The sequence below is a fragment of the Megascapheus bottae genome, chromosome 14 (assembly GCF_031878675.1).
Source record: "Megascapheus bottae isolate mThoBot1 chromosome 14, mThoBot2.hap1, whole genome shotgun sequence".
Classification (NCBI taxonomy): domain Eukaryota; kingdom Metazoa; phylum Chordata; class Mammalia; order Rodentia; family Geomyidae; genus Megascapheus; species Megascapheus bottae.
Window position 1 is genome coordinate 53,687,216 of NC_143522.1, and position 139,063 is coordinate 53,826,278.

Consider the following 139,063-nt stretch of genomic DNA (forward strand, 5'->3'; position numbering starts at 1 on the left):
AGGTGATGACTGGTTTCAAGTAGGTGATGAGGAAGTGGGGGAGGGGCTGTTCTATAGGGCAGACTAAACACTCTTCCTCCTCCTCCTCTTCTTCTATGCTGGTCCTGGACTTTGAACTTATGATCTCTCTCTCTCTTGCTTGTTTTTCCACTCTAGGCTGGCACTTTGCCACTTGAAGCACACCTCCATCTCAGGGGCTTTTTGCTGGTTCATTGGAGATAATAATCTCATAGACCCTTCTCCCAGGCTAGCTTCTAACTGTAATCCTCATATTTTAGCATCCTGAATAGCTAGGACCCTAGATATGAGTCAGGGACACACATCCTCACGCCTCACAACTGGTGCTTTCTCACTTGAGCCAGGCCTCTGGTCTGGTTTTGTTTTAATAAAGAAAACTGTGGAAAGGTTTAGAGCTATGCAGTGTGATGACCAGTCCTGTAATTGAGAAACCAAGCCAGTAGCTGCTTGCAGGGTATATTAGATGAGGAGATGGAAGACAGGGAAAGTCAGAGCAATGAGAGCAAGTCAAGTGAGAATAGTGAGAATTTGAGCTGATGGGATGCCTAGGAAGATGGAGGGGAGGAACTTAGTTTAGAGATGTTTTGAGGAATTTATAAGATGATCTGGGGGATGAGAAGGAGATAAGGGGACAGGAGAAGAAGAAGTAAGAAAGAATAGTTGAAGTTTGGAGAGAGAGAGAGAGAGAATAATATTGTGAGGAGGATGTAAGGACATGGACACACTAGAGTTACAGCTATGTGCTTGATGGCCTCCAGAGGTCCCCAGTCGGCAGAAGGAAACATTAGAGCAAGAAAAGTAATGAAAACTAACCGAGAAAGAATGCCATCAGGCCAGGATAGTGGTTCACATCTGTAATCGCAGCTACTCAGCGTTAGGTCCGACTGGAAGAAATGACTTCTTCCCTTGGCTCTCTCCCACTGCACCCTGGAAATCCCCGCCCAGACTGTAACCCTGGCAACTGTCCTGTCCCCCAGTGGGAGGTCCCCGAGTCTGAAGTATTTCTTCATCCTCTGAGGTCACATCCGCTTCCGCTGCGGCCACACTCCTCCCCCCTATATAATGTCTCACTTCCGGTCATAAGCTGTCTTTCTTCCGCTTGACTCCATCTTGTGCGGCTGTAGGTCTGTTTTCTCTCTTTCTCTCTCTCAGTAAACCTTCGCCTCTTACACTGTGTGGAGTTTCCTTTCAGCAAGCCTTACATTTGGTGCTGACACCTGTAACCCTGGCAACTGGCACGCCTGGGGGCAGTGGGAGGTCCCCACTGAGGTATTTCCCCATCCTCTGAGGTCACATCCACTTCCGCTGTGTCTATACCCCTCCCCTAGATAATCTCTCACTTTCCCGCCCTAAGTCCTCTTGCTCACCCGACTCCATCTTGGGCGGCAGGAGGCTGCTCTTTCCTCACGCAATAAACCCTCTTCTCCTGAACTGCGTGGAGTTTCCTTTCGGCAGACCTTACACTCAGGTGGCTAAGCAAAAGGATCATGAATCTGAGGCCAACCTAAGTTAACTAAATAGTAACCTAGCAACATCAACCTTGCCTCAAAATTTAAGGAAAATGGGAGGGGATTTTCTGAGGCTGTAGCTCACTGGTAGAGCACGTGGCCTAAGCAAGCAGGAGACTGAACTCTTAGCCCTAGTACTAAAAACAAAAACAAAACTCCAGCGAGACAAATTGAGGGCACTGAAGTTAAAAAAAAAATGTAGCCAAGGGAAAATCAGTTATCTAACACGAAGAAATCATCTAAATTTGAGTCTCTCATTCCTTGGTACAATTTAATGCATCCTGGTGGCTCATGCTTGTAATCCTAGCTACTCAGGAGGCTGAGATCTGGGGACTGCAGCTCAAAGCCAGCCCAAGCAGGAAAGTTCCTGAGACTCTTACCTCCAACTCCAGGGATTCCACAGGTCAGGTCCAGCCACTCACCCCAACACACCAACCAAATAAACAGCCAAGTAGTGGTAAAGGCAGTGACAGGAGATTTACTATAGGACAGAGGTAAACTGTGGAAAGAGCCAAGGTAAGCAACTCCACCCAGCTTCAGGGTACAGACATAGGGTGTAAGTTTACACCTAGGAAGAATTGTGGTCAGAAGAGTGATATAATTAATCATCACTCAGGATTGGTCAGTGGGGGGGGAGAGGGAACTACTAACAATAAGAAAGTAATTATTGCTGCCTGGCAGTTTCAACGCTTTCCTTTCACCTCTCTCTTTCTTCTCTTTCTTTTGTCTCTCTCTTTATTCTTTCTTTCTTTCTTTCTCACTTTCTTTTTTGGCAGTCCTGGTGCTTGAACTCAGGGTCTGAGCATTGTCCTGGGGCTTTCTCAAGGCCAGCATTCTACCACTTGGGCTGCAGCACCACTTCCAGCTTTTTCGGTGTATGTATGGCTGGGGAATTGAGCCCAGGGCTTCGTGCATGCTAGGCAAGCCCGCTTTCACTAGGCTATATGCCCAGCCCAGCTTCATCTCTTGTCAGAAGATGTTATTGATCTGTCTTGTCCGTCTTGGACTCCAGGATGGGTGCAAAGTGACCGAACAGAATATGGTTCACAACAGAGGCAGACACAAAATAAAAGCAGGTGATACCAAGCCTTTATCTTGCTTTTAGTTACCCTTTGGACACTTGCAGGCACAAAGGAGGAGTCAAGGCTTTATAGCAAGAGCAGGTTCTGAGTACCTGTTATATCCCAAAAAAGAGCTTGAGGGCCAGGAGTTTAGCCTAGTGGTAGAGTGCTTGCCTAGCATACAGGAAGATCGGGGTTCAAGTCCTCGGTACCACATACATAGAAAAAAGCTGGAAGTGGTGCTGAGGCTCAAGTGGTAGAGCTTTAGCCTTGAGAAAGTCCAAGGACAGTGCTCAGGCCCTGAGCTCAAGCCCAGATTGGCAAAAAAAAAAAAAAAAAGAGCTTGAGCAAGGATTTAAATCTAAATAGCATTTTGGAAGGGGATCTCAGGGAGTGAAACTGAGAATAGCTCAAGGTATGAGCTAACAGTTAGAGCACCTGTCTAGCAAGCAAGAGAACTAGAGTTCAGATCTCAGTACTTCCAAAAAATTAAAAAAGGAATATTTACAAATATTTACTGAGTACCTGTGGCTCATGCCTGTAATCCTAGCATTTCAGGAGGCTGAGACCTAGAGGATTGTGGTTTGACAAAGCCAGTCAGGACAGAAAAGTTGATGAGACTCCATTTCCAAAATAACCAGCAAAAAGCTGAGCTGGAGGCATGACTCAAATGGTAGAGTACCAGCTCAACAAACAAGCAATCAGAGCGAGCAAGCTTGTAGCCCTGAGTTCACATCTTTGTAATTGGCAAAATGAAGGAACAAGAGAAAAGGAGCTGACTGATAGGAAAATGTTTCACAGAGGTTGTTATTGTGGGCAAGGAAGCCTCCCTCTCAGAAATGTCCCCACAAGAGGTGGGCTTCTCATATAGTCACTTAATGGTTGAGGGAGTTAACTTCATTTGCACTTCCTAGGTGCGTCTGTATCAGAGTAAGTGAGGAGGTTAGCAAGCTCCCCTAGTGTAGAAGAAAGATATTGGTGGTGGCTAATTTCATGTGTGAACTCAAAGGTATACGATTAAGAGTTAGATAGGTGGGCTTTAAATAATGCAGCTCCATCCTCCACAATATAGGTGGAGTTTACCCAATCAAAATTGAAGGTGTGAATGGAAGAGAAAAAAATTAGCTTAAACTCAGGGCTTGGACACTGTCCCTGAGTTTTTTCTGCTCAAGGTTAGCACTGTATCACTTTGAGCCACTGCTCCACTTCGATTTCTGGTAGTAAATTGGACATTAGAGTCTCATGGATTTTCCTGCCCGGGCTGGCTGGGAATGGCAATCCTCAGGTCACAGCCTTTTGAGTAGCTAGGTCTACAGGCATTAGATGCCAGTGGTTGGCTGGTATGTGCTTTTTATTGGTTCTGTTCTTCTGGTACATTTGAGAGATATAGACTGGGGCAGAGTATGAAGGTCAAGGGCAGACATGAAGTAGTAGCCAGCAGTACCAGGGAGTCTAAGCTCACACAAAATTGTCTACCCCAGCTATAGCTGAATTCAGAAATGGATGTGTGGAAGGGACATCTGTTAAAGATGAGAACTAGATACGGACTTCCCCTGTATGTTTTATTGTGCATGGGTGAGTGGGCAGAACTGAGAAAGCAGATGCAGAGCAGAGGCCGCGCTCAAGGATATTATGAAGGGAGGGAAAGAGGAGGGGATGATGAATTAAGGGCAAGAAAAATCAGAGGACTAATTTTTTTTGTGTGTGTATGCTAGTCTTGGTGCTTGAACTCAGGGCCTCATGCTCTCATTTGGATTTTTTTTTCCTCAGAGCTTGAGCTATACTTCCACTTCTGGCGTGTGTGTGTGTGTGTGTGTGTGTGTGTGTGTGTGTGTGTGTGTGTGTGTGGTTTATTGAAGATAAGCGTCTCATGGGCTTTTTTGCCCAAACTGGCTTTGAACTACAATCTTCAGATCTCAACCTTCTGAGTAGCTAGGATTACAGGTTTGATTCATTGGCACCCAGCTCACTGTCTCTGTCTCTGTCTCTTTCTTAGGAAAAAAGTCTCATAGAGTTTCAAGAGAAAGCAAGGCTCTGGAAAACAGTATTGAGGTTCGTCATGAGCATTTAATAGGGTGAAATATTAGCATGATGGATATAATAAATATCATATGAAAATGGTATATGATGAATATACTGTGGAATGCTAAATGAATATGATATAAAATAGTGATATAATAATATGAGAAGAGTAGAGAAATTAAATGAAATACAGTAATGAAATGAAACTAAAAAATACATTGTCAATACAAACTTGTACCTAAAGGCTTATGGACATGGAACGTAAACTATGATGTAAGGACACATAGAACTGTAACCATAGGAACGGTCAGGAGCCTGGCTTACAAGATGAAGTATCATAGGAGCCCAGACACCTGGGCAGAATAGAGAGAGCAGGCAACCAGCACATCTCTGGGCACCACTGACAAAAGGGTGTAACCAATCCAGACCAAGCAAGGACCAAAGCATAACCAATCCAAATCAAGTATGAAGGAGTTTGGGCCAGAAAGGAGCAGGCCAAGGACCAATATGAATCAAGGACCCAGAATGAAGGACAGCACTTCTGCTGGCTTTAACCTAGACTGTGGTTCGAGGATCTTTGGAAGAAGATACTCGAAGCTGTTTCTTGCCCGAGAAGACAGAGGAGGACAGAGCCTTGTCGAGCGGCCCTGGAGCTCACACCGTGGCAGGATTGGGAGCTGAGTTTAACATCTGATGGGCAGGCCCTGTTCCATTTTGGGACTAAGATGTCGAAGAGGTGAGTCCAGTGGGTGTGCTGGATAGGCAGTTTAGGATTAGGCAAGTTAGGACTAGAAGAGAGCAACTAGAATATAGTGTCAACTCTGCGAAGCTATGTTAAATCAATAAACTATGTTGCATCATATTATCTGCCTATTAGTGAGTTACTTTGCCTGCTCATGACAAGGTCCCTCAAAAGACTAAACTTAGACATGGTCACACTAAAGCCACCAGCACAACCATGTTCATTGCAGCATTTTTTTTTTTTACCATAGCCAAAATTTAGAATCAACCCAGATGTCCTTCAGTGGATGAATGAATCAAGAAAATATGATACATATGCAAAATGGAATTCTATTCATCCATCAGAAAGAATGACATTGTACCATTCATAAGGAAATGGAAAAAATATTAAGCAAAGTAAGCCAGACCCAAAGAAACAGGTTGCATAGTTTCCCTTATTTGTGGTTGAAAACACGCATCCCAGAAGACCATACAGACCCAGTCTTTTTCTTTCTTTCTTTTTTTTTTCCAGTTCTGGGCCTTGAACTCAGGGCCTGAGCACTGTCCTTGGGCTTTCTCAAGGCTAGAGCTCTACCACTTGAGCCACAGCGCCATTTCTGGCTTTTTCTATGTACCGAGGAATCGAACCCGGGTCTTTGTACATGCTAGGCAAGCACTCTACCACTAGGCCAAACTGCCAGCCCCCAGACCCAGTCTTGTACAACAAAAGGGGATTATTGTCAACAGGGCTGACAAGGCCACCTTCCTCACAGGAGAGGGAGAAATGGTGCCTGTCTTTGTTCAGGGGCAATTTTATATAGTCATGGGACTAGAGGTGGGAGATACTCAGCATGTGCAGCTAGATGCTGAGGATGGGCTAGGCAGGATGGAGTTTAGGTCTGGACCAATCTCAGAGAAACTGGTGGGGACCCGTACTCCATTCTCTTTCTTTGTGAAGGGCAGGTTGGAGTTCAGATCTGAGTGCAGGGTGTTCAGCTGATGAAGCTGGGAGCTAGAGATACATGCTGAGGGCCTAAGATGGAGACTGTTAAGCCCCCAATGGAAGAGGACATACTAAGAGTGGTAGTTAGAATGTGCCTCTAAATCTACAAGCAAACATACTGTATCGTATAAAAATACACGGGGACATGATAAATTACACACATCTCTAGAAATTCATACACCGTGAGACCAGAGGAGGACATTCTTAGGAGAGGAACACAACAAAGGCATAATACCTATGAACATCAGATTATACAAAATAATATTTATTGAAATGAACTTCAGGATATGGAAATGAGGTTTTTTTTCTTTGCTATTGTTTTTGTTTTCTTTTCCTTTTGTCTTGTTTGTTCATTTATCTGTCATTGGGAGGGAAGCACAGAAACTGTGGGACAAAGGGTAAACAAATGCATGAGAGATACTCACTAGACACTATTGAAAATGCACTATATAACTTGTAGGTGGGGATGGGAGAGAAAAACTGATAGAAAGTGAGGGAAGGGGCAACATTGCTCAAAAAGAAATGTAAAATGGGGCTTAATGATAAAAACATGTCTACATGTTTAACTTTCCTAGCAATCAAATAAGTGTACATTTCAAACAAACAAAAAAGAAATGTAATCTTTGTCTGACTTGTATCTCCTTTGTACATCACCCTTATTATAACAAGAAAAAATGCTTTTATTTTTTTAAAAGAGGAAGTGCTGACTCAGTGAGTCAAAATGGCATAGGTAGGATTTACAGGAAAAGGTACGTTTCACCTTGTATAAAGCTAATGTAAATGATATATTGATATGAATTAAAATTATTAACTAAGTTTCCTTTTATCAGTTTGGTCATAGTGTCTCATGCCTATCATCTTAACTATTTAGGAAGCTGAAATCTGGGGATAGAGGTTTAAATCCAGCCCAGGTAGGCAAATCTAAGAGACTCCTATCTCAAATTTATCAGCAGAAAGCCAGAGTAGAACTATGGTTCAAGTGGCAGATTGCAGGCTATTAATGAAAACTCAGAGCATAAGGCCCTGAGTTTAAGCCTTGGTTATGGTACACACACATACATGCACACACAAACATATAAATGTTCTTTTATTAACTAGAAGTGAAATAAAACAATGTATCTATATTATCTACTAAAGATATATATGTGAAAAATCAGTATCGACAGGCAAATTTCAAAAAAGGTTAAGACATGAAACAAATTGTAATATTATTCATCTTTGTGGTAGGCTAATATCAGAGATCTTTCTTTCTTTCTTTTTTAAAATCAGTCTTGGGGCTTGAACTCTGCACCTGGGCACTATCCTGAGCTTTTCAGCTCAAGGCTAGCACTCTATCACTTGAGTCACAGAACCGCTTCCAGTTAATGGTTCATTGAAGTTAAGAGTCTCATGGACTTTAGTGCCCAGGCTGCCTTTGAACTCATATCTCAGCCTTCTGAATAGCTAGGATTACAGGTGTGAGCCACCAGCTTCCGGCTCCAACTTTTTTTTTTTTCATCAACAGAAAAGGTGGGCACTTTGATTAACAATTCCAGATGCACAGGTACCTGTACAAAGTCTCAAGCTATTTATTTATTTATTGTAGAAAGTGCTGAAATTTGGGTTGGGAATGTGGCTTAGTGGTAGTGTACTTGCCTAGCACGCCTGAAGCCCTGGGTTGGATTCCTCAGTACCACATAAACAGAAAAAGCCGGAAGTGGCACTGTGGCTCAAATAGTTGCTAGCTTTGAGTACAGAGAAGCGCAAGGGCAGAATCCAGGCCCTGAGTTCAAGCTCTAGGACCAGCAAAGAAAAAAAAAAGAAAGAAAGAAAGTAGGGAATTTGAGTTCAGGGCCTGACAGTTGTCATGCACTCTACTACAGAGCCATTTCTCCATTCTTTATTTTCCACTGGTTATTCCTGTAACAGACCCTTGCTTCCTGTCCCAACATTCCTGAGCTCTGATTCGTCCATTTTTTTCCTTTTCCTCTGTAGCTGGGATGAAGTGAATACAAGGTGAACAACTTCTTTCATTGAGATGGAGTCTCCAGAACTTTTTTGCCCAGGCTACCTTGGATCTAGGCTGGCTTGGAATCTCCATGTAGCTGGCATGACATGTGTGAACCACTTGCCTGGGCTTCCTGAGTGCTGGGATTACAGGAGTGGGCCATCAAGCCACATAGTCATTTATTGACTGGAGGAGGAGGAACTGTCAGGAAAGCAAGTCATAACATGATTTCAGTTGCAGTAAGGAATGTGTGCCAGTGGCTCACGCTTGTGATCTAGCTACTCAGTAGGCTGAGATCTGAGACTGAGGTTCAAAGCCAGTGGGAAACCAAAAAGCCCAAAATGCATATGTGGCTTAAGTGGAAAAAAACATCAGTCTTGAGCAAATAAGCTAAAGGACAGTGCCTAGGCCCTGTGTTCAAGCCCCAGTACCAGTCCACACACACACACACAGAGCCTGTGTGTACATACATGTTAATAAATAAATACATAAAAAACGTTCTCCACCAATTTTTGTATGACTTATGTATGAAGAGAATGCATTTTGTGTAATTAGTAGGATGGATTCATTCCCAAGACTGTTGGAATATGCTGGTAAAAATACAGACCGGTGGCTCACACCTGTAATCCTAGTTACTCAGGAGGCTGAGATCTGAGGATCAAGGTTCAAAGCCAGCCAGGCACAAAAGCACCTGAGACTTAACTCCAATTAACCTCTAGAAAAGGAGAAGTGGGGCTTGGCTCAAGGGTAGGGAAGTAGCCTTGAGCTGAAGAACTCAGGAACAGCGCCCAGGCGAGTGCAAGCCCCATGACCCACAAAATAATAATAATAATAATAATAATAATAATAATAATAATAATAATAATAATAATAATGATGATGATGATGATGATGATGTAGACCTGAAAGCAAAGCATGCCACCAGCCATGCGCTAGGGGGCAGCGGAGCTAAGAGGGAAGGGGCAGGGAGGAGGGAGGGGAGGGGAGGGTCGAGAACGGGAAGGAAGGGTGGCCGGGCCCGCGTGGTCGCTAGGGGGCAGGCGTGCAGGGCCTCGGGACCCCACCGCCGCCCGCCCTCCCCGGCGCCGGCGCGGGGCCAGGCCAGTCACCAGTCGTCGGTTCCACCCTCCGCTGAAGCCCAGCCAGGTTGGAGGGATTTCGGAGCCGAGGGGCCCGGGAGGAGTGTGGCGCCCCGAGCTGTCTCTGGACTGCGTCGTACCACCACCCCCCCCCTGCACCGCAGAGGGGGAAATTGAGTCACCGGGTGGAGAAGCCAGCGTCGGCTGGGGAAGGAGGGCGGACGCCAGCCCTCGGGGCCTTCCAGATGCTAGCGGGGAGGAGGGGGGAAGGACTCTCCAGGAAAGCAAAGGGGGCGGGGTGGGGGGCAGGCTGGGCAGGAGCTGAGCCCCACACTGGAGAAACGCTGCCCAGGATCAAAGGAAATATGACATTTGAAAAGAATGTGCGCGTCTGCCCGAGCCGAGCGGGGGGCGGGGGGAGCGGGGCTGAGCCCGAGTTTCCGGGCGGCTCGCCCCGGCCCTCGGCGCGGTGCGGGCTGGCGGCCGGTCCCGAGGTCTCTCCCGCGTCTCCGAGCTGACGCTGAACGGGAAGTGTAACCTGAGAGCAACCGCGGGAGGGGGGCCGAGCCAGACGAGCGGGGAGCATTCCTCTCCCCCTCCCGCCGGCGCGGCCGCTCCGCGCGTCACCCGGGTCCCCGGGGGCCGGGGGGGCGGGGGTCCCGGGGCGGGCCCGGGCGGCGCGCGCGCGCGGGAAGGCGGGGGGCCGCCCCCGTCGCGGAGGAGCTCGGGCACGGGCCGGCCTGGTTCTCATTAGAGTGACGGGCGCGGCCCCCGCCCGGCTCCCGAGTGTTTGTAAACGTCTGACCCGAGGGCGGCCGTTTAACCCTTCGTGTGCGGGGCGGCCCGGGGCGGGGATTTGGAAGCTGGAACTCGCTGCGGCCCAGGGAGAAGTCTGACGCTTGGTGGCTGCGTGGAGGGAGAATGGTAACCCGCCCCCCCATCTACCGTCTGGAGACACGGACCTCCCCCCACGCCCTCTCACTCTACCTGGACCCCCCCACACACACACACGTCTGCCCTTCCTGGAAACTCCAGTCCGGGTCTTCCACTCCCTGCCCAGGTGACAGGTGTCTGGTTCTGGGGCCCACCAGGTTTGGGGGCTCAGGGCCCCCGACTAGCCCTGGCCTGGAGTTTTAGGGGAAACAGACATAGCAGGAGGCCCGGGACGGGAGATTAGTTCCAGACTGCAGTTCTGGAGAGGAGGGGGGGGGCCCACTTCTCCGGGAGGCTAATTAATGGCCTCTCCGGGGTGGGTGGGACCAGGGTATCGGCAAATCCCGGCCTGGATCCGCACGTATCTTGGGGCCTTTGCGTGGCTCCCGGGGTCTCCTGGACTCTCAAAACGTCACCCCACCGCTCCGAGAGGCTCTGAAGCCTGCCACGAGTTCTTCCCCTTCGGGGGACGCGGAGGGAGGGCGCGCGGAGCCGCCGGCCGCCGAGGGCACAGGCTTCCAGGAGGGTCTCTGGCGGGGTGCCCTCGGCGGCCGGGCGCCTCGCGGTACCCCAGAGCCCTGCGGGCTGCGGGCTCGGAGGAACGGGGGTGGAGAGGGGGTCCTTGCTGGCCAGATGCTGGCGACGCGGACCCTCCACGTCCAGGGCCCACGACAGGGGGCCCCGAAGCCCCGGGCCGGGCCGGAGCGAGGTGGGGGCTGGGCTCCCGGTGCGAAACGCTCGTCACCCCGGCGGGCCGCTGGGCCGCTGCGGGGTCGTGGCGCGCTGGAAGGGGCCGTTTTTCAATCCATTTCATTTATTTATTTATTTGTTTTGGAGGAGGAGGACCTGGGGAGAGGGCGGAGGGCGGGAGAGTGGGGGAGGACCGGGGGCGCGTGGTTTTCCCATCTCGTCCCTGGAGGAGGGGCCGGAGCATCCTGGACAGCCAATCAGGGGGTAGCTGTGGGGGGGGACCCGCTTTGAAGAAGTTTAGGGGGAAAAAAGTTTGGAAAAGTTTCTATAATAACGAGGGGGCATCCGGAAGGAGGCGGCAGCGACGGAGGAGGGGGCTCTGAGGAAGAGGGAGGGAGGGAGCCCTCGACGTGAAGACCCCGCGGCCTCCGGGTCCCCCCTCCCACCCGGGACGCGACCTGGGGCCCCGGCCGGACCCATGGGGGCGGCCAGCTGCGAGGATGAGGAGCTGGAGTTTAAGCTGGTGTTCGGGGAGGAGAAGGAGGCCCCCCCGCTGGGCGCCGGGGGGGCTGGGGAAGGTTAGTGCGGGGCCGGGAAGGGGCCCGGCGTCTGGGGGTTCGGGCCCGCGGGCCTGGGGCCGGGGAGGCGGGGGTCGGAGTCGAGCGGGGCCCGGCGCGTGTGCAGAGTGAGGCGGGGGGCCGCGGCACCGCTTTTTCCTTTTTAGGCGGTGTCGGGGTGGGGGTGGGGACCGCCTGTCATCGCGGTGCGGGGGGCGGGCGGGCGCCGGGGCCCCGGAGCCAGTGTGCAGCGGCCGTGGAACTGGTTCCCGGCGGGTGGAGTCCCGGTCCCGAAGACTGGGGGCTCCCGGGGCCGCGGTGCTCGCGGGCCGCGCCGGGCGCCCCTCCCCCGTCCGGCCGCAATGAGAGGCAGATGGCGGGGCTCGAGCCGGGGGCGGCGGCCGCCTCTCGCACGGAATCCGTGCCGCCCGCGGCCCCCTCCCACGCCGGGCCCGGCACGCATCACCCCCCTCGGCGGCACCCCCGCCCCCAGGCTGGGAGGTGGGAGCGAGGGAGGAGCCGGCTCCCCTCGTCACCGCGGCCGCCCCCCCCGCACCCCACCCCGCCACTGTTGCGATGGTGACCGGGGCTCCTGCCAGCTCCGTTTGGGGGTTTGAGAACCGCCACTAATTGGGTTCATGTGTGTGAGTCGCCCCCAGCCCAGCCCAGAGCCTCGCCGAACACGCCTGCGGGCCGGGCTCCAGCCTCTCCACCACCTCCCTCCTCTGCACCCCGGGTCCCCGGGGCAGGGGCTCCGAGGGCGGGGGGGGGGGGGGGGTGTGCGAGCCGAGGAGGGCTTGGCACAGCAGCCCCTGGCTGTGCCATCCTCTGCCGTCCAGCTCGCCCCTGGACGCGCGCGCCTGTGTGTGGTGTATGTGTGTGTGTGTTGTGTGTGTGATGTGTATGTGTGTTGTGTGTGTGTTCTGTGTGGTGTGTGTGTGGTGTGTATGTGTTGTGTGTCGTGTGATGTGTGTGTTCTGTGTGTTGTGTGTGTTCTGTGTGGTATGTGTGGTGTATATGTGTTGTGTGTGATGTGTGTGATGTGTATGTATCGTGTGATGTGTGTTCTGTGTGATGTGTGTGTTCTCTGTGTGCTGTGTGTTCTCTGTCATGTGTGTGTTCTGTGTGTGATGTGTGTTCTGTGTGTGCTGTCTTCTGTGTGTGCTGTGTGTGTGTGTTCTGTGTGATGTGTGTGTGTTCTGTGTGTGTGATATGTGTGTTCTGTGTTCTCTGTGTGTGATGTGTGTGTTCTGTGTGATGTATGTGTTCTGTGTGTGTGATGTGTGTTCTGTGTGATGTGTGTTCTATGTGATGTGTGTTCTGTGTGTGCTGTCTTCTGTGTGTGCTGTGTGTGTGTGTTCTGTGTGATGTGTGTTCTGTGTGTGTGATATGTGTGTTCTGTGTTCTCTGTGTGTGATGTGTGTGTTCTGTGTGATGTGTGTGTTCTGTATGAAGTGTGTGTTTTGTGTGATGTGTGTGTTGTGTGTGATGTATGTGTCTGTGTGATGTGTGTGTGTTGTGTGTGTGTGATGTATGTCTGTGTGATGTGTGTGTTCTGTGTGTGTGCTGTGTTCTGTGTGTGATGTGTGTGTTCTGTGTGTGTGATGTGTGTTCTGTGTGATGTGTGTGTGTTGTGTGTGTGTGATGTATGTGTGTGTGATGTGTGTGTTCTGTGTGTGTGCTGTGTTCTGTGTGTGATGTGTGTGTTCTGTGTGTGTGATGTGTGTTCTGTGTGATGTGTGTGTGTTGTGTGTGTGTGATGTATGTGTCTGTGTGATGTGTGTGTTCTGTGTGTGTAGGGCTCCGCAGGGACCCCTCCTAGCGGCGTCCAGCGGAGCCCGGGGCCCGGCCCCTGCCCACCTCTCAGGGCCCGTCTTCCCCGTCTCGCACCTCGGCAGAGCTGGACCCGGAGGATGCCCCGCCGCCGTGCTGCCGCCTGGCCCTGGGCGAGCCCCCGCCGTACGGCGCGGCCCCGATCGGCATCCCCCGGCCGCCGCCCCCGCGGCCGGGCATGCACTCGCCGCCGCCGCGGCCCGCGCCCTCGCCGGGCACCTGGGAGAGCCAGCCCGCGCGCTCGGTGAGGCTGGGGGCGCCGGGGGAGGCGGGCGGGGGCGCCGGCGGCGGCCGCGTCCTCGAGTGCCCCAGCATCCGCATCACCTCCATCTCGCCGACGCCCGAGCCCCCGGCCCCGCTGGAGGACACCCCCGACGCCTGGGGCGACGGCTCTCCCGGAGACTACCCCCCGGCCGAGGGCTTCGGCGGCTACCGCGAGGCCGCCGGCCCCGGCGGCGGCGCCTTCTTCAGCCCGAGCCCCGGCAGCAGCAGCCTGTCGTCGTGGAGCCTCTTCTCCGACGCCTCGGACGAGGCGGCCCTGTACGCCGCCTGCGACGAGGTGGAGTCGGAGCTGAACGAGGCGGCCTCCCGCTTCGGCCTGGGCTCCCCGCTGCCCTCGCCCCGCGCGTCCCCCCGGCCCTGGACCCCGGAGGACCCCTGGGGCCTGTACGGCCCGAGCCCCGGAGGCCGGGGCCCCGAGGACGGCTGGCTGCTGCTCAGCGCGCCGGGGCCCGCGCCAGCCTCCCCGCGGCCCGCCTCCCCCTGCGGGAAGCGGCGCTACTCCAGCTCGGGGACCCCCTCCTCCGCCTCCCCGGCCCTGTCCCGGCGCGGCAGCCTGGGGGAAGACGGGGCGGAGCCGCCGCCGCCGCCGCCTCCGCCGCCGCCCCTGGCTCGGGACGCCGTCTCCCCGGGCCCCTTCGATTACGCGGGAGCGCCGCCGGCCGAGAGCATCCCCCAGAAAACCCGGCGGACTTCCAGCGAGCAAGCCGTGGCCCTGCCGCGGGCCGAGGAGCCGGCCGCGTGCAATGGGAAGCTGCCCCCGGGCGCCGAGGAGGCCGGGGCGCCTCCAGGGGGTCCCCGGAAGGAGGTGGCCGGCATGGACTACCTGGCGGTGCCTTCTCCCCTGGCCTGGTCCAAGGCTCGCATCGGGGGACACAGCCCCATCTTTAGGTGAGGGTTGCCTTCCGCTCCGTCCCACCCAAGGAGTGGGAGGGCCAAAGGGTGAGTTTTAAAAGAAATCCTAGTTTCAGGTACCTGCCATGCTTCGGAAAAGCATGTGCGGACACAGTGCCCCTGCCATCCACCCGATTTCTTCTTTTTTTCTTTATTGTTTTTCTTTGGCCAGTCCTAGGGCTTGAACTCAGGGCCTGGGTTGTCCTTGGGCTTTCTCAAGGCTAGAGCTCTACCACTAGAGCCACAGCACCACTTCTGGCTTTTTCTATGTATGTGGTTCTGTGGAATGGAGCCCAGGGCTTTGTACATGCTAAGCAAGCACTCTACCACTCGGCCACACTCCTCACTCCGACTGGATTTTCAAGGGGGTGCCTCTCCATACTGGCAATTTGAAGAGCAACAGCTACAGTTTAGGTAAAGGCAGAATTCTTCTGTTTCCTCACACTGACCCATGTGTCCTGGCACTTTGCTAGGTGCAGAATTTGTGCTGAGTTTCAGCCCTTGGATCTGATCTTTTAGACAGATGCTAGCCCTACATTTAGTTACAGGATATTTTCCTCTTTTATTTTCTAGGACTTAGTGGCTTGAGAGCGTTATTGCTAATTTGAATAAAGTCATTTATTTGCAAGTCAAAGAAATCATTAACTGGGCACTGGCAGTTAACATCTGGAATCCTAGCTACTCTGGAGGCTAGAATCTGAGGATTGTTGTTCAAAGCCAGTCTGGGCAGAAGAATCCATGAGACTCAACTCCAATTAACAGCTTAAAAGGTGGAAGTGGAGCTGTGGCTCAAGTTGTGGTGTCAGCCTTGAGTGACAAAGCTAAGGGACAAGGCCCAGATCCTCAGTTCAGGCCCCAGTACCAGCACACGTGTGTGTGAACACACACATGAATTTATATTTAAACCTGCATTTCTACCTATTTTAATATTCTTAAACCTTGAGATGTCAGACTGGGTTGGTTGGGTACATCCAGAAAAGTTTATAGAAGGAAGAAACCTTACTATTGGATGTTCTAGGGTTCCTGTAGACTAAAGCTTCTCAACTTGAGTAGTATTGATCTGCAGAGCTATATAACTCATTATGGGACTGAGATGGACATTGTAGGATGGTCCAGCAGTCCCCTGGCTTCCACTTATGAAGGGATCCTACCTACCATGTAGGATCCTCTGTACTAGTTGTGACAACTAAAAGAGTTCATAGACAATGGCAAATACGTGAGGGCTAATTAAGATCCCAGGCAGGGGCTGGCAGTTAGGCCTAGGGGTAGAGTGCTTGCCTAGCATGCACAAAGACCTGGGTTTGATCCCTTGGTACCACATACATAGAAAAAGTCGGAAGGGGTGCTGTAGCTCAAGTGGTAGAGCTTTAACTTTGAAAATACCCAAGGACAGTTCTCAGGCCCTGAGTTCAAGCCCCAGGACAGGCAAAACAAACAAAACAAGATCCCAGACAGAGGGCAACTAGGAGCATAATTTGGAATGATCACCCCATTTGAAACCCCTTAACTGCCTAGAACTCTACTTCTCTCTTCCTAGCTAATGAAAAGAGAGCTGGCTGGGGACCAGAAAGTGGCTGCTTGCCTCATTTCTTTATTTGTAAAACAACCAAAAAAATCCTATCTGATGCCCTGACATATCTGACGTGGTATTTCTTTACCATGTCCATCAAGACCTAAGGGGCTTTGAGTGCTTCTGTATTCAAGCAAAGCATCCCTATGCAACCCCCAAACTTTGTGCTCAGGGAAGCAGGGAGTCTCAGGGCTGTGATCACCCTTCACACCCCACCTCAGGGGCGTCCCGCCCTCTATATACCCCACATCTGGGCTATGGGGCTTTTGCTGTGGTCTTTTCGTTCTCCCACCCTGACCCCCCCCCCATTCTTTCCCTCCCGTGCTCAGTGTGGTTCTGATTGGCCTCTGAGCCCCATGGCTGAAGGTTTTGGTCCTCTCCTTCCCAGGACCTCTGCCCTCCCCCCTCTGGACTGGCCTCTGCCTAGTCAGTATGAGCAGCTGGAGCTGAGGATTGAAGTGCAGCCTAGAGCCCACCATAGGGCCCACTACGAGACAGAAGGCAGCCGAGGGGCGGTCAAAGCTGCTCCGGGCGGTCATCCGGTCGTCAAGGTAAGGGATGGAAGGCAGACAGATACTCTCTCTCCTCTTCTATCCCAGGTCCCTGCAGATGGACTCTTAGCTGTACAGACCCATGGCACTGCCCTTTCCCACACTCCCTCTCAGCTCTGACCCTGCAGGCAGCCTGGGGGAGGGGCTGGAGCTGGGGAGGAGGGGTGCACTTCCAAGACTCGGATATACTTTTTGCTCTTCTGTGCTTCCACCTCCCTCTCAGCTCATCCCATGGGACACCAGCCTCCAGTCTCCTTTGGAAATGGTGGCCTGCCAGATGTGGGGGAAGGGTTCCTCTGAGGTCAAAGGTCATTGGGAGTTAGGTTTTTCTCTATGTCCAGTTGGGCTAGCTTAGTCCCTTGGAAGCTCTTCCTCTTTCACCCAGCCTATTTGGGCTTTTTTCCAAGAACAACACTTTGAAACTCCAGGCCACATTTTCTCCACAACTGGTACCCAGTTTGGTCTCTTATCCCCTCCCCATCCTGCCTAGGATATCTTTTATCTTCTACCATAAATAAAAACATCCAGGTGTGGCTAGAGGAGGAGACAGCGAAGCTGTCAGTGAGTGAGGCGGCCACACACGTGTCTCCCTCTGCCAGCTCCTAGGGTACAGCGAGAAGCCACTGACCTTGCAGATGTTCATTGGCACTGCAGACGAGAGGAACCTGCGGCCTCATGCCTTCTACCAAGTGCATCGGATCACAGGCAAGATGGTGGCCACAGCCAGCTACGAAGCCGTCGTCAGTGGTACCAAAGTGCTAGAGATGACCCTGCTCCCCGAGAACAACATGGCAGCCAAGTAAGTCCCCGTTCAACATTCCCTCCGTGTGGAAGATTTAGATCAGCGAGGCCGGCTTCTTTCTCTCGCCAGAAGCACTAGACATGGTCAGTAAGAACCAGCTCCCAGCCTTCTTGTCATCTTGGGGTTGAGGAGCATTCTGGAGAGGCCATCTCTGGATCAGGAGATACTCAAGGTCTCAGGGCTTGGAGAGAGGGCATGACCGTGCCTCTTTGGGGAGGCATCACTTGGCTAGAGGAATTTGCCCACCCTTCTGTTTGCCCTCAGCATTGACTGTGCCGGAATCCTGAAGCTTCGGAACTCAGACATTGAGCTGCGGAAGGGTGAGACGGACATCGGGCGGAAGAACACACGCGTGCGGCTGGTGTTCCGAGTACACGTGCCTCAGGGCGGCGGCAAGGTCGTTTCTGTGCAGGCAGCCTCCGTGCCCATCGAGTGCTGTGAGCAGCCCTGACCGCCTTCTGTCTCCTGCAACTCTCTTGTCTACGTGTTTCCCTCTCACCCATTCCCTTTACACAGTGTCCTTTTCCTGTCCTGTCTGGCCTGAGTACTCCTGTAGAAGACTTAGCTCTGATTTCTACCGTGCATGTGAGAGTGGTAAGGGTAATGTCCCTGGACTAGTCCAGAGTGACCCCGGGTCACAGCTGCCCAGGCGTGGCCTGTGTACCTGTTTGGGTAACTTTTGGGACTGCCCTGTTTATTCATGCTTCAAGAGTAGTCCTGGGCCCAGTGCCAGTGGCTCCTAGCTACTCAGGAGGCTGAGATCTGAGGATTGTTGTTGAAAGCCAGCCCGGGCAGGAATATCCAAGAGACTGTCATCTCCAAAGAACTACCAAAACGCCAGAAGTACAGCTGTGGCTCCAGTGGCAGAGCATCAGTCTTGAGCAAAAAGCTTAAAAGACAGTGCCCAGGCCTTTGAGTTCTAGCCCTAGCATGAGCACATTCTCAGAGCGTGGTCTGAGTGCTCTCATGATACTGTTGGTCTACTGTGTGTCTGCTCTTCCAGAGGTTGCCCTGGGGGCTTGGCAGTTCCCTTGAAGAGGGCAGAGGACAGAGGACATGGTCCCCTTCACACCCAGCTTAGCCAGGTCTCTTTTTGCCCTGTCTTGCAGCCCAGCGCTCAGCCCAGGAGCTGCCCCAGGTGGAGACTTACAGCCCTAGTGCCTGCTCTGTGAGAGGAGGGGAAGAACTGGTGCTAACTGGCTCCAACTTCCTGCCGGACTCCAAGGTGGTGTTCATTGAGAGAGGCCCTGGTGAGTAGGCCCTGGGGAAGAGGTAGGCAGGCAGGAACAGCTTGCCCTTGGAACTGGCAGGCTACTAAACTGGCCAGTTGAGTGAGCCTCAGTTTCCTTATCTGGAGATGGGATGATAGCGATATTGAATAATACAGCTTGTTGATTAAAGAGGAATTGGCTTTGAGATAATGCACCCTTATGTACATCATAGTTTTATAATCTTCATATAATATATATGTGTGTATATATATATATATATATATATATTTTTTTTTTTTTTGCTGGTCCTGGGCTTGAGCTCAGGGCTTGAGCACTATCCTTGGACTTTTCTCAAGGCTTGAGCTCCAACACCCGAGCCACAGCACCACTTTCAGCTTTTTTCTATGTAAATGGTACCAAGGACTCAAACCCGGGTCTTCATGCATGCTAGGCAAGCACTCTACCACTAGGCCAAACTCCAGGCCCCTTCATATACTTTATAAGCAAAGAAAGGGATGACTCCTATCCTGACAGTTACCTGGACCTCTCTTGAGCTGTGGAACATAACACAGGTGTGATTGTGGCAAGGCTCCTAAGATGGAGCTATAGAGGTTAAGGAAAGGATTTAAAGATCCCAGGTATAGCCCAAATAGTGGCCTTTCTCCTCCACTAATCCTCTCACCAAGAGCCCCAGTCCTTCAACCCACCTTTATCAATACCCTGGTACCCTTTCTGAGCATATCCAGAGGTTCCAAGCCATTAGGCCTCTTCACTGGGCCAGAGTGGCTCACGCTTGTAATCCCAACTACTCTGGAGTAAGAATGAGATCTCAGAATCACTGTTCAAAACAAGCATAGCAGAAATGTCACTGGAACTCGTGTCTCCAGTGAACCACCACAAAGCCAGAGTGGAGTTGTGGCTCAACTTGTAGAATGCCAGCCCTTTGAGTGAAATCGCTAAGGAGAAGCTCCCAGACCCTGAGTTTGAGCCCTAGCACTAGCCCAACAAGCAAACAAACCTATCTCTTCCATAGGATTGCATAAACACACAGTAGACTCTGTGCCAGACCTGCCAAGGGCCTTTTAAATCTGCCACTGACTCTAGAAAGAGGGAAAAGTAGCAAGGAACCAGGGCCAGAGGCAGGGCCCTAGAATTGGGCTGGAGCTCTCACTTCCCTCCACACAGATGGAAAGCTGCAATGGGAAGAGGAGGCCACAGTGAACCGACTGCAGAGCAACGAGGTACCAATGTGACTGAGGAGCCCAGCCAGAGGAGAGGGGCAAAGGGTGGGATAAGCCTGGGGAGTGGATTAGAAGGGTCTGGCTGCTCTGGAAGCAAGGTTCATCTTTAGGGAATAAACTTTGCTCTTTAGCTAATGGTAAGTTTGGGGTCTATGGAAGGGTGGGACTTCCAGCTTCCCATCCCTGAGGACTTCTTGTCTTATCCTCTTGTCCTCCCCCAGGTGACCCTGACTCTGACTGTCCCTGAGTACAGCAACAAACGGGTATCCCGGCCAGTCCAGGTCTACTTTTATGTCTCCAATGGGCGAAGGAAGCGCAGCCCTACCCAGAGTTTCAAGTTTCTGCCTGGTGTGCTTTACGACAGCCCCTTTATGGGGGTGGGGGGAACAGAGAGATACAGAAGCCCGTTGTGAGGCACGGAGGGGCCTTGAAACCTGCAGAGAGAGTTGGAGATGTATGTATACAAGGTTATGGGATATGGCTAGAGTCTAACCACCCACTGTGTTCTTCACTCCCTTTCCAGTGATCTTCAAGGAGGAGCCCCTACCAGTCTCAGCTCTCCCGGGTTTCCCTTCAGCACCTGGTCCCCCCTTTGGCTCTGACATGGACTTCTCACCACCTAGGCCTTCCTACCCCCCCTATCCCCATGAAGACCCTGCTTATGAGACTCCCTACCTGTCAGATGGCTTTGGCTATGGCACACCCCCTCTGTACCCCCAGACAGGACCCCCGCCATCTTACAGACCAGGCCTGCGGGTGTTCCCCGAGACTGGAGGTACCACAGGTCATGGCCGCCCACCTCCGGTCTCCTTCCTCCCCCGCCCCTTCCCAAATGACCTATATGGAGGACCGGGCTCCTCTTTTCCCATGGGGCTTCCATTCCCTCCTCCAGCCCCCTTTCGGCCTCCACTGCCTTCTTCCCCACCCGTTGAAGTCCCCTTCCCTCCCCAAAGTAGTGTTCATCCCCTACCTGCTGAGGGGTACAATGAAGTAGGGCCAGGGTATGGCCCTAGAGAGGAGGCTCCAGAGCAGGAGAAATCCAGAGGTGGCTACAGCAGCAGCTTCCGAGACAGTGTCCCTATCCAGGGTATCACGCTGGAGGAAGGTGGGTGCAGGACTGGGGCCTGTGTGAGTGGGTGTGAGGTTGTGCAGCGTGTTTGCCGACGGTGGAGCTTAACTTCTCAGACTGGGTATCCTTGGTCTCCCAAGCCAGTTATAGGGTCCCAGGAACAAGTTCTTGCTGTGTGTGGCCACCTGAATCCAGTAAGTGAATTTGGAAGAGTTCCTGGAGTACCTTTGCCACAAGTCCCTAAATCTCAGAGCTAGAAGCTCAGTCGATGTCAGTGCATCTCATACCCTGACTTTGCAGTCAAGCACTCACTGCACCTCATAAGGGGGTGCTGTTTGCTTAGGTCCCAGCGGGGTTTGTCTCATCTTTCCCCTCCATGCGGTCAGCATTGGCAGTGAGGACCTTCCTGTTTTCCACCTCTGACTCTGCTGTCACACACAAAACAGGCTGGGGTGGGAGTCTGGAGCCCACACAGATGGCATTGAACATGCTTTAGTTAGGGAAAATTGAGGCCTCGTGGAAGAGGAGCTCAGAGGTCTCCTAGACTGAGGACTTCCTGGAATGTACTAGAGGTTTCTAGAAAATGAAAGGACCTACCCTTAGCCCAGTCTCTCCACTGCCCTTTATTTGCAGTGAGCGAGATCATTGGCCGAGACCTGAGTGGTTTTCCTGCCCCTTCTGGAGAAGAGCCTCCTGCCTGAACCACATCTGGCCACCGTGGCCCTGGCCTCGGCCTTGCCTCGTGCCCTCCTTCCTGGCACACTGGTTCCAGAAGCTTGGGACAAGTCTGTTTTCTCTTTCCCCAGCTTCTGCCTCCCTCTGTCAGCTTAGGTATGGGAACTAGGCCTGCCTGGTGCTGCTTTGAAGGGCTAGGGAAGGGAGCAAGTGAGGATGGAGAAGGGGTGGAGACTGAAGGCAGACTTGACTGGGGGTGAGGATGATGTCCAGATTGTGTGCGGCTACAATGCCACGACGCTAGGGCCAATAAACTGCTCACTGACTAGTGCTTCAGGCTCCAGAACTCTTTGGAGAGAAGTGGTGGTCCAGCTTACTCCAGCCCTGACCCAAGAGAGCTGAGAAGTTGGAAAGTGATGGGGGATGGGTCATTGCATTGCATCATAAGGAGTTCCTTGTTGGGGGAAGTCAGGGAGGTATACATGGGCTTTGGGGCTGAGGTTAGGAGCCAGGGCTTGAGAAAGCAGGCCTCTCCACTCTCCTTCCTGAGAGGGCCAGCTGATAGTTTTACTTTAGCTTTAATTTTTCAAGTTTTATTGTCTTGCCACTATCTAGATGATCCTGATTCATAGGAATGTGAGAAAGCACTATTCTAGTCATTCCTTTTATGTTTTGGGGACTTGACTCGGGGGCCTAGGAACTGTCCCTTAGCTTTTTTGCTCAAGGCTACAGGGCATTCTACCATTTAGGTCATAACTCCATCTCCAGCTTTTTGGTGGAGATAAGAGGCTCATGGGCCAGGTCACACTTGTAATCCTAGCTACTCCACAGGCTGAGATCTGAGGATCGAGATTCAAAGCCAGCTCAGGCAGGTAAGTCCATGATACTCTTATCTCCAGTTAATTACCAGAAAACCAGAAGTGGTGCTGTGGCTCAAAGTGGTAGAGCACTAGCCTTGAGTGTAAAAGGGACAGAACCTGGGTCCTGAGTTCAAATCCCACAACCACCACCAACCAGAGTCTCATGGACTTTCTTGCCTGGGCTTGCATTGAAAGGCATTCCTCAGATCTACTATGCTTGAGTAGCAGGCATAAGCCACTCATACCTGGAGTTACTCCTTCCTTTATACAAGAGGAATCTGAGGTTCAGTGGGAAAAGGGGGCTTTTCCAGGTTTATCCATCTTAGCAGCAACACGTTGAACACTGCTCTACTGGATTCACCCAATCATACTCGGTCCCTGTGACCCAGGAGGCCCCCTGCCTTTGAGGCTCATTCCTTCAAGTGAGGGACAGGATTAGCAAGAGCCGAAGTGGGTCTGTTCACACTTCGAATCCTTTTGTCCTTGAATATCATGAAAACATTTTGGAAAGATATGTGCTTCAGAAAGCAAAGCAAACTCGGGCACCTCCCAAGGCAGTCTATCCTGAGGCTTAAGGTACTATACCAGCTCCTGGCTTAACTTGTAGAAACACACATACTGACCTTCTGCAACTGGTATGTCAATCACCATAGGCAAGCCAGGCAAGAAGCCTGATGTCACAGATCTTCTCTGTCTTGAGGACCTAGGAAGGCCAAGTCCCATCTAGTGCTCCTGGCTCATACTTGAATCCTAGCTTCTTAGGGGACTGAGATTTGAGGATCTCAACTTGAAGCCAGCCTTGGCAGGAGAATCCATGAGAGTCTTATCTCCTCTTAGCCAGGAAAAAGCCAGAAGTAGAGCCACTAGTACCTCAAGTGGTAGAGTGCTAGCCTTGAGCAAAAAAAGCTTAGAGACAAGTGCCCAGGCTTCTAGTTCAAGCTCTAGGCCTGCCATGTGCGTACACACACACACACACACACACACACACACACACACACACACACACTTCAAGTGAGCACAGGACCCTGAGGTCATGCCTCAGTAATGCACAAAAACAAAAATAATGAAACCAACCTACCAATAAGAAAACAATGGTCAGTGAATCTTGGGCATGGCCAAGTCCCAGGAGTGGGGAAAATCAGACTTAACTGTTCTGCTCACCTGGATCTTGAAGCACACAGCAAACACTGAGTGCAACCAGCTTGATTGGCTCAATTTGGGGGTAGGGATTTGTACCCGCAAAACATTTGGAGAGCTAGTACTTGGGAAACTGGCAAGTCCTGGGAATGCAGTAGCTAGTGTCATGGTAGCTGGCTTTGGATTGCAGGACACCTGAGAATCACACTTCTTCCTCCCTTCTGCCTGTTGCTGCTTTGTATTGAATTTCCTTTACCTCCCTGAACAAAGGCTGCTGCAAACAAACTGATATTTGGTCAGCTGTCCATGCACTGGCAGCTTTCCAAGGATCCCCTCTTGTCCCTAGCCAGTCATGAACCCCCATTATCTTCACATCAGAAGAGATGTGGGGCCAGGCATCACATCCAACATTTCAATTTCATCCCCAAGATCTCTGGAGGCAAGAAGACTGTTGCGGGCTCACACTTACAATCCTAACTACGTATAAGGCTGATCATGATTTGAAGCCAGCCCAGGCAAAAAGCCAGAAGTGGAGTTGTGACCTCAGTGGTAGAGTAACAGTCTTGATAGAAAAAGCTCGCTCCTGTAATCCAAACTACTCAGGACGCTGAGATCTGAGGATTACAGTTCAAAGCCAGTCCAACCACTGAAGACCGCGAGACTCTTACCTCCAGTTAATCACTGCTATTGATTCATTGCCAGACATTAATTGAGCAGTCACTAAGTGCCAGCCTCTGGGTGACAGAGGACTTCCTAGCCTCATGGAGCAACAGTAAGGAAGCAGCTCGTTATCACTCAACAACTCAACTTAGTACTTAGAGACAGAAGGTATATCACCAGATGTAAGGGGGATGGATAGGGAGGAATTTCCATATGGGGTGTAGAAGGAAGAGGAACAGGCACTTCATCCAGTTGTGGAGGTTAGAAGCAACTTTAGGGTTGACTTCTAAACTGTGACTGATCAGGCTAAGAGCAGGGAAAAGCAAGCCAGGCCATGACCTGAAGAGGAGAGGCAAATGCCGAAGGCTAAAACATCTCTGGGACCTGGTATGTTTGGAGAGTTTAGAAAGGTCTGAGCACAGTGATTCGTGCTTGTAATCTTAGCTACTCAGGAGCCTGAACTCTGAGGATAGCCATTCAAAGCCAGCCCTGGCACTACAGTCCGTGAGATTCATCTCCAATGAACACTAGAAAAGTGGAAATGGCTCTGTGGCTCAAGGGGTAGGGTAGTAGCTTTGAGCTGAAGAGCTCAGGGACAGCACCCAGGCCCAGAGTTCAAGCCCCATGACTGACAGAAAAAAAAAAAAGTCCAGCTTGGAGAGAAGAGGAGAACAGCAGATCAAATTCTGGAAGTAGGAGGCTGGAAGGAGGGACTGCAGAGAAAGCAGAGCCAGATTCTGCAGGACCTCGTAGACTGCTAGAGAGTTTAATTATCCAGGAGTGCGGAGCATTCTAGCCCATACACGGCAAGCTGGGAGAGATGCAGTCAATTCGCCATGCAATTCTGCAATTCTACTTCCTCTTGAGTTCATATATATTTCCTTGACCTGCCCTCTGGGTCCATACTGATCCTGAGAACCCTGAAGTGGGCCACTCTGGGAGGGAGGGGCTTAGAAGCTGTCACTGCCAGGCACAGGTGACTCACACCTGTAATTCTAGCTACTCAGGGGGCTGAGATCTGAGGATCACGGTTCAAAGCCAGCCCGGGTACTAAAGTCCGTAAGACTCTTATCTCCAATTAACCACCAGAAAATTGGAAGTGGCACTGTGTCTCAAGAGGCAGGGCGGTAGCCGTGAGCTGAAGAGCTCAGGGACAATGCCCAGGGCCAGAGTTCAAGTCCATACACAAAGACTGAAAGCTGAGGACCAAAGTTTGAAGCCAGCTCAAAGACAGACTATGAGACTCTTGTCTTCAATTAACCACCAAAAAGCTGGAAGTAAAGCTATGGCTCAAATAGTAGAACAATAGTCTTGAGAGAAAAAGTGGCTGGGCTTGGATTCAAGCCCTGCTACCAATATTACATAAATAAGTTCAATAAAACAAACACTAGGAAATGGAGACTTGAAAGGGTTGGGTAGGGGGTTAAAGGGAGGGGTGATAGACAAATGAAGAAAAGGGGATAAGAATGCAGTAAAAATGAAATATACTGCAAAATTTAAGCAAAGTGAGGGAAGAGGGTAGGTTGGGAGGGATGGGTGTGGGTGTTGAGACGGGTGGCATTGATCAAGACAGATTGTATCATAAATTTCTTTGTTGAGTGGTTGACTCCTTTGTACAGCTACTTAAAGATAATAAAATAAATAAATAATTTGTTTTTGGATTCTGTTGGCTAGTATTTTATTGAGGAGTTTTGTGTCTGTGTTCATTAGAGGGATAAGTCTGTAGTTCTCTTTTTTTTGTTAAGTCTTTCCCTGGTTTGAGGATGAGTATAATATTAGCTTCATAAAATGAGTTTGGTATGGCTCCTTCTGCTTCTATTTCTCGGAAGAGTTTCAAGAGTATAGGTATTATTTCATCTTTACAAGCATTAACTCAAAATGGATCAAAGACCTCAATATCAGACCTGAAACCTTGAAACTGCTACACAATAGAGTTGGCAAGACACTGGAACTCATAGGCACAGGCAAAAACTTCCTGAACAGAGTCCCAGGGTCACAACAGATTTGAGAGAGACTCAACAAATGGGACTATCTAAAAATAAAAAGTTTCTGCACAAATAAAAGCATAGCTACTAAAGTAGAAAGACAGCCAACCATCTGGAAAAAGATATTTACCAATAATACATCAGACAAATGCTTAATATCCAGTATCTGCAGGAAACTCGAGAAACTAATCCCCCCTCCCCGGCCCAACAAACCAATCACTAAATGGGCAAGGGAACTAAAGAGAGACTTATCAAAAGAAGAGGTTAAAATGGAAGAAAAAAATATATGAGAAAATGCTTATCATCCATGGTCATAAAAGAAATGCAAATAAAAACAACCCTAACATACCACCTTACCCCAATTAGAATGGCCAAGATTTTGAACTCAGACATTGACAGATGCTGGCAGGATTGTGGAGAAAAAGAAACCCTACTGCATTGCTGGTGGGATTGTAAGCAAGTTCAGCCACTCTGGAAGGAAGTCTGGAGGTTTCTTAAAGAACTGAAAATAGACCTTCCCTATTATCCCGCCATACCACTCCTGGGCATCTATCCTGAACATCATAACCAAGATATGATAAGGACACCTGCTCAGCTATGTTCATCTCTGCACTATTCACAATAGCCAGGCGATGGAAACAATCCAGATGCCCTACTGCCGATGAATGGATACAGAAAATGTGGTATATATACACAATGGAATTCTACATAGCCAACAGACAAGATAAAATAGTGGCATTCGCAGGGAAGTGGATGAATCTAGAGCAAATCATGCTGAGTGAGACAAGTCAAGACCAAAGGAACAAAAGGTGCATGGTATCCTTAATATGTGGCTATTAGATCCAAACAGTACAAGAGTGAGGACTCAATATTTGCATACCCAATGCTATGGACATGGTATTGGAAATATAAACACAAAAATTTATGACTCTATAGACATAATGTTTTATTACGTAGATTAATATGTATCTATGACATACAAACCCTCAGCCTAATTTTAATTATGTTCTAAAATGTAAGTGCCAGTGATTGTATATAGAGATTCCCTTCTTGAATTCTTGTTTGTTAAATACATCATCTGAAATATGATGTAAAAATCAATGTTAATAAATTCTTTAATTAAAAAAAAAAAAGCTAAGACTAGGGTTTGACACTGGGCCTTTGCTTACCCAGCTGGGTCCTCTACCATTTGAGCCACACCTCTAGCTCATCCTCTTATAAGATTCTGGGTAGGGCTGGAAATGTGGCTTAGTGGTAGAGTGCTTACCTTGCACCAAGGCCTGGGTTCAACTCCTCAGTAACATATAAACAGAAAAGCCAGAAGTGGCGCTGTGGCCCCAGTGTAGAGTGCTAGCCTTGAGCCAAAGAAACTCAGGCACAGGGGCAGGGAGCATGACCTAGTGGTAGAGTGCTTGCCTAGCAATCATGAAGCCCTGGGTTCGATTCCTTAGTACCACATACACAGAAAAAGCCAGAAATGGTGCTGTGGATCAGGTGGCAGAGCACTAGCCTTGAACAAATAATGTCCAAGGGACAGCGCTCAGGCCCTAAGTTCAAGCCCCAGGACTGGCAAAAAAAAAAAAAGTCTGAGTAAAGATATGCGAGATGATAAAAGAGGGTTGTACCTGGGGGTTGAAGTATGTGACACCAACCAGACAAAAGGAAAAGAAATCGGGAGTGGACTACATTACATGGCCAGATTAAGGTATGAGATATATGTTCTATAACAATAGTGACCCATTATTATGTTCTATAACAATGGTGACCCATTAATTTAGTCTTGGAATATATCTACAAGTGTGTGTGTGTGTGTGTGTGTGTGTGTGTGTCTGTGTGTCTGTGTGTCTGTGTGTGTGTGTAATTTAAAATATAGAGCCTGTTGGGCACTGGTGACCTGCACCTGTGATTCTACCTATTCAGGAGGCTAAGATGTGAAGATTTCTGTTCAAAGCCAGCCTGGGCAGATGAATCCAAGACAAATCCAATTAATCTCCATTAAAAAACAAACAAACAAACAAAAAAAAACAACAAGCCAGAAATGGAGGTGTGGCTCAAGTAATAGAGTGCCAGCATTGAGTGAAAAAGCTAAGGGGCAATACCCAGTACTAGTGTATATATACACACACCCCACAAAGGTTTATGGAATCTATGCAAAGGAGATTGCAAAGAAGACTTTTGTAGTAGTTAAGACACAGAATGTCTGAACACCATCTATTACTTAACTCAGCTAAATGGTGAGAGATAAAATAGGAAATCAAGGACCAGAAAGTCCTGGGTGCTGTCAACTGCCTATGTGACCTTCAGTCTATCAACAGACCTAACTGAACCCTCCCTGCTTCGTCTTTCGTATTCACTGAGCTGTTGCTGTGTACCAAATTCTGTGACTGGTACTAGGGATAGAGCCATGGATCAGGCAAATATGAGTCTTAAGTGCAACACGATTCTTAGAAGCAAACGTGAGCATACATTTTTATCAGCTACTTCCAGAACTGTGTGTAGTATTAGGTTAGTCCTAGGGGCGTTGAGTTCGTGTAATGCTAGATTAGATGATAGATGACTGGCTGGGTACATTCCTTTGAGGTGGCTGGTTTGGCAGGATATGACAAGATTTCTCTAAAATGAACAGATATTCCTAATCTTGGTATCCTGTGTTTAGAGCACTCATGGAAGCCATGCACACACACACACACACACACACACACACACACACACACACACACACACACACACACACACACACGGAGTGCCTCCCAACCACAAAACTGTCACCTTGCCCAACCTTAGTCCCTGGCTTCTAGCCCTGCCGGGATCCTGACTCACTGTGGTTGAGTCTGCTTGGAGGCATTCAGACCTAACTAGATTTCCAAGGTTCTGGTCTAAGACAAAGAAGGAGACAGCTGCATCTTCCAGCTCTACTCATAATCTGAGTAACAAATCAATACCCCTAATCATGGGCGTTTTTGCTTTTCTTGTTTTTTTTTGTGCCTATACTATGGCTTGAACTCTGGGTCTATGCACTGTTTTTAGCTTTTTATGCCCAAAGCTGGTGCTGTACCACTTGGGCCACAGATCTTCTTCTGGCTTTTTGGTGGTTAATTGGAGATAAGCCTGTTCTGCCTGGATTGGCTCTGAGTCCCGATCCTCATATCTTTGCCTCCTGAGTAGCTTGGATTATGGGTGTGAGCCACTGGCACCTGGCATGTCTCTCTACTTTTCTGTTCCTTTGAATTATTTCTTTCAGTCTTTTCTGAAAGCCTCCATTTCTTCTGCATGGGTAGGTTTCTTCTGGAGACTCTAAAAGAGAATCTGGTTTTATTCTGTGCTGGTGGCAATTTCCGTTGTGCTTGGGGTTTTAAAAGCATTGCTAGCTGGGTGTGGGTGGCTCATGCCTGTAATCATAGCTCATTCAGGAGGCTGAGATCTGAGGCTTGAAATTGGAAACCACCCCAGGCAGCATAGTCTATTGAGACTCATATTTCCAATTAACTCCTCCCACAAAAAAGGTGGGGGCAGAAAAGCTGTGGTTTCAGTGGTGGCCCGCTAGCTTTGAGTAAAAGCAGCTCCAGGTCAGGGGCTGGAAGAGTGGCCTAGTGATAGAGTGCTTGCCTAGCATGCACGAAGCCCTAGGTATGATTCCTCAGCATCACATACACAGAAAAAGCTGAAGTGGTACAGTGGCTCAAGTGGTAGAGCTCTTGCCTTGAGAAAGTCCAAGGACAGTGCTCAGGCTCTGAATTCAAACCTCAGGACTCCATGCCCTCTCCCCCAAAAAACTGCTGTTAGAGGGGTGTAGGTTGATGGAGTGTATTGTATTCATGCATGGAACTTGCTGAAAATCCTCTTGTACAACTGTGGCATACTATACCTTTCTTTCTTTTCTTTCTTTTTTTTTTTTGCTTGAACTCAGGGCCTGAGCACTGTCCTTGGCCTTTCTCAAGGCTAGAGCTCTGCCACTTAAACCACAGCACCACTTCTGGCTTTTTCTGTGTATGTGGTACCAAGGAATCAAACCCCGGTCTTCATGCGTGCTAGGCAAGCACTCTACCACTAGGCCAAACTCCAGACCATATTGTTGCTTGAGCCCAGGGCCTTGAACATGCTAAGCAAACAGCTCTAGCACCAAACCACATCCCTAGCATTTCACTTTGTGACAAGATCTTGATATCTTTTCCCAGCCTGACCCTCATCTTCCTGCCTCTGCTTCCAGAGTATGGAGGATGGCAAAATAGGTGGGATTACAAGCTTGTGTCTTCCTCGCCCTGATGTCTTTGGATAATTTCAGTTTTATTTCCTCTTGGAGGCTGGTCAGTGGTAGGTTTACTTCCTGTGGGAAGCATAACAAATCATAAAAAAGATAGGGATTCTTGGGGGGAAAACTCAATATATTTGAAGCCCTTCTAGGCACGGGTGACTCACATCTGTAATGCTAAATACTCAGAAGGCTGAAATCTGAGAATCAAGGTCTGAAGCCAGCCCTGGGAAGTACATTTTGAAAAGTTCCCATCTCCAATTAGCAAAAAAGCCAAAAGTTGAGGTGTGGCTCAAGGGGTAGAGTACCAACCTTGAGCAAAAAAGCTAGGGGAGAGTGTTCTGGCTCTGAGTTCAAGCCCCACTCTACCCCCAACACACATTGGGATTTGGGCTCCTGTTCTGTGGAGAATCTAAATCTTCTTCATTGATGAGGAGTATAGCTTCCTCAGAGTCATAAGCTGGCCTCCCCAAAGCTCTGGTGGTGGGAAGGCAACTCATTCTAGAACCTCTGACCTGTGCGTTTTCAGGACACGTCCCTGTATGTATGAAACACAGGCTCAAGGCTGAGAAATGTGTGGTCTTGAGTGCACTGGAATATGTCACAGGCTTTCTACCTTGGATGTAGTTTCTACCTTGATAGTAATTCCCTTTGCTTTGTTTCTTTCCCTGCAGCTAACCAGTGGCTGACCCAGACTGATAAACTTGCAGCAGAGAGACGCTTCCTTTTCCGGTAGGGTGTGGCTCAGCCTTGCCTTCTGCCCTGGTGATGCTCCCGAGTGGATGCTGCTCTTCACCCAGAGGTGCCAAGCAGGTGACCAACGCCAGGCGGCAGCAGTGACAAGGTGGAGGAGATGGAGGAGGCAGGATGCCAGGAGAGGAGCTTCTGAGAAAGGTTAGAGAAAGCAGCCTCCCATCCCACGTCCCATCTGTGTTTTCCCAAAGCACCTCTCATAGATGCTTTCCCTCAGAGTCACTAGTTTAGTTTTTAATAATAATCATAGATTTACGGTATGAATCCCCCCTCTTCCTGTTGTTGTTTTCTTTTCTTTTCCATGCTAAGGTTTAAAATCAGAGCTTGGATGCTGTCCTTTAGCTTTTTTTCACTTAAGGTGAGTACTCTATCACTTGAACCATAGCTACACTTTGAGCCGGGGGGGGGGGGTGAAGGGGGTTGGTGGTTAATTGGAGAGAACAGTCTCACAGGCTTTCCTGCCCAGGGTGGCTTTAAACCAAGATCCTCAGATCTCAGCCTCCTGAGTAGCTAGAATTAGGCATGAGCCACCAGTGACCAGCTAACATTAAATATTTTATTTATTTATTTATTTTTGCCAGTTCTGGGGCTTGATGAACTTAGGGCCTTGGTGCTATCCCTGAGCTTCTTTTTGTTCAAGGCTAGCATTCTACCATTTGGGCCCCAGTGCCACTTTTGTTTTTTTTCTGTTTATGTGGTACTGAGGAATCGAACTCGGCATGCAATGCTAAGCAAGCACTCCACCACTAAGCCACATTCTCAGCCCTCACATTAAATATTTTAAAGGAGAATTTTTTCTCCCTTACTAGTCTAAGGGGCAGAGAATGTTTCTGACTCTTTGTACTTGTGATGTGTGGCAGAAAAGTGTTTTACATGGGGTAGGAGGCATGGCTCAGTTGATAGAACACTAGCGATAAGCGAAGCGGCAGGTACCGAGTTTGAGTCTCAGTCTCAGAAAACGTTTTACAAGTTTTAACTCAAATCTCCTGAGTTTGCTGTGATCCAAAAAACAGCGGCAGCTGGGTCTGGTGGTGTATCTGTGACCTCAGTATTGGGGAGGTGGAGACAAGAGATCATGAGTCTCAGGCTGGCCTGGGCTACATAGTGATCCCTTATCTCAAAATACACACACACACACACACACACACACACACACACACTCACCCCTCACCCAAGCCCTTTTCATCCACAGCTCATCTCACTAATACATCTCCCAAACAATCTGGCAAGCTGATCCTCTCAGATAAGGAAACCAAGGCCCTGAGTGTGTTAGAGTCAGCTATGGCAAAGACAGAGTGATCTTTGCAGTAAGTTCCTTGTCTAATGGGAGAAAGTGGAATAAAAGTAAACATCAGGGAGACCTTCGAATGAGGCAGCCTGAGAGCCCAGAGAAGAGACTTCTCTGAGGATTTGGCACTTATTTGAATATTGTCTATTTTTCTCAAAGATCTACCATATATAATGTAATGTGGCCAAGTCCCATCACCCAGCACTCACTTGGAATGGCACAGAGAGGGGAAGGGGAATGTGGAATGGACTTCTGTGAAGTGTGTGTGTGTGTGTGTGTGTGTGTGTATGTGCACATGTGCGAGTGCGTGTGTGTGTGTGTGTGTGTGTGTGTGTGTGTGTGTGTACGCGCGCATGCGCGTGCGTGCACGGGCACGGCCCATACTGGGGCTTGAACTTAGAGCCTGCCTGGGATTTGTCCCTTTGCTTTTTCCGCTTAAGTCTAGTGGTCCACCCTCGGAGCCACAGCCCCACTTCTGGCTTTGTGGTGGTTAATTGGAAATAAGTTGATGTAAATAAAGTCTCCTGGACTTTCTTGTATAGGCTGGATTCAAACTGTGATCCTTAATCTCAGCTTCCTGAGTCTTTAGGGTTATAGGCTTTTCAAGGTTGTTAATGAAACACTCAGCTTCAGAAAGGACTCTTTTTTGTCCATTGTCTTCCTTGGGGGAAAAGGGTAGGGAAAGAGAAAAGCCAAGACCTTAGTCTGTCCTGGTGCCAGGATAACCTTCACTCCCAGGCTGTGGAGACAACGCCAAAGTACTTGCACTCAACCAGGTATTGAAATATCCTACGACTTCTAACATCAGTGATGACTAGAATAGGCCATGTTTTCTCTCTCTCTCAAGGCCTGGGCAGCGTTTCTTAGGTCTTTTGCTCAAGGCTAGTACTCTACCACTTTAAGCCACCGTGCCACTTCTGTTTTTCTGATGGCTAATTGAAGTTGTCTCATGACCTTTCCTGCCTGGGCTGAATTTGAACGGTGATCCTCAGATCTCAGCCTCCTGAGTAGCTAGGATTACAGGAGTGAGCCACTGCCCCTGGCTTCTTCCTCAGTATTTATATTGCCTTCGTAATTTACACGGTACAGATGCATCATACTTCTAGAGATGAAGCTTATGCATTTCCTTCAGTGAAGCATTTCTGCTTCTGGCAACCTGTTTTTCCACTAGCATGAAAGACTGTGTATACATAAATGTAGGGTTATTTGTCAGCAAGAAAACATTTATTATACAGTGAAGGAGAAAACATGAAAACAACCACTTAGGTCAGAAAAGCAGGGGAGACCAAAGGCTGTCATACAGCACCCATGTTTTTCCCACTAACAAAAGCTGCCTTTTGGGGAAGATATAGTAATCAGGATACCCACCCTGTAATCTAGACTATGGTATATAACCAAATAGAAAGGAAATCTCTCTCCCTGCCCTCTTCCTCTTCTTCCTCTTCCCTCCTCCTCCTTCTCAGTCCTAGGACTTGAAGTCAGGGTCTGAGCACTGTCCTTGGGCTTTCTCAAAGATAGTGCTCTACCACTTGAGCCACAGCACCACTTCTGGCTTTTTCTGTGTATGTGGCACCAAAGAATTGAACCCAGGGCTTTGTGCTTGCTAGGCAAACACTCTACCACTAGGCCATACTTCCGGCGTGTCTCTCTCTCTCTCTCTCTCTCTCTCTCTCTCTCTCTCTCTCTCTCTCTCTCTCTCTCTCTCTCTCTCTCTCTCTTCTCTCTCTCTCTCTCCCTCTCTCCCTCTCTCTCTCCCTTTCTCTCTCCCTCTCTTTCTCTCTCCCTCTCTCCCTCTCTCTCTCCCTCTCTTTCTCTCTCCCTCTCTTTCTCTCTCTCTCTCTGTTTTTCCAGTACTGAGGTACTACTTGGGCCATATCTCTAGCTTGGCCTTTTCTGGTTATTTTGGAGATGGAATCTCATTTTTCTGCTGGGGCTGGCCTTAAACAGCAATCCTTCAGATCTCAGTCTCCTGAGTAGCTAGGATTATAGGTGAGAGCCACTGGTACTTATAGAAAGGTAGCTAACTAGCTAGCTAGTTTGGGCTTTGTGCATGCTAGGCAAACACTCTACCACTAGCCAAACTCCTGGCCCTGTTTAGGCTTTTTTGTGCCAGTCTCCATTTTAAGCCTGGTGTACCTGTAGGGTTTTCTAGGGGAAGGCAAGTGGGTCTTTGAGAAGGCATGGAAGGGGAAGAAAAGGGGTTGTATCCACATGTAGAGGAAAATGGGCTGGAGTCTTGTCTGAGGCAGGATTGCTTCCAGGGTAACTAAGGATGTAGCTTGCAATCGGGACACAGGACACTACATGTGGTCAAACAAGGTGTTATGTTAAGTAGGACACATTCAAAATAGGGGGTAAGGTCAGATATTTTGATACTTGTAGCAAATGTCAAGCAAAATACTTGTCAGGGCCCTAAAGCTGGAGGCACCATGAACAAGTACCACCAAAACACTGTATGGGTTATGAGACTTGAACTCTGGGCCTGGGCACAGTCCCTGAGCTCAAGGATACTGCCCTAACCCCGAGCCATAGTTCTACTTCCAGCTTCACTTTTCTAGTAAGCCACCTCGCCTGGCTAATTTTAGGATTGTTCTGATTTTATTTCTAATATTTACGTATTGGATCCTTGAACAATTAGTTTTTAGATGAGGGAACTTAATTTGAACTCAGAAGGCTATGCATTGTCCCAGCATCATATACTGAAAAAAACACATCCAATCTTCACTGACAAAAAAGTTATCGGTGCGATATATAAATGTAAACATAGAGCTGGGTGCTCATTGCTTACATCTCTAATTCTAATTTTCCATAGGCACAGATCTGAGAATCAAGGTTACAACCAATTAAAACCATAAAAAGCTTGAATTGGAAGCTGTGGCTCAAGAGGAAGAACACTAGCTTCGAGCAGAAAAGCTCAGGGACAGAACCCATGCCCTGAATTCCAGCCCCAACACAACACTAAAATAAATAAAACATACAGCTGGTCTTATTTTCTAGGGTTGCATATTGTTGCAATGAACTGTTATAGCCATGTATTTGTTGTTCATAGTAGCTCTAGAATATGTCTTGCTTTTAGGTCTCTGACTTCCAGATCTGTGAGAGACCAACTCTGTTATTTTAAGCTGCCCAATTTGTGATAATTTATTACAGAAGCATAACAGGAAATAGTACCAGGAAACTGATATAGCTACAAAGCTGGGATTCGGACCCAAGTCTTTGTTTCAGCCTCGTGAGACGAAACTTTGTCTGAATGGGTGTACGAGAGTATTCATTCCTGTTTCTTGAGAGTAAGAGTGGACAGAGGTCATTATATTTCCTCAGGCCTCACCAACCTGTGGGATATTAAGAAGGCAGAGGTTGAATATTCTCTATGATCCCTCTCTCTGTACTACTTGTGCCCAGGAGCCTTACCTCAAAGATCTGACTTGTCATTTTGTTTCTGGTGGAATTTGGTTAATATTAAAAAAAAATACCAAAAACTTGAAAGGTAGCTGGGTGCTGGTGGCTTATACCTATAATATTAGCTACCCAGGAAGCCAAGATCTGAAGATTAAGGTTTAAAGCTAGCCTGGGCAGGGAAGTGTATAATCTCCAATTAACTACCAAAAAGCCAGAAATGGAGTTATGGATCAAGTGGCAGAGCTCCAGCCTTGAGTGAATAAAGCTAAGGGACAGCACCCAGGCCCTGAATTTCAAGCCCTGGTACTGAATCTATACACAGAAACTGAAAGGTGGATGGATTTCTCTGTGTTGCGTCATAGTTTGTAGCCCCTGTTCTATGGATTTTGTTTAGTGATAGGTTATACAATGTCAAAAATTTTTGTGTGTGTGCCAGTAGTGGAGGTTGGACTCAAGGCCTGGGCACTATCTCTTGACTTTTCTTTTTTTGCCAGTCCTGGGGCTTGAACTCAGGTCTTGAGCACTGTCCTTGGGTTTTCTCAAGGCTAGAGCTCTACCACATGAGCTATGGCACCACTTCCAGATTTTTCTATGTATTTGGTACTGAGGAATTGAACCAGGTCTTTGTGCATGCTAGGCAAGCATTCTACCACTAGGCCAAACTCCCAGCCCCTCTCTTGACTTTTTTTTTTTTTTTTTTTTTTTTGCTCAAAACTGGTGCTCTACCATTTGAGCCACACCTCCACTTCTGGCTGTTTGCCAATTAGTTGGAAATAAGAGTCTCAAGGACTTACCTGCCTGGGCTAGCTTTGAATCAGGATCCTCAGAGCTATGCTCTCTCTCTCTCTCTGTGTCTCTCTGTCTTTCTGTCTGTCTCTCTCTGTCTCTGTCTCTGTCTCTGTCTCTCTCTCTCTTCTCTTCCTTCAGTCATTTTTCTTTTCTTTTTTGATTTTGGCCCTGAGACTTGAACTCAAGTACTGGACACTGTCCCCTAAGCTTCTTTTGCTCAAGAATAGCTTTCTATAGGGCCAAGCGCTTCTACCTGGCAAAGGTAACCTATCTATACATTACCCAAAATTTAAAAAAAAAAATAGCATTTTATCACTTGAGCCACAATTCTACTTCTGGCTTATTTTAGTGGTTTTTAAAAGTAATTTTTAATGGAGATAAGAGTCTCAAAAACTATCTTGCCCAGTCTGGCTCTGAACTGCAATCCTCAGATCTCAACCTCTCGGATGGCTAGGATTATAGGTGTGAGCCACCGAGCCCTCTCCAGCCATTTATTTTGAGTGCACCACATGGTTCCTATAGCAATCCTGACCATGCACAGGAAATCTCAATTCTGCCAATGGGATGTTTAACCTTGGCTTGTACTTCAATCTTGTCATTTGGAACCACTTTCTGTTCTGACAATTCTATGAGCTTCTAGGAGTCCTCTTCTGCTCTGAGGGGTGCCCTCCACAAATGAAAGCTGTTCAGGAACAGAGGCTGCGTCTAGGAGAAGTTTGTCTCTCTCAAAAAGTTCCCCAGCTGGGCTTGCAGGGGGACCCTAGGGCTCCCTACTCCATGCTCTGGAACTGAGGTGGGTTTGGGTCTGAAATAGGTATGGGAAGGACAGGAAGTCTTTCTCTCTAAAGGTGTGGAGGGCTAAGGGTCTAGGTCGGTCACACTCCTAGGTTTAGGTTCCTCCTCTAATCAAGATAATCTTTCTCCTTGGAGGCCTCTCTTTCCTCGTGTAAACAGACTCCTGGCCTGGCCAGTTAGCTGGAGGCAGACATGCCTCCACAGTTCCACTGTCACTGCAGTGGGATTTTTCTAATCAAGGAGGAAAAGGTCGATGAGCCAGGCTACCCTAGGCTTCTGACACAAACACCTTTAACTTAGCGCTGTAGGAAAGGAATCAGTGAATAAGTGTATTTGATCTGGGAAGGACTTCCATCAAAAATTGTTAAGCTGGCCAACAGTGGCATAGGCCTGTAATTCTAGCCACTCCGGAAGTTGAGATTTGGAGAGTGTGGTTCAAATCCAGCCCAGCAGGAGAGTCTGTGAGACTCTTATCTCCAGTTAACAGCCAGAAAACCCAAAGCGGTGCTAAGGCTCAAAGTGATAGAGTGCTAGCCTTTAGCAGAAAAGCTCAGAGACAGCCCTGCGAGTTCAAGTCCCAGAACTGACACTAATCAACCAACAAAAAATACCCCAGAGCTGGAAGTGAAGGTATAGTTCAAGTGGTAGAGAACCAGCCTTGAGCAAAAAATGAAAACAACAAAAAAATACCCCAAGACACGGTGCCCAGTCCCTGAGTTTTTTTTTATTGTAATTAGTAAAAGGGTTACATGATATTTGCCAGATAGAAGGTGCATTAATTCACATACATTGATACCCTTTCACATGTCTTGGTACCCATTACCCTCCCCTCCACACCCCCCACCTGTCTTGGTTTTCCCCCCTTCCCTATCAAATTTCAAATATCCAAATACAAATAAATTCAATATATCAGATAACAAAGTGAGATACTATAACAATATAAGATAACCAAGGGACAGCAAAGGAGATGAGAGACAACATAGTACATTAAGGACAACAATCATTCATTATATGGCTTTTGTCCAAAACTAATCTCCAAAGTAACAACCATCCCATTAAAAAATGGGCCAAAGACTTAAAGAGAGTCTTCTCTGAAGAAGAAACAAACATGGCCTATAGACACATGAAGAAATGCTCAACATTTCTGGTCATAAAAGAAATGCAAATCAAAACAACTCTAAGATTCCACCTCACTCCAGTTAGAATGGCCAGGATCAGGAAAACGAATAACAACAGATGCTGGAGGGGATGTGGCCAGGAGGGATCACTACTACACTGTTGGTGGGAGTGCAAACTCGTTCAACCACTATGGAAAGCAGTGTGGCAGTGCCTCAAAAGGCTAAACATAGAACTCCCCTATGACCCAGCAATTCCACTACTTGGCATTTACCCAACCATCCAGAAACAAGGGCATACTAAATCCACTAGCACAACAATGTTCATTGCAGCACTATTCACCATAGCAAAGATATGGAACCAACCTAGATGTCCCTCAGTTGATGAGTGGATCAACAAGATGTGTTATTTATACACAATGGAATTCTATGCTGCTGTCAGAAAGAATGACATTGCCCCATTTGTTAGGAAATGGAAAGACTTAGAAAAAATCATATTAAGTGAAGTAAGCCAGACTCAAAGGAACTTAGGCTCAATGGTTTCCCTCATTCGTCATAATCAGTAGAAACCTTGGGCTCTACTAGCAGAGATCTGCAATACAGCAAAATCTTGATACATAAGGCCATATAGTATGAAGCTAATTGAAAGGACCTCCAGGATATTGAAACAAAAGCCAGTCCCTGAGTTTAAGCTCTAGTTCCAAGTATTAAGTATGTATGCAAGCACCCATGCGCACCCACACCCACACCCACACCCACATTCTGCTCCTTGCCACCTCAGTGTCCACACTCTTACTTTCCTCTATCTGAAATGTCACCTTGCCTGATCAAGGGCCTTCAAAAGGCTTGTTTAATTTCCAAAAGAGCAATTATTCTCTGAAATGATCCTTCCCTCCCCTCCCTCACTCCCTTCCCTCCCTCCCTTCCTCTCCCCCCCCCCCGCCCCGTGGAATCGAGAGAGAGGTCTCTCCATTCCACAAGGACCACTCAAAAGCCATGTCACTCAGTGCTGTACACCTAGGACTGACTCACAGTAGATAACCAATGAAATAAGTCTTGTAAAAAAAAAAAAAGAAAAGAAAAAGAAAAAGAGCAGAACGGTGAACCTCAACATACCAACAGTTTCTTAATTTTTAAAAATTTTATCCTGGTCCTTGGGCTTGAACTCAGGGCCCTGGCACCATCCTTGAGCCTCTTTGTGCTCAATGCTAGCACACTAGCTCTTGAGCCACAGTGCCATTTCCAGCTTTTTCTGAGTCATTTATTGGAGTTAAGAATCTCAAGGAGTTTTCTGCCTGGGCTGGCTTTGAACCACACTCCTCAGATCTCAGCCTCCTAAATAGCTAGTTACAGGTGTGAGCCACTGACACCAGGCTACCAACAATTTATTGTTTTCTTTTTCTTTAATTTTTTTTGCCAGTCTTGAGGCCTGAACTCAAGGCCTGGGGCCTGTTCTTGAGCTTTCTCAAGGCTTGCATTCTACCACTTGAGCCACAGCACCATTTCTGGCCTTTTCTGTTGATGTGGTACCAAGCACAAGCACTCCCGGCCCTTACCAACAGGTTTTATTCAGAAAGAACATCTGGGAAGGGTAACCAAGTTTCCTTCAGCCCTGCTGAGGAGGAAATGGTCCACTACCCTTACAGGTAGGGTCTTGTCTAATTAGGCAGAAAAAGCAAAATCAGCCTGGCAGATGGAAGTAGGGTGAGATGGAGGTGAGGTGAGAAAGCAATCTTGAGTGGGGAGTCTCAAGGTTTCAATCGTATCTGTGTCTGCCAGGGGCACCAGGCCAGACATGGCCTTGGTCTCCAGCTGTGGACTTAGTCTCAGGTACAGGCTCTCTTCTGAGATTGCTGGGTGAATTTGTTCAGGTGGAAGGAGAAGGGGAGAGGATTCAGTGGGGGTTAGGTAAGGACAGTTGTAGGATTTAGCTGTCAAGGGGAAGGTGAGTACTTTTAGTCTTGAGTTATTTCCCATCAAGTGTAGAAATTATTTAATGAATGTGGTACAGTGAATACACTTCAATGAGGATGCCCTGATTGGTCAAAAGGGATCTAGTATGATCTGCTTAAAGATTCACAGCTCATTCTTGGTGAACCTGGGCAATAATCAGGCTATGAAGCCCAATATACTATTTCCAGGTGGCTGTCAGAAGTGGGTCTGAGTAAGCAGATAGGGTCAGGAAAGGATGGGAAGGTGATATGTGGGTAAAACTGAGGTAAAGAAGAGGAGATGACATCTGGGTACTTATTGGGTACCTACTCTGTACTAGGCTAGGTACATTACCTTCATGAGCGGTAGGATTCTTTCTTTCTTTCTTTTTTTCTTTCTTTCTTTCTTTCTCTCCTTCCTTCCTTCCTTCCTTCCTTCCTTCCTTCCTTCCTTCCTCCCTCCCTCCCTCCCTCCATCTGTGTCTTTCTAGTACTAGAGCCTGAACAGAAAACGTCTGGGCCCTGCTTTCTTGCTCACAGCTGGTGCTCTACTATTTGAGCCACATCTCCAGCCCCAATCTTGCTAGTTAATTGCAGTTAGAGTCCCTTAGACTTTTCTGCATCTATCCTCCAAGCCTTACCTTCCCAAGTATCTAGGATTATAGGTGTCAGCCACCAGTGCCCTGCTATTATTCCCATTTTTATGAGCTAAGGCAATGGAGACCCAAACTTTTATTTAAACGTTGCCTCAGTGGAGACACAAAAGTTTATTTAAACTTAGGCTAACTTCATCTATCTATGAAGTTCCTAACTTCCATGCTTGGCCTTTGATTGTCCTCCACAAGGCCTTTTTGACTTTGCTAGGCATCCACAGTACATTGGAAGAGGGCAAAAAGCATTGACTGGAGTAGTGGAGGAACAGCTCTGTGGGCTCAGCTGACTGAGGGTTGCTGCAGAAGGCTAGGCTCTTTTATTCAAGAATGTATAGATCCAAGTGGCGATGGTGGAGATTTCAAGGTGTGTGTGAGGGGTGGGGGTGGGGGGGAAGCATGGGAGTCAGACAGAGTCAACGGTAAGCCATCTTTTCCTTTTCTAGATTCCAATCTAGCAACCAGAGTTTAAGGGGTGAAGCATAAGGTGGGATGAGATGGACTAAGACCAGGCCAGATTAGGAGCAACCTGAGTCCCGCCCCTCCCAGTGGGGGCCCCTTCCTTAGTCTGTATACACAGGTAGGGAACCCAGAAGACCGGGTGTCAAATGTGCTGCTCTTGGTCCTCGTAGGCCTGCTGTGCCTGCCAGGCTGCGGGTCTTCGTCTGGGTTTGGGAAATAAGGTCTCTAAAATTGTACAAGCATTGGACAAGGTGTTCTTTGTGCTGATAGCTCCAGGGACTGGGGTTTGAGGCTGGCCCCAGCCCACAGCAAGCACCAGAGCACCGCTTAAGTAACAGCACATCTGCAACTCCTACCCCTTCCCTCACGGTGACTTCATACTGGCGGGGGGAGGGGGGAACTCGGGTCTGAAAACTCCGGCCTCTCCCCCCGCTCCTCCAGCCCGGGGGCTTCGGGAAGGCCTGGGCTGCCGGCCAGCCCGGGGCGGCCCCAGACCTGACAAGGGGGCTGGGCCTTCGGTGCTGTTACCCTTCCCTTCCTGCTTGGTCTCCAGCCCAGACTTGGTACAGCCCCAGCCTCTCCGGTTCTCCCTTAACCCTTTCCTTCTAGGCTAAGGTGACCGGGAGCGAGGTACCTGATCCCTCGGGGAAGCCAGCCTACCCCCTCCCCCACCCCCGTTCAAACCTCAGAAAGGGTCTCCGAGACAAGCTCGCTCCTCCCCTCCCCTCTCCTTTTCACCGGAGACAGAGGAACGTGGAGTGAAATTAACTTGAGCCCCCAGGTTCTGGCTCTGGGCCCCAAACTTGGTTGGGAGGGAGAGGTTTCCAGAACCCACCCCACCCCTCATCCCTGCCCAGTCTCCCGCCCCTCCTCCCACGCCCCTCCAGGAGACCCAGTCCACAGTTTTTTCCTAGAGGGCCGGGCAGAGTGCAGGAAAAGAGGGCGAGGAGGGGCGGCCGGCAGGAAGGGCTGGTCCCGGGGGCAGCGGCGGGGAGGGCCCGGGCGGCGGCGGGGCGTGGCGGAGGGGCCGGGGGCGGGGCCTGGGGAGGGGGCGGGGCCTCGGCTCCGGCGGGCCTCGGGGGCTGCCGCGCCGGGCTGGCTGGGAACCGGGTGACACTGTGATTCCGGCTGTCTCCAGGGGCCGGGCGGAGGGGCGGGGCGAGGCGGAGGGGGCGTGGCCGGGGCTCCGTGGGGTCCCGGGGGCAGCTGTGCGGGACAGGCTGGGACCAGGGTGACTCTGATTCCGGCTGTCAGCAGGAGCGCGGCGGAGGGGGCGTGGCGCGGCGGAGGGGCGTGGCGCGGCGGAGGGGGCGTGGCCGAGGCTCCGGGGGGCCCCCGGGGGCTGCGGAGTCGGGCTGGCTGAGACTCGAGTGACACTGTGATTCGGGCTGTCTCCAGGGGCGGGCGGGGCAGCCATGCTCTTGTCCGGGGGCGAACCCCCGGCGCTGGAATGGTTAATGGTGCAGACAAAATCCAAGCCCCGGGTGCGGCGGCAGCAGCTCCAAGTGCAACGCATCTTCAGGGTCAAGTTGAACGCTTTCCAGAGCCGCCCCGACACCTCTCACTTCTGGCTGCAGCTGGAGGGGCCCCGGGAGAACACGGGCAAGGCCAAGGTAAACAGCTTCTCCCGGCCCCACGCCTCTGGCTGCCACTCCTCGGGAGTCAGCGGCCCCCCCGAGGACCCCGAAGTGGACTCCATAGTGGAGTCTACAGGTAGTGAGTGCAGGGCCGTCCTGCCGCCTCCAGCCCCAGCCCCAGCCCCTTCCCTCCAGTTCCTTCTTCCTTTTCTGCCCCACCCCGCTCCTGCGTGTCACCGCTGTCCCTCAGATGCTCTGGGAGTGTCTTCCCGTGTGTGATAGCCCACCAGCCCCTGGCCAGGCCCCGGGATTCCATCAGGACACCGGTGTCCAGGCCCTCTTAGTCCTGTGGCTCTGCAACACACCCCTTTGTTCTTCACGGAGACTGCAGGCCTGAATCTTTCTTAAATCCTGAGTAGGACGGGGTGCTAAGATTGAAGGTGGGGGAGGGGTGGCGGGGAGGGGGAGCTGGTCTTCAGAGACACTTGCAAAGCCATGCTGGCATTTTAGAAATGAGGAATTTGGAGACCAGGGAGCGAGAGAGGCCTGCCTAAGTGCTAAGGGCCAAGTAGGTGTGGGATGGTGGGGCTTGGACCAGAACCCAGGACTCTGCCTCACATTTTAGATAGCCTCCTATAGGGGCTCAGGGTCGGATGCAGATGCTGTGCAGCACTGCAGTCCTTGGGCTTGAGTGAGGACCTGGGAGGAGACTGAGGGCCTGTCCAAGTCGCATAGTATGTCTCCCGTACTTTCCCCTTGCCTTCTCTCCTTAGCTGCTTCTTTGCCTGGGCCTCTGGCTCTCCCCCTTCCCTCAAATTCCCTTATCTTTTCCTAGTAGAAATGTTACAGCCTCTCTCTGTCCCAGACCACCTTCCCCCAGACACACAGTATTCCAGATCAAGGCCGGGGCAGTGGAGGCCCAGAGCACAGCCCGCAGTAAGGCAGCCTGCCTGCAAAGTTCCTCCCTCATCCCCTCCTTGAGCTGCTACATCAGCAATTTTCTAGTTCTGACAGAGGTACTGGGGGCAGGGAGGGTTTTCAGTTCCTTAGAGGTGGAAGGGAGGGGAGGAGTGTCTACTGAGACCAGATGTGCTAGATCTGCTAGAGAGAAAAAGTTTTAGAAGCTAGAATAGGGTAGGTTAATAGGAAGAGCCCTTGCTGAGTGCCCTGGTGGTTTATGCCTGTAATCCTAGCTACTGAGGAGGCTGAGATCTGAGAACCATGGTTCAAAACTAGCCAGGGAAGGAAAGTTCGTGAGACTTTTATCTCCAATTAACCAGCAAAAAGTTAGAAGAGGTATGTGAATTCAAGCCCCAGAACAGGTACCAAAACTATAACAAAGGAAAAAAAAACCTAGAAAGACTCTGTTGGGTTCTGAATCTTTTTGTTACTATGCAATACCACAAGTCAGCCTTTTGTGGAGTGATATACTGTGTTTGATTTTTTTTTTTTCGTGGTGCTGGGGATTGAACACAGGACCTTATATATACAAGGTAAACACTCTACCATTAAGCCACATCTCTGGCTCCCAGAGTGTAGTGAGTGCTTGCTCCTCTGCTCTTTGCTGAAGTCTTAGTTCAGCTAGTTCAGGCCTGGCAGTGCTAGTTCCCATTGTTGCCTCTTGGGGCTTTGTACTCTCATACATAGTGCTCCTAATCCAAGCCCTGCTAGGTAAATCCAGTGACTCAGTTCCCTCTCCCCCTGCCTTTACAGCACTGTTAGTGGCAGAGCTAAGCACTAGGGGCTCACTCACATCTGTGATCCTAGCTACTCAGAAGGCTGAGATCTAAGGATCTTTCTTCTTCTTCTTCTTCTTCTTTTTTTTTTGCCAGTCCTGGGGCTTGAATTCAGGGCCTGAGCACTGTCCTTGGGATTTCTCAAGGCTAATGCTCTACCACTTGAGTCACAGTGCCACTTCCAGCTTTTTCTATATATGTGGGACCGAGGAAATGAACCCAGGTCTTGGTGCATGCTAGGCAAGCACTCTACCACTAGACCAAACTCCCAGCTCCAGGATCTTATTTCTTAAGGAAGAAGACTTACCTCCAATTAACAAACAAAGGAGATGTGACTTAAGTGGTAGAATACCAGACTTGAGAGAAAAACAAAAACAAAAGAACAACAGCAGCAACAACAACACAAAAAACAGTTACAGCACCCAGGCTCTGAGATCAAGGTTCACTACTGGCAGAGGGAAAAAAAAAGTGGGAATGGTGGGAACTGAAAGAGAGGTGATTATGGGGTCACTCTCTTCCATGTTGCCCAGAGAATAGAAGGAAGAAATTTTGGGAGAAGGATATGGTTTTGTTCCAGGGGTTAAGAGATCTAATCTGGGGCGGGGGAGGGAAATGGGTACCAAGACATGTGAAAGGGTATCAATGTATGTGAATTAATGCACCTTCTATCTGGCAAATATCATGTAACCCTTTTACTAATTACAATAAAAAAAAAGAGATCTAATCTGACATGTCATCACCAAATTAGGTCCCAGATTTAGGAGTGTGTTAGAGTTTGAAATTAGGGTTTGCTCTCTTCTAGCTGGGGAATCTGAGGCAAATAATTTGCTATTTGGGGGGACATTTTCCTTATATATAAAACCATATAAAAATGCCCATTTTGGCCGGGTGCAGTGGCTCACACCTGTAATCCTAACTACTCAGGAGGCTGAGATCTGAGGATCCCAGTTCAAAGCCACCCAAGACACTAAACACTGAGAGACTCTTATCTCCAACCAGCCACTAGAAAACCGGAAGTGGGGTGTGGCTCAAAGGGTAGGGTAGTAGCCTTGAGCTGAAGAGTTTAGGGACAGTACCCAGGCCCAGAGTTCAAGCCTCATGACTGACAAAAAAAAAATGCCCATTTTTGTAGAGAGGTTGTGAGAGATAGCTGAAATAATAGGTGCTGAAATACTTTGCAAAAATGTGGAGAGCTGTAAGGAATAGATATTGGGTACTGTTGTTATTAAATAGCTGTATAAATGAGCAAGACTTTTTCCCTAAGTGTTGGTCTCCTTGTTTGTAAAGTGAGAGGCTATCTGAATATTCCCTGTCTTTTCCACATGGGAGTGGTATGGCTGGCTGATGGCAATCCCAGCTGTAGGACACAGAATCTTGGACTTTGACAGTCAGTGGCCTTCTGTATAAAGGCTGTCTGGTAGACTAGCTTGTTTGGGTCTGAGTGAAGGAGTTAAGAAAGATCTAGGACCATGTTGAAGAAGGCCTAGCTGTATTTGTATATCATATGCACTTAGACTTCTGGGTAAATCTTGGGTACTTTTAAATTGTTTTATAACTTTGATAGGACTATAAGATATCAAAGATATCGCAGTAAAGCATGTTCTTGACAAAATCCTGGCTTCTCTGAAGAGAAAACAGCAAGTGAGGAGAGGGTTTTTTTTTTCTTCTGTTTGTGTTTGTGCTTGTACTAGGACTTGAACTCAGGGGCTTCCTATTCTTAGCTTTTTCACTCAAAGCTGATGCTCTAGGGCCAGGAGTTTGGTCAAGTGGTAGAGTGCTTGCCTAGCATGCATGAAGACTCAGGTTCGATTCCTCAGTACCACATACATAGAAAAAGCTGGAAGTAGTGCTGTGGCTTAAGTGATAGAGCTCTAGCCTTGAGAAATCCCAAGGACAGTGCTCAAGCCCTGAGTTCAAGCCCCATGACTGGCAAAACAAAACAAAACAGGGACAAGCCTTTATTGTTCTTTTTGCCCTCCTTACAACAGTTTGAGATTGGGCTGGGCATTAGAAAGAAAGGGTGGCATGTTTGCCTCTCCCTTTTGGAGAAGATGGGAGTCCAAAGATTATGGAAAAAGAGAACATCTGGTGCTGCTCACCTGGAATCCTGGCTACTTAGGAGGTGTAGGTTAAGAGGACTGTGACCAGAGATCTGCCTGTGCATAAAAGCACAAGATTGTATCTGAGGAAGTGGCTCAAGGCGTAGAGTACTAGCCTTCAGCACAAAGAGACTCAGGGACAGTTCCCAGACCCTGAGTTCAAGCTCCCCAATTGAAAAAAAAAAGACAATTTGAAAAATAGCTAAAACAAAATAAAGGTCAGTAACTTGGTTCAAGTGTTAGAGAGAGCACTGCCTACCAAGCAAAGGAAGCCAAGCAAGTGCATGCCCCTGAGCTCACACTGTAGGTAGTGACGGTAGAGGTGGTTTATTGTTGGCTTATTCATGTTTGTGGTACTGGGTATTGAACTTTGGGTGGAGTGGTTACTTTGGGGATCTTGATTCTGGAACTCTGGGCCATGGCTAGGCATGTGCACTTTGGAAGTTGACCTGTCCTTTCTCACACTGTGGGAAGAACCAAGGAAGCTGACTGTGGTTGGAGGAGTGCTGGACTTGGCTTCTCCTGAACCATTGTTAAAATTTCAGGAACTTTTTAAAAAGTTTTTATTTCATTTTATTCTATTTTGCTAGTCTCAGGGCTTGAACTCAAGACCTGAGCAATGCCCTTGGACTTTCTCAAGGGCTCTACCACCACAGCACCATTTCTGGCTTTTTCTATGTATGTGGTAACCGAGGAATATGAACCCGGGTCTTCGTGCATGTGAGGCAAGCACTCTACCACTAGGCCAAACTCCCCGCCCAATTTCAGGAACTTTTTAAGCTAGAGTAATATTCATAGCCACACTGGGAGTATTTACACCATAGAAACTGGCAAATGCTGCAAGTTGGACTATACTCTCCCTACCAGCTGACTGTGAAACAACTACCTAATTGTGTTGCAAGTACCTAATTCCTCTTTCTTTAAACTTAAATTTTTCTCAAGTAATCTCTTAAAAAAAAAAAAGCACACTTGAAAGTTTATAGAAGATGGGCCAGGAGTTTGGCCTAGTGGTAGAGTGCTTGCCTAGCATGCACGAAGACCCAGGTTCGATTCCTTGGTACCACATACTTAGAAAAAGCCAGAAGTGGTGTTGAGGCTCAAGTGGTAGAGTTCTAGCCTTGAGCAAAAGAAGCTCAAGGATAGAGCACAGGCCCTGAGCTTAAGCACAGGACTGGCAAAAAAAAAAAAATGGGCTGTGTGTGGTTTAGTGGTAGAGTGCTTGCCTAGCATGCATTGAAGCCCTGGGTTCAATTCCTCAGTGCCACATAAACAGAAAAGGCTGGAAGGGGTGCTGCAGCTCAAGTGGTAGAGTGCTAGCTCTGAGCAAAAGAACCTCAAGGCCAATGTGTAGGCCCTGTGTTCAAGCCCCAGAATGGTGAATATGGATATAAAAGAAGATAATGGCTTACACCTGTAAGCCTAGCTACTCAAGAGGCTGCAATCTGAGGGTCATGGTTCAAAGCCAGCCTGGACAGGATATGAGGCTTTTCTCTTCACTTAACCACCAGAAGACCAAAAGTGGCGCTATGGCTCAAAGTGATAGAGTGCTAGCCTTGAGCAAAAGAGTTCAGTGATATGCCTAGACCCTGAGATCAGGCCTCATGACCATGGAAAAAAAAGAAGATAGTGATTTCCTGTCTGTCCTCTTGTCAGTACCCTTCCCTATGGATGCTTGCTGTGGCATTTCTACCAAAGTATGTATGTATGTATGTAGATACACATATGTGTACATATATATGTACATACCTATGTATATATACATATATCTATATATGTACACATATACAAGTATATTTGTGTGTGTACATGTATGTATGTACCCATGTGTGTATATGTATATACACACATGTACATATTACAATCCTCTCTTCCCTTCCTTTCTCTCTTTCCTAGTCTAAGACTGCCTATTTTGTGTTTCTCGTTTTAGCTAGGATGATAGGCACACACCACTGCTCTCATCTTTTTCCACTGAGATGGAATCTCACAACCTTTTTCTTTTTGACCAGATTATACTGCAATTTGAATCGCCTGGATCTCAGCCTCCGTGGGAGCTGAGATGACCAGAGTGCAGCACTGTGCTCAGCTCTCATTTGAGAAGGGCTTTTGTATGTATTCCTGGGCTAGCCTGGAATCAGGAGCCTCCCGATCTCAACCTCTGGAATAGTTAGGGTAATGGGTGTCAGTCATCGACATGCAGCTAGATGTTATCATCTTTTCATCAGTTACAGATGTTATGTCTTTCTTATTTCCAATGGTCAGACTTAACTCTATAGCCATTTCTTCCCAATGCAGCTATGTTTTAGTTTTCTGTTAAGTCTGTGTTTAGTGGCTGTTTAGTTATGCCTATCCACATATGCATGTCTATACACTGATATGTACAATGATTTCACTTTAATTACTTTTTGCTGTCTAATTTTTTGTACCTATTGTTAATCCTTTGACCTCTCAGTACAATTTTTATGTAATAATGTCAGTGTATTAATTAGCCTTCCACCACTGTGATAAAATCCCTGAGATCAATAAACAACCTATAAATAAGAAAGACTTGGGCTGGGAATGTAGCTTAGTAGTAGAATGCTTGCCTAGCATGCATGAAGCCCTGGGTTCAATTCCTCAGTACCACATAAACAGAAAATGCCGGAAGTGGTGCTGTAACTCAAGTGTTAAAGCCCTAACCTTGAGCACAGAGAGGCTCAGGAACAGTGCCCAAGTCCTGAGTTCAAGCCCCTGGTCTGGCAAAAAAAAAAATAGATTCTTCGGGTTCATAGTTTCAGCTTTTTTCAAGGCTGCTAAAAAAGTAAAGAGGCAAAAAAAAAAGGATAGGTTTCCAGCATCCCTTCAAGGGTGTATTCACAGTGACCTAACTGTTTTCTACAAAGACGTCACAAAGGCTCTAGATCTTCCCGACAGCGTCAAGCTGAGAACTGAGCCTTTAACATGGAAGCTTTGGGGTAACGTTTCAAACATTTTACCAAACTGTTGGTGTTCTGTTTGAGTGTGTGTGTGTGTGTGCGCGCGCGTGCGTGTGCGATCCAGGGACTTGAACTCAGGGTCTGGATACTGTCCCTGAGCTTCTTTGGTTCAAGGCTAGTGCTCTACCACTTGAGCTACAGCTCTACTTCTGGCTTTTTCCTTTTTTTGGTAGTTAATTGGAGATAGTCTCAAGGACTTACCTACCCAGGCTGGCTTTGAACCATGATCCTCAGATCTTAGCCTCCTGAATAGCTAGGATTACAGGTGTGAGCCACTGGCACCTGGCTACTTGTTTGTTTTTGTATTTTGTTTTTGACATGGAGTGTGGACAACTTTGCCTGGGATGGCCTTAACAACCCTTTTGCCTCATCTCCAAAGTAGCTGGGATCACAGACAGTGACACTCGGCTTAACTATCACATTTTCAATGTCTAAAAGTCATTTGGGCTGGTTGCCTGTGGCTTGTGCCTGTAATCTTAGCTCAAGGACCTGTGCTGGTGAAATTCAGCTCGAGAGTAGAGGAACCCAGTGTCTCCCAGACTCTTTTCTTCTTCTTGATTGGGCCAGAGAGGCAGAGGTCTTCCTTCTGACTAGACATTGTATGTATCAGTGGGGCATTTCAAAACCTTGGACACTGGCTCAGCAACTTATCTCTTCATCTGGGCAACAGTTACCATGGTTACAGCTACAAGTTGTCCTAGAGGGGGATTAAGTAAGAACCTCCCAGGATTATCTACTAGTCACATGGTAGTCAGCCAGAAGAGGTGGAAAGGACTCTACTTTTAAAGTCAGGTAGATGTGGACTAAAATTCTGGGGAAGGCACCCTTGAGCCGTGGGTAAACTGAAAGGTCCTTCTAAGTCAGGCACAGTCTTAAGTGTTGGGGACTGACTGTGGGGTCAGTGACCTTGGACCCGCACAATTGAGTACACAAGGAAGTAAGCTCTTATCATGATTTTGGGCTGTGTCAATAGCTTCTCATTTAACCTGTTTGGGACTTGTTGCTAGGGCCTTTAGGCTTGCCTAAAGGTTGAGAAAGGGATTGAGGCCGTAAGGCTGCAGCCGGAGGCGGTGGGTGTGAGGGGTAAGGTTTAGAATCAGACACCATAGTGGCCTGAGGGTCATATTTCTTTCCTACTTCTGGGGGGGCTCTCTGCTCTGTCCCCATTTTCGATAGAAGATGTAGCATTTCTTCTAACTTCTTCTCTATCGTAGCCACCCGGCCCTCCATTGACTCATCATAACTTTCCTCCTTGGTATTCAAACCTGAATTCTGATACTCAATATCTACTGGTTGTTGTTCCCTTTTCAAGATCTCACTTAGACTCTCTTGGGCTGCGGCATATGGCTCAGCCTCAGGTTCTTCAGAAGGGTCCTTTAACTCATAAAGTTCCCTTAATTCAAGATTAAGTTCAGCATTTTCATGTAGAGGATCTATGTATTCACTTACTAAATTCCATACAGTAGCAGCCTCTATTGGGGTCTTTTCGGGGCCATATACATCATAATAATCTTGAATTCTTTTTCCTATCCGCTGCCAGGCTTTTTGGAATTCCTCCTCTATAGACCTCGGGCATGCCTCCTCGACAAACTGTAGGAAGCTCTGAAGCACCCCTTTTTCCACCCACGTTCCGTGGGCTTCAAATAGGCCTGTTAAGATCGGTAGAAACAACCCATGGCTATTAGCTTGACCCATAATTTTTACTCCTGACTATACTCTCTTAATAGTCCTACGATGTGTTACTCACCACAGGGAGGGGTCCTTCACCTTCGTCCCAGATTTTCAGGGTCCCTGTTCGGGCTCCAGATGCCGGGGCCAACCGGCAGCAAACCAGGGTTCGCAGATTGGGATTCCTGAAATAGGGGGCAAGGACTAGGAAAAAATAGAAGAGAGACAAACAGATGGGGTTCAGGAGGGCTACAGCCCAAATCAGGAGCCACAGCTTAAGAAGCCTGTAGCCCAAGACCGTAGCCCAGTTTATTTCCAGTTCTCAATCTTAAATACACTTCTTTCAACTAGGGAACTGCCAGGGGCTACATTCGTACAAACAGTATCAAGTCTGAAATAGGTTGAATGAGAAGCTATCAAGTCCCAAACAGGTTAAATGAGAAGCTATTGACACAGCCCAAAATCATGATAAGAGCTTACTTCCTTGTGTACTCAATTGTGCGGGTCCAAGGTCACTGACCCCACAGTCACGGTCACTGACCCCACAGTCAGTCCCCAACACTTAAGCCCTTCCTATGTATTGATTACTGAAGCTTCAAGTAGTCTGTGACATAGAATCTATTCTTATAGATGGGGAATCAGGTGGCTCGATGGGTGGATGAAATAATAAATAATTTGCCCCAGGTTCAGCCTATGTCCCTAGCTATCACAATTATCTAATGCCAGAGGACTGGCCCTGGAGTATCTAGTTTCATCTATCATTTTACAGATTAAGATACTGAAGCCATGAGAAAATGACAGATTTCTTACAATTCCATCTCTTGCTCCTATTGATTATCAGCTATTACTGAAATGCCTTTTGCTCTTCTATTATTAAATATAGTTGCGATGTATTTTTGAAATTATTCACCCTCTTTCTTTACTTTTTTGTTGCTGTTTCTGGGGCTTGAACTCAGGGCCTGGGTACTGTCCTTGAGCTGTTTCTTGCTCAAGGCTAGCACCCTGTCACAGCTTTACTCCGGTTTTGGGGGAAGTTGATTGGAGCTAAGACTCTCCTGGCCTGGTGCGGTGGCTCATGCCGATAATCCTCGCTACTCAGGAGGCTGAGGTCTGAGGATCGAGGTTCAAAGTCAGCCTGGGCACTAAAGAATGTGAGACTCTTATCTCCAATTAATCACTAGAAAGTGGGGCTATGGCTCAGGGGTAGGGCAACAGTCTTGAGTTGAAGAGCTCAGGGACAGCTCCCAGGCCCAGAGTTGAAGCCCCATGACCCACAAAAAAAAAAAAAATCTCATGGATTTTTCTGCCCCAGCTGGCTTTGAACCATGACCCTCACGTCTCAGTCTCCTCAATAGCTAAGATAACAGGCCTGAGCCACCAGTGCCCAGCTACCCTCTATCTTTCATTTTCCCTCTCTCCACTCTCCTCTCATCCTCCTAAATGGTTCCAGATCATGCACTCCCTCATATATAAAATGTTCCTTAGGTCTAGCTTCCACGTGAGTAAAAAATATATGATATTTAGCTTTTTGAGTTTGACTTATCTTCTGAACATGTTGATTTCCAATTGCATTCTGTGTGTGTGTGTGTGTGTGTGTGTGTGTGTGTGTGTGTGTGTGTGTGTGTGTTACCAGGACTTGAACTCAGGGCTTTGTACTTGCTAGGTAGGTGCTATACCTCTAGATCCCCTGCCCTCACACTCCCCATTTAATGACCCCAAGATAGAAGTAGAGCTAGATCTCTTAACTCCACATCTGGGTCTTCTTTCTCCTCCCTTGTGTGTCTTCTCCCCAGTGTTCTGTGGAAGCAGATGAGATGTGAGGATGACGATGTGTGTAACTGGCACTGGGGGAGTAGGTAGGAGGAGGACATGCGCTTAAGATGGGGCTGGATTTCCAGGTAAGGAGGCTGGAGTCAGCTGCAGCTCAGTAACAGACTGCTTTTCTTTTGCCCTGTCCATGTTGTGCAGGAATATCTGAAAGGCCTGTGCAGCCCAGAGCTATGGAAGGAGATTCGCTATCCACCAGTCCTGCATTGCGTCTTCCTTGGGGCCCAGGGCCTCTTCCTGGACTGCCTCTGTTGGAGAACCCTGGCCTATCTAGTGCCTGGCCCCCCCGGTTCCCTGATGGTGGGTGGCCTGACTGAGTCTTTCACCATGACCCAGAACTGGCTGGAGGAGCTGGTGGCCAGGTTGCGCTGGGGTCCTGCTTCCTTCCTAACTCCCCGGGGGATCTGGGAAGCGGAGGTCTCGAGGGCCTTTGGGGCGCTCCTGTGGATCCGTGGTGACCAGTATGCAGGGGATCTCCTGCAGCTGCCCCCAGCAGTACAAGAGCTGCTGCTGAGCCTGGTGCGAGATGCTGCAGGCAAAGAGGACATTGTTGAGTGGCTCAGCCACTTGGGCATCTCCAGCCCCCACTCCAGCCCAGAGGTCTTGATCTGCCTGTCTCAGCAGCAGAAGGAAGACTCTGCCGTGGTGTCTGTGGAAGAGTCTCCTGAGCCCTTCCTGGAAATAGGGACCTTCCAGAACAGGGGCTCAGAAAACCCAAAACGATTAATGAGCTCGGGAGCTACCCAGTCTCTAGTCCCAACCCAGGGCACACTGCAGGAGACAGCAAATCAGCTGGTTCGGTGAGTTCTGGATAACGTCTCTGGCTTGCCTGACCTGTCCTTGCTTCTCTACCCAAGAAATAATAGGAGTTTGGTGTTTGAATTGGCCCTTCCTTCCCTCCCTCCATCCCTCCTCCTGCCCTTCCTCCTTTCCTTCCCTTCCCCCTTCCCTTCCCAATTGTACTGGGTGGGATTTGAATGCAGGGCCTGAGGACTGTCTCTTAGCTTTTTCTCTGAAGGCTGGTGCTCTGCTACTTGAGTTACTTCTGGCTTTCAAATCCACTCATGGACTTTCCTGCCCGGGCTGGCTTTGAACTATGATCTCAGTTTTCTGAGATTAGGAGAATTACAGGCTAGGATTATAGGCTTTAGCTACTGGCACCTGGCCTTTCTACTTTTCTTTCTTTTTTTCAAATTATGCTGCTCCTGGGGCTTAAACTCAAGGCCTGTGGACTGTCCTTGAGTTGTTTTTTTTTTTCCCCCCCTCAAGGCTAGCTAGAAGTGGAGCCATACAGCTTCTGCTGTTTATAGTTTATTGGAGATAAGGGTCTTATGAACTTTCCTGTCCTGGATGGCTTCAGATCACAATGCTAAGATTTCACCCTCTTGAATACCTGGCATCTTTCTACATTTTTAACTAACTTGGGCTTCTTTTAGGGTTGTTCACAACAACAAGGGTGGCACAGACAGCTCTCGAGAGGAAAGACCAGCACTAGCAACCAGCAGCCAGGACTCTGCACGCCACCCCCAAGACTTGTTGAAGCAAAGGCAGGTACAGAGAGTGGAAGACAAACTCTCCTTCCAGCCTCCAGTATCATCCTTGGGTGCGTGTCCATCATGGAAGGCCTGGGCTCCGGGACCAACCACTGGGCCTTTGTGGCCTGGGACCATTACAGCATCTTTCTGGACAATCAATGAGCTGCATTCTCTCCACCTGGCTTGCCTCCTGTCCCAGGCCTGCTTCAATTTTCCCTTCTGGCAGAGGCCACTGGGTCCCCTTCAGATGAGGCTGCCGGGGCAGAATGCTTCGCCCTTAAATCTGGAGTGGAAACAGAAGGAGCCAGCTGCTCTGCCTAGTGAAGAAAGCCCAGCTTGCAAGCCGGGTGGGGAGGTGGGAGGAGAGATAGCTCTACAGAACTGTCTGAGGCCAGAGACCCCCCCAAAAGTCATGAGTGTACTGGTGGTCCCAGGGGGCTCTGGTGTCAACCATAAGATGAGTCCACCACTTCCACAGACAGGCTCACCCTTGACCTTGTCACTCAAAGCTCAAACTCAAGTTGAGCCTGAGAATCAAGGACCTATCTGGTCAGATTGCAAGAGTCTGGAAAGAGGGTCCTCTCTAGCACTGCCCACGGAGCTGGGAGTGACCACAGCTCAGGGGAGACCCACGGCTCCAAAGGGGCTGACACCCCAGGCAACCCCGGAAGTTCCAGCAGTGCCTGACACTCTCCAAGTGCCTATGGCTGCCACAGTGGCCAAAGAGGAAGGCCCACTCCCAGCTAAAGGGTCCCTCACAGCTCCCAACGGGCCTTCAACAGCCCACAAGTTGTGCACAGTGCTCCCAGAGCCTGCAGCTCCTGAAGTGCCCTCAGCCCCGACAAAGCCAGCAGGTCACGTGGTGCCCACAGCTCCAAAAGCAGCTCCGAAGACATGTGCCACAAAAATATTACCTGCAGGTTCAAAAACACCTAAAACTCAAACAGGATCTGTAGCTCCCAAAGCACCTGCACCCCCCAAAACACCCACAGTCCCCAAAGCAGATCCCAAAACTTCCAGAGCTCCCACAGCCCAGAACGTACCCACAGATGCTGGCTCAGCCCTGGATGCAGTCGAACTGCAGCATGAAGTCCAGCATCCATCAAGAGGTAATAGTGATGCTTTACCAATGGGCCAGGGGGAGGCAGGGAGGCCGGGGAATCACTCCAGCAGCCCCTTGGCTCCCAGCAGTAAGCACCAGTGCCAGAAGGAAGGGCTCTTGGGGGCTTGGGAAGGGGCTGCGAGGCAGTTGCCCTGCCAGCCACCAGCAAACAGCACAGTGACCAGCTTCCAGAGGTACCACGAGGCCCTGAACACGCCCTTCGAGCTGACCTTGTCAGAAGAACCTGGGAACCAGAGATTGAGGAGAGTGGTCATCGATGGTAGCAGCGTGGCCATGGTGTGAGTACTGTGCGTGGGCTGGGGGCTGGACGAGGTACAGAGGGGTAGAAGGATTCAGATGAGACAACTACGGGAGGGGAGTGGCTTATGCTGAGTAGCCATACTGTGTGTGTGTGTGTGTGTGTGTGTGTGTGTGTGTGCCCTGGGTCTTGAACTCAGGGACTGGGATTCACCCCCTTTGAGGCACAGCCCCACTTCCAGTTTTCTGGTAGTTATTTGGAAATAAGAGTCTCATGGTCTTTCTTGCCTGGGCTGGCTTTGAACTGTGACTCTCAGATCTCAGCCTCATGAGTAGCTAGGATTACAGGAGTGAGCCACCAGTATTCTGCTTTGATTTCTTTTCTTTTCTTTTTTTTCCCCTTCCTTCCTCCCTCTCTCCCTCCCTACCCTCCCTCTCTTCCTCCTGCCCTCCTCTCCTTGCTTCCTTCCTTCCTTCCTTTTTTTTGGGGGGGGGGTGCCAGTCCTGGGTACTGTTCCTGAACTTTTGTTTACTCAAGGCCAGTGTGCTACCACTTGAGCTAAAACTCCATTTCTGGTGTGTGTGTGTGTGTGTGTGTGTGTGTGTGTGCATGCATGTGTTTGTGTGTGTCTGTGTGTGAGTGTGCACACGCACACTCCACTGGAGATAAGAGTCTTGCAGACTTTACTGCCTGGTCTGACTTCAAACTGCAGTCCTGGAATCTCAGCCGTCAGCCTCTTGAGTAGCTGGGTTGCACATGAGCCACCAAAGCCTGGCTAGTGCCTGAACTTTTTTGATCAAGCCCAGAGCCACAGTTTTACTTCTGACTTTTTGTTGGTGAATTGGATATGAAAATCTCAGGGACTTTTCCTGCTTGGGTTGGCTCTGACGCAGGATCCTCAGATCTCACCTTCCTGAGAAGTTAGGATTACAGGACTGAGTCACTTGGCCCCTGGCAGTGCATAGAATTCTTTTTTTTTCAACCAGTTCTGGGGCTTGAACTAAAGGCCTGGCACTATCCCCGAGCTTCCTTTGTTTCTGGCTAGTGCTCCGCCACTTGAGCCACAGTGTTACTTCTGACTTTTTCTGTGTATGTGGAATTGAACCCAGGGCTTCATGCATGCTAGGCAAGCACTCTACCACTAGGCCAAACTCCCAGCCCGTAGAGTAGTTATTCTTGATGAGCATGCTCTGAGCATGTAATAGGTGATCAGGGACTTTTTTTTTTTCTTCAATCTCAAGTCTAGAGGCTGCTTTCTTTCTCTCATCTTTTATGTCCCTAATATCTGAGCATGCACATAGCTTACACATGTGTGCATGTATGAGCTCACATCCACAGTATCTGCAAGGGTTGCGTATCCAGTGGTTGCTCACAGGATGTTTGAAGATGGAGGGAAGGGAGGAGGTCATTGTTGATGTGGGGCTGGCTTTGAGGGAAGAGTGATGAAGCAAGCTCATTTTTCCTCTTGCCCACCCCTCCCCAGGCACGGTCTTCAGCACTTTTTCTCCTGCCGAGGCATTGCCATGGCGGTGCAGTATTTCTGGAACCGGGGACACCGGGAGATCACTGTATTTGTGCCCACTTGGCAGCTGAGGAAGAACCGGAGAGTGCAAGGTGAGATACACTTATCCCCATCCAACCTTTCCATCACTCAGCTTTTCTTCTCCTTGTCATTTGGCTCCACTCTCATGCTACCCCATCACGGTCTCTCTCTCCCTTCTCTTTTACCCCCTCCCTCCCTAGAGAGCCACTTTCTGACGAAACTCCATTCACTCAAGATGCTTTCAATTACCCCTTCCCAGCTGGAGAATGTCAAGAAGGTCTCTACCTATGATTACAGGTATGGCTTTCTCCAGGTTTCTCGGTGGGTTGGGGTGGTTCCGGATGGAGTGTGACGTGGACTCCTGTCTCTCTTCCCTGGGGAAATGGAAGCAAATATGTAGGGAGTTAGGACTGTGTGGAGAGAGCTCAAGGTCAGCTCTTTCCAGGTAAAAAGGTCATCCCTGAGTTTCCTGGCTTTCTGTTTCCATGGCCTGTGGGCTGTCAAGAGCCATGGCTTGGCATTATTGGATGAATCTGTTCTGTCTCTACTGCAGCAAGGCCCTGCCATAGTCTAGAGTTGTTGATATCTGGCAGATAGAGATCTTGGCTTTCCTTAGCACCTCCCTTGTTGGCTGACATCTACCATCTATCCAGCCAGTCTCAGAGCTTGGAATGGGCCACTCAGCTTCCCCCCATCCCCGCCCCTCCCTGGTTTAAGTTTAAGGTGGTTAACATCCTCTTTGTTCAGGACTGGGTTTGAGGGAAGATGAGTTGTCTGCATAATGACCCCTGCCGGGCACTTGTGGAATAGCAGGATTGGGTAATTAGAATGAAACTAACTTCCAAGAGTGGAGAAATACCTTTTGATTACTTTTGTGATCACCACTTTCTTTAGAAAGAGGTTGTCTTTGGAAAATGTGTTTGCTTCCTCCCGAATTTGTGTTTGTACATGCTAGTGCATATTCCCGTGTATGTCTTGGTGTGCATAGGAACGTCCTGCATTGGCAAAGAAATACTGGAATATGGCTGGGAGTTGGTCCTAGGTAGAGTGCTTGCCTAGCATGCTAGTGCTCTACCACTTTGAGCCACAGTGCCACTTCCAATTTTCTGGTGGTTCATTGGAGATAAGAGTCTCATGGACTTTCCTGCCTGGCCTGGCTTTGAACCACGATCCTCAGATCTCAGCCTCCTGAATAGCTAGGATTACAGGCATGAGCCACCTGTACCCAACTCGCTTGCTCGCTCCTTCCTTCCTTCCTTCCTTCCTTCCTTCCTTCCTTCCTTCCTTCCTTCCTTCCTTCCTTCCTCCCTGCCTTCTTTCCTCTTTTACTCTCTTTCTCTCCTTCTCCCTTTTTGTGCCAGTCCTGGGGTTTGAATTCAGCAGCAGAGTGCTGCTCAAGGCTGTCTGTCTATGCTAGAGTCACAGCTCTCCTTCTGGCTATTAATTGTGGATAGTCTTGTGGACTGCCTAGCATGGCTTTGAATCATGATCCTCAGATGTGCATCTCTTTGAGGAGCTAGGATTACAGATGTGAGCCACTTGCACCTGCCTAGTTCATTTTTCTAGTCTCCACATAATAGGGGGTTGGTTGTGCTGTCCTTTGCAGTCCCCTATTTCCATACAGGCTCATGGTAAAGCTGGCAGAAGAGACAGATGGCATCATTGTCACCAATGAGCAGATTCACGTCTTGACGAATAACTCCAAGAAAGTGATGGTCACAGAGCGGTGAGCTACTCCCTAGGGATGTGAATTTATCCTTCTGGTGGGGGGAACCCCGCAGAAGGAGGAATGTTGGGGAAGGAAAAGGGCCCTGGGAGCAGTGCTCGCATCACCAGCCCAGGTATCTGGAGAAAGGAGGTCTGACGGTCTGTGGGGCACTGCTGGGGGACATGGGGGAGTGAAGAGCTTATCTGTGACATGCCTCTTTCTCTCCGGGGTTCAGCCTGCTGCCCTTCACATTTGCGGGGAATCTCTTCATGGTACCAGATGACCCTCTGGGCCGTGATGGACCCACGCTGGATGAATTTCTAAAGAAGCCAAACAGGTAAAAGTTCAGACCTCTCCTGCCTCCCCTCCCCAGCTCTCCAGGGACTGATCAAAGCCTTCTTTTTTTCTTTTTCTTCTTTTTTTTTTTGTCAGTTGTGAGACTTGAAGTCTGGGCCTGGGGGCTCCCCCTAAGCTCTTCAGCTCAAGGCTACCACCCTACCCCTTGAGCCACAGCACCACTTCCGGTTTTCTGGTGGTTAATTGGAGATAAGAGTCTCACAAACTTTAGTGAGTGGGCTGGCTTTGAACTTCAGTCTCAGATTTCAGCCTCCTGAGTAGCTAGGATTATAGGTGTGAGCCACTGTACCCAGCATCAAAGCCTTCTTGACTGTACTAACCACCGTGTGTCTAATGCTTAATAATAAACACGACCACTTGGTTTTTTCACATCTTTATACTTCCACTACATACAGACACATCCACCAGCCACTTACAGGATGCTTTTAACGTTTGACTTACAAGCTTTAGTACTATTATGTATCCTTCTACAAGTGGTATTATTATTTATTGTTATTGTTATTATTATTTTGAAGCCAATTCTGGGGCTTAAACTCGGGCCTGGCTTTCTCCCTTAGATTTTCTACTACCACTTGAGCTTCCCGGTTTTTGCTGGTTAATTCAAGATAAGTGTCTTTCAAATTTGTCTGTCCTGGCTGGCTTCAAACTAGGATCCTCAGATCTCAGCCTCCTGAGTAGCTAGGATTGTAGGCAGGAACCACCCGTACCTGCAAAGGTTTTAAGGAGATGTGTCTTGAGTAAATATTGTCATGGTAACCATCTTCTTTGACCCTTGAGAGCAATCTGAGACTAGAGTGATATTTCCAGGGTCACGTTGTCAGTGCAGGCAGCACTGGTCACTAGTTCTCTAGCCATCGTCTGCTTTTGGTCACTTTCCAACCCATCTTCCATTTCCTAGGTCCAGCAGGGATCTTGCCCATGCCAGGCCTTGACATCTACTTTTCACCAGTGGGAAATGAGGTTGAGATTATCCTGCCATGGGTCACGCTTTACTTCATATGTGATCCTTTCCCTAATGGGTTAGGCTAGAAGCCATTGGCTTAGCACTAGTTTAAGTGTATCTTGATGGATGAGGATTTTGTTTGCTAAGACTTCAAAGCACAGACATGTCGGTAATGCGGAGGTTCTGGCAGGTACAAGTATAGATCTGACTAAGCCATGATGCTTAGGCGTGGAGTGAGTTTCCCCTTCAATGACCTCTGGGGGTTGTCCTTCTCCCGTGACTTGTTTTGCTCTATAGATTGGACATGGACATTGGCAACTTCTTGAAGGTGTGGAAGACCCTTCCTCCTGTTTCAGCCAGCATTTCAGACGTGAGTGAGGCCTCTGACCCCGGGCCTGTGCAGGATCTTCAGAATGGGGCAGAAGCCCGAGAGGAAAAGGAAGAAAGGGAGCCGAGGGACAGGGAAGGGATGCCAGAAGCAGCTGAGGAGGATAGTCTGGATCCTTCTCTGGAGTCACCGTTCGGTGTGGAGTGCCCTTCCCTTTCGGAGGAAGTCCTTCAGCGCCTCAGCGTGCACGACCCTTCAGACCAGGCTCTAGACATTGACCTCCTGCCAGCGGCGACCCCGCCCACCCCAGACCTCCCGTGGGATGGAAACGCCCCCTGCCAGCAGATCCTGGCTCAGCTGGCTCAGATGACCATCCCCAGAAACTTCACAGCGCTGTCCTTCTTCGTGGGGTTTGTGGACTCCCACCGGGATGCCATCCCTCACTACGAAGCCCTTGTGTGTCCCCTCCATCGCCTCCTCAAACAGAAGCCAGACTGGCAGTGGGACCGGGAGCATGAGAAGGCCTTCTTGGCCCTGAAACAGGCCCTGGTGTCTGTCCTCTGTCTGACAGCCCCCAACCCCCAGCTGCCCTTCTGCCTGGAGGTGACCGTGAGCCAGGTGGCACTCACAGCCATCCTTCAGCAAGAGCACTTGGGAAAAAAGCACCTCGTCGCCTATACCTCGAAGCCCCTGGTCCCTGATGAGCACAGCGAGGGCCCCTGGTCAGGAGGGGACAGCCCTTATGCAGTGGCCTGGGCCCTCAAGCATTTTTCCCACTGTCTTGGAGACACCCCAGTGGTCTTAGATCTTTCCTACACCTCCCGGGCCACTGTAGACCCTGAGACACAACAGGGCCGTGGGCTTCCCACGGCCTGGCTGAGCCGATGGTCCCTCTTGGTACAGGACAAAGGCAGAAGGGCCTTAGAGGTAACCCTCCTGCCGGGCCTGCAGGAGGAAAACCGGATGCTGACACCTGCTTCCTCCACACCCCAATTCTTCCAGGTCCTGCCTCCTTTTTCTGACCTGTCTACTTTCATCTGTATCCACATGTCAGGCTACTGCTTCTACCGAGACGACGAGTGGTGCTCTGGCTTTGGTCTCTACGTGCTGTCTCCCACCAGCCCCCCTGTCTCCCTCTCCTTCTCCTGTTCCCCTTCCACGCCCACATACGCCCACCTGGCAGCTGTGGCCTGTGGTCTGGAGCGCTTTGGCCAGTCCCAGTTCCCGGTAGTGTTCCTTACCCACTGCAGCTGGGTTTTCAGCCTCCTGTGGGAGCTGCTGCCCCTGTGGAGGGCCAGGGGTTTCCTCTCCTCTGATGGGGCCCCGCTCCCTCACCCAAGGCTGCTTTCCTACATCATATCCCTCTCTTCTAGGCTCTCATCCCCACCATTTCTCTACCGAACCACCTACCGGGGCTCTCTGTTTGCGGTGACTGTCGACACTCTGGCTAAGCAAGGTGCCCAGGGAGGTGGGCAGTGCTGGAATGTGCCAACAGATGTGCCAGTCCCTGTAGTGACTCCGCAGGTGACGAGCAAGAAGCCCAATCTACTAGCACTGCAACTGAGTGACAGCACCCTAGTAGATATCATGGCCAAGCTGCGGGCTGGTCAGAGGATACCTGGCTCCTCCCCTTTTAGTTCTGCCTCTCAGTCACTCAGCCTGGATAAGGAGAGTAGCCTGCTTATGTTCAAGGGAGATAAAAAACCCATGGTGTGGGTGGTTCCTAGACAACTCAGGAGGGATCTGATTTTCTCTGTGCACGATGTCCCTGTAGGGGGCCACCAGAGGCCAGAGGAGACCTACAAGAAAGTGCGATTGCTGGGCTGGTGGCCTGGCATGCAGGAACACGTGAAAGATTACTGTAGGAGCTGCTTGTTCTGTGAACCCCGCAACCTTGTGGGCTGCGAGCTGAAGGCCATTGAGTCGCCGTGGCCCCTCAGGTCCACTGCTCCATGGGCAAACCTGCAGATGGAGGTGGTAGGTCCAGTCACCGGAAGTGAAGACGGCTATAAGCACGTGCTCATTGTGGCTGACCCCAACACCCGCTGGGTGGAGGCGTTTCCACTGAAGCCCTACACTCACACGGCGGTGGCCCAGCTGTTGCTGCAACATGTATTTTCCAGGTGGGGTGTTCCTGTGAAGCTGGAGGCCGCCCAAGGCCCCCAATTTGCCCGGCATGTCCTAATGAGCTGTGGTTTGGCCCTGGGAGCTCAGGTTGTCAGCCTGAGTAAGGCTCTCCAGTTCTGCTGTCTGGCTAGCTCAGAGACCTACTGGGGATTCAAGAAAGCCTTGAAGGAATTCATCTTCCTACATGGCAAGAAGTGGGCGGCCTCCCTGCCCTTGCTGCATCTGGCCTTCAGGGCCTCCTCCCCACAGGCCAGCCCATCCCGTGTCCTGACAGGGGATGACGTGACACTGTCCAAGCCCCTGTGGTGGGAGATGAGCAGTGCTAACATGGAAGGACTCAAGATGGATATTTTCCTGCTACCCTTGCTCAGCGAGCTGCTGGAGCTGCATCTGAGGGTGGCGGAAAAGCCCAGCGAGAAAGCTGAGAACCGGCGATTCAAGCAGGAGAGCCAGGAGAAGGAGTGGAATGTAGGTGACCAGGTCCTCTTGCTGTCCCTCCCCAGGAATGGCAACAGTGCCAAGTGGGTGGGGCCCTTCTATATTGGGGATCGGCTGAGCCTAACACTCTATAGAGTATGGGGTTTCCCAACCCCAGAGAAGCTGGGGTGCGTCTATCCCAGTAATCTGATGAAGACCTTTGCCAAGAGCAGTACACCCCTGGGCCTTGGAGCAGTGAACTAGAGGAGTAGGGGATCCTCTTGCCCCCAGGGACCTGGGTTTCTGCTGCTAGGCCTCTCTCTGTCCTTAAGCAGTGCTTTCTGCCTTCGGAGGCCCTCACTGTGCCTTTTGTAGAGAAGTTGCTTCGTAAAGCTTTGCTGAGTTGCCTTGACTTAGGGATAAAGGTCCCTATAGAAAGACCTCTAGCTTGGGGTATTCAGAAAAATTGCCAAAGGCTGTCATATATGGGCCTCTGACCATATTACACTGGTGTGGGGGTGGGTAGCAAAGTCCTCTTCTAAAATAGTCCAGGATCAAAGGTTTCCACCCCTCCCCGTGTCGTCTTCCCCTTCCTGGGTGGGGGTTGGTGATGGGCAGCCTCCCCCCAAGTCTTACTGGCTGTCTTAATCATAAAACCATGTGATTCTGGACCTCACAAATGAAATGTGTCTTTTCCCAACCCAAGTACATTTGGGGAGTCATCACTAGCACAAACCTTCGTGGGTTGTGGGGTGAGAGCTGGCTCCCTAGCTTCCTGCTAATGTGCTTAGGCCAGACTTGACCTTCCCAGATGTCAAAGGAAGGGCTCCAGTCCCCCTCATAAGGACAGTGGTTTAGGATGGGAGCATGACCAACTACCACCCCCCCCACTTATCAGCAGGGGAGAGAAGGGGGGGAGGGGAGGAGGGCGGGCCACCTACCTCATTTGACACCAGCCCATAGAAACAGCAGACCCCTGCTGGTATTGCTAACCTCTCTGGAACCAGAAATCTGATGCCAAGTGTAGCATCTCTATTTGAAAAGCTGCTTTTGCTAGACCAAACTCATCCCTCCTATCCCCTCTGTTCCAAGGGGAAAAGGGTATCTGAAGTGGATGTCCAGTACACAGCCAGAGACTTAAGTGGCTTTATCTCCCAACCCCTTCCAACCCCACACCAAAGACCACAGCCCTCTGCTCTTTCTGTCTTAATCTGTTCTTTGTCTCCTATGATCTCCACGGTGTGCTGCCTTCCTGAGACCCTGCATGGAGTGATGGTTTTATCTGGCTCACCTCCCAGTTTTCTGGATCTGTGCTGTGTAGAATCAAACCTGAGCTCTCTCAGATCCACCATTCAGAGGCCACTCTGGTGGTGAGAGTGTTTCCCCTAAGTGTGTGTGCTGCTGACTCTCTCCTCTGAATTGCTGCTACTGCTACTGCTGGAAAAAATCAAGACCAGCACTGTTGCTCTGGCTAAGCCCTGAGGTAGCTTTTCTTCTCCAGGAGCGCTGCCAGTCTTTTGGCCCAGCTCAAATTACCAGCACACTTGGCAGTGCAAATGCCTGTAGCACAGACCATAGTTGCACAGCCAGTTGGTGGCTGAACTAGGCTCTGGATTAAGCTTCCCACTCACTCCCAGTTTACCTCTGTGAGGTTCAGCAAGAGGATTCTTTGGAATTCTATACACATATTCCCTCCATGTCTCCGTTTTCCAGTTTATAGATCGACTCCCTGGATGTTCTTCTTAAACCAATTCCAGCTGTAAGCCCTGTCCAGGAGTGAATAATTGGATGACAGTGGGAGAATTGGAAGGATAGCCATAGGGTTTTTAGCAGATACTCTGTTTCTTGGCCAACCTCACCCTGACTCCTTGTCTTTCCCTTCCTTTTAGTAATATGTGCAACCGATTCTCCCACTCTGTGCTGGTAACTACATTTTTGATGCTATACTCCTTTTTAAAGTGACTTCTTTTTCATTGTGTTAATAAATGGGTTAACCAGAGTTGAAATTGTTTTTTTTTTTTTTAACTTAGCTTCAACTAGGTGGTAAGGAGGGTGAATGAGCTGCTAGATTTTTCATGTGGATGTATAGACTTTTCAGGACGGTTCATGACTTTCTGAGATCAGCTGGCCAGCCTCTTAATGGACAGATAGAGGAGACCAGGGACACAGAGTGCCACGCTTAAGCTTGGCTGGCTCACAGCAGCAGCATAGGGTGGAGAGCCCAGGCTTGGTATCCAAGCTGGTGCTCTCCCAGTTCCTGTGTTAGAAGTGGGCAGGGTAGGAGTGCCCACCAATGGTATCTGAATGGTATCTTCTGGCTCCAGAAGGGGCATTAATACAGAATCAATGAAATGCAGAAACCCCACAAACTTAGGTTCCTCTACTGCCTATATAAAATAGACCTGTTTCTTCATTAGTATTCTGCAAGGTAACAAACCCTAAGGGATAGATAGGAAGAGTGTGTGTGTGTGTGTGTGTGTGTGTGTGTGTGTGTGTGTGTGTGTGGAGTATCAGGGCTTGAACTCAGGGTCTGGTTGCTGTCTTTTAGTTTTTTCACTGAAAGCTGTTGTTCTACCACTTGAACCACAACTCCACTTTCGGCTTTTGGGTGGCTAATGGGAGATAAGAGACTCAAACTTTCCTGCTTCAGCTGGTTTGAACCCCAGTCCTCAGATCTCAGCCTCCAGAGTAACTAAGCATCCAGACATGAGCTACAGGCACCTGGCAGGAAATAATCTTGTGCACAGGATAGTATATTTCATAGGGACAAGAACGGGCTTCAGTCCCTCTGGCTTGGAGGCCTCCTTACCCCTAGTCAAACTTCTTGGCTTTGGGCTTCTGCTTATTGGCTGCTGTTCTCACCTGCCCAGATTTCTGTTCAGCATTAGTATGGGCATAGGCGATGGGAGGGAAATTCCCTTCCTGAGAACTCTGGCTGATGTGTCACCAGCATTCATTCCCTTGTTATTTATAGGGTATCTTCGTGTTCCGGGCTTTAGGTGTGGAGTAGATAATAGATAATGTGACTGCCACAGTCTCTGCCCCACTGGAGCCCACAGTCAGGGGAGGGAGGAAAACAATTGAAGAGCTAGCTGGTCACCAGTGGTTTACACTTCTAATCTTAGCTGCTCAGGAGGCTGAGCAGCTAGGTTCAAAGCTACCTGGGCAAGAAAGTCAGCAGGATTCCTGTCTCTGATTAATCAACAAGGAGCTGGTAGTAGATGTATGGCTCAAATGGAAAAGCACTAGCTTTGGAAAAAACTAAGGGACAATGCCCAGACTCTGAGTTCAAGTTCCAGTACCAGTGTGTGTGTGTGTGTGTGTGTGTGTGTGTGTGTGTGTGTGTGTAGCACATGCATGCTATACAAAACTTTCCTAGCAACCACTTACTAAGTTTTTCTGGTTCATAGATAAAGGGAACAAACTAGGGAGAAAGAAACATTGTAACAGGTGCACAGCTACTAGTAAATAAAAGAAGCATCTCATATTTCTTTTAAACACTGGTCAAGGGTCCTTGGGTCATAGTTACAAAAAAAAAAGCTGTTGATTCTTATTGTAACAGCAATTTACAGGCTGAGCCTTTCTCAGGGCCAGGTACAATTCTGAGTGCTTTCTAATACTATCGGACAGATACAATTACACCTCCATTTTCTAGTGGAAGAAAATGTAGCATGGAGAAAACTCACTGAGGACTGGTGGTCAAGTGCACCTACCACCATCAGAACTTTGATCACTGCCTGATGCAAATATGTTCACTTGGTTATTCCACTCACCCTTAGACTCTGGATTCTGTTTCAGTTTCTCCATTTCATTTTGGTGCTACTGGCTTATGCCTGTAATCCTAGTTACTCAGGAGGCTGAGATCTGAGGATCACAGTTTGAAGCCACCTATTACAGGTGGCTTCAAGTCCCCCAAGACACTTATCTCCAATTAACCAATACAAAGCCAGAAGTGGAGTTGTGGCTCAAGTCGTACAGCATTAGCCTTGAGCAAAAAAGCTCAAAGACAAGCCAGGTGCGGTGGCTCATGCCTGCAATCTTAGCTACTCAGGAGGCTGAGATCTGAGGATCGTGGTTCAAGTTAGCCTAGACGCTTAAGACCGTGAGATTTTTATCTCCAATTAACCACTGGAAAACCAGAAGTGGGGCTGTGGCTCCAGGGCTAGAGCGGTTGCCTGAGCTGAAGAGCTCAGGGTCAGTGCCCAGGCCTAGAATTCAAGCTCCATGACCAACAAAAGAAAAAAGCTCACAAACAGTGCTGAGACCTTGAGACCAAATCCCTAGGATCAACATATACATACATACACACACACACACACACACACACACACACACACACACACACACCACCACCACCACCACCTCCATCACCACCACCACCAACAACAACAACAAATCAAACAACCCCCCCAAAAAAACAACTTGGGAGGGGGTATGTCAAGGGGAGAATGCAGTCAAGGATTCAATATATATCTAAAATTAAGAAAAATGAAGAAAAGGGTGGATTGGAAAGGATGGGTGAAAATGTTGTTGAAGGGGTAACACTGATCAAGACTGACAAAAAAAAAAAAGAAGATAAGTATCAGGGTTAATTTAGAGCACTATGGCACCTGGAGGGATCTGGAGAAACTGGGGGAAACTGGAATCCAGGTGGCCAGTGAGGAAGCTTCTATAAAAACAAAAGGCAGTGGCAGTGGCACACACCTGTGATCCTAGCTACTTGGGAGGCTGAGGTCTGAAGATCACGATTCAAAGCCGGCCAGTGCAAAATAAATAATTCTCAAGATTGGTCTCTCCAGTTAACCAGCAGAATGTGGAGATGTAGCTCACGCGGTAGAGCACTAACCTTGAGTGAAAAAGCTAAGAGTGCAAGGCCTTGAGTTCAGTTTCCAGTACCGGCAAAATAATGAGTGAATAAATAAACACCTGCATGAATACTTTAAATGAATGAATGAATGTAGCTGAGGGGTGGATGAATTCAGCCAAGGCAACCAGAAAGCAGTGAAAGAACCAATGAATATGAAGGACTGGATATGGATTATGAGAGAGGGACAACTGGGAGCATAAGGAAACTGAGTCATGAGGATAAAGAAAGGTCAGAAGGCAAATCCAACAGACCAATAGACTTTATTTGTTGACAAAGGCCCTTTCAGCCTGGCCAAAGGGGAAATGGCATACTTCCTTACAACTAGGGTTCTTTTAAAAATTTTTTATTTTTGCCAGTCCTGGAGCTTGAACTCAGAGCATGGGCATTACCCCTGAACTTCTTTTGTTTAAGGCTAGTGCTCTACCACTTGAGCCATAGCACTGCTTTCAGCTTTTTCTGTGTCTGTGGTATCGAGGAATCAAATCCAGGACTTCAAGCATGCAAGGCAAGCAGCGTACCACTAAGCCACATTCCTTGCCCACAACTAGGGTTCTTTAAATGTGAGGCAGAAAGAGTGAAGTGGAGAGGGTCAGTTGGGGGTGGGGTGAGATGGAGGCAGGTGGGTGAGCAATGTTATTTTGACTGTGGTATTTCAAGGTCTCAGCAGCATCTGTGTTTGCCATGGGTGGCAGCATCAGACATGGCCTTGGTCTCCGACTTTCTTCCAGAACGGCTGGGTGTGTTTGTTCAGAGGGAGGGAAGGGAGAGGGGAGATAATTCAGTAAGGTCAGCAGCAAGGACCATTCTAAGATATGGCTGTCAGGGGGAAGGTAAGTAATTTAGGTTAAGTCATTTTTCCATAAGAGAGAAAGGCCAGTTTCTGGGATGGGCAAGAGGAAACTTCCATTTACAAAGAGAATGAGAAGGACAGAAGAGAGAGGTAGTGAGATAGTGCGTAAGTGTAGGTTTTAGCATTTTGCCTTTCAGATAGAATGTGTGAGTGTGAGGTTAAGAAGGGTTGGGCCTTGAAGAAAACATTTAAGACAGGGACACTCGCCAGGTGCTGGTGGCTCATGCCTGTAACCCTAGCTAACTCAGTAGGCTGAGACCTGAGGACTGTCATTTGAAACCAGCGGAGACAGGACAGTCTAGGGGACTTAAATCCTGTTCAGCACCACAAAAGCAGAAGTGGAGTTATGGCTCAAGTGGCAGAGCAAAAAGGCTAACGGGTGCTGTTCAGACCCTGAGTTCAATCCCTAAGACTGGTGCCAACAAAGAAAAAAAAAAAAGAGATGAAGACTTGATGGGTGTGATGGAACATGCCCGTAATCCTAACACAAGGGAGGCAGAGACTAGAGGCTTGAGAGTTCAAGGCTAAACTACATGGAGACTCTGTCTAAGCCAGGCACTGGTGGCTCACGCCTGTAACCCTAGCAACTCAGGAGGCTGAGATCTGAGGATTGTGGTTCAAAGCCAGCCCAGGCACAAAAGTCTGTGAGACTCTTATTGCCAATTAACTACCAGGAAACTGGATGTGGTGCTATGGCTCAAAATGGATCAAAGACCTCAATATCAGACCTGAACCCTTGAAACTGTTACATGATAGAGTAGGAGAGACACTGGAACTCATAGGCACAGGCAAAAACTTCCTGAACAGAGTCCCAGGGTCACAACAGATTGGAGAGAGCCAACCAACTGGGAAAAGATATTTACCAGTAATACATCAGACAAATGCTTAATATCCAGTATCTGCAGGAAACTCGAGAAACTAATCCCCACCAAACCCAACAAACCATTCACTAAATGAACTAAAGAGAAGACTTATCCAAAGAGGTTAAATGGCAGAAAAGCATAGGAGAAAATGCTCATAATCCGTGGTCATAAAGCAAATAAAAACAACCCTAAGATACCACCTTACCCCAATTAGAATGGCCAACATTCTGAACTCAGAAAATGACAAATGCTGGTGGGGTTGTGGAGAAAGAGAAACCCTATTGCACTGCTGGTGGGAATGTAAACAAGTTCAAGACCAAAGGAACAAAAGGCATCCTTAATAAGTGGATATTAGATCCAAACAGTATTTGGGTACCCAAAGTTATTGACACTGTTTTGGAGATATAAACATAACTACATAGACATAAAAATCTATGATGGGACATATACTTTATAGACATAATGATATATTATATTGATCGATATGTATCTATGACATTCAAACCTTCAGCTTAATCTTAATTGTGTTCTAAAATCTATGTGCCAGTGATTGTATATAGAGATTTCATTCTTGAATACTTATTTGTTAAACATGGCATTTGAAATATGATGTAAAAAAAATCCTTTAATTAAAAAAAATGTAAAAAAGCAAGAGGTCAGGATGGAAGATTTTGCAAAAGAAGCTGGGGCAGGAGCAGAGAGGTGGAGGGAAAGCCCTGGGGATTAACAACCAGGAGAGTGGGGCAGAGGCTCCTAACTGGGTGTGGACAACAGGGTTAAATGTCAAGGACAGCCTGGCAGCAGGAGAGGAGGAGGGACATGTGGACTTTAGTAATGTCAAGATGACAGTGATTGGCTGATGTCAGCTTAGGTGGAGCAGTGCAGGCCAGAGTTTGCCAGTGATTAAGAGGTGAGTGTAGAGTTGGCACTAAGATATAGTATTCTAAAGGGGAGGTAACATATGCTAAGTAGCTGCTGGTCATGTATATAGATGACCTGTATCTCTTTATCTACAGTCTCTTCTGTACTGATCTTTTCTTGTGTATTTGAGAGACTTGAGCTCTTAAATCCTAACTGTAAATAAAGAGGACAGTAAAAGGCAAGAGCATGTCTGAAGGAAATACAATCCATGACTGGTGGATGAAGATAGCCATCTTGATGGGAGGCAGAATTCAGCTTCCACTGAACTTGGCGAGAAGAAGCAGAGATGAGGAGGAAAGTGAGTCTGTGGGTTGGTGGAGGGACGGGATTCTTCCTGGGAGAGGGGTGGGGGGAATGTGTGTGTAACTGGGGCTTAAATTCAGGATCTGGGAGCCATCCCTGAGCCTAGCTTTTTGGTGGTTAATTGGAGATGAAAAGTTTCAGGATTTTCCTGTCTGGGCTGGCTTTGAACCTTGATCTTCAGATCTCAGTCTCTTGAAGAGCAAAGTATATGTGTTGACAACCTGGTTCCTGGCTGTTGTCTGTTTTTCAGTGAAGTAGCATTTGAGGCTGTATGTTGCTGACAGTGGGGGTGGTTTGGAGGGGACTAAAGGTTGTTGAGGAGAATAGAAGGCAGAAGTGGGATTCTGGGAAGGGGGCCAAGGAAGAAAGAAGCTGACAAAGGAAACCAAAGAATTGCCTAGACTGTGGAGGACCAGGTGTGGCTGGTGGCTGTGGATGTACATTCACAGTGGGTCCTTCATCTTCGGGCTTTTTTTTATCCCCCCCTGTGGTACTCAGCTGCCAAGTGTGGGCAGAGTAGAGGGAAGGTAGACAGTTGGATTCTGTTTTTAGAATCATTAAAGTCAGAAGAGCTTTTGCTATCTGGAGAGTGATACTCATTACTACCTGTGTTATTGAAGGATTGACTGACTCTCACCCTGGTTTTCCAAGTGCATACAGATACCAGCCAAACCATCAAGGACACACGAAGATTGCCTGACAATCTCACCTGAGCCTGGCTGCAAACATTTCACTGTGGGCCTAGCATATAAGGCTTTTAGGCCAAGCTATGAGACCAGGAAAGGGTTAAGGGTGCGTCCTGTGAAGGTCAAATCATCTAGGCAAGGCAGATGTAGAGCTGTTTGAACATTAAAAATAAACAACTTGAGACCTTGGATAGGGAATACTTATCTATTCTCTGCCCACACCTGTAGTCACCCCCCTCTAGTGAACTCAAGTAAGCCCTGTCTCCTGGCTCAGACCCTGTAAAAACCTTGACTGTACCCACTTTTGCCCCCTGCCACCTCTCCACCCCCCATACAACCTCCATATCCACGGGAAGGTCTGTATCCCTCACTGGCAATAAACAATCCTAACCTGTTGAGATTGAGTCCAGCTTGTTTCTTTCCTTTCTCCTCCATTTTCCTAATAATTATTTGTTTCATCAGTGTGTTTCATAAGCTTAAGGAACACGCTGTCTAAACGTGTAAACAATGTATAACCAGCAAACCAAATCTGAGCATTTTACAAGTCCCTTGAAACATTGATTACAAATTTAACCAAATTACTCTAAATATTTCAACAGTCTTACCAGTCTAGCATGTCAACTCTTTTAAAAACCATTAAGTATTTTGATAAAGCAAACACATTATTATAAGGATTATATGTTGTTGATGCTTTGGGAGGGGAGGGAGGGTATTAGGGATTGAACTCAAGCCTCCAGTTCTCCCTTAGCGATTTCTGTTCAAGGCTGGAACTCTACCACTTGAGCCACACCTCCACTTCTGGATTTTTAATGGTTAATTGGAAAAAAGATTCTCACAGAGTTTTCTTCCTTGGATACCACGATGCTTGGCTCTCAGCTTCCACACAGTTAGGAACTGGTGCCCAGTTTGACTTTATACAATTTTCAACCTAAACCAATTATAAACATGAGGTTGTAGACTCATGATACAACTCACCTCCCAGCAATTTCTCTTTTTTTCCTTCTTTTTTTGCCTGTCCTGGGGCTTGAACTCAGGGCCTGGGCACTGTCCTTGGACACTTTTTTTTTTTTTTTTTTTTGCTCAAGGCTAGTGCTCTGCCACTTGAGCCACAGTACCACTTCCAGGTTTTTTTTCCTGTGTATGTGGTACCAAGGAATCAAACCCAGGGCTTTGTGCATGCTAGGCGAGCACTCTACCACTAGGCTATGCTCCCGGCCCCTTCTGAGAATTTCTGAATATGTTATTTAAAAGGATGTTATTGCTGGGTGCTCGGAGCTTACATCTGTAATCCTGGCTACTCAGGAAGCTGAGTAGAATCCTACCTGGGCAGAAAAGTCCCTGTGAGACTCTTTATCTCTAGATAACCATTCAAAAACTGGAAGTGGAGCTGTGGCTCAGAGTAGGGAAACTCTAGTCATGAGCAAAAACACTCAGGGACAGCACCTAAGCCCTGAGTTCAAGCCCCATGATTGACAAAAAAAGAATAAAAGATACTATTCCAGTCCCTAAGATGTTTTAGATTATTAGTTAATACCTTTTTCATTAGAGTCTGATGACTGATAAATCTTCTAAGATGACTAGAACCTGAATTCATATTTATCTTGTACATTATGGATAATTTTCTTTATATTTAGTGTAGCATAGATGTTTTCTCTCCAATTTCAGCTAGTGTGTGTGTGTGTGTGTGTGTGTGTGTGTGTGTGTGTGCGCGCGCACGAGTACTTGTGCATGTGTGGCTAATTAAATCTAAGACTCTCAGGGACACTCCCGCTCCACCTTTTAACTGAGATCCTCAGATCTCAGCCTCCAGAGTAGCTGGGATTACAAGGCATGAGCCATCTCTGCCCAGCAAGAATTGAATTCTAAATGAGCTTGGAAGTGTATTTATCCTCTCTAGAGGAAGGCTGCATGGCTTTTACTTTGCTTTTGACCTTGTGAAACCCTGAACAGAGACCTAACATGCTTTGCAAGAGTTCAATAAGGGGCTGGGTACTGTGGCTCCTACCCTAACCACTCAGGAGGCTGGGATCTGAGGATCGCAGTTCAAAGTCAGCCTGGACACTAAACTCCCTGAGACTCTTAAGCACTGAAAAACCAGAAGTGGCTTCTTGGCTCAAGCGTAGGGCAGTAGCCTTGAGCTGAAGAGCTCAGTAACAGCACCCAGGCCCAGGGGTAGGGCAGTAACTTTGAGCTGAAGAGCTGGGGGACAGCGTTCAGACCCAGAGTTCAAGCCCCAAAACTGATTTAAAAAAACAAAAAAGTTCAATAAGAAGCCAGGAGTTTGGCCTAGTGGTAGAGTGCTTGCCTAGCATGCATGAAGCCCCGGGCTCCTTTCGTTGGTATGACATACATAGGAAAAGCGGGGAGTGGTACTGTAGCTCAAGTGGTAGAGCACTAGCCTTGGAAAAGCCCAAGGACAGTGCCCAGGTCTTGAGTTCTAGCCCAGGACTGGCAAAAAAAAAAAAAAAGAGTTCAATAAGATATCTTTTTTTTTTTTTTTTTTTTTTTTTTTTGCCAGTCCTGGGCTTGGGCTCAGGGCCGGAGCACTGTCCTTGGACTTTCTCAAGGCTAGCACTCTACCACTTGAACCTCAGCACCACTTCTGGCTTTTTGCTATGTATGTGGGGTACCGAGGAATCGAACCCGGGTCTTCGTGCATGCTAGGCAAGCATTCTACCACTAGGCCAAACTCCCGGCCCCTCAATAAGATATCTTAACATTAAGATTGCTCTGATTTGTTCCACAGCAATAGTAAATCATAGAAGTGATTTTTGATCATTAGAAGCAAATTGGTGTACCTATTTGCATTAAAAAAAACTTCTAGTTGACTTCCTTAAGATCTAATATCCCAGCCGGGAGGTTGGCCTAGTGGTTAAAGTGCTTGCCTAGCATGCATGAAGACCCGGGTTCCATTCCTCGGTACCACATACATAGAAAAAAGCCGGAAGTGGTGCTGAGGCTCAAGTGGTAGAGCTCTAACCTTGAGAAAGTCCAAGGACAGCACTCAGACCCTGAGCTCAAGCCCAGGACTGGCAAAAAAAAAAAAAAAAAAAAAAAAAAAAAAAGATCTACTATCCCCTTTGCCTTGACTTTTAGTTGGACATGGATGAGATCTGTTTTTCAGCCTATCATTCTGGCTTGGTGGAGCCAGGTGTGAGTAAGAGCTAGCCAATAAAATGTTGTCAGAAATGTGGTGTGCAGGCTGCTGCCTGTAATCCTAGCTACTCATGAGACTGAGATAAGAGGATCTGGGTTCAAAGCCATCCTGAACAGGCAGTCTATCAGACTCTTCTCTCCAATTAAACCCCATACCAAACCAGACCAAACCAATAAAACAAAAACCAACCAACCAACCAACCAACAAAAAACCAGAAGTGGAGCTGTGGCTCAAATGGTAGAGCACTAACCTTGAGCAAAATAAAACAAAAACCGAAACAAAAGCTTGGGGACAGTACTTAGTCTGTGAATTCAAGCCCCAGGACCAGAATACACACATAAAATGGTGGGTACAATTTTTCAGAAAGCTTTTTTTTTTTTTTGACAATGGTGTGCCTTTTCTTCTTCAGTCTGCTATAATAACTGGAGCCCAAGGAGCCAGCTTGGGTCAAGAGGTGGTATGCTAAGGGTGGTAGATATTGCATTTTGATAATTATAAAATGACCATCCATCCCAGAACTCCTTATTTACACATTCATTTATGTGAGAAATAATGTCTTACCTTGTGTAAGTCTTCATGATCACAAAGTATGGTCAGATAGTGAAGTATATTTATTCCTTTTTACAGTGCTAGGAATCAAACCCAGATCTTCCATACTTATAAATGCCACCATACTTATAAAATCATACTTCTACTCTTTAAAATCATAAATTCACATTTGCATTTCATTTTTAACTTGAGCATTACTAAACCCTTTATACTCGACTATAATACATCATTTTATATTTATTCCCTTTAAAAAACCCAATACTCATTTTTATCTGGTACATACTACATCTCTGTTTTAGTGGGCTGTAATGTCTCATTTATCTCCCTTCTGTAGTTGCTATAGTGATTAATTCGCCCAAGCTGGACCAGTAGGACAGTGGGATAAGAGACCATTTATGATACAGGCAGGTAAGTAGTTTGGAAGGACCAATCATGGAACCGTAGATAATAGGCAGTTTAGGGAAGAGAATAAGCACAACTCAGGAAGAACAAAAGAGAAGCAGCCAGGTGAGGGGGCACACGCCTGTAATCCTAACTACTCAGGAGGCTGAGATCTGAGGATCAAGGTTCAAAGCTAGCCTGGGCACTAAAGTCTGGGAGACTCTTATCTCCAAGTAACCACCAGAAAACTGGAAGTGGTGCTGTGGCTCCAGGGGGAGGGGGGGAGAGAGGGAGAGAGGGAGAGAGAGAGAGGAGAGAGGGAGAGAGGGAGAGAGGGAGAGAGAGAGAGAGAGAAAGAGAGAGAGGGGGGCCCGCAGAGGTACAGGACAGGTAATCAAGTGAGAGGTATGAGGAAGGAGGTGACAGCGTGACAGTCACAATAGAGGGACTGAAGCTTGGACTTCAGAAATGGGGGTCACCAAGGAGGTGGCCCAAAAAAGGATGATCCACAGATCACTTTCCACCTTAGCTCTAGCTCTATTGAATATCTCCACCCAACAAGCTTGTCTAGAACAAGCACATGCACCCAAGTCTAGGGGGAGGGGCGGGGAGAGGAGGAGGGGAGGGGAAGAGTCCATCTGGGACCTGGTACATCGGGACTGACTGCTGGCTATCCCAGCCTAGAGACACTTCCTATCCCAACAGCCAGGGGCTTTTCTGCTGCTTTGTGGTCCTGCCTACATTCCTGCTTGTGACTGAGCTTTCTTCCTGTCTGTGTAGTGCTTGGCTGAGATACCCATGCTGGTATTTCACACAGGAAGGTGCCCGCAGGGTACACTCAGACGCTCAGGCCAGTCCATCTGGGCCCCAGTGGGGGACTGTTAAGCTTACCTGGGCCAGCTGTCCCCAAATAGCACTGAATAGGAGGCTGGGATGGAGAAAAGAGGGAGCAGAGACTGAGTAGTACTGTAGATCTCCTTCCTACCAACCCTTTCCCAAGCCTTGAGTGGCAGGCGGAAGAGATGTAGTGTAGAGCCAGGATATAGGGGATGCTGAGGAGGGGTCTAGATCTGCAGACACCTCAGATCTGCTCTATTCTTTATTTTACTTATTATTATTATTATTATTATTATTTTCCAGTCCTGGGGCTTGAACTCATGGCCTGAGCACTCACTGTCCTTAAGCTTTCACAAGGCTAGTGCTCTACCACTTGAGCCACAGCACCACTTCTGGGTGTTTCTGAGTATGTGGTACCAAGGAATCAAACCTAGGGCTTCATGCATGCTAGGCAAACACTCTACCACTAGGCCACACTCCTGGCCCAAGCTCTGCTCTACTCTTCACCTTGGGTGTATGGCATAGAATCTCATGCAAGGAGAATGGGATACAGGCAGCCTGAGAGAGTTTCTTCAATTCCAAAGATGCTGTTCTGGGGTAGGGGTGGCAGAAAGCAGTGAGCAGGAGCTGGGTTTCCCTCAGAGAGGGAAGATGAGGAAGCCCGAGAAGCTTGAATACTTCCAGCCACCCAGCAGATTTCCCCGACGAAGGCGTAGGGACACCCGATCTCCGGGGTCCAGAGGAAGCAGTACAGAGCTTGTAGCTGCCTCTCGGGTCACATCAGGGTCGTTGGCAAAAGCTGAGACGACGGGCCATGTGTTCAGCATCAGGCTCACCTAGAGTGGGGAGCCCAGTTAGTATCAGGGACCTGTCCCTCAGCTCAGCACCCTCACTTGCCCAGGGGCGTTCTCTTGGGGATCTGAGATGCCTTGGTGGACTCTTCTTGGAAGGCGCTGCAGGATGGCCAGCCATGAACTGCACGCTCTTCCACACCATGGTACTTTTCTCCCTTGCTTGTGGCATGCAAGGCCCCCTCCCCTTGCTCCTGAGCTGGGGATGGGGCTCAGGGCTCAGATTACCTGAACTGTTTGGCGGTTGTACACCTTTACCACATGGAACCGGAAACTATAGACGCCTCGAACAGGTGCCACGAAGGAGCCCGAGGTCCGATCAAAGCCTCCACCCTCATTTACCAGCACCTAGGAGGAAGTGGATCCCAGGGAGTGGGGACCCCTGTGTCTCAGGGCTGTCCTGGGGCTGGAATGTCTGTGATTTCGGAAGGAAGGGGTGTGTGTTTGTAGGAGCGAGCAGGAAGAAAGGCAAGGAGGCGGTCAGGGGCTGTATGAAGGGAAGATGTAGGGAGTTGTTCTTAGTCTGAGGGTGGGCAAGGCGGGCTTAGGATTGTAGGCCCCTGCAGGTCCCCTAGACAAGGCTGGGGAATTACCTGGTCGAAGTAGATGGCTCCAGTTGTACCATTGCTGGTCTCCCCTGCTGGCTCATGATGGTGGCTTCGGACTGCCGCAAAAGCAACCCGACCTGGGGGTGCCTCCCCCAGGGCTGCTCCCCCCGGCCCCCCTGCAGCCGCTCTGCCTGGTTCACAGACCACCAGGCACTCACCCTCCAGCAGGACAGGTTCTGATCCCTCCTGGGCCCAGCCAGTCCCCAGGGCCAGAAGCACCAGGGCCAAAGGCAGTCCTAGGCTATGTAGGGGTCCTGAGAGCCAGGACTGCCTTTCTCCCAACATGGCTAGTGCCTGTGCCACCCTCGGGTGGCTTCCGCCCCTGTCTACTGCCTGTAATTTTTAGTTCTGTCTCAGGTTGGCTCCTCTGTTTTCTCTCTGGTTCTCTCTCTGCTTTCTCTCTGGCCTCAGCACCTCCCTCTCCATCCTATCTGAACCAGAGCTCTGCACTGCCTTGCTGGTTTTATTCCTGCTGTCACTGGAGTCCCCTCCTCCTTGGCAGGGCATGAAGTGACAGCAAGCACTTGAGCTCTGGGAGGGAGAAGAGATGAAGATAGGACTGGAGGGTGACTGGGGGAGGGGGTAGTGAGGGGGATGGGGGGGCTGCTCTGGGGCTGCCCTCCCTGGTTGGGATAGCAAGGGAGGCTCAACCTAGGGTGCTAGAGAATGCCTCTGTGTGTGTGTGTGTGTGTGTGTGTGTGTGTGTGTGCACTTCTGTCTCACCTGAAGGAGGAGGAGGAAGAGGAGGATGGGGGTGGGGGAGAGGTGGAAAGGAGGAACTGGAAATAGTTCCCAAATCCGACACCGTGGTTCTTTGGATGCTACTTTATTTGATTATCGTCTTCGTTGTCCTTAAATCGTCGTGCCGAGGCGCGTCAGTTCCACGAGTCAGTTGTTGGTCACGCTTGAATTCCTTGGAGGGCTTTCGGGGTTTAAATCCCAGCCCCGGGCCGGGTCTCTCCGCGGGCGGGAGGCGCGTGCCTGTCCCCGGTGGTTTCGGTGGGGGCGCCGGGGCCGGGAGGGCCGCCGACCTCAGAGCTGTCCCCTTCGTGTCCCCTTAGCTCGGGAACTTGGACCAGGGCAGAGACGCTCCCAGGGAAACACCTGGGAGGCGCGGGAGGGAAGGATGGCGGGCGGGGCCGCCCGAGCGCGGCGGGGACACGCGGGCGGGGCCGCGGGCCGCCCCGGCCGGGGAGGAGCAGGGCTGGCTCCGCCCCGGGCCAGGAAGTGACTCGAAACCCGGCCGGGAGGCGCGCCGCGGTCCCCGGTGGGTGAGGAGCCCGGGAAGGCCCGCCCGGTGTCGGGCCCCCAGCCCTGGTCCCCGGGGCCGGGGGTGCGGGCCAAGTGGGGGCCCAGAGCGCATCCGGAGACGCCGGCGGCCCGGTGGGGTAGGCGGGGCGGGGTGCGGGGAGGGGAGGGGCCTGGGGAGGGCCCTGCTCCCGGGCCTCCTCCGCGGAGACCTCGGGTTTGAGGACTCGGACCTGTGACCTCCCATGCACGCCGTCCCTGTTCTGGGCTGTGCTCCCTGTTTTCCGCTCCAGCTAGGTCACCCTGTGTACCCCGGACTTCCTCTCCGGGGGCTGCGCGCGCGCGCGTCGTGCTAGTGCTCGGGGCTTGCACTCTGGGCCCCTGAGCTTCTTTGCCCTAGGCTCTCACTTTTCCACTGGAGCCCGAGCTCCACTTTTGGCGTTTCCGGAGGTCGATCGGGGTAGAGGGTGTGAGCTGTTTTCAAACTGAGATCCTAAATAGCTGGGCGGACCAGCGGGGGGCGCGGGGGCTCGGGGGGCGCGGGGGGCGCGGGGGCGCGGGGCGCGGGGCGCGCTCCCCGGCCTTCGCAAGGCCACGCCCTCCCCGCCCCGGGGGTGCGGGCGCCTTCCTGCCTCTTGAGGGCTGTTTATGAAATGTGCAGACCTGGAGGCCAGCCTTGGGCTGGGGTGAAAGCTGAGACCCCCAGCTGCCTTCTCCCTTCCTAGGACGGCAGAGAGGAGCCATGGCTGCTCGGGAGGCCGTCTCCCTGACTCCAGACCACTTTGCGGTGTCTGCAGAGGCAGAGGGGAAGGTTCGGGAACAGCAGGCCTGTCTGGAACACATTTTCAGGGTGAAAATGAACGTCCTCCCCAAGGACTGCCCCGAGAACCCTCACATCTGGCTGCGGCTGGAGGGCCCCCAGGAGAATGTCCGCAGAGCTAAGGTGAACCTCACTTTTCTTTCTGGAAGCCTCTCGGATGGCGAGATCTCTGGTCGGTGGCTTTACTGATAAGCACCTTCCCCTTAGCCTCTGGGGACTTCCCCAGTCTTGTTTGTCTGAGTTTTGGTTTCTCTTCAGTGTCACCACCCCCTGGACTCGGGGAGGGGTGACTCTTGGCTCATTGGAGGGCGTGGATCATGCTGAGCGACTGAGCCCCACCCAGGAACTGACTGGGGGAGTGGGGGTGAGAGCTGGGCCTTTTTGCTTTCCTGGGAATGAGGCTGGGGAATCCTTCAGTTCCACCTCTTGTCTGCCTTGTGATTTCCATCTTGCTTCCTCCTCTCCAATAAGCATGTACACATGAGTATATTCCAGGCACCCTCTGAGCCTAGACAGCAACAAACCTGAAGAAGGTAGCTTCCAGCATTTTTTCCTTTTCCTGATCTTTCTCTCCAGGAGTACCTGAAGGGTCTTTGCAGCCCAGAACTACAGAGTGAAATCCAGTACCCACCCAGACTGCACTGTGTCTTCCTGGGAGCCCGGGGCCTCTTCCTTGACTGCTTGGTTTGGAGCACCTCAGCCCATCTAGTGCCCGGGGCAACTGGCTCTCTGAGGGTCAGTGGCCTCACTGATGCCTTTGTCATGGCTCAGAGCCGGGTGGAAGTGCTGGTGGAGAAGTTAAGCTGGGACTTTGAACCACAGTTGTGCTGGGAAGCCTCTCCAGGTGCTGGCGCTGGTGCTGGGAGTGTGTTGAGAGATTTTTCTGCTCTGCTGCAGTGCCGGCAAGATGCTCATAGAGAGGCTCTCCTGCAGCTTTCCCCGGCTGTCCAGGAAGAGCTGCTGAACCTGGTATGGGAGGCATCCAGGGAGCAGGGGCCACAAGCACTCCCCTTTTGGGATGGGAGGGACCCAGGTATGCTGGCTGCTCAGAATCAAGTCGTCAAGGCCCCTTTGAGTGAAGGTGTGTGCTCTGTGGACACTGGAGCCCCAGTGGGGCAGGGAGAGTCTGAGAGAGAGAGAGTTAAGAGTCACACTGTGAAGGCAGATGGCCCCAGAGGCATGGATTTGGGGTGGAAGGATCTCCCTGGGGAAGAGGCCAGGGGGAGATCTGTAGCTGTCAGGCCACAGTCAACAGGTGGAGGAACAGGGGAGGTGGGGTTCCCCAAAGGAAAAGTTCTGGGGAAAGAGAGAGTGCCTCAGGAAAGGGAAGGGCTCAGTGTCCCTGGTGAGCATCCTGGTGCCTGTGGCTCCTGTCAGAGGGCAGCTCCACCCGGAAGAGCCTCTCTCCATCACCTCCATAATGGGGAAGCCTCCCCTCCAAAAGTGCCTAGGCCCCCACCCGTGCCTGAACCCCCGGGGCCCCGTGGAGACCGGGGAAGAGAGCGGAGAAGCAGAAGCAGGGGTGACAAGAAGCAGGCTGGGGCTCCAAGTCGAGGAGGGTCTCCTTGGAAACGAGACACACGTGGGGGTAACTTGGTGACTGGCACTCAGCGTTTCGAGGAGATTCTGCAGGAACCTTTTATTCTGTCCCTTGCCAACGTACCTGGCAATCCAGACCTCCGCCATATTGTCATCGACGGCAGCAACGTGGCCATGGAGTGAGTAGCTGGTGGATGGGGGTGTGCGGAGTCCTGGGGTGATACATGTATTTCTGTCTGCCTTGGGGGCTGAGAGATCAGATCCCTCCACTGGGTGTTGAGTACAGACTCACGCCCCCCTTTCTCCCCCCCCCCCCCTGCCTCCCTTCAGGCATGGCCTTCAGCAGCATTTCTCCTGTCGGGGCATTGCCATTGCTGTGCAATACTTCTGGGACCGTGGGCACCGAGATATAACAGTCTTTGTGCCTCAGTGGCGCTTCAGGAAGGATTCTAAGGCCAGAGGTGAGTTGAGTCTGGTGGTCTGCCTGTGGAATAGGCCCCATTTCCACCTGCTGGAGACCCCTTTGTCCCTCTCTTTTTCTGTAGAGAGTCACTTCCTGCAGAAGCTGTATTCCCTCAGCCTGCTGTCCCTCACCCCCTCACGAATGATGGATGGCAAGAGGATCTCTTCCTATGATGACAGGTACTTGCTGTTTGCCTGGTCCCCAGGTTTCCATAGATAAGGAGCCCAGTGGGAAACTGAGGGAGAAAGACGTTCCTGATTGTTCTCGAAGCCTCAGTAGTAGACAGTGAATCTCCACATGCTTTTAGGACTGGTAAGTAAGCCTGCCCTGCAGGTGAGATGAGATGGTATGTAGACAAACATGAATGCCCAGTTTTTCCTCTTTTTTCTTTTTTTTGCCAGTCCTGGGGTTTGAACTTGGGGCCTGGGCACTGTCCCCTGAGCTTTTGTTCCAAGGCTAGCACCTTACCACTTGAGCCACAGCACCACTTCCAGCTTTTTCTGTTTATGTGGTACTGAGGAATCGAACCCAGGATTTCCTGCATGCTAGGCAAGCACTCTACTACTAAGCCATGTTCTCAGCTCCATCATTCCTTTTTCATTCAGTGCCTTACTGTTTAGAAAATACTGAATTTTAAAGATGTGTCCTTAAAACATATTAGGTTCTGATGAACAAATAACACACTAGAAATTTTGCCTGATAACCATTGACTGAGTGGATTCATCCTTATTTCCTTCTTAACGTATGGTGCCTGTTTAGTCTGCTGAATAAACAGTGATTCACATATCAAAACACAGAAATCATAAAGTTCATTAACCAAAAATTACCTTGTGCATATTTAGATATCCTTCTGGCCATTTGTTTCCCAGATGCTGAGAATACACAACTCATAATGGTTTCCAGAAGGAAAGCTGAGAAGAAGACCTGATTGTGTGTGTGTGTGTGTGTGTGTGTGTGTGTGTGTGTGTGTGTGTGTGTACTGGGGCTTGAACTCAGGGTCAGAGCTCTATCTCTGTAGCCTTTTGGCTGAAAGCTGACACTGTCATTTGAGTTGCACTTCCAGTTCTAGCTTTTGTTTGTCAGGCAGCAGGGTGTGATTGGAGAACCTGGAGTACTCTGAAGGGTGTGGTAGTTGGGTTTCAGAGGCCCTGAGGCTGCCGACTCAGGAGCTGAAGGACGAATGTGGCAGAGCTCTGGGTAGGGGAAGAGTTAGGTTTCTTGGGAGAGGGCAGGCAAGCACAGGGTGGTAAAACACGAAGATGCAGGAGTTCAGGACGCTGTGTACATTTCTCTTGTAGTAGCTGAGCCACTACAGTGGTAATGTAAGTGAAGGGCTGTGTGGAAGGCTTTTCAGGAGAGTCACATGAGGGATTTGTGAGTGATTGATGAGACGTAAGGTAGAAGACAATGGTAACCAGATCTTCACTATCGAAGGGATGCTATTGGGATACCATGTTGGATTTATCTTTGTTTTCTCTGTAACCTTTGACATCTGTGTCTAGCTGTCACCTGTCACTGGGTCAAGGAAGCTGAGGAGGTCAGATTTCCATCATCAGAAATGGGACACAGGAGTTAGTTGATAGCCCTTTTTGGTGTTGGGGGCTTAGAAAATTCCAAAATGATGGCCTTTATTTTTAAAGAAAATATACAGAGGGGCCGGGACTGTGGCCTAGTGGTAGAATGCTTGCCTAGCATGCATGATGCCCTGGGTTCCATTTCTTAGTACCACATACACAGAAAAAGCTGAAGTGGTGCTGTGGCTCAAGTAGTAGAGCGCTAACCATGAGCAAAAGCAGCTCAGGGGCCGGGAGATTGGCCTAGTGGTAGAGTGCTTGCCTAGCATGCATGAAGACCTGGGTTGATTCCTCGGTACCACATTGAAAAAAGCCTGAAATGGTGCTGTGGCTCAAGTGGTAGAGTGCTAGTCTTGAAAAAGCCCAAGGACAGTGTTTAGGCCCTGACTTCAAGCCCCAGGACTGGGGAAAAAAAATAAGACCACTCAGGGACAGTGCCTAGGCTCTGAGTTCAAGCCCTGGGACTGGCTAAAATAAAATAATCTTTTGATAACTTCTAATTTACTATTATTTTAATTGTATGTATTTAGAAATGTCAATGTGATAATTTGATAGATGCATACAATGTGAAATCATCAAGCCAGGGCTTATTTTGCTAATGCATGTAAACATGACTCATGTGTTAGTCATCTGAGCACCACAGCACTGACACACAGCTGGTTGTTACCAAGTTTAGTGCTGTACTCAGTCCTGAAAGTGTGATATTTTACTACAAGCCTTCTCAATTTAGAAATGTGGATGTTGTGGGTGAGATAATTCTCCCTTGGGGGAGAATGTAGGAAACACAGGCACTGTGTAGGCACAGTATAGGATACATAGCTCTGGTCCTAGACTTAGCAACTGAATGCCAGTTACGTCCTCCACCCTGGCTCTCTGACATGGATGGAAAACACCTCTCCCCATAGGGTTTTCTTGCTTTCTGCCAGGTTCATGGTGAAGCTGGCCGAAGGGACCAATGGCATCATCGTCTCCAATGACCAGTTCCGGGACCTGGCTCAGGAGTCTGACAAGTGGATGGCCATCATCAGAGAGCGGTGAGGGGCTCTCCCTTGACAACAGGGCCTGGACTCCAGCCTTTGTCTAAAAGCAACTCTTCTCTGGCTAGTGGTGAGAACTCTGGGGAGGGGCCTGAAAGGGCCTTAAAGGATGCTAGCTGGTGGTTTCTGCTGGTGTTGGTCCCAGCTGTCTGGGAGGTGTTGGGGCAGGGCAGGGCAGGGGAGGGGGCACCTTTGCAACCACATTTTCTCTGTCCAGACTCCTGCCCTTCACTTTTGCAAAGAACTGCTTCATGGTCCCTGATGACCCACTGGGGCAAAATGGCCCCACCCTGGACACACTGCTACAGAAGCCAGCCAGGTAGCCCTGACATCGGTTCCTCTGTCTGTAAGCAGGATGGCTTGGGTGGGAGTGTCTAAGTTTGGACCACCTTAGATTGGCTTTTAAATATCTTCACAGAAACAAGACACTGGGTAGCTCACATTTGTAATCCTAGCTACTCAGGAGGTTGAGCTCTGGGGATCACAGTTTGAAGTCAGCCTAGGCAGAAAAGTATTGGTACTGTGGCTTAAGTGCTTGAGCACAAAATGGCTCAGGGAGAGTTCCCATGCTGAGTTCAAGCCCCAGGACTGGCAAGACAAGAATAACGGTAACAAACCCCACTTTCACAGAGCTTTCTGACATCTTCCTGAGCGGGTGAGGAACTTTCTTGTTTCTCTTAATCTGTCTTCTACAGTTACTTGGAAGAGAATTGCTTGAACTGATAGGTAGTTGTACTCAGCAGCCCTCTTCTGGCCATTAAATGATTAACTTTGAAACAGAGGTCCTTCCTGGTTTTAAAGGCTCCTCTCTTCATCCGAAGTGGATGAATACTGCCACTCAGTGGTCAAAATAGGGAACTGCACAGCTGCTTCCTGAGAGCTAGGAATAGGCAGCCAGTTAAGACTATGGAGGTCCATTGAAGGCTAATTTCCTTTCATTTGAGACTGGGACTTGAACTTGGTACCTAATGGTTCCTCTCACTGATTAGCACTCTACCAACTGAGCTATGCCTCCAACCCCTGAAGGCTAATTCCCCTCTAGGATGCTCATCAGCTCTTCTGTTGTTCTTCTCTCCAGGGAACAGGAGTCTTCTAAGGCTCAGCAGCCTTCCAGGAGCATCATAGAACATGGTAATAAGCAGCAGGAGAAGGAAGAGGAAAAGGGCAGCAAGGAAGAGGAAAAAGGCAGTGGTGGCATTCGGAAGACGCGGGAAACGGAGCGGCTGCGGCGCCAGCTGCTGGAGGTGTTTTTCGGTCAGGATCACAAGGTGGATTTCATTTTGCAGCGGGAGCCATACTGCCGGGACGTTAATCAACTGTCTGAGGCCCTGCTGAGTCTCAACTTCTGAGCCCACCGGCCTGTGTGGCTACTGCCCTGTGAGCTAGCTCCAGCTTCTCCCAGCTTAGTGCCTTCTGTAACAAGTCCCTGTGCTGCTCAGACTCTGACCCACTCTCCCAGAGTTGGTGCTTTGGGTGAGAGAGCATCAGAAAGAGGAGTGGGGGAATGCTTTTGTCTGGAGCATTGGGGACAGCTCCATAAAGTGACCTCATCTTGAGTCAGAGTGTCAAGCAGTTCTCCAGAGGTTCTGCTCAGCCTTTTCTACCCTGTCTCAGCACAGGGAGTTTTGTGGGGAGTGGAGGACAGGTCCTGCAGATCTGGACTATTGGCTTCAACCTCAAGCTGAGTGGAAGCTAGAGAAGAGGATGTTTAGCAGACCCAGGTCGTCTTGTATCACAGCAAATGCTGGTTTTAGGTGGGCTGGGCTGCAGGGGTGATCGCAGTGGCCAGGGGAGGAGGCAGGGAAGGCCTTCACGGTCTCATCGGTGCTCAATTTGGGATGCTTGGCCTTTACTTCCGACTTTAAAAAGCAGGAGTGAAAAATACCCATTGGGCGAAACGAGAACCCAGCGAACTACTTGGTCACGTCTCAGGTGTGTGTGCTTGTGGCTGTGCAGGCTCCCTGGCCATAGCCTCACTTTTAGAAAAGTGTAGGCCCTGCTCAGGGCTGTGCTCTCTATTTGAACACTGTGTCTTCAGTATAACTTTCCCTATAATAGTTGTGTCCCTTTTGGATAACCCTAAAGTCTACATTTACAGTCAAGGGCAACTGTTCTCCTCATCAGTATACTCAGGGTTCCTGTAATATGTTTGTTCAGAGATGAACACATGTGTCACCGAGCCCCTGGTTAAATCCTCTTTACAGAATTTACTAAGTTGATGAAATTGTGGCCTGCAATGAAAATGTGAAGGTGATCTACCCCACAAATATTCTTCATGGAAGAATGGGTCACAAGGTGACACATACTTCTGCTATGTTTAGATGAACCAATTATCCAGAAAACGAAAACAGGAGTCTGAGTTGGAGGTGCCCGATTAGCCGCCAGACCACCTCCACTGTCACACGACATGCCTTCTCCATCCTGATTCCTAGAAGTCATTGCCATGTCTCTGCTTCGGCTCCTCCTCCTGCTCCCTGTAGTGCAGCCCATTCCTTACAGGAGCAATATTCATCAGTAGTTCTAATGTAGACTAAAATGTGCCTTTATGTTACTTCTTCCTTGGAGGCAAGTCCTGCCCCAGTATTAGAGCCAGCCAACTTCCCCAAACCCAAGAGAGAATGGTAGAATGGATGCCCTGGGTTCTGTTCTGTTCATGGCCTGTATCAAGCCCCTGAATAAGGTCCGGATTTTAGGCTTTGACTTCTACCTCCTTTGCTGGCACAGGGACTTTTGAATACTGCACAGGGAGCTCAACGATGGGGGAAAAGGGTCCTTGGTCCTGACTGATATAGACAGGCCATATTGCTCCAGGCTGGGGGCAGAGTTAGTAGACAGGGTTTGGTCAGGGAATTGACAGTGATTCCCACAGTGTCTTGGGAAGAAAGAGATTGAGGTGACTTTACCTGTTACAGCTTGATAAACTGGGACCAACATGTAATTATATTAGTTTACTGCCTTTGGTGATGTAAGTTGAAGGTGACCTATACTAGGTCCTTGTTCCTTTGCTGGCATCCTAATGGCATTCTGTGAGCGATCATAGTTTCTCTTGTCCCTCACTCTCTACCTTTGTCCTAACTTCACACCTACTACTTGTGACCAGCTTTTTGGATAACATGGACCAAGGGAAAGGATGTGAATAGTGCTTATTATAACTTTCCCCATGTAGTGAAGAGTCCTCTAAGGTGACAGCCTTGAGATAAATTCCAGGAGGATTTGTGCTAAAGAGACAGGCTGAAGCTAGTGAGGTAATTTATCTTTATTGCCAGAAGTGCAAAGCATTTTCTATATAACATAAAGAATCGGGAAAAGAGTATGACCTGTGGAGAAACTAGACATTCTTTTATAAGGAGCCAAAGAGGTTAGGGTTTGAATTTTATATAACTATGGAGACTAGAGAGAGTCTCAGGAAGATGGAGCATAGCACAATGGGAAAGAAAGCGGTGGGACAGGACCCTCTAAGACCCACCAGGACCTACTTACAGTACCTGAGCTGCACAAGCCTTAACTCCTGCTGTGAGCCTCCCTACTTACGACACGACTTCCTTCAAGGCAGTCTCCAGCTCTGGGAAGGAATACTGGTAGCCACTGGCCAGTGTCCGTCGTGGGACCACCTTCTGGCCTTCCAGCAGCATGATGGCACGCTCCCGCCCAAAGATCGCTTGCACCACAGTGGTGGGGACAGGGATCAGAGCTGGGCGGCCCAAAGCAGCACCCAAGGCCTGGGCAAACTCAGCATTGGTGGTGGTGGAGGCGGGGGCCACTCCATTCAGGATCCCGTGCACATGGCTGGTTTCGAGGGCATGGGTCAGGATGCCTGTCAGGTCCCTGATGTGAATCCACGGGAAGAACTGGCGGCCCGAACCGATGGGACCTCCCAGGCCCAGGCGGAAGGGCAGCAGCATGTGGCTGATGGCACCACCCCCACGGCCCAGCACAACCCCTACAGCAGGCAAAGGGATGGAACTGAAGTCTGACCACTCCTTTAGTCTTTCCCTCAACCTGTGTTAACTTAAGCACCCACAAGAGCTAAGGACTATGGCTCTGGGACTTCCCACCCTCCCCTCTGCAAGCTGGTCAAAAGCCACCACTCCCACCGTCGCTGTGTCCCTCATTCTACCCTGTCTGGTACCCAGGCCCTTCATTCTCACCAGAGCGTACCACCACCTGGCGTGTGGCATCTCCAGGAATCTTGGCTGCAGCTTCCCATTTGGTTACCAGATTGGACAAAAAGTCAAAGTCCCCTCCTGGGCTGTTCTCATCATATTCTGCAGTCAGGCTGGGTTGGTAGCATGCTGTGGGAGAAACATTATTGCTTTGCTCTCAGTTTCCTAGACTGACTCTGCAGTTAAGGCTCCACCTAGCCTCACCTTCTTTGCTCCTTGGGAAGAAAATTAGCTATCTTTTGACTTTGAGTTTCTCCATGACCTAACTGGTACCTCCCTGGAAGAAGTCTTACCTTTGGTTGCTATGAGTATAGTGGTTAAACATAGAAACCTACATCAGGCAGCATGGATTTTAATTTCTGCTTTATCACTTACCTCTCACTTTTTTGGTAAGTTACCTATCCTGTTTGTACGGAATTGTATTTTCACAGTGGGAATAATAGTACCTACCTCAGAGGGTTGTTATGGTGATTAAATGTGATATGTATAAAACAGTTAAGAATAGTGACTGGTATGTGCACTATAATCATTTGCTATTATTCGTTCCCACGTGTGACGATAGGTATTCTGTTCCTCAAGAACTGTGGTGCAAAAAACTTGAGCAGGAGTTTCCCTGCGAGCAGGAGTGACACTAGTTCCTCCCCTTCCTCCGAAGGTCTCCAATTCTCAGTGAAAGTACCCAGAAGTGCGAAGAAACATGCGTGTAGGGAAGGCTCAGAAGTTCCTGACTGTGATGTGGTCAGCTCCAAAGGCTTCCATTACTCTGTGCCCTTCTTTCCCCCTAAGGAATGTAAGAAATGGGTGATTTTTTGGGGGGAGAGGGGCATACCTACACCTGTGACGACGATCCAGGCCTGGGGGGGCTGTGGGGCGTGAGCGATGGCGTCGGCCAGCATTTGCGTGGTCTCCAGTCGGCTGCTGAGAACCTCTTTTTGGAAAGCTTCATTCCACCTGAAGGGCGATGATCACAAGAGGGCGATAATCCCGGGAGGTCCCTCCCCGTCTTGGCCCTGGGGTTGTCTACGTGGAGGACGGGGTGTAGGGGTGGCTGACCTTCGGAGGGGGTTGAGGATGTTCTCCCCGGCCAGGTTGACGGCAGCATCGCAGCTGGGCAGCCCGGAGCTAGCGAGCTCCACCTGCCGGGTGGGAGTGGGGGGGAAGCGCACAGTGCCCGGCGGCCCGGCCGACACCGCCCCTAGCCCCGCCCCCCACCCACCCCGAGCCACGCCCCTCTCCCCGCCCGCCTCGGGCCCCGCCCCCCGCCCCGCGTACCCACGTGATCCGGCCCGGCCCCGGCGTCCGGGAGACCAGCGTCACCTCGTGACCCCGGGTTTTCAGCAGCTGCGTCAGGGCGGTCCCCACGAAGCCCGTGCCGCCGCCTGGGCCGAGAACACAAACTGTTTACAACGTCCCCGCCGCCGCCCGACCCCGGGCCCAGCCCTTCCCCTCCCCGCCACGCCGAGGTGACCCGGGTCACCCGACCACAGGGAGTTCACTCCTCGGCCGAGGAGGCCAGGGTCGGGATGCCTGTGCGGGAGGCAGCGTTCTCCCCGCTCGGGACCCCGACCCTCAAAACTCTAAGCCAAGCCTGCCCTCACCCACGAGCACCCGCATCGCGGCTGGGAACTAGAGCGCATGCGCAACAAGCAGCCCCGCCCCCTCCCCGCGCGGCCCGCTGCACCGCGCACGCGCCCCACCCGGGGCTGGGCGTGTCCCGAGCCCCGCCCCGCGACCCCGGAAGAGCTTATGGCCGCGGGTCAGCTTTCCTGGGGAGCGGTCGGAGGGCCGAGCGGGCCGCGGGCGCCGCCCCCCTCCCCCTGCTCCCGCCCCCGCCCCCGCGACTCCGGGCCTCCGCGCGGCTCCCGGTGTCCATTCAGGGCCTGCCCTGGGTCCTCCTCGGTCCGCGCCCTCCTCGCCCAGCGTCGACGGCTCGCACGCTCCCTCTGTGGTGCTACTCTGTGCCCGTCCTGGTGCTTGACCTCAGGGCTTGGCCGCTGCCCTTGAGCGTTTCTGCCGGTTAATCGGTGGCTAACTGGAGATGAGGGGCTCGGGGACTTTCCTGCCCGGGCTGGCCTTGAACCTCCACCCTCAGAGCTCAGCCTTCAGAGGCTAGAGCTCTACCACCTGAGCCAAAGCACCACTCCTGGTACCAAGGAGTCGAACCCAGGGCCTCATGCATGCTAGGCAAGCACCCTACCACTAGGCCACACTCCTAGTAGTAGGGACCATGCCCCTATTTATTTCTAACCCTAAAAAAAGGATAGACTCTGGCTCCAGATTGTGGGATTAGCCCGAGCCTTGCTTTCTGGAGATGCTGTGTCTTCTCCAGAGCTGTACTTCCCTCTTGATTTCCTCCTCTCCGAGAAGATTCCAGATGCTGCCCCCCCCCCCATCTCATCCAGACATCTGTACCCCACGGGGCCTGGATACTTCAGCCACATTTCCTGCCCTTGGCTGAGATCCACAGCCATGAATGAGCAGTAGGCTAAGATTCCCTTCCGTGTGCCCTCTCAGTATTGTTGCAAAGGAAGGGGTGGAGAGACAGAGGGGAGACAGAGAGGAGAGAGGGAGAGAAGGAGGATGTATTCACAGTGGTCTTCCTCCCGAGGAGCACTGTCAGTTAGAGCACCAACTTGCCACCAGAGGCCCCAGTAGCCCGGACCTTCCATTTCCATTCATGGGGAATTTCAGGCTGCACACTCTTCCCACTGTAGTGGCTCTGGGCTGTTAAGTGGTGGTGAAGAGAGATTTCCTAGGTTTATTTCAGTGGCACAGACCACTGAAGTTATTGATGGAGTAAGCTCTCCTCACCAGAGTGGCCATAGGAGACAGTCATAGGAAGAGAAAGACTGGACCTCAGGGAGAGATGGCCAAAAGGGGCCTGCAGAGTAGCTCTGCCTGGACAGCTCTGTGCTATGAGGAGACTGCTTCCCAGCACTCCTGATAGCAGACATGATAGAGGCAGGGCCTACTCTGCTTCCTGCAGAGTTAACAAGAGGATGGACGAGACCCTTGTATTAAATGTGGAGACTGGGTAGGTTGGAAATCCTTGCCCATGTACATGTGCACATGTGTGAGTGTGTATATGGGGGAGAGGCGTGCACAAGTGAGCGGGGATGATGTTGGTAGCCCTAAGCAGTGCGGAGGTGATGCTATCTAAGGCTGGTTCTTATTTTGTCTTCTTCCACCTTCTGCTCACTTTGTTCACAGTTTTGTTTCTTATGCCAGTTCTAGGGGCTTGAAGTGAGGGCCTGGGCACTGTCTCTGAGCTTTTTATAACTCAAGACTAGCATTTTACCACTTGAGCCACAGCTCAGCTTCCTGCTTTTTGGCGATTGTCTCATGGACTTTCCTGCCAAGGCTAGCCTCGGATGCTGATTCTCAGCTCTCCACCTCCTGATGGCTGGGATTATAGGTGTGGGTCACTACTGCCTGGATTATAGCCATGATTTTCATATATATGTTTGTGTCTATATCTATATATCTTAGGTCTAGAATCCAAATATGAAAAATAAATGTTGTCTTTGTTAATCTCACTTTGCTTAACATGATAATCTCAATTTCCACTCATTTGCCTGCAAATGCCATAATTTCCTTCTTCTTCATGGCTGAATACCATTCCAATGTGTAGATATAAGGCATATATGTTTAAATCGATTCATCAATTGTAGAGCATCTAGGGTGTTTTATAGTTCTGCTATTGTGAATGCTGCTCTAACATGGATGTGCAAGTGGTTCTATTTTTTCCTGACATATTACTCTGATGTATATCCAAGAGAGGTTTTGCTAGATCATGTGTTAGTTCTGTTTCTGGCGTGTGTGTGTGTGTGTGGGCACACTCACACTGGTACTGGTGCTTGCACTAGGAACCTTGTACTTTTGCTCAGCTTCTTTTTTTGTTCACAGCTGGTGAGCAGTCTAGCTTTTTGCTGGTTAATTGGTTATAGAGTTTTGGAGTTTTCTGTCTGGGCTGGCTTTGGATTGTGACTCTTAGATCTCAATTTCCGCCTCCCCCTCTCTCAGTACCAGTCCTGGGTTACACTCAGGGCCTGGGGGCTGTCCCTGACCTTTTTTATTTTGATTGTGGGACTTGAACTCTGGGCCTGGGCACTGTTCCTGAACTTTTAAGCTCAAGGCTATCACCCTACCCCTGGAGCCACAGTGCCACGTCTACTTTTCCAGGCTTTAGTGCCTGGGTTGGCTTTGAACTGCGATCCCCAGATGTCAGCCTCCTGAGTAGCTAGGGTTACAGGTGTGAGCCACCAGTGCCCTGGCTTTCTACTTCCATTTTTGTTGTTGTTGTGTGTGTGTTCAATTGGAGATAAGAGTCTCAAGGACTTTTCCACCTACGCTGGATTTGAACCACCGTCCTCAGATCTCAGCCTTCTGAGGAGTTAGGAATGTAGGCAGGAGCTACCAGTGCCTAGCTTGTTGTTGTGTTCTTGATCTGATTAGTGTGACATGAAATCTCAATATAATTTTATTTATTATTTATTTTTTACCAGTCCCGGGGCTTGAACTCAGGACCTGAGTATTGCCCTTGGGCTTTCTCAAGGCTAGAGCTCTACCACTTGAGTCATAGCACCATTTCTGGCTTTTTTTTCTATGTATGTGATACCTGGCAAGCATTCTACCACTAGACTAAACTCCCGGCCCTATTTATCAATTTTTTAAATGCCTGTCTTGGGGTTTGAACTCAGAGCTTAGGTGCTATCCTTGAGCTTTTTTTTTTTTTTTTTTTTTTGTCAGTCCTGGGGCTTGAGCTCAGGGCCTGAGCACTGTCCTTGGGCTTTCCTCAAGGCCAGCACTCTACCACTTGAGCCACAGCACCACATCTGGCTATTCTGTATGTGATAACGAAGAATCAAGCTCTGGTCATCGTGCATGCTAGGCAATCACTCTATTACTAGGCCAAACTCACAGCCCCATATAATCAGATTTTTTTTCCTTTTTTTTTTTTTTGCTAGTCCTGGAGCTTGAACTGAGGGCCTGAGCACTGTCCTTGGGCTTTCTCAAGGCCAGCACTCTACTGCTTGAGTTACAGTACCATTTCTGGTATGTATGTGGTACCAAGGAATCAAACCCAGGTCTTCATGCATGCTAGGCAAGCACTCTACCACTAGGCCAAACTCCCAGTTTTTTTTTTTTTTTTCCCAATCCTTGGCTTGGGCTCAGGGCCTGAGCACTGTCCCTGGATTTTCTCAAGGCTAGGGCTCTACCACTTGAGCCACAGCACCACTTCTGACTTTTTGCTACATATGTGGTACCGAGGAATCGAACCTGGGTCTTTGTGCATGCTACGCAAGCACTCTACCACTAGGCCAAACTCCCGGACCAAACAAACTCCCAGTTTTTTTAAAAAAAATTCAAGGCTAGTACTTTACCACTTGAGTCACAGGCTCCACTTCCAGCTCTTTTGATAGTCATTTGGAAGTAAGGATCAGAATTTCCTGACCAGGCTGGCTTCCAACCTTGATCCTCATACCTTCCTGAGTAGCTAGAATTACAGGTGTGAGCTTGGCTTCAGTGTCATTTTGATTTGCATTTCCTTCTTGGTCAGGGATGTTGAACATTTTTTTCCTATATTTATTAGCCATTTGTATTTCTTCTGTTCTTTAATTTGCTCATTTATCAATTGGGTTGTTTGTTCTTTTGGAGTTCAACTTCTTGAGCTTCTTGTATGTTTTAATTATTAATCACTTGTCAGATATATATCAGCAAAGATTTTTCTTCTATTCTGCAAGCTGTCGTGGTTCTAGAGCCTTTCTATCCTCTGCCTCCCCTCCCCCCATCAAAGATTTTAGTTGGATGCAATCTCATTTGTCTAGCCTTGTCTTTATTGCTATCGGTCCTTCCTTCCTTCTTTTCCTTCCCTCCTTCCCTCCTTCCCTCCTTCCCTCCTTCCTTCCTTCCGTCTTTCCTTCCTTCCTTCCTTCTTTCCTTCCTTCCTTTCCCAGCTCTGGGGCTTAAACTCCAAACTGGGGCACTGTCCCTGAGTCTCTGTGCTCAAGGCTAGCACTCTACCACTTGAGCCACAGCGCCACTTCAGGCCTTTTCTGTGTATGATGGAACTGAGGAATTAAATCCAAGGCTTCATGCATGCTAGGCAAGCCCTCTACCACTAACCTACACCCCCAGACATCGTCAGCGTCTTAACCAGAAAGTTACTGCCTATACTTCTGTTTCCCAGTTTTCCTCTGTTAGTTTCAAAGTTTCAAGTTTGGCATTCAGGGAAAATGGAGTTTTTGCAAGAAAGCTAAGTTTATATGCAGACCCCTGTCCCCTGCAGTGTTTGCTTAAGCACTCTGTCACTTCATTTCCAGCTGTGTTCTTCCATCTCTTACCTTGAGAGCCTTTCCTCAGTCCCTTTGCTGGTTTTGAATGTCTCCTCCTCACGTCTAGATCCCAAAATTCTCTACCTCTGTCCTTGGACCTCTTCTTTGTGTATACTCACATGCCAGTACGAATTGCATGTTTAAAAATACTATCTGATGACTTCTAAATTTATGGCTCTTCACTTTGATCCCAAAACCTTTCCCCCTGAAATCTAGATTCCACATTTCCACGTGCAACATTAAAAGGCATGTAAATTTTATATGTTCCAGATTGTACTCTAGATTTCCATGACCCCAAGACTATTTTTGTTACTTCTCTCAGCCTTAGAAAATGGCACTTGTAGTTTTTCTATTTGCTGAGAAAAAAGCTTAAGGATCACCATTGACTCTTCCACTCTTCTCCCGTAGCTGATCTGTGAGCAATTCTGTAGGCTCTGTTTCTAAGAAATCCATAATGCAATAAATTTGTCTTTTTTTTTTTTTGCCAGTCCTGGGCTTGAGCTCAGGGCCTGAGCACTGTCCTTGGATCTTCTCAAGGCTAGAGCTCTACCACTTGAGCCTCAGCCCCACTTCCGGCTTTTTTTTTCTATGTATGTGGTACCGAGGAATTGAACCCAGGTCTTCATGCATGCTAGGCAAGCACTTTAACCACTAGGCCAAACTCCCGGCCCCTGTATTTTTTTTTTTTTTGGTCAGTCCTGGGGCTTGAACTCTGGGCCTGGGCACTATCCCTGAGCTCTTCAGCTCAAGGCTACCGCTCTACCCCTTGAGCCACAACACCACTTCCCACTAGGGGTTAATTGGAGATAAGAGTCTCATGGTCTTTAGTGCCCGGGCTGACTTTGAACAGTGATCCTCAGATCTCAGCCTCCTGAGTAGCTAGGATTTCAGGTGTGAGCCACCACGCCTGGCTTAAATTTGCCATTCTTATTAACTTTACCATAGTTATCACCTAGTGAACAAATGCCATTCTAGTCCTAGGTTTCAATTTTAATGCTGGTCCTGGGGCTTAACTCAGGGTCTGGGTATTGTGCATCTTGAAATCATCCTTGCAGACAGACTGGAGAGACCCTTATCTCCAATTAGCCAGCCAAAAGTAAGATGTGGAAGTATGATTCAGCCTTGAGCAGAAGAGTCAGGCAAGGACCTGAGTGTAAGCCCAGTATCAGCACAAAGCAATAATGTTTAGAAATCTAAGATTAGAATATAAAAGCAGTTTTCTGGTGGTTCCTTGGAGATGAGTTTTTCGGTCTTTAGTGCCCGGGCTGGATTTGAACCTCGACCCTCAGATCTCAGCTTTCTGAGTAGTTAGGATTACAGGCGTGAGCCATAGTGCCTGGCTTGATCCTGTTAATTCCTCATTAGTAGATGGAATCCATATGTCTTCTCTTGAGCCAAATGGGTTTTTATTACTACCTTAAGGAATGTGACGCCCAAGACTAGGTCATAAGATGGCCATACACTTCCATATCTATTTTGAGATGTTAGAAAATACACCAGGAACCTAGGAGCAGAACAAAATTAGCCCGTGCAGAAAGACTGCATGGAAAAGCTACAGGTAGATGTTCCAGCTGACAGCCCAACTGAGGTCTAGCCAAAAGCCAGAAGCAGCTGCCAAGTGTGTGGATGGCACACGAGGTGACTCTTGCCCCTGTATGCCTTTGAGTCTTTCAAGGGTAAGCACTATACATCATGGAGTAAAGACCAGATATTCCTGTAGTGTCCTGTATGAATTCCTGAATCAGAAGCAATGACAATACTATCATGGTAGTTTTGTGCCAATAGATTTTGGAGCAGAATGTAGCATAATGGTAATAAGTGGACATTTGAGATTAGCTGTCCAAAAATCCAAGTCTGGTGCCAGTGGCTCAGACCTGTAATCCTGGATCATAGATCAAAGCCAGGCTGGGCAGGAGAGTCTATGAGATTCTCATCTCCAAATAACTACCAAAAAACATCCAGTAGAACTGTGGCTCAAGTGGTAGAGCTCTAGCCTTGAGAAAAAGCAGCTCAGGGACAGTGTTCAGGTACGGAGTTCAAGATCCAGAACTGGCACAACAAGAACAGCAACAAGATCTACTTACCACCAGAACTTAAGTCGCCAATGTAACAAATAGAAAAGGCTGGAGAAATGGTCCTCTTATTTGTTGCTGATTCATGGATTGTTAAATGGGAGATGTAAAGTCTTTAGCAGTATATATGATGAGTAGGAGCTTCAAGGGAAGATGGCCAGTGGAATGTAATTCCACAGTGAAACAAGGATTTGGACAAACAGACCAAAAGCATGGGGTCATATATGTAGGAAAGACTTTTTTTTTCTTCTTGTACTGGGACTTGAATTAAGGGTTTGGGCCTTGCTGCTTGACTGGGAACGTGGCCTAGTGGTAAAGTGCTTGCTTAGCATGCATGAAGCCCTGGGTTCAATTGCTTGATACCACATACACAGGAAAAGCTGGAAGTGGTGTGTGGAGCAAGTGGTAGAGTGCTAGCCCTGAGGAATCCTGAGGACAGAGCCCAGGCCCTGAGTTGAAGCCCCAGGACTGGCAAAAAAAAAAAAAGTGACATTCTGCCACTTGAGTCACACCTCTACTTCCAGCTGGTTGATTGGAGATAAGAGTCTCCTGGACTTTTCCTGCCTGGAGTGGCTTTGGACTGTGATCCTTAGGTCTCAGCCTCCCGAATAGGTAGGTGTATAAGGAGAGAGATTTCAGTAATTGGCAAGGACATAATAATAATCTTAACAGTTTATGAAATGTCCATGGAGAGAGATCCATTTTCTTCATGAGTCTCCAAGTCATATTTACATATAATAAAAAGCTGGTTTTATGATACAGTGTACTCTTTGAAGTATGCTGCTAGGTAAAGAAACCTTACCTATTGATGAGGACTAGCCAGTGAGGTGATAAGAACCCATGTATATTTGGAAGATTTTGTGGCTGAAACATGAAATGTGAATATAAAAAAGTGGAGGAAGCTGGGCACCAGTGGCTCATGCTTGTAATCCTAGCTACTCAGAAAGCTCAGATTTGAGGATCATGGTTTGAAGGCAGCCAGGGCAGAAAAGTCCTTGTGAGCCTTCCAATAATCTACCCAGAAACAGCTAAAAGTGGCTCTGTGGCTCAAGTGCTAACCTTATGCACAAAGAGGCTCAGGACAGCGCCCAGGCCCTGACTCCAAGACCTAGGACTGGCAAAAAAACAAAAAAACCAAACAAATTAAAAAAAAAAGCATGAACAAACTATGGTGCAACCTACCTGAAAAGTCTAAGAAATAACCTACATGAGATTAGTGAAGCTTTTGATTTAGAACAGAGGGTATTGCTTAAGGAGACAAGTGATAGAATTAAAAATGATTTTTTTTTCTGGGTCTAGGGCTTGAACTCAGGGCCTGGAAGCATTCATTTGGCTTTTTCTGCTCAAGGCTGGGATTCTACCACTTGAACCACAGTTCTGCTTCCTGAAAATGGTGGTTTTTTTTTTTTGTTTGTTTGTTTTTTTTTCCCCAGTCCTGGGCTAGGGCTCAGGGCCTGAGCTCTTGAACTTTCTCAAGGCTAGAGCTCTACCGCTTGAGCGACAGCACCACTCCTGGATTTTTTCTATGTGTGTGGTACCGAGGAATCGAACCTGGGTCTTCAGGCATGCTTGGCAAGCACTCTACCACTAGGCCAAACTCCCGGCCCTGAAAAATGGTGTTTTTAAGATCTTTTGATAAGGAGCTTGAACTCCGGGCCTGGTCACTGTCCTTGGGCCCTTCAGCTCAAGGATACTGTTTGAGCCCTAGCACCATTTCCAGACTTCTCATGGTTAATTGGAGATAAGAGTCTCTCAGACTTTCGTACTTGGGCGGCCTTTGAGCCTCAATCCTTAGATCTCAGCCTCCTGAGTAGCTAGGATTGTCGGTGTGAGCCACTGGCGCCTGAGCGACAGCACCACTCCTGGCTTTTTTCTATGTATGTGGTACCAAGGAATTGAACCTGGGTCTTTGTGCATGCTAGGCAAGCACTCTACCACTAGGCCAAGCTCCTGGCCCCTAATTTTTATTAATTTAAAATTAAAAAAAAATGTTTGGATCAGTGGTCTAAGGTACTTTACAAAAAGTCTTTCAGGGGGCCGGGAGTTTGGCCTAGTGGCCTAGTGGTTGAGTGCTTGCCTAGCATGCACGAAGACCCGGGTTCAATTCCTCGCCTCGGTACCACATACATAGAAAAAAGCCAGAAGTGGTGCTGAGGCTCAAGTGGTAGAGCTCTAGCCTTGAGAAAATCCAAGGACAGTGCTCAGGCCCTGAGCTCAAGCCCAGGACTGGCAAAAAAAAAAAAAAAAAAAAAAAAGAAAAAGTCTTTCAGGGTGGGAGGTATAGTTCAGTTGGTAGGATGCTAGCCAATGAGTGAAAGCATCTGATACTGTTTGAGTCCCAGTCTCAGACCAATAAACAACCAAAACATCCTTAGTGATGAACTAGCATTAAAAATGGTGCCACAATTAAAACCATACCTTCTAAAATATCGGAGAATTTTCTAGATGCGGAACATAAGAGAAGCCACTGAAAAATAAGAAGTGTTAGTTAGAAATTAGGTAGTCAAAAATACTTAGCGGAACTGGAAATCCACTTTAAAATATCCACTGGGCACCAGCAGCTCATGTTTATAATCCCAGCTGTTCAGGAGACACGTCTGAGGATTGTAGTTCGAAGCCAGACCAGGCAGTAAAGTCTGTGAGACCCTAATCTCCAACTAATCAAATGGAACTGTAGCTCGTGGTTGAAGTGGTAGAGTGCTAGCCTTGAGTGAAACAGCTCAGGGGCAGTACCTAGGCTCTGAGTTAAAGTCTTAGTATACATGCACACACATATGCACCTCTCCCCAACATTTATTTATTTATTTTATTTATTTATTTATTTATTTATTTATTTATTTATTTATTTATTTTTTGCCAGTCCTGGGCTTGAGCTCAGGGCCTGAGCACTGTCCTTGGACTTTCTCAAGGCTAGAGCTCTACCACTTGAGCCTCAGCACCACTTCCGGCTTTTTTCTATGTATGTGGTACCAAGGAATCGAACCCGGGTCTTCATGCATGCTAGGCAAGCACTTTAACCACTAGGCCAAACTCCCGGCCCCTCTCCCCAACATTTAAAATGTAGTGTAACACTAGTAAGAGCTACCTTGCAGTGAACCCATGTGCAATTTGTTACCTTCTAGGCATGACAGGAGCTTTTAGGGGCAAGATCCAATCCTTGGTGGTATTGAAAGGTGCTGCCCCTTTAAGGACTGTTGATCTGACTTTGAAGTTGTTTTTCTGTTTCAGTTAAGGGTCTTGGAAGAAACTGGTAAGGAACTAGTGCACATCACAGAATAGCTTGTGACTCATTTTTTTTGGTGACCTGGAATAAACTTGCTCATTATGATGCCTGGGCCATTCTCTGCCCTGGGCCACTCTTGTCCTACTTGTTTTGAACATGCAATATGACCTTGAACGTCTCAGTAGCCTGCTCCCCCCCCCCACTTTCTCTGTGAGAAGGGGTCAAACCTATATAAGTTAGTGTGTCCTTTGCCTGCTGTTTGAGGAAAACAGATTAATTCCAGTGATGAACTTTCTCCTTAAAATTATGCCTGAGGCTGGGCACTAGTGATTCATGCCTGTAATCCTAGCTACTCAGAAGGCTGAGATCTGAGGATGGAGGTTCAGAGTCAGTTCGGGCAAGAAAGTCTACGAGACTGTTATCTCTAATTAAGCACCAAGAGAAGAGTAGCTAGAAGTGGTGTAAGTCAAGTGGTAGAGTACCAGCCTTGAGTAGAAAAGCTAAGGGACAGTGTCTAGGCCTTAAGTTCATCAGTTTCAGCACACATACAAAAATTATGTTTGTAAGATTCATCTATGTTATTGTAACAGTGGTTAATTTAAATTGCTGGGCCTTTCTTTCTTTCTTTCTCTCTCTCTCTCTCTCTCTCTCTCTCTCTCTCTCTCTCTCTCTCTCTCTCTCTCTCTCTCTCTCTCTTCCCCTAGTCCTAGGGCTTGAACTCGGGAACTCTAGGCACTGTCTCTGAGCTTTATCAAGGCTCATGCTCTGCCACTTGAGCTGTGGCATCACTTTCCAGGTATTGTGTGGTACCCAGGAATCGAACCCAGGGCTTCATGCATGCTAGGCGAGTACTCTACCATTAGGCCACACTCCAGGCCCAAGACATGCATTTTCTTCTCAGCAGCTATAGTTAATGTGGTTGAGTCAATCAACATTCTTTCCTGTTGTTCTTATTCATACTTGACATTATCAGTCTTTCTAATATTAGCCACTCTGGCGTGTGTAGGACTACTTGTGGTTTAACTTGTATTATTTTCCTGATTACTAATGCAGTTGAGTAACTTTCTTTTTTTGCCATTTGGTTATTTTGTTAATTTTCAGTTCAAGACTCTTGTGTTTCTCTAGAATTGTTCTATCTTTCCCACTTTTTCTTCCTCTTTCTGTTTTGGAAGTACTCAGGGTATTTCAAAGCTAAATTTGTTAAAATTACTTGATCCATGTCTTCAGTGCCTTTTGTCTTCATTATTATTATTTTTGTGCATTTTTCCCAGCCTGGCCTGGACACGGATCCTCTCATTTATGCTTCTTGTATAGCTGGGATGACAGGTGTAATAAGCCACCATACCTAGCTACTGGCTGAGTGTCTTACTTTTTTCCCAAACTAGCCTTGAACTATGTTTCTTCCAATCTTCATCATACAAAAAGCTAGGATTCCATGCTGTGCCTGAGTTTTGTCTCTTCCCTCCCTCCCTCCTTCTCTTCCTCCTTCCCTCCCTCCCTCCCTTCCTCCTTCCCTCTCTCCTCCCTCCCTCTCTCCCTCCCTTCCTCTACCTCCTCCCTCTCTCTCTTCTTTTTGATGTTGGTCCTGGGGCTTGAACTCAGGGTCTAGATGCTGTCCCTAAGTTTTTTTTTGCTCAAATCTAGCCCTCTTACATTTGAGCTACAGCTCAACTTCCAGTATTTTTTTTTCTAAAGTTAATTGGAGATGAAAGTCTCAAGCATTTTCCTGCCACTCCTAGCTTCAAACCATGAGCCTCAAATTTCAGCCCCTTGAGTAGCTAGGATTACAGCTGTGAGCCACTGGCACCTAGCTCTTCCTTAAAAAAATTTTTATTTTCCCCTCTCCCTCTCTTGCCCTCCCCTCCCCGCCTGTGTCTTCCCCTCCCCTTTCCTCCCCTTTCCTTTTATCTTTGGAGGCATGACTCTTGCTATGTAGCTTAGGCTGACATAGAAATCGATTCCTCAGTACCACATACTCAGCTGGAAGTGGCACTGTGGCTCAAGTGGCAGAGCACTAGCCTTGAGTAAAAGTGTCCAAGGACAGTGCTCAGGTCCTGAATTCAAGCCCCAGAACTGGCAAAAAAATTTTTTTTGTGGTACTAGGCTTTGAACTCAGACCTTTACTTTTCAAGTTGCTTTACCACTTGACAATACTCTGAAGTCTCAGAGTCATTATTAATAGTTATCATCTTTCTACTTTGGCAGTATTTCTACCGCTGACCAACTCCTTGATAAGTATGTCAGTTAATGTTTATCCAATGGCAAAACCCAGACCTTTATCTCTGAGGTTGTCTTTATTGGGGCAACTGTATATTCTACTTACTCTTGGCATACAATCATGAAGAGACCCAGCCCTGGACTGCACTGCATTGTGATGTGATAACTCTCTTTCTTCCCCATAATCAGGACGGTTGGCTACAGATCTGTAAAGAGAAGCTTGAAACAGCTGGTAGCCACAGCTTCGCAATTTGATGACACCCCTGCTGTAACTCTGGCCCTGTGGAATTGAAACAGGACCTTTGATTTAAGTGAGACCAGAGGAGCCAAAATCTCTAGGTGGATTACTAAGAGGTGTGTGTGTGTGTGTGTGTGTGTGTGTGTGTGTGTGTGTGTGTGTGTATGCACACATGTACGTGTGTCAGTATTGGGGTTTGAATTCAAGGCCTGAGTGTTGTATGTTAGCTATTTTGCTCAAGACTAGTGCTCTACTACTTGAGCCACAGGTTCACTTTTGGCTTTTTATTAGTTAATTAAGAGTCACATGGACTTTTCTGCCCAGGCTAGCTCCAAACTGGGATGTTCAGATTCCAGCCTCCTGAGTAACTAGGATTACAGACAAGAGCCATTAATGCCCTGCATCATGCACTTCTTAACCACTACCTTCCTTTCCTTTTCTGTCCTTTTAAAAAATTGGTCAGGGGGCTTTAACTCTGGGCCTGGCACTGTCACTGTGTTCTTCAGCCCAAGGCTAGCACTCTACCACTTTGAGCCACAGTGCCACTTCCAGTTTTCTGGTGGTTAATTGGAGATAAGAGTCTCACAGACTTTTGTGCTGGGACTGGCTTTGCATCTTGATCCTCAGATCTCAGCCTCCTGAGTAGCGAGGAGTACAAGCACGAGTCACTGGTGTCTGGCTCCACCACATTTTTGACACCAAAATGACTTTAGCATTGGATTTAGTCTTAGCAATGTGACTTCCTTTCTTTTTCTCTCTTTGATGTGGAAGAGTTGCGGAAGCTTTTGTGAAAAGAATGAAGTGTGGCTTCTTTTAGGACTCTCAACCAAAAGTGGGGAGAGAAAACAGGTGAAAGGACTGTATGAGGAATCTCTCGGAGTTTGGACTCAGGCAGGGAAGAGATCCTACGTGTTTAGTGTCCATTTACCACTCACTATGGTCTAGATGTGAATCATTCTTCAAAGCTTCATGTGCTAGAAACTTGGTCCCAGTATTGTGCTACTGAGAAGTGGTGATTCTTTCAGGTTGATTAAGTCATTGCACACTGACCTTGCCAGGGGTCAGTGCCTGTCTTACAACCATGGCATAGATCTCATAGGGCTGTACTGGTGTTTGCTAGAATGAGTTATTATAAAACAAGGCCACTCCACCTACTTGGCCCCTTCTGCATGAGACTGCTTCCTTTCCCACTTCTCTGCCGTAGTGTGTTATAGTCAGATCCTGTGCCATGCTGTTTGGACCCTTCAAACACCAGAATCTTGGGCCCAATTTTCTTATAGAATCCCTAGTTTCTTGCATTCTGTTGCAGTAACACGAAACAGACTAAGGGATCCACTCGCCAGGCCTCTTGGCTCCATCTTTGTGGGTTGCTCTGAAGACTGGCCTTTTCCTCTGGCTTGCAGTTGGACTTGGCTATGGGTAGTAGGTAGGAGAGTGAGGAGGTAGAATTTATTCACACACGCTCCCTGATAGACCACTGGTCACTGTGGGTCTTTTTCTAGCATATCCTGTAGCTTCTGTCCTATATCTATGACTAGTGCTAGCACAGGCAGAACTTTAGCTCTCTCTTAGTCCTGTAGCTTCTTCCCAAGGCCCCCTTAGGCTATGTTAAAGAGCTGGCATTTTACTCTCCTAGTTCTGGGGATACAGCATTAGCTCCCATTAGCTCTCATTGCAAAGAGTCCCTTCATCAAACATTCCCCGAATTATCCTGTGTGATTGTGCCATCTGTCACTGACAGAAAGGCCCTTTGAGTACCAACACCTCAAAAACAAGCCAAGTAGATTGTTTTGTAGCCCAGAAGTGGGGACGATAATGGAAAACATGTTGTGGGTCACGATGCACTTTTCAGTCAGCATGCCCAGTAAAGATAAGGTCATGTGCTGGATAAAGGCCAGAGCAGATTTCCATCATGAAAAACAAGCGAAGATCTTAGCCTCCTGGCTATCTGCTTAAGGACATGATAATTGACAAGGAGATGAATCCAAAGAAATACAATCAAGTGTTCAGTTGCATTTGATAGCCTCCAATCCATAGAACAAAACCACTCTAATCGGCAAAAGAAGTTGGAAGTCCTGAGAGGTTGAATAAGGACGGAAGGCTCTTGTCATTTAATCAAAACCATGGGCTGGGTAAATAACTGCCCAAGCCACAAATCACATAATCTGGACAGAGATCTATAAACTACTTTTTTTCCGTCTCTCTAGCCTGGCAGGCAGAGAGATCTGGTGCACGGGAGGGTAGCCACAGATGGTCTTTGTGAAGCACGGTCAGTCACAAGATATTTTGCAAGGGAAAGAGAAAAAGTCCAGTCTTTCCAGGAAAAACTGAGCCTGCTGGGGAGATCTCACATGTGCATAAACATTCCTACCCTTTAGCTTCATGCACCATGCTGTCTTTTTTCTTTTCTTTTTTTTCTTGGTCTTCTTGTGCCAGGCAGTGGGGCTTGAAATAAGGGCCAGGGTTCTGTCCCTTAGCTTTTTCTTTGCTCAAGGCTGATGCTGTACCACTTGAGCCATACTTCTGGTACTTCCAATTTTTTAACTGGAAATAAAACTCACTTGTAGCTGGGTGAGGTGGCTCATACCTGTAATCCTAGCTACTCAGGAGGGTGAGATCTGAGGATCTCATTTCAAAGCCAGCCCAGGCACTAAAGTCTGTGAGACTCTAATCTCCAATTAACCACCAGAAAACTAGAAGTGGGGCTGTGGTTCAAGGGGTAGGGTGGTAGCCTTGAGCTGAAGAGCTCAGGGGTAGCACCCAGACCCAGAGTTCAAGCCCCACAAATGACAAAGAAAAACCAAACAAAAACAAAAACTTGCTTGGATTTATCTTCCTGGGCTAGCTTTGAACAGGGATCCTCAGATCTCAGCCTTTTGAGTAGCTAGGATTACAAGCCTGAGTCACCAACACCTGGATCTTGTAGTACTTTTTTTTTTTTTTTTTGCTGTGCCAGTCTTGGGGCTTGAACTCAGGACCTGGGCACTGTTCTTGAGTGAAAGAAAAGAAAAGAGAAAAACTTCAGCTAGTGTTTTACCACTTGAATCACAGCTGCACTTCATGGTATTTTTGGTGGTTAACTGGAGGTTAAGAGTTTCATGAACTTTCCTGCCTTGGCTGGCTTCCAACCGTGACTCTCAGATCTCAGCATCCTGAGTAGCTAGGATTACAGGTGCCTGGCTGTACACTGCATCATGGCTGCTGTCACTCCTGCCAGCATTCTAGCATTCTCTTCCCTTCCTCTTATGCTCTCCCTCTCCCCTCAATATAATTTAAGAAGTTCTAGCTTTTTTCCTTCCCTTTGTTCAGGGCATGCCTGTTTTGGGCAGGCCTGGATTTCCCAACCCAGCAGTTGTATAAACCTCTCATAAGAAGGGATGAAAGTCAGATGAATACTCGTCTTTGGCTTTTAGCACCAGCCAGGCAGGAACAAGCAATGGTAATATCCCCCAGCAACTCAGAGTCAAATTTCTACTGCTAGGTAAGCTTCTCATCACACAACAGTCTTCCCATGGTGCCACTGCCATGAGCTGAGATGAGGGAAAAGGAGACATGGTAAATTGCAGCCAGGAATTAAACAAGCAAACAACTCAGCTTAAAGTAATTACAGGAGAATGAGATTCAGGGACTATTGTCATTTTAGAGCAACTGGGGTTAGGACAGAGTAGAGAAATAAGGTGAATGGTAGGAATTTAGAAGCAGTGTATTTAAAAATAGCATTATCTTCTTTTCATTAACTCTTGCACTGCTTTATAAGCTGAAGTATTAACACAAGGGAAAAGAACAACAACAACAACAACGAACAAGTGCAGCTTTCTCCATTTGTTTTTGCCTCCTGGCCCTAAATAATCAGTGGGCTCTAAAAACTGAGAAAGGACATCATAAAATGACTCCTATTTTAGAGAAGCAGATACTTGGGAAAATGGCTCCTCCTGAAACAAAGTGCTCATCTCAAGGGATAAATGTTTGCAGCAGGAGGCATTATCTCTCAAGGATAAACAGGTTATAAAATACAAGGCAGAATTCCTTTCCTACAAGGGATGTCCTAAAAACAATGGTTAGTCTCATAAACCCTTGTCCCAGTGGTAAAAGTATACCAAGAGGGATTAGTAGCAAAGATAAATGCCTATCTTCGTAAATTTTTTTTTTTTTTTTGGTCAGTTTTTGGACTTGAAGTCAGGCCTTGGCACTATCCCCGAGCTTTCTCAAGGCTAGTGTTCTACTGCTGGGAACCAAACAGCTGTTGCTATGACATCCAGAAACTATAAGTTTCTGTAAGCTGAAAGAACTTAGTAACTGTAAGTTACTGTCTGTAACTTGAAAGAATTGCTTATTGTTTCTACTCCCCCTTCCATGACCACCCAACTGCAATATTCTGTAGGCAAAAAGAACTTGATTTATGTATCCTGTTTGGCAAACAGTTTGACCGCCTCCTGACCCCCTCCCCAGGTTTGTATCAGGTACATGTTGTATAGAGATGGTTACTAAGCAATACCACTAGGCAAACTGTTTGCGTCAATCACCTTTTTGCTAAACGTATATATTCTGCTGTACAAAAAAAAAAGATTGAGACCTTGATCAGAATACTGTCTTGGTCTCCCTCCTTGTGTCTGGTTTGTCTCTCTCATTCAGATCTACTCCTCCTCGAGCTCTAGTTGACTACCCTGCAGGCCTGGGCAAGTGGCGCCCAACGTGGGGCCCGAGGAGTGGAAGCCAAACTGAACACGTCGCCCACCAGAGCAGCGCTGCCTCACCAGATTGCCACTGCCAAGCAGTTACTTATCACCCACCGCAGAGAACCTGCCTGTGGTATAGGTCCAGAAGGTAAGAGAATTGACGAGAAATGGGACAAACATTTAGTAAACAGGAGTTGTTTATTCAGGGGCTTAAAGCCTCACTCAAGGCACAAGGAACACGGGTTAAGAAAAGGAAACTAGTAGATCCGCATAGGGGCCACTGCAGAGAGCCTGCCTGCCATACAGGTCCACGAGGTAAAATGTAAAGTAGTAAAGAAAAAATGTAAAGTGGTATAGAAAAATGTAAAGTAGTAAAGAAAAAAAGCAACAATGTAAAGTAGTAAAAAAATTAAAAAAATGTAAAAAAAAAGGGGCAGGCTTCTCTTCAAATAGATTCTCCTAAAACTTCCCAACCTCCCCGCACTTTTCTTTGTAGAAAAAATGTTTGAAACAATGCCTACCACCTTAAATATGCTCCAATATTGGAAGACAATCTTATGGGCAATACTTTTGGGGAGAAAGTTTTTACAGTGGAAAGCAGCCTGTTATGATAAAGCTGAAGCCAGGGGCAACAACAATGCCCTTGTCTGAAATTCAGATCTCCCAGTCCTTAAGTTCCTGCCTCCTAGCAGCAGGTCCCAGCTCCAGGCCTAGCAGCTTCTTAGCAAATGGCAAGCCTGGTGAGAGCCTCTCACCATTCAGACACTGTTCTTAAAGAGGACCTGCCCAATAATCTCGAGGGAGAGACAAGATATTGATATTGTGACATTCCATGATGACTGCATTACTTATAAAAAATTGATATAAAACTGCCCCTCAATTCTAGGAGCCACAGTTAACTTGGAAATCACATGACCCTGTATGGATGGAGCAGTGGTCTATTGGCAGAAGAAACAATTGGAGCTATTGAAATTAGTATAGAAACAGCTTCAAGATTCCCTATTTTTGTTATCAAAAGGGTCAGGAAAATACAGGTTTATGAAGCCCAACCAGGGCTCTAAGTCTTTCATCAATTCCAAATAATTTGTATGTTATTGAGATAGAGGATTGTTTTTGTTCCTTTTTTTCCTATTCACTTATTGAATAAGCAGTAGTTTGTCTTTACTCCCCCTCTTCTTTTTTTTTTTAATTTTTTTTATTGTAATTAGTAAAAGGGTACATGATATTTGCCAGATAGAAGGTGCATTAATTCACATACATTGATACTCTTTCACATGTCTTGGTACCCATTTCCCTCCCCACCCCACCCCCCACCCGTCTTGGTTTTCCCCCCTTCCCTATCAAATTTCAAATATCCAAATACAAATAAATTCAATATATCAGATAACAAAGTGAGATACTATACCAATATGAGATAACCAAGAGACAGCAAAGGAGATGAGAGACAACATACTACATTAAGGACAACAATCATTCATTATATGGCTTTTGTTTCAATATCCTGGAGGTCCTTTCAATTAGCTTCACATTATATGGCCTTATGTATCAAGATTTTGCTCTATTGCAGATCTCTGCTAGTAGAGCCCAAGGTTTCTACTGATTATGACGAATGAGGGAAACCATTGAGCCTAAGTTCCTTTGAGTCTGGCTTACTTCACTTAATATGATTTTTTCTAAGTCTTTCCATTTCCTAACAAATGGGGCGATGTCATTCTTTCTGACAGCAGCATAGAATTCCATTGTGTACAAATACCACAACTTGTTGATCCACTCATCAACTGAGGGACATCTAGGTTGGTTCCATATCTTTGCTATGGTGAATAGTGCTGCAATGAACATTGTTGTGCTAGTGGATTTAGTATGTCCTTGTTTCTGGATGGTTGGGTAAATGCCAAGTAGTGGAATTGCTGGGTCATAGGGGAGTTCTATGTTTAGCCTTTTGAGGCACTGCCACACTGCTTTCCATAGTGGTTGAACGAGTTTGCACTCCCACCAATAGTGTAGTAGTGATCCCTCCTGGCCACATCCCCTCCAGCATCTGTTATTCGTTTTCCTGATCCTGGCCATTCTAACTGGAGTGAGGTGGAATCTTAGAGTTGTTTTGATTTGCATTTCTTTTATGACCAGAGATGTTGAGCATTTCTTCATGTGTCTATAGGCCATTTTTGTTTCTTCTTCAGAGAAGACTCTCTTTAAGTCTTTGGCCCATTTTTTAATGGGATGGTTGTTACTTTGGAGGTTAGTTTTGGAGTGATTCAATTTTTTGAGTTGTTGATATAGTTTAGATATGAGGCCTTTGTCCGTTGTGTGGTTGGTGAAGATCTTCTCCCACTCTGTAGGCTTCCTAATTAATTTACTAGCTATGTCCTTTGCCATACAAAAGCTCTGCAGTTTAATGCAGTCCCACTTATCCAGCCTTTCTCTGATTTGTTGTGATTCTTGGTCCTTATTAAGAAAGTTTCGACCTGTGCCAAGGAGGCCTAGTGTATCTCCTATTCCTTCCTGTAAAGTTTTCAGTGTGTCAGCTTTTACCTCCAGGTCTTTGATCCATTTGGAGTTAATTCTAGTGCAGGGTGACAAAGAAGGATCCAACTTTAGTTTTCTGCAGGTGCTTAACCAGTTCTGCCAGCACAGCTTGTTGAAGAGGCTGTCTTTCTTCCATTCTATTTTTTTGGCTCCCTTGTCAAAGATTAGGTGGCCATAGGTCTGTGGTTTAATATCTGGGTCCTCAGTTCTATTCCATTGGTCTTCAGGCCTGTTCCTGTGCCAGTACCAAGCTGTTTTGATAATTATAGCTCTGTAATAGAGTCTAAAGTTTGGAATTGAAATTCCTCCAGCGCTGTTCTTTCTGCTAAGAAGTGTTTTTGCTATACGGGGTCTTTTATTATTCCACATGAAATTTTGGATTGCCTCTTCTATTTCTTTAAAGAATGACATTGGGATATTGATGGGTATTGCATTGAATTTGTAGATAGCTCTTGGCAAGATTGTCATTTTCACAATGTTGATTCTTCCAATCCAGGAGCATGGGAGGTTTTTCCATTTCCTTAGTTCTGCTTTAATTTCCTTTTTTAGGGTTTTAAAGTTTTCATCAAAAAGGTCCTTTACATTCTTAGTTAAGCTAATTCCTAGGTACTTTATTTTCTTTGAGGCTATTGTGAAAGGAGTTTCTTTCCTGATTATTGCCTCGTTCCTCTCACTGTTGGCGTAAAGGAAGGCAGTTGATTTTTGAGGGTTGATTTTATAGCCTGCTACTCTTCCAAAGTTTTGAATCAGCTCAAGGAGCTTGGGAGTAGAGTCTATAGGATTCTTTAAATACAGAATCATGTCATCTGCAAAGAGGGATAGTTTTATTTCCTCTTTCCCTACTTGGATCCCCTTTATGCTTGCTTCTTGCCTTATTGCACTGGCTAGGAATTCTAGTACTATGTTAAAGAGTAGTGGAGAGAGTGGGCATCCTTGTCTCGTTCCTGATTTTAGAGGGAATGGCTTGAGATTTTCACCATTAAGTGTAATACTAGCAGTAGGTTTCTCATACACAGCCTTTATTACATTGAGGAATGTTCCATGGATTCCTAGTTTCTCCAGAGCTTTTAACATAAAGGGGTGTTGGATCTTGTCAAATGCCTTTTCTGCGTCTATTGAGACAATCATGTGATTTTTGTCCTTGCTCCTGTTGATGTGTTGAATTATATTAATTGATTTGCGTATGTTGAACCAGCTTTGCCTCCCTGTGATGAATCCAGTTTGATCATAGTGTGTATTTTTTTTGATGAGTTGTTGTAGACGGTTGGCCAGTATTTTGTTGAGAAGTTTTGCATCGATGTTCATCAAAGATATAGGTCTATAGTTCTCTTTCTTTGATGAATCTCTGTCTGGTTTGGGGATGAGGGTTATACTGGCTTCATAGAATGAGTTTGGTAAGGAACCTTCATTTTCAATTTCGTTGAAGAGCTTGAGGAGTACTGGTGTGAGCTCTGCTTTGAAGACCTTATAGAATTCAGCTGTGAATCCATCTGGCCCTGGGCTTTTCTTAGGTGGAAGTTCTCTAATTGCCATTTCTATTTCAGAGGTTGAAATAGGCCTGTTGAGTTGGCTTAGTTCTTCTTGGTTCAGTGTGGGTATGTTAATATTGGCTAGGAATTCATCCATTTCATCTAGATTCTCAAATTTGTTGGCATAAAGGTTTGAGAAGTATTCCCTCATAATATTCTGGATCTTGGTAATTTCTGTCGTGATATTACCATTTTCATCTGTGATTTTGTTTATTTTGATATGCTCTCTTCTTTTTTTGGTAAGATTTGCTAAGGGCTTGTCAATTTTGTTAATTCTTTCAAAGAACCAACTCCTTGTTTTGTTGATTCTTTCTATAGTTTTTTTGGATTCCAAATCATTTAATTCTGCTTTGATTTTAATTATTTGCTTTCTTCTACTGGGATTAGGGTTGGTTTGTTGCTCTTTTTCCAGGAGCTTAAGGTGAGACATTAACTTGTTGGTTTGCAATTTTTCCAACTTGTTGTTGTAGGCACTCAGCGCTATAAATTTTCCTCTGAGTACTGCCTTTGCTGTGTCCCAAAGGAGTTGGTATTTTGTGTGCTCCTTACTGTTAAATTTCATAAACTGTTGGATTTCTGTTCTGATCTCTTCGATGACCCATTGGTGATTCAACAATGTGTTGTTCAGTCTCCATAAGTTACAGGGTTTTCGTTGGTGGAGATGTGTGTTCAGTTCCAGTTTGATGCCTTTGTGGTCTGAGAGTGTGCATGGAATAATTTCAGTGTTTCTGAATCTGTCCAGGTTTGTTTTATGGCCTAAGATGTGATCTATTTTGGAAAATGTTCCATGTGCTGCTGAGAAAAATGTATATTGTGTTGTTGCTGGGTGGAATATTCTGCAGATGTCTGTTAGATCTAGTTGGTCTATATAGTTGTTCAGTTCTAAGGTTTCTCTGTTGAGTTTTTGCCTTGTTGATCTGTCCATAGGTGAGAGTGGTGTGTTAAAGTCACCGACAATCACTGTATTTCGATCTATGTATGGTTTCAGTGTCAGTAAAGTTTGCTCGATGAAGTTTGGAGCTCCGGGATTGGGTGTGTAAATATTTAGGATATCGTTATGTCTTCCTGGAGGAAAGATCCCTTTAGTAGTATGTAGTAACCTTCTTTGTCTTTTCTTACTAATTTTAGTTTGAAGTCTATTTTATCTGATATGAGGATGGCAACTCCAGCCTGTTTATGTCCCCCTCTTCTTATTAACAAACTTTTTTTGGGAAAGATGCCCAGGTAAAAAGCAAAGGCCTCCGTGGGTAAGTAGAAATCGGCCGACTCCCTGTATGTCTATGTCTATGTTTTGTTTTATTTTGTTCTGTTTTTAGAAAGTGCACTGTGGACCAAAAACAGAGAGAAAAAAGCTGATGCAGTAAGAGCCCTGAGGCTTGGGTGGTCAAGGGATACCTTGACTCCCCTTTCTGGGGATCTTGTCGATAACAGGACATGCCTGAGAGTCCCACTGGCAAGACAACTCTAAATCTAAATTAGCTCTTTGGTAAAAACATCCATCTGAATTCATGTTTTTGTGTTAAGTGTATCTGATTGAGTCCAATTTCCTTCTTATAAGTCAATGTCTGGTGCTGTTTGAGAGGCTTTTATAGGTAGGTTAGGATGGCCTCCGTCTGCCAGCTACCAGGGAACGGAAATCTCCGTAGGGGAGGTGCCCCCTGAGTTCAGGGCCCCATGGTCTTTCTGTCACTCTGGTAGTTTAGGCCAGGCATGCCATCAGAAGTTTAGGAGTTACTTTAAAGTCTCTGTTTCTCTGTCTTGTTCTTGTTTTTCCTTGGGTATTTTTCCTTGTCCAGTTTTGTCTTTGAAATTGGTACCAGTTCTAAATATGTGGGTTTTGTGTGTGTTCTCGAGCACGCACCTTTGTTATCTATTTAAATATTTCTGGAAAGTAAAAGTTTTGGCCCCACCTAGCCCTGGTATGGCCCCTCCCACTTGGCTACAGTTGAGATGAGCCAAAGTCACACAAAGCAGCTGAAGGCTTAGTCTAGTTTCCTTTTTCCTAACAACCTGCTGAAGTTACAGTCTGGAGGCAGTTGGTGGCAGGATACAGACTTCAGTCTTAGTTCTCCTATGTTTAAGACTCCCACCCAACTTTCATCTGCAAAAACTAATATGTCTGATATCAGAAACAAGCTCGGAAAAAATAAATTTCAGCTAAGTTGCCTTGCTAGAAAGCTTTGTTTTAAAGGTTGGTTGTCACCTGCAAAAATAAGATTGGCAAAAAACCCTCATAATACTAAAATTTCCAGAAAATGAACAGCCGATATTAATTTTGTGCGCTTTAAGATCTTTGAGTATAAATGTGTGTGTGAATGGGTGTGAATGAACATGTTCAAGGTTAAATTGTCAGCATGCTATGTAAAACAATGGATGAGCTCATATTTAAAACACAAAGGCAATTGGGTAAATCTAAGTCTAATCTTCAAGAAAATTATTAGGTTTAAATGTTTCCTAGTGTCTCAAAGGATTATTGCATTGTTTTAAAGAAAAAAAATCTGGTATTGTAATGCATAGAGCTGTTTACATTGTAAACATTGTATCCTGTTTAGCCCAGAGGCATTAGGGAATTTGAAATTTATTCCTTTAAGTTAAGGTTTGGAGACATGTATTAGAGATTTAAATGTAAATTTGTTCATCAATGTCAAAAACTTTGCCTGTCTTTTAAAACTGTTTGGGTAATCAAATGCCAAGAAAAAGGACAGGAAAACTTAGGATGGTCCAGTGAGTCTATCTTTGGGGGTGAGAGGTAAACTGGCAAAGGTGCAGCTCTGGGTTACCATGATGGACAGGCCCTAGGGAGGGTCCATTCATGGTAAAAAAAAAAAAGCAAGCTGACCAAGTCTGTTCACTAAACCTCGTCAGATGGGCACAGTGGACCATCTTCATCCTGTCTCTTTTTCCTTGCAGGCTGACACTGGAAATCTGATGGTAAAATATAGGTGATGTGATTAGTATTTCTTAAACTGCCCCTAAAATGTATTAAATTGGGAAAAGGGGTTTTCAAAAAAATGTTTAAAGATTTATCTCCTCATGATTTGGTTTAAACTAAGTGTGGACTTTTGGTGCATTGATGATGTTTGTAGTTTTTGCATTAAGAAAAAAACTTATTTGAGTTTAAACTGTTGTTGGAGTTTTAGGCAGTGACCTAAACTGAAAAAAAATATGTATATCCTAAAATTAATTACCATACATTAGCCCTCCCCAAGCCTAAACAGACAGATTTGGTGTTTTTTTTTTTTTTCCAGTCCTGGGCTTGAGCTCAGGGCCTTGGACTTTCTCAAGGCCAGAGCTCTACCACTTGAGCCTCAGCACCACTTCCGGCTTTTTTCTACATGTGGCACGGAGGAATTGAACCCAGGTCTTCATGCATGCTAGGCAAGCACTTTAACCACTAGGCCAAACTCCCGGCCAACAAACAGATTTGGATGTACATACTGCTAATATTTTAGAAGCTACTCATAGCATGCTTAATTATTCCAACCCTTCATTAATGGAAAATTGTTGGTTATGCATGTCAGTGGGCACACCAATCCCAATTGCCTTTCCAAGCAATAACTCCCTTAGCCCTATTAATTCTACCTTAAATTGCAGCCTTAGCCATTTCTTTAAAATTCAACCTGTTGGCTTTAATGCTTTTGGTCAATTTCAGAATAATACCTTTGATACAGATGTAGGAGTAGTTTCTTTTAGCAATTGTTTAACAATTATTAATTATTCTTCTCCTACTATTTCCCTTTGCCCTCCTGTAGGAAAGGTATTTGTCTGTGGAGGCAACATGGCCTTTACTCAACTTCCTATAAATTGGACTGGAGTTTGTGTACTTGCTTCATTGCTCCCCGATACAGACATTATTCCTGGAGGTGAACCTTTGCCAATTCCCAGCTTAGAAATGATAGGAAGAAGAGATAAGTGGGCTGTTTTTATTCCCCTCCTGGCAGGATTGGAAATCACTGCAGCCCTAGGTGCAGGAAAGGCAGGATTGGGAGTGTCACTACACTCTTACACCAAATTGTCCAATCAGTTAATAGAGGATGTTCCGGCATTGTCCAGCACTATCAATGACCTTCAGGATCAGATCGACTCCCTGGCTGAGGTAGCTCTTCAGAATAGAAGAGGGCTAGATTTACTTGCCACAGAACAGGGAGGAATTTGTTTGGCTTTACAGGAATGGTGCTGCTTTTATGCAAACAAGTCCAGGATTGTGCGAGACAAGATTAAGAACCTCCAAGAGGACTTGATTAAATGATGCCGAGAATTGTTTGATAACCCCTTTTGGACTGGATTAAATGGCATGTTGCCTTATCTCCTTCCCCTCCTAGGTCCTTTGTTTGGTATTTTGATTATTGTATCCATAGGACCGTGCATATTCAATAGAATCATGAGCTTTGTAAAACAGCAAATCGACTCCCTGGCATCTAAACCCCTTCAAATTCATTATCATAGGCTAGATTTAGCTGCTCAAGAGGCGGTGAAGGCACGGAGGCCACCATCTCCTACTACCCAAGCAGATCAACAAAGAACAGCAGTTCTACCAAGGCGCCCGGAACCCGAACCGGCTAGATGTAGGCCATGGGCACCTATAGAAGGATAGAACCGAGCGGTATCTACCGACGAGGGCTCAATGCAAAAAGTGCCGTTTGGGCTCGTGGAAGCAAACCCATATGTATAGGGGCTGGATCCGGTTAAAAAATCCCCTCCCCTCAAAAAGGATCCTGTAAAGCTTTCCAGGGGGATGGGTCCCTACTTCCTTCCATGGGTTAATGCCGATCTTGCTTAAAAATTGATTTCTTTGAGATATGGCTTTGCTTCAAGTTGCTGTATTATAACAATATTTGGCCTTTTAATAAATTAAATAAAAAGGGAGGAGATGCTGGGAACCAAACAGCTGTTGCTATGACATCCAGAAACTATAAGTTTCTGTAAGCTGAAAGAACTTAGTAACTGTAAGATTCTGTCTGTAACTTGAAAGAATTGCTTATTGTTTCTACTCCCCCTTCCATGACCACCCAACTGCAATATTCTGTAGGCAAAAAGAACTTGATTTATGTATCCTGTTTGGCAAACAGTTTGACCACCTCCTGACCCCCTCCCCAGGTTTGTTTCAGGTACATGTTATATAGAAATGGTTACTAAGCAATACCGCTAGGCAACCTGCTTGCATCAATCACCTTTCTGCTAAACGTATATATTCTGCTGTACAAAAATAAAGATTGAGACCTTGATCAGAATACTGTCTTGGTCTCCCTCCTTGTGTCTGGTTTGTCTCTCTCATTCAGATCTACTCCTCCTTGAGCTCTAATTCACTACCCTGCAGGCTGGGGCACTCTACCACTTGAGCCACAGCACTTCTAGCCTTTTCTGTGTATGCGGTACTGAGGAATTGAACCTTGGCCTTTGTGTATCCTAGGCAAACACTCTACCACTGAGTCACACGCCTGGCCCCATTCTGCCTTTATCATATAAATATCTCTGATGTCCAAGAGCCAAGTTGGTCTCTTTCTTCCTTCAAGAACATGCACACTGTTAGAGTGTTTGCTTTTCTGCTTGCTTGCCTGCTTGCTCACTTACTCAATATAACACTGCCAAGTTTTTCTTGCCATCATGACTTGTCCAGAAATTCTTTTTTTTTGTTGTTGTTGTGGGTCTTGAACTTGGGGCCTGGGCGCTGTCCTGCTGTCCTTGAGTCCTTCAGCTCAAGGCTACCCCCGACCCCTTGAGCCCACAGCCCTACTTTTTTTTTTCCCCTTCTGGTGGTTAACTGGAGATAAGAGTCTCACAGACTTTAATGCCTGGGTTGGCTTTGAACTGAGATCCTCAGATCTCAACCTCCGGAGTAGCTAGGATTATAGGCGTGAGCCACTGAGCTCAGCGTTTGTCCAGAAATGCTTTTTCTGCAATTGAAGTCAAGGATTCTAAGTGAAGAGTCCTTTCCCTGTCTTTAGAAGGGAATCCCACAAACTCTCACCTGAATCAAGTGACAGTCACAGCCCCTGGCAACTCAGGATAAATCTTTACTGCTGAGTCCTTCCCAACACAACCCACATGGAGCTTGTTCAATGGTGCCACTGCTGTGGGCTGAATCAGTGCTGGGCTCAGGCTGAGTTAATCATATGGAATGAAGTCTTTTTATTTTGATGTGTCACTAAATTTCCTATCCTCGTGTCTATATTGTATCCTTGATTTTTACTCATTTTTTTCCTGCCCATTGTCTTTCTCTTCTCTTGCTTCCATTTTAATTTTTATTATTTGCTCATTGTTTTTCCTTTGGCAATACTGAAGTTTGAACTCAGCTCTGGTCCTTCATTGCTTTAGGATTTTTATTTTTGTTTTTTTTTGATTGAACTCAGGGACTATGCATTGTCTCTTAACTTATTTTGCTCAAGGGTAGCACTCTACCATTTGAGCCACATTTCTACTTCTGGCTTTCTTTTCTTTTGAGTAGCTCATGGACTTTCCTGCCTAGGCCAGCTTTGAACCGTGGTCTTTAGATCTCAGCCTCCTGAGTTGCTAGGATTACAGCTGTGAACTTCCAGCTTCTTGCTTCAATCACATACTTTTTTTAATTAAAGAATTTATTAACATTGATTTTTACATCATATTTCAAATGACATGTTTAACAAACAAGTGTTCAAGAAGGGAATCTCTATATACAACCACTGGCACTAATTTTTTAGAACATAATCAAAATTAGGCTAAGGGTTTGTATATCATAGATACATATTAATTTATGAAATAAAACATTGTATCTATAGAGTCATAGGTTTTTATGGCTATGTAGTTGTGTTTATATTTTCAATACCATGTCCATAGCATTGGGTATGCAAATATTGAGTCCTCACTCTTGTACTGTTTGGATGTCATAGCCACATATTAAGGATACCATGCGCCTTTTGTTCCTTAGGTCTTGACTTGTCTCTCTCAGCATGATTCGCTCTAGATTCATCCACTTCCCTGCGAATGCCATTATTTTATCTTGTCTGTTGGCTATGTAGAATTCCATTGTGTATATATACCACATTTTCTGTATCCATTCATCTGCAGTAGGGCATCTGGATTGTTTCCATTGCCTGGCTATTGTGAATAGTACAGAGATGAATATAGCTGAGCAGGTGTCCTTATCATATCTTGGGTTATGATGTTCAGGTCAATCACATACTTTTAAGGCAATAATTATATTACCAAAAGGTGTGTGTGTGTGTGTGTGTGTGTGTGTGTGTGAGAGAGAGAGAGAGAGAGAGAGAGAGAGAGAGAGACTGAGACAGAGAGAGAGAGACAGTGAGAGACAGAGAGATAGAAAGACAAAGACCGATTACTGGGGCTTTAGCTCAGGACCTTGAACCTTCACTAGTTGTTTTCACTTGAGGCTGATTTTCTATCTCTTGAACAACTCTTCTTCTTTACATTCTAAATGAAGCTCTTTTTTTTTTCCTTACAGGGCCTGAACTCAGGTCTGGACATAGTCTCTTAGTCTTTTTTTGCTCAAGGTTAGCACTTTACCACTTGAGCCATAGCTCCAACTCTGACTTTTTGGTGGTTAATTAGAGATGAGAAACTAATGGAATTTCCTGCTAAGCTGGCTTGAAACCACAATCCTCAGATTTCAGCCCCCTTAATATCTAGGATTACAGGAGTGAGCCACTGGTGCATAGCCTCATCATATTTTAAAATTCACAAATAAAAATTGCATATAGTAGGCCTGGAGCATGGCCTAGTGGTAGGGTGCTTGCCTAGCATGCACCTGGGTTTGATTCTTTGGTACCACATACACAGAAAAAGCCAGAAGTGGAGCTGTGGCTCAAGTGGTGGAGCACTAGCCTTGAGAAAGCCCAAGGACAGTGCCCAGGTCCTGAGGTCAAGCCCCAGGACTGGCAAAAAAATAATTGCATAGCCAGGCCCAGATGGCTCCAGCCTGTGATCCTAGCTACCTAGCCAGGCCCAGATGGCTCCAGCCTGTGATCCTAGCTACCTAGGAGGCTGAGATCTGAGGCTCATGGTTCAAAGCCAGTCTGGGTACAAAAGTCTGTGAGGCATTTTTTTTTTCCCCCGATTGGATATGAGACTTGATCTCTGGGCCTGGGCACTGTACCTGGGCTCTTCTGCTCAAGGCTAGCACTGTACCACTTGAGTCACAGCACCACTTCCAGTTTTCTGGTGGTGTATCAGAGAGAGACAAGAAACTCTCAGACTTTTGTGCCTGGTTTGGCTTTGAACCACAATCCTCAGATGTCAGCCTTCTGTGTAGCTAGGATTACAGGTATGAGCCACCTATGCCTGACTAGTGAAACTCTTATCTCCAATTAACCACCAGAAACCCGGAAGTGGTGCTGTGGCTCAAGTGGTAGAACACTATAGCCACGAGGAGAAGATCTCAGGAACAGTGGCCAGGCTCTGAGTTCAAGCTCCAGGGCTGACCTAAAAAAATTGCATACAGTTATAGTATATAACATAACATACATATGCATACACGCTAAATCAAGCTACTTAATATATTCATTTTTTGTATTTTTTGTGGTAAGAATACTTAAAATCTCAGTGATTTCTTGGTAGCTCCATAATTCTAGTTTTTCATTTACTTTTTTTGCTTTTTATTATATAGGTGATGTATAAATTATAAATTAGATTGTTGTTAAGTGTTGTGTGCCAAATAATAGGTTTTTAAAGAGGTCTTTAGTTATATTGGCTTTCTTATGTTTTATAAGTAAATCATAGATTCACCCCTGTAGTTGAAAACAGGGTAAGGTCAGAGAGTATACTCAGTTCATATTTCTGGGGACTGTCCTTTGCCGGTGACTAAAGGTACATGGCACAGTTTCTAGACTCCATGTCTTGATTTACACAGAGGCTTATTTTAATTCTAATACTTTTTCTTTCCTTTTAGTTGGCATGTAATTGTGCCTATTTATGGGCATAGCATGCTAATTTGATGCAGAACTTCTTGATGCAGTGATTTGTGTGTAAAGACTTTTCTTGAAGAGAGGACAGCTTCTGAGATGAACCAAATAGAGCAGGCGGTGTGTGTCCAGGAGATCTATGGAGCAATTACAGCAGAACATTTTGAGTAAAACTTCCTTCAACCACCTGGAGCTATATTTTTACAATAGGCTAAGCCTTTTTGCCTTTTTGCCACGTTTTAGGCTATCATTTATTATACAGCAACTTAAAAAAATATACACGTGCACATGCAGTTCTAGGGTAGCTTAGATGCTGTCCTTGAGCTATTTTGCTCAAGGTTAGCACTCTGTCATTGGAGCCACAGCTTCACTTTCAGCTTTTAGGGGTACTTAATTGGAGATAAGAGTCTCATGGGCTTCTCTGCCTGGGTGGACTTTAAATTGTGGTCCCCAGACCTCAGCTTCTGGAGGAGCTAGGAATACAAGTGTCAGGATCACTTTAAAATGGTGGGATGGAAGGGCGAGACAGCTTACACGCCTTAGGTCAAAGTTGAGCGCTTTCCTTTTCTCTTTCTTTCCCCTCCCTCCACTCATGTTATTGAAGAACCTCTTCTCTGTCAGCAGAATGGGTCCTCTGAATCTCTGAATCGTAGCTACGGTTTTGGTCTCATGAAAAGGTTGATTCAAGTTTGATCACCAAATCAGCAGTAAAGATTAGCAACGGAGTTCTTGAGATGGCCCTTGTCTTCTCAAGATCAAATAGCCACTTGTAAGTGATTGATAGTATCAGACCCTTTCTACATTGGAGGGCATAGGCACTTATCCTAAAGCCTCTGGTATCTATGTCCTCTGGAGATCAGTTGTTCTTTGCGTGAAGTTTCCCTGCCAGCCTCATCGTTTGAGGACATCAGGATTGCCTAATTTACTAATCTTGTTCCTACACAGTATTACCTCTCACAAAGGGACTCGTTTTTATGGAAAAGCAGGTTCAATGATGGGCCTATTGGTCTTATCATACATAGAACATATCACTCAGAACCACTTAGCTGAATAGAATGATGAGTTGACCCTCTTTGTAGGTGTCAAACCAACAGTCCTCTAGTGGTTGTGCTTTTCCCCATGCCCTGGGGATCCTGGATCAGTGCTGGCAGATATTTTGGTAGTAGAGAGTTGTATGTAGCTATTGGTGTCTAGTAGGGAGAGGTCAGGGACAGCCCAGAGACTCCCACTTCTCCTTTGCAATCAAGATCATTATGTCTCTCAAACACTCTATGTTTCTTTCTCTTTTTGTCTTTAGGTCTCTCTGTTTTTCTGTCTCTCATTGTGTCTTTCTCTGTCCCTCAGTCTTATCTGTGTGTCTGTCTCTTACACAGACACAGACACAGACACAGACACACACACACACACACACACACGAACGCACACACCTCTTCCAAATCTTTTGGTTGGCAATCAGGTTGCTATTTGCATGGAGAAGAGAATTGCTGAGAGAGGAGACACACACGGAAGCCTGGAATTTGGATCTTTATTAAATTTTAAGGCGATTGTAACCTGTAGGAATTTTCTAGTGGCTCAGGGAGGTGGCAGGATTTCAGCTAGAACCAGAGATGGGCCAGAGTAAGTGGCACAGAGGATCTGTGCGGATCCAGATCCAGGTCTCCTTTCAGGTTGTCTGGGCTCTTGGATTAATTCTCCCTCAAGATCTTGTTGATCCAGTCCCGGTAATAGGAGATTCGGGTGAAGACAGCAGGGGGCCTCGTGTTAATATGTACATAGGATGCAATGCCCTGGGCTATCCCAGCACACAGAATTGGGCCTCCAGAATCCCCCTGGGAGGGGAGAGAGAAAGGAGGTAAGCCAGCAAGTATTTATTCCTCATGGGTTACAGCATGTAATCGAATACCCCATTCTTCCTTTCCTGGGGCAAACTCCCCCTTTACCCCCCTTTCTCCGACCACTCCATATGTTCTGCATAGCAGACCGGATGCATGATTGGAGACCATCCTGCATCATGGGAAACTTTCAGTGTCCTCGCTCCTGTGACTCCCCTCCACTTCGTCTTTGGTGACAGTCCTCTTTATCTAACCCTACCAGCATCCCTGGGTAGTGATGGACGGAGAACATAGTGAAAGGATCACCTTGTAAACATTATTTATCTTTGTGGGATTGCCCACGCACAGCTGGCGCTCGTGGTTAAACTTTGAGAAGTGTTTGCAGGCCCAGGGAGGTAAGAGTCTCATCTTTACTTCCTGCAGAATGTCAGAGCTGGGCTCATTCACATTTGTTTTTCCCCAGCCAACCGCCCGGCACATTCTTCCAGGTGGGATGAAGTTGAATTGGGATGGGAGAGGGAGTGTTCCCACAGCCAGAGTCAGTTTGGCTTTCTCCTTCAGCTGTGAAGGGAAGGAGGGCTGGTCAGTACAGGCCGTGGGCTATAAGAGAGTTTGTGGCAGGGCTGAGCCAAGTGCTTCACGTTGGAGAAAAACCCATTAGGAGTGGCAGATTGTTACTTTGACACTGGGCAAGGAAAGTTAAGCTGAAGAAAAAGCCTAAGGAAGTAGAAAAGGAGACGAAAGGTACTGTCACCTTTAGGAGCATGATGTCATGGACAATGAAATTATCATTGTATTTCGGGTGAGGGAATTGCTTGACAACCTCAATCTTCTGCCACGTGTCTTCTTCCTCTGTTGTGTTGTGGGCTCCGAGGGTGACTGTTATGGACCTGTTGTGAGGAAGAAGAATGACACAGAAGCAAAGGTAAGCTAGAGGTTTCTCCCAAGATGTGTCTGAGTAGAGGCTAGAATCTCTCATGGGGATATGGAACTCTGACTGTAGCAGACTTCCTTTTTTGGGTCCCATGTATCAGCCAGGGAAGATCCAGGGCAGAATATCCAGGAATGGCGAGGAATGAGCTATGGATTAGGCCTGGCACTTCTTAATTCAAGGATGTCTGTATGGAGTCTCTGGGAGCAAGAGATGGCAGAGAAAAGGGGAAAAGGAGGTGCCATGTGAACCCCACTTTCCACCTCCCATAGGAAGGGTGCACTCTGGGCACTAAAGGATAGTTGTTGAAATGGCATGAAGGAAGTGGCCCAGAGAACTGGGTGTAGACTATAAAGTGCATCTTATGTGTTGGAGTGGGGGTGAAGAGAACCCCCTTTCCTTTATAGCATGCGGTACTCACAGCGACTGAAGCTCAGGGCATCTACTTGATGAGACCAAATTCATTAAGCCCATGTCTTAAACCCATGTCAGTTGTTTACCTTCGAAAGTGAAGGCCTTATTGTCTCACCTTCCTGCACAGTGAGCAGCTGTTAGCACAAAGTCTCGTCTGATCAGGAAACCACCACAGTTATGGACTTGCTTTTGGAAACTGGCAATCTTCAGTTGGGCCATGTAGGGGCGGGAGTGTGGCTTGCACTCTGTACCCCCGATGATCAGCTCTGGAACAGAAAAACCCAGGCCACAGAGACTGGCATTGATGCTGTCTCTAGCAAATGCCCAGTGAGTTGGGTTAAGGTTGAGAGAAGTTTCTCTTGAATCTCATCTTTGTCCTGATTTCTGGCTATCACCTCTCAGGTCTCTTGTATCTGATTTTTCTCTACTCACAGCCCTCCCCTCCATTCTCATTCCTTCTTCTGGATACAACCATCAACCTGCCTTAGAAGCCATGTAGCCATTTTTTTCCACCTCAGATTTCCTCCACTCCCACCTTGCCCCTGTCTCTCATGTGGTGCACGTGATCTAGGGCCCTGGCCTGGTTGTCTCATGGCCCATGAACAGCATCAGAGAGGCTGAATCACAAGGTTAACTATCTGTAGTCCTGAGGTTTTTCCAGAAGATCCCCCTCTTCCTCCCACTTGTACTGGAATTTACCCAACCAATGTAGAATCCTTCACTTCTGGAAACTATTGCAGGTGGCAGAGAGTTGGGGGGTGAATACCTGAAGGAGAGACTTTATTCTGGGACTCTTGAAGACAGATCTTGGGACCTGTTTAAGAACCAGCGATATTCAGCTGGGTTCCAGTGGCTCATACCTATAATCCTAGCTACTCCGGAAGCTGAGATTTGAGTCTTGTGGTTCAAAGCTAGACCTGGCAGGAAAGTCCATGAGACTTACCTCTAATTAACCACCAGCCTCCCGCCCAAAACAAGAACAACAACAACAACAAACAAACAAACTGGAAATGGAGCGGTACTCAAGTGGTAGAATACTAGCCTTGAGCAAAAATGCTAAAGAACAGAATCAAAGCCATGACTTTAGGCCCAACACACATACGCACACGCACAGAACATACTAAATACCTTCATTTTACAGATTGATTCTGTAGATTACAGAGGAAAGGACCCAAGCGCTTACCAGCTTTGGCTCTGGAGCACAGGAGAAAGAGCAGCAGCAGGAGAGAAAGAGGATGCATCTTCTCAGAGAGGCTGCGCTTGGCAGTTCTGGTTTTATCTTTCAGTCTTTGGATTTATTTCTCCCAGTTAGCAAGCAAGCAAAAGGCAGGGCTGGTAACCACAGGAAGTGTATGGTCATGTTTCTTCCTTTATGCTAAACTGTCTTTATGACTAGACATTCCCTCAGTATCACACTAGAGGTAAAGCTGAAGCCTGAACTCCTCTAGCCTGGCTTCCTGAATGAGTTTCCTACCATGTATCCCATCTGGGGAATGGATGTGGGGGACAGTATTGTATCTTCCCCAGTAAGGGAAGATTGTTAAAGGGCCATCAGAAACTTTGGGTTGGGGGTAGTCTTTATACTGTGCATTACAAGGCATGCACACTGTTGGCACTGTGGCTCACAGTAGTACATGTATGCTATGGAAATCCATGTACATATGTACATGCACAGAGATGTACACAAACACACATACCATCTGAGCAAAAGTTGCAAGGATAGTATTTATCTTCATGAGATGTAACACTCTCAATTTCCATTTCACTCCTGCCTCTTGCTGGATGGTTACTTACAATTTGAGAAACAAACACAAACAAACAAAATGTGAGTCTGCATCTCTTTCTCTGAACCAATGCTCATTGGTAGAGAAAGAGAGAGACCCAGGGAGAGAAGGAGTGTAGAAGGAAGTAGAGTCTAGGACAGGACTTGATGCATACCCTAACAAAGGCAAATAGGATGGAACTGGCATATCTTCATAGCTCATGTATATGATTTTGTTATACCTATTATATACATTATTATGTTGATAGCAACCTTGTTATGATCAAGGTTTATGGTTCTGAGAGAGAGAGAGAGAGAGAGAGAGAGAGAGAGAGAGAGAGAGAGAGAAACAGAGAGAGAGAGAGAGAGAGAGAGAGACAGAGAGAGACAGAGAGAGAGAGACAGAGAGAGAGACAGAGAGAGAGACAGAGAGAGAGAGAGAAAATGCACTGATAATTAGGATTTGAACTCAGAGTCTGGGCACTGTACTTTAGCTTTTTTTGGTGAACACTGGCATTCTATCACTTGAGCCACAATTCTTCTTGTGGCTTTTTTTTTATGCCAGTCCTGGGGCTTGAACTCAGGGCCTGAGTACTCTCCTTGGGCTTTTTTTCTCAAGGCTAGAGCTCTACCAGTTGAGCCACAGCACCACTTTTGGCTTTTTTCTTATGTATGTGGTACTGAGGCCTTTGTGCTTGCTACTCAAGCACTCCATCACTAGGCCAAATTCCAGGCTTGGGCTTTTTTTTTTTTTTTTTTTGGTGGTTAATTGGAGATAAGAATCTCGTAGACTTCTTGGGCTGGCTTTGAACAGCGGACTTCAGATCTCAGCCTCCTGAGTAACTAGAATTACAGGTGTGAGTTACCAGCGGCTAGCTTGACATACTTCTACAGTTACTATTTCTGTATGATCAGTATTTTTAGAAATTTAAAGTATATATGTAATTGCTACTAAGCTGATATTCAGCATCTGTAAGGTAAATTGAAAGATTTTCAACTTATTTATTTTACTGTGCTATTGCTTTAACTCCATATGTGGTATTTCCAATATCACCTGCTCCATTCTCTTGAAATTTTTTTAATGCCAGTCCTGGGGCTTGAACTCAAACCTGGGATTTTGTGCTCAAGGGTATCACTTGAGCCACATTGGCTTCTTGCTGGTTTGTTGATGAGCGTCTCACTGGCTTCAAACTGTGATCCTTAGATCTCAGCCACTTGAATAAGAGTAATTAGGATTACAGGCATGAGACACCTGTGCCCAGCCTTTCATTTTTTTTCTTTTCTTTCCTTGTCAGTTGTGGGGCTTGAACTCTGGGCCTGGGTGTTGTTCCTGAGCTCTTCAGCTCAAAGCTACTGCCCTACCCCTTGAGCCACAGTGCCACTTCTGGTTTTCTGGTGGTTAATTGGAGTTAAGAGTCTCATGGACTTTAGCCCGGGTTGGCTTTGAACCTAGATCCTCAGATCTCAGCCTCCAGAGTAGCTAGGATTACAGGTGTGAGCCACTGCACCTGGCTTTATTTTTAGTTTTTTTTCATATATTTTTATTGTAATTAATAGAAGGGTTACATTGTATTCACCAGATAGAAGGTGCATTACTTCACATACATTGATACCCTTTCTCATGTCTTGGTCCCCATTTCCCTTCCCCCCCATTTTTAATTTTTCAGATAAGGTCTTGCTGTATAGCCTGGAACTTACGTTCCTCTTTTTTCAGCCTCCAAAGTGCTGGGGTCACAGGTATGCTACGTGCCCAGCTTGATTTCACTTCCTTTTCTTTGTTTGAGACAAGAACTTGAACTCAGTACCTGACACCTTTGCTCACTTAGCTAGTCTACCAATTCAGTCATAACCTCTGACCTAAGATTTCTTTAAAAAATGTTATTTTAGAGGTAATATACAGAGGGGTTATAGTTATATGAGTCAGATAATGAGTACAGTTCTAGGTATTTTTTTGGTCAGTTGTGGGGCTTGAAGTCTGGGCCTGGGTGTTGTCCTAGAGCTCTTCTGCTCAAGGCTATCACTCTACCCTGTGAGCCACTGTGCCACTTCTGGTTTTCTGGTGGTTAGTTGGAGATAAGAGTCTCACAGACTTTGGTACCCAGGCTGGCTTTGAACTGGGATCCTCAGATCTCAACCTCCAGAGTAGCTAGGATTACAGGTGTGTGGGGCATGTCGCATCAAGGGTAAAAGGCCTACCTCGTGGCCCAGTGCTCACTTCCTGGTTTTGGAGATCCAACCTGCCTGTCTCCTGGTTGGGAGGTTTGGCTGTGGTTTGTGATGTAAAATAAGGCTACCTTGAACCCATGGATTGGCCCCGATGCCCTCTTTGACCGCATCTACCTCCCCCTGTCCTGCCTATTTTTATGCTAATAGACTCCTGCATCTTACTTTAGCCCCTGTTTTTTTCCCCATTAAACAAGTCTGCCTTGACATTCTCCCTGGCCCGTCTGTGTCTTCCCTCTAGAGAAGGGAGGGCTGGGCGAAGGTGGCTAGCCAGCCCTCTCCTTTCTCGGTCTAGTCTTAGTGTCTTAGTCGGGGCATGTTCTCTTTGCCCTTCCTGCTGGTCAGGAGGCAAAGAGTGCTAAAAACCCCGGCACAGGTGGGTGCCACCATGCCCGGTTGAGTACAATTCTTTTTAAACCATATATCCCTTTAACTTGCTTTCTCCTAGTCCTTCCCTCCTGTCCCCACCCACAAGATATACAGTTTATTTTCCACATACTGTCTAGTTGAGTACCATTGTTGGATTTGTTCACCCTTGGAGTTTCATCTTTTTGTGTCCCCCCCACCCTCCCAATACAGACTAACAAGCAAGACAAAAGGGGGAAAAAACAAAAACAGCAACCACAGCAACTAAAAAGAATCTGTTTCCTTTTCTTGGAGTTCATTTAATAATTATATGATCATATGCACATAGCTATTGAACCTTTGTCCTCCACTCGTATGCCTCAGTATGTGAATGTCTAGAGATGTATATAATTTATCATGTCCTTTGAAAGATAGTTTTATCTGGAAATTTTCAGGCTGTGCTTCATGGAGCACAAATGGATTGTGGCTCTGCCACGGGCGGGTAAATTCAACTGTACACAACCCAGCTAGGAAACAATATGTCCTTTAGTGGAAGCCTTTTGAATAACTCCTTCACAGTCTATGGAAGTGAGTGTGGGAGGAGTGGGAGGAGACCAAGGGAAGGAGGCCGATCAATAAAGGGAGGAAATGGGGAGAGAATGCAGTCATAGTAGCCATTGCATATCCTGTGAAACTAGAAAAATTGACAGGATGAGTAGAGTTGAGAGAGATGGGGAAGAAACTGGTGATATTAATAATAATGTGTTGTACTCATAAACTGACATGGACATTCTTTGTACAACCCCTTAATGATAATAAAAATATAATTGGAAAAAAATAATTTATCATGTCCCAGTGTGTGTATATATATATATATATAAAATGTATACCTATACACATATGTATATGCATTTATTACATATCCTATATATTCTATACATAAATACACACTATATATTCTACATACAACATACACAATATATTATATATTATATTCTACATAATTTGTGTATATGTAATATATATTCTATATACATTATATAGGTACATGTATATATTATACACCTATACATAATATTCTCTATATATTATATTCCCTATATTCTATACATATATATTATACATAAAATATGTTATATTTTATATAGTATATACATATATGCAGATTTATGGGCACATTCTCGATATTGCAAATGAAGGAAATCATGCAATCTTTGTTTCTTTGGCTCTGGCTTACTTTGCTTAATATATTTTTCCAAGTCTTTTTATTTCCCAATAAATGGTAAAATGTCATTCATTCTGACGGATGGGTAGAATTCCATTGTGTAAATTTACCACATTTTCTCGATCCGTTCGTCTATGGAGAGGCATTTGGGTTGATTCCATATCTTGGCTATGGTAAGCAATGCTGCAGTGAACATGGTTGTGCTGGTAGCTTTAGTGTAGAGTTGTTTGTATTCTATTGGATAAATGCCCAAGAGTGAAACTGCTGGGTCACGGGGTAGGTCTCTGTTTAGACTTTTGAGGAACTTCCATACTGCTCTCCAGAGTGGTTGAACAAGGTTTACATTCCCCAGCAATGTAATAGAGTTCCTTTTTGGCTGCATCTCCATCAGCATTGTTATTATTAATTTTCTTGGTAATGGCCATTCTAATTGAGGCAATACTGCCCAGAGCAATAGCCAAATCCAATGCATTACCCATCAAAATTCTAATAACTTTCTTCAAACACACAGAGAAAGTAATAAAAAATTCATATGAAATAATAAAAGACATCCAATAGCAAAAACAATCTGTAGCAGGAAGAACAGTGCTGGTGGAATATCAACACCAAACTTCAAACTTTATTATGAAGCCTTAGTAATAAAAACAACACAGTACAAGAATAGACCTGAGGACCAATGGAATGGAATAGAAGACCCAGAAATTAATCCATAGACTTATATCTACCTAATGTTTGATAAAGGGGCCAAAAACACAGGTTGGAAGAAAGACAGACCCTTCAACAAATGATGCTAGTAAAATTGGCTGTCTAGTGCAGAAAACTAAGCTAGATATCATATATTTCATATGTCACCCTGTACCAAAATCAGTTCTCAATGGATCAAAAACCTCAGAGCAAGGCCAGATACCATGAAAGTATCATAGGAAGAGGTAGAGGAAACACTAGGCTTTCTAGGCATGAGTTGAAACTTCTTAAAGTAAAGATCCAGAATCACAACAAATCAAAGACTGGATGAATGGGGCTGCATCAAACTGACGAGCTTCTGGGCAAAGGACATATAGCTAACAAGATATATAGAAAGTCCATAGAAGAGGAGAAGATTTTTATAGTTATGCGTCAGACCAGGGCCTTATATCTAAAATATAAAAAAAATTACCCCCAAATTTCTTTTTTTTTTTTTTTTTTTGGCCCCTTTCTCTTTCTGGCCCGGCTCGCTCCGGCCCGGCTAGGCCCCCCTATCTAGCTCAGGCCCCGCTCGCTCCGGCCCCGCTCGCTCCGGCCCCGCTCGATCCGGCCCCGCTCGCTCCGGCCCTGCTCGCTCCGGCCCGGCTAGGCCCCCTTTCTAGCTCAGGCCCCGCTCGCTCCGGCCCCGCTCGCTCCGGCCCCGCTCGATCCGGCCCCGCTCGCTCCGGCCCTGCTCGCTCCGGCCCGGCTAGGCCCCCTTTCTAGCTCAGGCCCCGCTCGCTCCGGCCCCGCTCGATCCGGCCCCGCTCGCTCCGGCCCTGCTCGCTCCGGCCCGGCTAGGCCCCCTTTCTAGCTCAGGCCCGCTCGCTCCGGCCCGCTCGCTCTGGCCCCGCTTGCTTCCGCCCGGCTCGCTCCAGCTTGCTCTTGGCCCCGCTCGCTCCGGCCCGGCCCTGCTCCTGGCTTGCTCACCCCCAAATTTTTTAAACAGTAATTTACACTTGAAAAATGACATGATCTTGGGTTCAATTCCTTGGTACCACATATGTAGAAAAAGCTGGAAGTGGTGCTATAGCTCAAGTAGTATAACTATAGCCTTGAGAAAGCTCAAGGACAATGCTCAGGCCCTGAGTTCAAGCTAGGACTGGAAAAAATGGCATGAAATGACATGTTATTTCCTTTTTTCTTGGTGCCAGTAATGAGGCTTAAACTTAGAGCTTCAGGCTCTATCCTGGCTTTTTCACTAGCTTGGCTGGCACTTCTATTACTTGAGCCTCTATTTCCAGCTTTTTGCTAATTAATTAGAGTTAAGAGTCTCTTAGATTTACTCACCCACGCTGGTTTTGAATTGGGATCCTCAGATCTCAGCCTCTTTAGTAACTAAGATTACAGGCACGAGCCACCTACACCCATCTTCTCTTTCTTAAACATCTTGTTAGAGCTATTAAAGCATGGAGGCAGGGACCAGTGGTAACACATGGTTTATAATATTAGTTAGACTTAACTTCTTTCCCTTTCCTTCTGACTTTACCAGAGGGTTCACTGTCTGCGGCGCCCGGCACCCCTGACCAGCAGGGAAGAACGGACACCACCCGAGGATCCTTCTCGATCACGCTTTTAATGAAGAGCCACTTGGTTAAAGGGAGAGCTGAAGCAGAGGGGCGCGGGGCAGGGAAGTGCAGCTGCTTATAAACAATCAAGGAACGCGGGACTTTTTCCATTGGCTGCTGTGCTGCTAAGGTCATTTTAAAACTCGGGATTGGTCAGGCCTCTGACGTCATACGCGCAGACACAGCGGAGCGAGCAAAGGCTCTGCACTCACACACCCACTAAGGGGAACTAAGAAATTTGTATACAATGAGTGAGGCAGGGGACAGGCGCCGTCTTGGCTGCTCTGGCTCCCCACAACTGTCCCAGTTTTTTATTTTTTTTTCCCAAGGGTAATGCTTTACCACTTTGAGCCACTGCACCACTTCTGGTTTTCTGGTGGTTAATTTGGAGATAAGAGTCTCACTCGTGAGTAGCTAGAATTTCAGATGTGAGCTGCCAGTGTCTGGCTTGCCCAGTTTTTACTGTCTCTGTTTTTTACAGGTAAATCTTCAGTTTTTTTATTAGCTACTCAGGCTGTTCTCTCTTTGCTCTCCTTTCCGTGTGTGTGTGTGTGTGTGTGTGTGTGTGTGTGTGTGTGTGTGTGTGAGAGAGAGAGAGAGAGAGAGAGAGAGAGAGAGAGAGAGAGAGAGAGAGAGAGAGAGAGAGAGAGAGAGAGATCGGGCATGTGCATGTGTATTGGCAGTGGGGTTTGTACTCAAGGCTTGGCTCCTTTCCTTTAACTTTTCAACTGAAGGCTAGTACTCTATTACTTGAACCACAGCTCTAGTTCTGGATTTTTGGTGGTTATCTGGAGATAAGAGTTTCATGGACTTTACTTCAGGGGATGGCTTCTAGCTGTGATCCTCAGAACTCAGCCTTCTGAGTAGCTGGGAATAAAGGAGTGAGCCATGGCTGCCCAGCTTTCTTTTTCCCTTCTATTCACACTTATTCTTTTTCCTTTTGATGGCCATGGGGCTTGACCTCTGGGCCTGGGTGCTGTCCCTAAGCTCTGCATCTCAAGGCTAGCACTCTACTACTTTGAGTCACAGCTCCACTTCCTGTTTTCTGGTGGTTAATTGTAAATAAGAATCTCTTGGACTTTTGTATCCAGGCTGGCTTTGAACTTTGATCCTTAGATCTCAGCCTTCTGAGTAGTTAGGATTACAGGCACAAGCCACCAACACCTGGCTATTCACACTTCTTTTTTTTCTTTTTCTTTTTTACCAGTCCAGGGGCTTGTACTCAGGCACCCTCCCTGAGCTTCTTTTGTTCAAGGCTAACTCTCTGCCACTTGGGCCACCGCACCACTTCCAGCCGTTTCTCTGTGTGTGGTACTGAGGGATTGAACTCAGGGTTTCATACAAGCCAGGCAAACATTCTACCACAAAGCCACATCCCCAGCCCCTATTCACACTTCTTTACTTGAAGATTTTGTTCCTTTCTTGCTGCATTTGCTTTTTGTGGGGACTGTTTCTACTTTTGTAGGAGCAAGTTTATCTGGCAGCCTTGCTGACCTTTGCCTGCTCTGTCTGATCTTCTGTTTGGGCCTCTCAGCAGTGGGAAAGGTGCCTGCTGCCATAGTATACTTCATGAAGCTGGGCTGCCTGACTCTGCCTCCAATCCTGGCCCACATCTTATCTGGACAGTTTCTCCTGCTGATCTTGTGGTACTGTGATTCTCTTCTCACCATCTGTGATTGTCAGACAGGTCCACTATTTGGGTCCATTTCACCACATCTCAGAATTAATGTTGTAGAGATAATGGTGTTCTTATCTCTTTTGGGAGCAGCTGGGCCAATTACTTTTTCCACACCAGTTGGGGTTTGGGTTGGATAAGTGATCTTTCTGGAAGTATGTTTAATCCAATTGTATCTGTAGGCTCAGTCGGATTCATTTCTCCTTGTCCCATTGCTTCATGTGGCCTCACCTTCTGGAAGCCTAGGTAGTCTGTGGAGTTCTTAGAGTAGTCTGTGTCATTCGGTGAATGAAGTGGAAATGGGGATATAGCTGTCTCCTCAGGAAATACACCCAGAGCCTTTGCTCTGTGTATTTTGAAACTGTTATTTAAAACTGTGGTGGTGGTCTAAGTCTGTAATCCCAGAAGTAGAGAGGCCGGGGAAGAGGGTTATGAATTCAAAGTCAACCAAGGTTTCAGGGAAAAAAGAAAACCAACAACCCACAAACAAACCAATTCTGGCTGCTTCAAAAAACTCAAACCAAAATTCCTAACAAAACAAAACCATTCAAGTTGTTAGTCACTCGAGTGTATTGGGAACTAGGAAAAAAAGAAAAAAATTATCCTAACTAATGAATGGATAAAGAAGACATGTATGTACTATGCACTATTAAACAGGCATAAAAATAATGTTATTTTTATCATATTGAGCGACACAAGCCAAGCACAATCAGACAAAATACAGGAAGTTTTATTTTTCCTCTGGTGATGCTTCTAGGACTTGAACTCAGGTCCTGGGCACTGTCCCTGAGCTTTGGTGCTCAAGGCAAATGTTCTACCCCTTGAGCCACAGCTCCAATTTTGGATTTTTTTTTGGGAGGGTGGTTAATTGGAGATAAGTGTCTCACGGACTTTCCTGCCCAGGCTGATTTCAACCATGATCTTCAGGTCTTATCCTCCTGAGTATTTCAGATTACAAGCATGAGCCACCAGGCAGGCTTACTCCTATGTGGAAACTAGATCTAAAAGACATACACATTCATGGACATGTATAATTGTGCACATATCCATATACATAATTATATATATATGTATGAATGAACACAGAACATGAATCAAATTAAGGGATTATTTAGGAGGAGAAAGGGAGAGAAGAAGAAAGAGTGTGTAATTGTGTAACATATTGCAAGTATGTTCTGTATAAATGAAAATAGTGTAAGAGCCTCAATGAAGGCTGGGAGGGTAGGAAGAGAGAAATGAGATTCACTGTGTTTCACTAGCAGGAGGGGCCTGGGCCAGGACAATGAGACAGGATGAACAGGGAGTAGATCATTTGAAATCTGTTGAACTTATTTTGGGAAGGGGGAATGAAGGAAAGAAGAGTAATGGAGTGAGACCGAATGGAATATATGATAAACATATATGGTAATGTAATGAAATCCCTCTCCTGCCCCATGTAACCAATGCATTGGGGTTTGCTTTCAGGGTTTCATAATTGCTGGACTGACAGTCTATCACTTGAGTCATGGCTCACAGTGTGTATTATGTTTTCTATACTCTATGTCTGTAGGAGTCAGTGGTGAAGCTGGAGTTAGCTGTAGCTGATGGGGTTTGGGGGAGGGGAGGTGGTGGCGCTGGGTATCTGCTTTGAGACCAGCAGTGGCAACAATTTCTTTCAGTGCCATGCTCAGGGGATGGGATCAAGTTTATTTTCTTAAAGACCATGGGAGATCTGTGCGAGGCCCCTTTAATCTCAGACTCCCCAGGGTTCTTTTGACATGCCATGTTCTTTTTCCCTGGGATTGGGGTACAGGGTGGTGGGTTCTCAGACCCCATTAGATGCCGGTGGCTGCGGGAGTCAGAGGATTGGGTGTCACATGGAGGACATTTTAGAGAACATTACCTAATAGGTCAAGATGCCAGTTGGTTGGGAAGACCTTGAGACAGTTGCCATCTCTGAGGAAGATGCCAATCAAAGATGTGTGGCTCTAATGTCATCTTTGGGGCCAGGCTTGTATTGATGTTATCTGAAATCCTTTTTCCAGGCAGGGCAGACCCCTATCTTCTGTGATGACTTCTGCAGCCACAGACCACTCTTGAGGGCTTCTGAGGACAGGTGGTCCTCTGGCTGGAGACACAACACTGACAAGGACGAGGGTGATAGGGCACATATCAAAGACACAAAGTATGCACCAATAGCCAAGCGCAGGTCATCTCCAGCACAATCATAGGGACTTTGCTTGGCATATGGATGCATTCCAATGAGGGAGGAGAGGGTGGGGGAGGAGGAGTAGAGAAAGAAAGGACAAGTGGAGGGAGGAAGAAAGTAAATCCAGTGTCAGTATTCCTATGGAACATGAAATCCTGTAGTGCAGATCCAGGTGTATATATACATATTTTTTTTTGCCAGTCCTGAAGCTTGAACTCAGGGCCTGGACATTGTCCCTGAGCTTCTTTTACTCAAGGTTTGGGCTCTACCACTAGAGCCACACAGTGCCACCTCTGGCTTTTTCTGTGCGTGTGGTACTGAGGAATCAAACATAGGGCTTCATGTATGCTAGGTGAGCACTCTACCACTGAGCCGCCTTCCCAGCCCTCCCAGGTGTTTTAGATAAGCTCTACCAACCCATAACATCACCTCCTTTGCAGGGTAACTGTTCTTGGCAAGAAAAGAGCCCAGTGTAGTTCTTCATTCAAGCCAGAGAGGGTAAGTGTGTGTGAGGGAGGAAAGCAGCTCTCCGAAGTGAGCAGAGATGAGAGCCACACGAATCCATGCCGCAGGTTGCATCTTTATTGATTTTTTTTGTAGGGAGACAATCTCCAGGGGTTTAATGCTTGTTGGAGTTTCCCTGGGCTCAGGCCGAGGCCGGACTTGGAAGAACCCAGGGATTACTGGAGACGAGCTCTGCTATGGGGCTTCCCAAGGCTGGAAAGGCTTCTCAGCTATTCATGACTCTATCAATCCAGGGGATATATGAGGTGATGCGAGTGAAGATTGCAGGAGGCTTTGCCGTCAAGCGTCCATAAGACACAATACCATGGGCTACCCCAGCACACATTAGGGGTCCCCCAGAATCTCCCTGTAGGTGAGAGGAAGATCATGAACAGAGGCTGTCCTCTTGCAACTATTGTCCAAAGTCTTGGTTCAGTCAGATACTACCTAGCCCCAAAGTACCCAGAATCTCATCAGTCCCCATGGAGCCAACAAGGAGGGATATACCATCTTCTGTCCTGGAGCTACTACTTTGGGTTGTGTTCCTTGCAACCCTCTTAATTCTCTTTCTGGAGGCTTGTTTGACACATTGGATTAGAAGGATTTGAGCATAGAAACGTAGGACCTAGCCAGGTACTGGTGGCTCATGCTCGTAATTCTAGTGAGGGTGAGATCTGAGGATTGAGGTTCAAAGCTAGCCCAGGCAGGAAAGTTTAAGACTTTCTGTTTTCTTTTCCTTTTTCTAGTCCTGGGGCTTGAACTCAGGGCCTGAGCACTGTCCTTGTGCTTTCTCAATGCTAGAGCTCTACCACGTAAGCCACAACACCACTTTTCTGGCTTCTATGTAACTCCCCTGTGAGACTCTTGTGTCCAATTAACCACCAGAAACCCAGAAATGGAGCCATGCGTCAACGTGATAAAGCACTAGCCATGAGCTGAAGAGCTCAAGGACAGCACTGAGGCCCTGATTTCAAGCCCCATGACTGATTGAAAAGAGTGAGAGAGAGAGAGAGGAAGAAGGAAAGAACAAGGAAAAGAAAGTGCTAGAGTGCTAGGAGCTCATTAACACAGGTGGCAGTCACTGTCCTAAGCAGCTTTCGAGCTCCACTCTATCTCAGGTACGCTGAGTCCCTCTGTAGGGAGGAAATCAAGATATGCAATCACCTTGTATGCAGATCGTCTGCTGCTGGGGTTGCCCACACACAGCTGGTACTTGTTTTTATAATGCGGGAAGTGGTTGCAGGCCTTCCTGCCCATGATTCTCAGCTTCACCTCTCTCAGGGTATTTGACAGTGGCTCTGTAATTCCTGTTCTTCCCCAGCCAGCTGCCCGGCACAATCTCCCCGGGGGGAGAAAGGAAGAGGGCATTGGCAGAGGAACTATATCCACAGCATGGGTCAGTTTGGCTCTCTTTTTCAGCTGTGAAGGTCAGAGAAGAAAAGGCGGATTGCTGTCTTGGAATCAGACCGAGACAAAAGAAACGGGTTGGATGGGAAAGGTACAGGCTGCGAGAAGGGTCCAGGAAGAGGGACTTGCGTGGGTCAAGAGAGATCATAATACCTTTAGTAACATGATGTCATGGCCATAGGCAAATAAGTTGTACTCTGGATGAGCAATCTGTTTTGAGACTTCCAGCTTCTGCTGTGTGGGTTCCTGTTTTGACACGTCATGAGCTCCCAGAATGACAGTGATTTTCCTGTTGAAAAGAGGGAAAGAAACTCTGCCTCTCTCCAGGGCCAGGAACACTAAGCCTTCCTTTTTTTCCCCTCAATGCAGAGCCAGTTGAGGGACTCAGAGTTTACTCAGGGTTGTCTCATGGAAGAGAAGGGCCTAAGAAGATGTAGGACTCTGAGAGCTCTGGTAATACCAAGACTGGACAGTGTTGTCTTGACCCGCCCTGCCCTGTGGAAAGCCCTGGTATCTGGAGGTGGAGATGACCCAAGTGAAACAGCCCAAATGAAGGGTTTCTTCCAACATTGGTTCTCCTGATGTGTATCACTGAAACAAACGGGCCCCTTCAGTGTCGTCTCATAGGAGTTCTTCCTCACATGGAGAGAGAACAAGCCAAAGCTTCTTACCTTCCTTTGCAATGAGCAGCCGTCATCACAAATCGTTGGCTTATGAGAAACCCGCCACAGCTGGTAATATGACCTGTCTCAGTGGTGATTTCCAGAAAGGCCATGTAGGGGCGAGAATGTGGCTTAGACTCAGTGCCATTGATAATCTCCTCTAGAACAGAGAACCAAGAGCCACAATCAGAGGTTTGCCTAGC

At 47.5% G+C, this 139,063-nt stretch overlaps 7 protein-coding genes across 12 annotated transcripts in view; 3 read left to right on the forward strand and 4 right to left on the reverse strand.

The window, feature by feature from the left end:
* Positions 1-9,847: 9,847 nt before the first annotated feature.
* On the forward strand, positions 9,848-22,034 carry Nfatc4 (nuclear factor of activated T cells 4). 3 transcript variants are annotated; one of them, XM_090345310.1, is made up of 11 exons: positions 9,848-10,322; positions 13,477-14,581; positions 16,543-16,705; positions 17,305-17,504; positions 17,772-17,944; positions 18,617-18,757; positions 19,904-19,959; positions 20,181-20,307; positions 20,483-21,064; positions 21,169-21,222; positions 21,662-22,034. In XM_090345310.1, the coding sequence occupies exons 2-11, from the start codon at positions 13,590-13,592 to the stop codon at positions 21,727-21,729; spliced, it is 2,556 nt and encodes an 851-aa protein (XP_090201436.1). In that variant the 5' UTR covers positions 9,848-10,322; positions 13,477-13,589; the 3' UTR covers positions 21,730-22,034. The 3 variants fall into 3 exon arrangements, with proteins under 3 accessions (XP_090201436.1, XP_090201434.1, XP_090201435.1); XM_090345308.1 differs by lacking the exon at positions 9,848-10,322 and adding an exon at positions 11,332-11,599; XM_090345309.1 differs by lacking the exons at positions 9,848-10,322; positions 21,169-21,222 and adding an exon at positions 11,332-11,599.
* Positions 22,035-43,147: 21,113 nt separating this feature from the next.
* Positions 43,148-65,973, forward strand: Nynrin (NYN domain and retroviral integrase containing). The gene is made up of 8 exons (XM_090345312.1): positions 43,148-43,389; positions 53,797-54,455; positions 55,092-56,591; positions 58,035-58,165; positions 58,295-58,391; positions 59,719-59,820; positions 60,038-60,139; positions 61,400-65,973. Exons 1-8 carry the CDS (start codon positions 43,192-43,194, stop codon positions 64,236-64,238), a joined length of 5,628 nt encoding a protein of 1,875 aa, XP_090201438.1. The 5' UTR covers positions 43,148-43,191; the 3' UTR covers positions 64,239-65,973.
* Positions 65,974-71,622: 5,649 nt separating this feature from the next.
* Khnyn (KH and NYN domain containing) lies at positions 71,623-88,680 on the forward strand. Of its 2 annotated transcripts, none has more exons than XM_090345314.1 (8): positions 71,623-71,773; positions 80,821-81,038; positions 81,492-82,633; positions 82,785-82,915; positions 83,000-83,096; positions 85,418-85,525; positions 85,746-85,847; positions 86,607-88,680. In XM_090345314.1, exons 1-8 carry the CDS (start codon positions 71,662-71,664, stop codon positions 86,875-86,877), a joined length of 2,181 nt encoding a protein of 726 aa, XP_090201440.1. In that variant the 5' UTR covers positions 71,623-71,661; the 3' UTR covers positions 86,878-88,680. The 2 variants fall into 2 exon arrangements, with proteins under 2 accessions (XP_090201440.1, XP_090201439.1); XM_090345313.1 differs by lacking the exon at positions 71,623-71,773 and adding an exon at positions 80,108-80,235.
* Cbln3 (cerebellin 3 precursor) lies at positions 76,894-79,548 on the reverse strand. The gene is made up of 3 exons (XM_090345318.1): positions 78,833-79,548; positions 78,468-78,587; positions 76,894-78,224 (listed from the first exon to the last, which is right to left on the reverse strand). Exons 1-3 carry the CDS (start codon positions 79,130-79,132, stop codon positions 78,027-78,029), a joined length of 618 nt encoding a protein of 205 aa, XP_090201444.1. The 5' UTR covers positions 79,133-79,548; the 3' UTR covers positions 76,894-78,026.
* Positions 88,681-88,766: 86 nt separating the features above from the next.
* Positions 88,767-92,415, reverse strand: Sdr39u1 (short chain dehydrogenase/reductase family 39U member 1). Of its 3 annotated transcripts, none has more exons than XM_090345315.1 (6): positions 92,282-92,415; positions 90,964-91,070; positions 90,745-90,827; positions 90,521-90,642; positions 89,677-89,820; positions 88,767-89,468 (listed from the first exon to the last, which is right to left on the reverse strand). In XM_090345315.1, the coding sequence occupies exons 1-6, from the start codon at positions 92,364-92,366 to the stop codon at positions 89,056-89,058; spliced, it is 954 nt and encodes a 317-aa protein (XP_090201441.1). In that variant the 5' UTR covers positions 92,367-92,415; the 3' UTR covers positions 88,767-89,055. The 3 variants fall into 3 exon arrangements, with proteins under 3 accessions (XP_090201441.1, XP_090201442.1, XP_090201443.1); XM_090345316.1 differs by lacking the exon at positions 92,282-92,415 and adding an exon at positions 91,290-91,348; XM_090345317.1 differs by lacking the exons at positions 90,521-90,642; positions 90,964-91,070; positions 92,282-92,415 and having other exon boundaries at positions 90,745-90,817.
* Positions 92,416-122,917: 30,502 nt separating this feature from the next.
* On the reverse strand, positions 122,918-125,845 carry LOC150055355 (mast cell protease 2-like). The gene is made up of 5 exons (XM_090345491.1): positions 125,762-125,845; positions 124,694-124,844; positions 123,988-124,123; positions 123,540-123,794; positions 122,918-123,230 (listed from the first exon to the last, which is right to left on the reverse strand). The coding sequence occupies exons 1-5, from the start codon at positions 125,817-125,819 to the stop codon at positions 123,087-123,089; spliced, it is 744 nt and encodes a 247-aa protein (XP_090201617.1). The 5' UTR covers positions 125,820-125,845; the 3' UTR covers positions 122,918-123,086.
* An 11,027-nt stretch (positions 125,846-136,872) lies between these two features.
* Positions 136,873-139,063, reverse strand: part of LOC150055356 (mast cell protease 4-like) — a 2,776-nt gene continuing 585 nt past the window's right edge. Inside the window, exons 2-5 of the mRNA XM_090345493.1 lie at positions 138,870-139,020; positions 138,352-138,487; positions 137,956-138,210; positions 136,873-137,158 (exon numbers count right to left, since the gene is read on the reverse strand). Coding sequence (XP_090201619.1) covers positions 137,018-137,158; positions 137,956-138,210; positions 138,352-138,487; positions 138,870-138,973 — 636 coding nt within the window. The 5' untranslated portion in view covers positions 138,974-139,020 and the 3' untranslated portion in view covers positions 136,873-137,017. The remainder of the gene's footprint in view (positions 137,159-137,955; positions 138,211-138,351; positions 138,488-138,869; positions 139,021-139,063) is intronic.

Coding starts and splice junctions, on each gene's coding strand:
- Nfatc4 (XM_090345308.1), top strand. CDS start 11,500: ATGGGGGCGGCCAGCTGCGAGGATGAGGAGCTGGAGTTTAAGCTGGTG. Junction 19,960..20,180: donor ACCGACTGCAGAGCAACGAG/GTACCAATGTGA, acceptor GTCCTCCCCCAG/GTGACCCTGACTCTGACTGT. Junction 21,065..21,168: donor GGGTATCACGCTGGAGGAAG/GTGGGTGCAGGA, acceptor TGGTCTCCCAAG/CCAGTTATAGGGTCCCAGGA.
- Nynrin (XM_090345312.1), top strand. CDS start 43,192: ATGCTCTTGTCCGGGGGCGAACCCCCGGCGCTGGAATGGTTAATGGTG. Junction 43,390..53,796: donor AGAACACGGGCAAGGCCAAG/GTAAACAGCTTC, acceptor CATGTTGTGCAG/GAATATCTGAAAGGCCTGTG. Junction 58,392..59,718: donor GTCTCTACCTATGATTACAG/GTATGGCTTTCT, acceptor ATTTCCATACAG/GCTCATGGTAAAGCTGGCAG.
- Khnyn (XM_090345314.1), top strand. CDS start 71,662: ATGTCTGAAGGAAATACAATCCATGACTGGTGGATGAAGATAGCCATC. Junction 82,916..82,999: donor GAAGGATTCTAAGGCCAGAG/GTGAGTTGAGTC, acceptor CTTTTTCTGTAG/AGAGTCACTTCCTGCAGAAG. Junction 83,097..85,417: donor ATCTCTTCCTATGATGACAG/GTACTTGCTGTT, acceptor GCTTTCTGCCAG/GTTCATGGTGAAGCTGGCCG.
- Cbln3 (XM_090345318.1), bottom strand. CDS start 79,132: ATGTTGGGAGAAAGGCAGTCCTGGCTCTCAGGACCCCTACATAGCCTA. Junction 78,588..78,832: donor GAGCCATCTACTTCGACCAG/GTAATTCCCCAG, acceptor ACTTCCTCCTAG/GTGCTGGTAAATGAGGGTGG. Junction 78,225..78,467: donor ACAACCGCCAAACAGTTCAG/GTAATCTGAGCC, acceptor TCCCCACTCTAG/GTGAGCCTGATGCTGAACAC.
- Sdr39u1 (XM_090345315.1), bottom strand. CDS start 92,366: ATGGAAATGGAAGGTCCGGGCTACTGGGGCCTCTGGTGGCAAGTTGGT. Junction 90,643..90,744: donor ATCCTCAACCCCCTCCGAAG/GTCAGCCACCCC, acceptor ATCGCCCTTCAG/GTGGAATGAAGCTTTCCAAA. Junction 89,469..89,676: donor CCAGGTGGTGGTACGCTCTG/GTGAGAATGAAG, acceptor TGCCTGCTGTAG/GGGTTGTGCTGGGCCGTGGG.
- LOC150055355 (XM_090345491.1), bottom strand. CDS start 125,819: ATGCATCCTCTTTCTCTCCTGCTGCTGCTCTTTCTCCTGTGCTCCAGA. Junction 124,845..125,761: donor GTGCTCCAGAGCCAAAGCTG/GTAAGCGCTTGG, acceptor TTTCTGTTCCAG/AGCTGATCATCGGGGGTACA. Junction 124,124..124,693: donor GCTGCTCACTGTGCAGGAAG/GTGAGACAATAA, acceptor TCCTCACAACAG/GTCCATAACAGTCACCCTCG.